The 136,515-nt window shown below is 44.9% G+C and overlaps 2 protein-coding genes across 5 annotated transcripts; both read left to right on the top strand.

Moving 5' to 3' along the window:
• Window positions 1-4,234: 4,234 nt before the first annotated feature.
• On the top strand, window positions 4,235-24,320 carry LOC137375661 (magnesium transporter NIPA2-like). Its single transcript, XM_068043049.1, has 6 exons — window positions 4,235-4,335; window positions 8,949-9,182; window positions 11,422-11,478; window positions 17,915-18,005; window positions 18,967-19,127; window positions 19,797-24,320. Exons 1-6 carry the CDS (start codon window positions 4,293-4,295, stop codon window positions 20,411-20,413), a joined length of 1,203 nt encoding a protein of 400 aa, XP_067899150.1. The 5' UTR covers window positions 4,235-4,292; the 3' UTR covers window positions 20,414-24,320.
• Window positions 24,321-38,215: 13,895 nt separating this feature from the next.
• Window positions 38,216-97,693, top strand: hmmr (hyaluronan-mediated motility receptor (RHAMM)). 4 transcript variants are annotated; one of them, XM_068043987.1, is made up of 23 exons: window positions 38,216-38,323; window positions 42,615-42,713; window positions 45,671-45,753; window positions 47,769-47,834; window positions 49,552-49,740; window positions 50,465-50,539; window positions 50,766-50,852; window positions 64,878-64,989; window positions 65,477-65,539; window positions 66,494-66,567; window positions 67,837-67,923; window positions 71,634-71,734; window positions 72,683-72,769; window positions 74,040-74,218; window positions 75,087-75,223; window positions 83,240-83,454; window positions 84,889-85,005; window positions 85,339-85,497; window positions 89,190-89,330; window positions 91,067-91,169; window positions 91,899-92,075; window positions 94,050-94,212; window positions 96,201-97,693. In XM_068043987.1, the coding sequence occupies exons 1-23, from the start codon at window positions 38,278-38,280 to the stop codon at window positions 96,218-96,220; spliced, it is 2,580 nt and encodes an 859-aa protein (XP_067900088.1). In that variant the 5' UTR covers window positions 38,216-38,277; the 3' UTR covers window positions 96,221-97,693. The 4 variants fall into 4 exon arrangements, with proteins under 4 accessions (XP_067900088.1, XP_067900087.1, XP_067900089.1 ...); XM_068043986.1 differs by having other exon boundaries at window positions 65,474-65,539; XM_068043989.1 differs by having other exon boundaries at window positions 38,240-38,319; window positions 65,474-65,539.
• The last annotated feature ends 38,822 nt before the right edge of the window (window positions 97,694-136,515 follow it).

Genomic DNA, 136,515 nt, shown 5'->3' with positions numbered 1-136,515 from the left:
GGTCTCTATCACTTGTCTGTTATACAACAGCTTTCATTTCCTCGACATCCAAACAGGGTTCACAACCAGTGGGAAAATGCAAGACCAAACTGAGGTCCCTGTTCAAACCAAAGGGTTGCAGAGTACCCGCGGGAAAGATCAGAGACTCACCTCGAGCTCGGACAGAGTGGAATGGGATTGGGAATAGTCCTGGGTCACTGGGATCTGAGAGTGGGATTGGGAATAGTGATGGATCACTGGGAATTGTGAGTGGAAATGGGAATAAAGTATCTCTGGTATGCGCTGCTCGGAATGCAGTGTCCCCTATACTGGGAGACTGAGCATTTATTTATCTTTCAGGTTTCGGTTTGGATAAAAGATGATCATCACTGCCGTCTCCACAGATGCTGTCTGACCTGCTCGATGTTTCCGGCTGTTTATTCCCCTTGTACCTGTCCAATGCTTACGTTTCTATCAATCAGGAGTGGGGGATGGGACACTGTACAGTCAGCTTATTAACACTGGTACTGGGAGAAGGAGCAGCAGCTGATACCAACTCTCTGTTTACTGCACAATATTCCCCAGAGCCATGTATCCTGTGTATTGGTGTTCTGACCTCACCAATCCCGGCTATCTGCTCTTTGCTCCAGATGAGTGCAGCCCTGTCTTGTTTATATCCCAGAATTGCTTTGGAAAGTGTTGTTGCTGTTCCAGTACTGATTTCAGGAGGCGTATAAACCTTCACTCCATCTTCCACGTCAGCCTCAACCCTTCAGAAAAATAATCACTTCCACTTTTCTCTGCCTCTCCACTATAGGTGGAGTGTGGTTGGAGGGGGGTGGGGTGCGGAGTAGTGGAGGGGGAGGTTGGCCTTACGCAACTGTTCAAGTGCCAGCTTGGCTTATTTGGCAGCACAGATGCAACCCCACACCCTCCGAGACCTCAGAGTCAGAGATTGTGGCTTCAAGTCCCACTCCAGGCAGGACTGGGGGAGTGCTGCACTGTCAGAAGGACAGTGCTGAGGGAGTGCTGCATTGTTGGAGTGGTATTACTGAGGGAGTGCTGCATTGTCAGAAGGGCAGTGTTGAGGGAGTGCTGCATTGTCGGAGTGGTAGTACTGAGGGAGTGCTGCACTGTCAGAGTGGTATTACTGAGGGAGTGCTGCGCTGTTGGAGTGGTATTACTGAGGGAGTGCTGCGCTGTTGGAGTGGTATTACTGAGGGAGTGCTGCACTCAGAGGTGGCGTCTTTCAGATAAAACAGTAACCATGCCTGGTCTGCCCTCTCAGGTAAATGAAAAAGATCCTCCCACACTACTGGAAGAAAAGCAGGGGCGTTCTCCCTGGTGTCCTGGCCAATAATGATCCCTCAACCAAAAGAAAAGGTAAACAGCACATTCACCACATTGCTGTTTGTGGGATCTTGCTCTGCATGTGCCTACAAAATGACAGTTGCAAAGCACTTTGGGACATGCTGAGGATGTGAAAAAACGCTATATCATTGCAAGTCTTTCATTGACTGAGTTCGGACAGCACAGTGACTGCAGTGGGTTATCTGACCGGAGGTGGGGAGAGGCAGAAAAGGCTGGTCAGCAGTTACCCCTGTGTTTACCCAGCTCGCAGTCGAGTGCTGGCACAGCAGCAATCTCTGATCCTGGGCCTGACTGATTTAGCTGATCTCAGCCTGAGGTCCCACTCCTGATCACTTCCCAGTGACAGACGTGTGTATCTGAGGTCAGAGCCAGGCTTAGCTGCGATTTCCCTAGTGCTCACACTCAGCAAGTAGTTGCATTTTTACAGCAGGATGACACAAGGCACCTAACTAGAGTGTCACCAATAAAACAACATTGACACTGAGCTATAGGAGATATCAGGACAGATGACCAAAAGCTTGGTCAAAGTTATAGGCTTTAACGAGCATCTTAAAGGAGGAGGGAGGGAATTCTAGAGCTTAGGGCCCAAGCAACTGAAGGCATTGCTGCCAATGGGGGAGTGATTAAAATCAGGAATGCCCAAGCTGCCAGAATTGAAGGAGTGCAGAGATTTCAGAGTCTTGTAGGGCTGGAGGAGGTCACAGAGATAGAGGCGAGGCCATGGAGAGACCTGAAAACAAGAGTGAAGATTTTAAAATTGAGGTGTTGCCAGACTGGGAGCCATTGGCCAGCAAGCACTCGGGTGATGGATGAACAGGCCTTGGTGCGAGGTAAGATGCAGATAGCAGAAGCCTGGCTGAGCACAAGGTTATGGAGGACGGAAGATGGGAGGGCGGCCAGGAGAGCATTGGAATAGTCTAGTGCTCTGGGGACATGGGTTCAAATCCCACCACGGCAGATGATGAAATTTGAATTCAATTAATAAAGTTGGAATTTTAAAAATAGCTAGTCTAATGGTGAACTTGAAACCATTGTCAATTGTTGTAAAAACCCATCTGGTTCACTAAGCCCTTTAGGGGAAGGAAATCTGCCATCCTCACCTGATCTGGCCTACATGTGACTCCAGACTCACAGCAATATGTTTGACTCTGAAACGGCTTAGCAAGCCACTCAGTTCAAGGGCAATTAAGGATGGGCAATAAATGCTGGCCTAGCCAGTGATGCCCACGTCCCACGAACGAATTAAAAAAAAAATCTGGAGGTAACGAAGGTATGGATGAGGATTTCAGCAGCAGATGAGCTGAGGTCGGGCTGGAATTGGGCCATTTTACAGGGGAATTAGGCGTTTTTTGGTGATGGCGCGGACATGTGGTTGGAATCTCATTTTGGGATCGAACGCAACACTGAGATTGGGAACGGTGTGGCTCAGCTTTAGAGAGTTGCCAGGGAGACGGATGGAAATGGCGGCCAGGCAACAGAGTTTGTGACGGGGACCAAAGACAGTGGCGTCAGTCTTCCCAATATTTAGTTGGAGAAAATTTCTGCTCATCCAATGATGTCGGACAAGCAGGTAAGGTAAAGCTGAGGAGCCAGGGTGTGTCTGGTTTCAATTACTTCATCCACCTCTCCAATCACATCTTGAATATTGACACAGTTTCTGCTGCACCCACTAATCCTGGGAATGAATAACACAGCCTCACAACTCTCTGTGTGAAGAAATCTCTCCTGTCTCCGTGCTAAATCATGGAATTACAGAGTGAGACTGCGCAGGAGGCCATTCGGCCCATTGTGCCTTTGCTGGCTCTTTGAAAGAGCTATCCAGTTAGTCCCACTTCCTGACTCTTTTTCCATTTCCCAATAGCTCTGCAGATCATTCTCCTTCAGGTATTTATCCAATACACGTTTGAAAGTGAACATGCTCTCAGTACATTCCAGATTACAATCACTGACTGAACAAAAATCACCACTGTGGTTTCTATGCCAATACTTTGGCCTCCTTATCTCGAGAGACAATGGATAAGCGCCTGGAGTTGGTCAGTGGTTTGTGAAGCAGCGCCTGGAGTGGCTATAAAGGCCAATTCTAGAGTGACAGACTCTTCCACAGGTGCCGCAGAGAAATTTGTTTGTCGGGGCTGTTGCACAGTTGGCTCTCCCCTTGCGCCTCTGTCTTTTTTCCTGCCAACTACTAAGTCTCTTCGACTCGCCACACTTTAGCCCCGTCTTTATGGTTGCCCGCCAGCTCTGGCGAACGCTGGCAACTGACTCCCACGACTTGTGATCAATGTCACAGGATTTCATGTCGCGTTTGCAGACGTCTTTAAAGCGGAGACATGGACGGCCGGTGGGTCTGATACCAGTGGCGAGCTCGCTGTACAATGTGTCTTTGGGGATCCTGCCATCTTCCATGCGGCTCACATGGCCAATTACCTTAAAAAATATTACATTTAATCTTGTATCTACGGCCCCTCGTTCTTGACACCCCAACTACTGGAAACACATAACCCATCCTTTCAGCATTTGAAATGTTTTCTGCCCTATCGCCCTGTCACCTGCCTCATTCTCATAGAAGGATTTCTCCGGGTCTTTGTATTTCATACCAGGCAGAACCAGAAATTTCAATTTCAGGACAAAACCCAAAGTTTTTGTTTCGCCAATGCCTCGTTTTCATGTTTTTTTTTCCCCCACAGGGAAGGGTTGACTTTGCAATCGGGGAAACCAGTTGTAGAACCAGTTTGAAGAAATTTGATGCTGTGGCTGCACCGAGTGTGAGCAGAAGGCTTTATGTTCCTTTGAGGAGTGTGTTTGACACATCAGCAAAGGGGGTGGTTCTTTGGGCAGGTGAAGCACAGAGGCAGTTACTCCAGACCCAATTTCCGGAGACAAAGAGCAGGCTTTAGTGTGTGATTCTCTTTTAATGAGAAACTGGACGAAGGTTTTAAACCATGCCAAAGGCCATCGTTATGACAGAACACAACTGCTCCGAGGGTGAGTGCAACAGATTATTCAACAAGGCGTAGAAACGCAATGCAATTCTCAAGTAGGATAAGCCAGCGGTGGGGGGAAAGTTTGGTCAAGTTTTGAGTGGAATGTTGTCCGGAGAGCTGAGATTCACTGTCCCGGGACAGATTCTGAATGTGGATCGGACTAGGCGTGGGGGAGAACTCCATGTCGACCCTTTGGAACTTCTATTGGCGCCTGTTTCTGCACATCTTTAACCGCATTTAAAGCGATACATTGTGTAATTGAAATTTACTGAGACACCCCTCCGAGCGGCACATTAAACTGCTTGAGACGATCGCTCGAGAGTCCTGAATAATTTTATCGGAACTTTTTGTTCACCTCCTGTTTGGTATCACAGATTAAACAAGAGATTGGGTGGGGAAGTGTGATAGGCTGAGGTTGAGTGGAGTAAATTGGGAGAGGTTCAGTCAGGGGCTGTGAAAAGGCAAAGTGCTGAACATCACTGAAAGCAGCATTTTAAAATAATTGAAATTAGCTATGTCAGCGGGCCGATAACACGAAGGCAAAAACAGAAAGTGCTGGAAACACTCAGCAGGTCTGGCAGCATCTGTGGAGAGAGAAACAGAATTAGCGTTTCAGGTCAGTAACCCTTCATCAGAATCCAGGACACAGATCTGAAACATTAACTCTGCCTCATCCTTGGAACCATTCTCTTAAATCTTATCTGCACCCTGTCCAAAGCCTTCACATCATTCCTAAAATGTGGTGCCCAGAAATGGACACAATACTCCAGGATCTCTTTTGCCTTTTTAACCACTTTCTCAACCTGCCCTGCCATCCTCAACAATTTGTACACATATACCACAAGGTCTCTCTGTTCCTGCAACCCCTTTAGAATTGTACTCTTTATTTTATATTGCCTCTCCTTGTTCTTCCAACTAGAACATACTACTTCACACTTCTCTAAATTAAATTTCATCTGCTATGTATCCACCCATTCCAGCAACCTGTCTATGTCCTCTTGAAGTCTGTTACTATCTTCCTCACAGTTCGCAATACTTCCAAGTTTTGTGTCATCCGAAAATTTTGAAATTGCCCTTACACCCAAGTCTAAGTCATTAATTTGTATCGAGAAAAGCAGTGGTCCTGGTACTGACCCGTCGGCAACCCTTTCTTCCAGTCTAAAAACCAACCATTCTCCACCCTTTACTGTTTCCTGTCATTCAACCAATTTTGGGGAAAAGTTTAGGGGGGATATGCGTGGAAAATTCTTTACGCAGAGGGTGGTGGGTGCCTGGAACGCGTTGCCAGCGGAGGTGGTAGACGCGGGCACGATAGCGTCTTTTAAGATGTATCTAGACAGATACATGAATGGGCAGGAAGCAAAGAGATACAGACCCTTAGAAAATAGGCAACATGTTTAGGTAGAGGATCTGGATCGGCGCAGGCTTGGAGGGCCGAAGGGCCTGTTCCTGTGCTGTAATTTTCTTTGTTCTTTGTTCTCTTTGTTCTTTGTATCCATGCTGTCACTGTCCCTTTTATTCTATGGGCTTCAACTTTGCTGACATGCCTGTTATGTAGTATTTTATCAAATGCCTTTTGGAAGTTCATGTAGACCACATCAACTGCATTACCCTCATCAGTCCTCTCTGTTGCCTCATCAAAAATTTCAGTCAAGTTAGTTAAACATAATTTGCCTTTAACAAATCCATGCTGGCTTTCCTTAATTAATCCACACTTGCCCGAGTGACTGTTAATTTTGTCCTGGAATATCATGTCTAAAAGCTTTCCCACCACCACAGTTAAATTGACTGGCCTGTCATTGCTGGGATTATCCTTCCACCCTTCATTGAACAAGGGTGCAGTTCTCCAGTCCTTATGATTGTTAATTATGATTATTAATACCTCCGCAATTTCCACCCTTACTTCCCTCAGCATCCACGGATACATCCCATCCGGTCCTGACTTAAGTATAGCCAGCCTATCTAATACCTCCTCTATAAATTTTTAGCCCATCCACTCAGTTGCCTCCTCCTTCACTATGACTTTGGTGGCATCGTCTTCCTTGGTTTGCTCTTGGTTAGTATGCAGGTACAGCACGTAATTAGGACCGCTAATAGAATTTTATCATTTCATCGCGAGGGGAATCGAAGACAAAAGTAGGGAGGTTATGCTTCAGCTATACAGGGCATTGGTGAGACCACATCTGGAGCACTGTGTACAGTATTGGTAATCGCTTTGCGGAACACCTCTGCTCAGTCCGCAAGCAGGACCCTGAGCTTCCAGTTGCTTGCCATTTCAACACTCCCCCCTACTCTCATGCTCACATCTCTGTCCTGGGATTGCTGCAGTGTTCCAGTGAACATCAACGCAAACTCAAGGAACAGCATCTTATTTACCGATTAGGCACACTACAGCCTGCCAGACTGAACATTGAGTTCAATAATTTCAGAGCATGACGGGCCCCCCATTTTACTTTTATTTTTAGTTATTTTTTTCTTTTTCCTTTTTTTAATGTATTTTTTTGTGTTTATTTTATTTTATTTCATCTTAGTTTGTTCAGTTTGCTTACCCACCGTTTTTTTTCATGTTTGTACTTGCAGCTGTTCAATTTTCAGTCCGTTAACACCCTATCTGTACTAATGCTTTGTCTTTCAACACACCATTAATATATTGTTTGCCTTTGCTCCACGACCTTCTGGTCAGCTGTTCTTTGACCTTGTCCTATCTACACCTCTTTTGTTATCTCTTGCCCCACTTCCGCATTACTTGCTTAAAACCTTTTACATTTCTAGTATTTGCCAGTTCTGAAGAAGAGTCACCAACCTGAAACATTAACTTTGCTTCTCTCTCCACAGATGCTGCCAGACCTGCTGGTATTTCCATAATTTCTTGTTTTTATTACAGTATTAGTGTCCTTGTTTAAAGAACAGAGAAGGTTTACTCGACTGACACCTGGAATGGGCGGGCTGTCTTATGAGGAAAGATTGAACAGGCTAGGCTTGTATCTGCTGGAATTTAGAAGAGTAAGAGGCGACTTGATTGAAACATATAAGATCCTGAGGGGTCTTGACAGGGTGGATGTGGAAAAGATGTTTCCCCTTGTGGGAGAATCTCGAACAAGGTGTCACTGTTTAAAAATAAGGGGTTGCCCATTTAAGACAGAGATGAGGAGAATTTTTTCTCTCAGAGGGTTGTGAGTCTTTGGAATTTTCTTCCTCAAAAGGCGGTGGAAGTAGTCTTTGAATATTTTTAAGGCAGAGATTGATAGAGTCTTGATAAGCAAGCGGGGGGAAGGTTATTGGGGGTAGGTGGAAATGTGGAGTAATCAGTTCAGCCATGAACTTATTGAATGGCGGAGCAGGCTCGAAGGGCCGAGTGGCCTACTCCTGCTCCTAATTCATATGTTCATATGTTCGTATGTCCCAAAGCGCTTTACAGCCAATGAAGTACTTTTGAAGTGCGTGCCCTGTGTAATGTATGAAATTTAGCAGCCAATTTGCACACAGCATTGAGATAAATAGTGAAAAGCTAGAAATTGTGCAGGTCCAAAGAGACTTGGGGGTCTGGGTACCCAGATCATTAAAATGTTGTGAACAGGTACAGAAAATAATCATAAAGATCAGTGGAATGCTGGCCTTTATATCCAGAGGAATAGAATGTAAGGGGGTAGATGTCATGCTTCAGCTGTACAAAACCCTGGTCAGATCACACCTGGAGTACTGTGAGCAGTTTGGGGCACCACAGTTAGAAAGGATAGATTGGCCTTGGAGGGAGTGCAGCGTAGATTTACCAGGATAATACTTGGACTCCAGGGTTTAATTATGAAGAGATTACACAAACTAGAGTTGTATTCCCTGGAATTTAGAAGGTTAAACCATACAGTATCCTCGGCTTTATTAATAGGGCATATAGTACAAGAGCAAGGAGGTTATGTTGAACTTGTATAAAACTAGGGTTATGGGGGGAAGGTGGGGAATGGCATTAGGTGAATTGCTGATTCAGAGAGCAAGTGCAGACATGATGGGCCGATTGGCCTCATTCTACATTGTAACAATTCTGTGATATTAAGGGGAACAGATAGGGTGTATTGGACGAAACCATTTCTGCTGGTTGGGGCCATAGTGCAAAAATTAGAGTCAGACCTCGCAGGAATTAAATTAGGAAACACTTCTTCACACAAAGGGTGGTAGAAGTTTGGAACTCTCTTCCATAAATGGCAATTGATGCTAGATAAATTGTTAATTTTATATCTGAGATTAATAGATATTTGCTCGCCAAAGGTATCAAAGGGGCAAAAGAAGGTATATGGAGTTAGGTCGCAGATCACCCATGATTTAACTGAATGGCAGAAAAGATTCAAGGGGCTAAATGGGCCACTTCCTGTTTCTTTTTACTAAATAACCAGAGATTCAATGAGAACAGAGTTCAGCTGTGATGCCTTGCGAAATTGCATGGACTACTGACAAGTCACAGAGGTGAAGAGTGGCTCAGATGTAGAGGGAGGTTACACCTGTGGAACCCGAAGGAGGAGGGGAAAGATCGGGGAGTGGGTGGAAATTCTTAAGGTAAGGAAGAGGTGTGAAAGAAACCCTCACGGATTCTGCTTTCTCAACTATGCTCTGCTTTCCCCACAGGATCGTATGTGACACTGACATGCCCTTCAACTTCCTGTGAGGCCTTGTGTCAGATTGTCGATGTGAAAGATTTAACCCTGAATGCATCTTTGGCACTGGATCCATCAGGGAAATCTCCTGACTTTTATATCGGCCTGGCCTTAGCCATTTTCTCCAGCTGCCTCATCGGGATCAGTGTCATTCTAAAGAAGAAGGGGCTTCTGCGATTGGCTCAAATAGGCAGCACTAGAGCAGGTAAGGGGTTTGTCGCTGTTCCCCCCGCCCCCTTTCTCCAACCTAGGATTGATGGGGAGGTACCTGTCACTTTGGTTAATTGGGTAAATTACCCCTTCAGTCGCCCACGGAAGGACTCATGCAGGTTTAAGTGGTTTTCTAGGCCGCAGTAGGGTTACACTCGTTGATGCCATTAAGAGAGAACTTGCATTTGTGTAGTATTTTTCACCACCTCAGGATGTCTCAAAGAGCTTTACAGTGAAAGAAGTACATTTTTTGACAGTTAGTCATTGTTGTAATGCAGGAAATGCAACAGCCAATGTGATAATGAGCAGATCATTTGTAAGCCTTGTTGGCTGAGGGATAAATATTAGCCCAGGACATCAGGGAGAACTCCCCTGCTCTTCTTTGAAATAGTGGCTGTGGGATCTTTTACATCCACCAGATCAAGCATATGGGGTTACAGTTTGATATCTCATTCAAAAGATTGCACTTCCAAAAGAACAGGGCTCCATCAGTACTGCCCCTCTGGCAGTGCAGGGCTCCCTCAGTACTGCCCCTCTGGCAGTGCAGGGCTCCCTCAGTACTGCCCCTCTGGCAGTGCAGGGCTCCCTCAGTACTACCCCTCTGACAGTGCAGCACTCCCTCAGTACTGCCCCTCTGACAGTGCAGCACGGTGCAGCGCTCCCTCAGTACTGCCCCTCTGGCAGCGCAGGGCTCCCTCAGTACTGCCCCTCTGGCAGTGCAGGGCTCCCTCAGTACTGCCCCTCTGGCAGTGCAGGGCTCCCTCAGTACTGCCCCTCTGGCAGTGCTGGGTTCCCTCAGTACTGCCCATCTGACAGTGCAGTGCTCCCTCAGTACTGCCCCTCTGACAGTGCAGCACTCCCTCAGTACTGCCCCTCTGACAGTGCAGCGCTCCTTCAGTACTGCCCCTCTGACAGTGCAGCGCTCTTTCAGTACTGCCCATCCGACAGTGCAGTGCTTCCTCAGTACTGTCCCTCTGACAGTGCAGCGCTCCCTCAGTACTCTCCCTCTGACAGTGCAGTGCTCCCTCAGTACTGCCCCTCTGACAGTGCAGTGCTCCCTCAGTACTGCCCATCCGACAGTGCAGGCTCCCTCAGTACTGCCCCTCTGACAGTGCAGCACTCCCTCAGTACTGCCCCTCTGACAGTGCAGTGCTCCTTCAGTACTGCCCCTCTGACAGTGCAGCACCCTGGGGTGGCAGCCTGGATAAGAGGCTCGTGTCTCTCAAAGGTCACATTCAGGAAGCATGTCCCTCGACGGGGAATATGGGACAGGTCTATGCTCAAGATGATCTCCTTCAGTTCCCAATACTATTCACTCATGACCCTGTGTCGGCTGGACACTTCCCCACAGAGATAGCTGAGTCAGTGAGGGCGGAGCACTGAATCTCAGCTCAGTCAGTGATTGGCTGCCCCTGAATCCCAGCCCAGTCAGTGAGCGTCCGACCCCGGATAGGGCTGTGAGGGTACAACTGCGCAGCTTGGCCAGCTGTGTGTGTGTCCCAAAAGTTTGCATTTGTAAAGCTGCACATGCCCATTCTGCTTGTAGTTGTGGCTCTGGAGGCTGCTGATCAGGTGATCCATCTCCTGGTTGATGGGCCCTGAAGAGGCAGAGGAGTTAGGTTAGTGGGTGACCCATGAGGGCCCCTCGCAGTGGTGGGGGAGGCAAGGGCCATGTCCAATGTGGTCCCGATATTTTTATAATCGATAAAAGTGTTCATAGAAAATTGACAAAAATGATTTTTTAACGCCCTATGGTTTTTAATCCTAGCTGTGTCCTGGAGATCAATCTGTAATTCCTGGAAACACTAGGACTGTCCTGGAGGGTTCATGGAATGATACAGCAGTGATGGAGGCTAGTCGGCCCATCTTTGGCAACCCCTGGCAGTTGTTTCCTGAAAAAAGAACTTGCATTTATGTAGCACCTTTCACCACCTCAGAACATCCCTCAGTGCTTTACAGCCAATGAAGTACTTTTGAAGTGTAGTCACTGTTGTAATGTCGCTAAATGCGGCATCCAATTTGTGCACAGCAAGATCCCACAGAGAGTAATGTGGTAATGAGCAGATAATCTGTTTTAGTGAAGTTGGTTGAGGGATAAATATTGGCAGAATTTCAGGTTTCCCTTGATCAGGACCAGTCTGTGTCTCGGTGCATTTTTCTCAGCTGCAAGATCCACAGTTGTGTAAACACTGTGCCTTGACTTTTGTGTTTGACCTTCTTGTTGTCTGTTCCAGGGGACGGTGGCCATGGTTACCTGAAGGATTGGATGTGGTGGGCTGGCCTTCTAACAAGTAAGTAACAAATCTGGGGAACGGGTAAATGCTGCTCTCAGTGTTTGCTGAAATAAGAGAAGGCCACATTCTGTGAGTGAACAACATGTCCCAGTAAATAATCAGCAAGCTTAGTGAACCACTACATTTACTATTCTATCGAATCTTATGTATTCCTGCTCGAATGTAAACATGTGCAAAACGCTTCATATTATATTCTCATGCTTTGATTTGACCAAAGAGGAGATACAATAGAATGTCTTTAAATTTTTGGATGGAATTGATAAGGTGGATGTGCAGAAACGGTTTCCACTTGTGGGTGTCATAGAGTTATACAGCACAGAAACAGGCCCTTCGGCTCATCATGTCTGTGCCAGCCATCAAGCACCTAACTATTCTAAAAAGGGGCCATCAATAACGGACAGTCACTAACCGATCATAAAACATTTCGGAGGAATTTCTTTACACTGCATATGGCTGTCACTGCCATATGGCGTGAAGCATTTTTCATACAAAGGGTAGTGGAAATTTTAAACTCTCTCCCCCAAGAGGCTCTTCAAGATGGCATACAATTGGTGCTTTCAAGACCAAGGTAGATTTTTGTTGGGTAAATATTATCTAGCGTTGTGGAGCAAAGGTGCAGAAATGGAATTGAGATGCCTTGATCTAATGGAATTGTGGAGCAGGCTCGAAGGACGAAATGATCTCTTCCTGTTCCTATGTTTCAGTGCTGAAGAGTGTATGTCATTTTTCAAAGTACAGTAATTGTTAGTTACACTGGTTAATGAGAACAGAAACTGGGCCTGTGTTTTACAATTTTCACTGTTCACGAAAATCTGGCAACTGAGGCCCCAATGATCCACTTTTAGACTGACCTGTTTCTGCACTGACCTGTGGGGAAATATCTAGACTATAAACCAATCACTGAAGGATCGATTCTGTGACTGCACACTCCCAGTGCTCAGTCTCATACCATTCTCAACCCAGTCATTGGTAAAAATTTCCCTGAAAAATAATTGTTTTTAAAATAGTACATTCCGAGCCCTCTGCCAATTACATCTGTATCCCAGGGTGTGTAGTATTTTCAGGCTCTCGCTGAGTTTTTATCAGTGCTGAAACAAACATCAGACCTGAAATCATGCATTTCTGTCCCTGCTCCTGCCCCTTGATCTGCTCTGTCTGCTTTGGAACTTAGTAAAAAGTGAAAGGCTTCAAGTCCTTTTACAGTTCTCTTGAATTGGATCTGCATTGTCCAATGCTATTTCCCTGTATCTTACATTTCTTTTCAAATCCGTACCTAGTTCTCTTTAAAATGATGTTGCAGTCTCAGCCTCAATAGCTCCTGTGAAAATTTCAGCCATGACCCCATGGGTTGGACTCTCGCCTCTGTATCGGGATAAAACTTCAGTGCAGCACTGGGGGAGTGTGGCACTAGCAGAGATGCTGACTTTCGGATGATATTTTGTACTGGGGCCCCGTCCGCCTTCTCAGTTGGACATAAAATACCCAATGGCACTATTTTGAAGAAGAGAATTCTCCCTACTTTTCTGACAAATATTTATCCCTCAACCAACATCATTAAAACAGATTTTTTCGGTCATTATCAGATTGTTGTTTGTGGGACCTTGCTGTGCACAAAGTGGCTACTGTGTTTTCTACACTACGACAGTGACTGCACTTCAAAGAATGCACTTATCAGACAAAAAGAACCAACGGTGACAAGCGGGAAAGAAAATTATGCAGCGAATTGTTACGATCTGGAATGCGCTGCCTGAGAGCGCGGTGGAAGCAGATTCAATAGTAACTTTCAAAAGGGAATTGGATAAATACTTGAAGCAAAAACATTTACAGGGCTGTAGGGAAAGAGCAGGGGAATGGGACTAATTGGACAACTCTTTCAAAGAGCTGACACGGGCACGATTGGCCAAATGGCCTCCTTCTGTGCCGTAACTGAGATCCTATGATGATTTCCTTAAAGATTCTCAGTTGAGTCTTCTATGGCCCATGTGGTTTACTCACCTCAAATTTGCACAGCTATTCAGCAACCATACTGGATGTAATGTGAACACTGCTGCAACTCACCTCTGTAACATCCTCAAGTTCCATTTCCAGATCAAATACGTTTTCAGTTTTCTCCTTAGTTAAAACGGAGGTGAGAAACATACTTAGCACTTTAGCAGCCAATGCTGCATCAATTGTCCTGCACTCACCCAATCCCACTTTCAGTGGCCCCACTCCATCCTTCATTTTTGGTTATTCTTAATATAACTTTATTGTCTTCCACTTCTCTTGCCAGATTCAATTCAAACTTTTCTTAGTCACTTCGATGCCCTTTTTTACGCTTCTGGCATGCCGACTGATATCAAATCCGTATTAATTCTGTGCCATTTTCCTTCATGGCCTTAAGCCAGCATAGGCATGATGGGCTGACTGACCTACTTCTGTGCTGTATCATTCTATGAAGTGTTTTTGTTGTTTTGAGTTGCAGTCCTGTTCAACCAATTTGGGTACACATTGGGCCATTGCATTCTGAATCATCTCCCTGAAGGAACTGCACAGTTCCTCCTCTCCCCTGGCCATATTCACACCTGCCAGGGTCACTCTGACAGAACTTCTCAAGCGCATGAAGTTGGTCCAACCTTTGAAATGTCATGACTTCCTGATTACTGGTGCTGAAAGCCCCACCCACTTTTGAGTCGGAGATTTGAGCTTCTCAATTACTCATAATCAATCCTTGTTGGCTTTTCTGTTTTATAGAGTTATAAAACAGTCATTCATCAACTCTGGAAATCACATGCAGCAATGTTTCACTCTGGTGACACTGCATGATCTTACTGTCACTCTCGTTAGCTCATTTCAGTATAGTCCCAATCCAGTTGGTGATTTGTGTGTTCATGTTTTTAAAAATTTGTTCATGGGATGTGGGCGACGCTGGCAAGGACAGCATTTATTGCCCATCCCTAATTGCCCTTGAGAAGGTGGTTCTTGAACTGCTGCAAGCCATGTGGTGCAGGTACACCCAAAGTGCTGTTAGGAAGGGAGTTCCAGGATTTTGACCCAGCGACAGTGAAGGAACAGCGCTATAGTTCCAAGTCAGGATGGTGTGTGGCTTGGAGGGGAACTTGCAGATGCTGGTGTTCCCATGCACTTACTGCCCTTGTCTTTCTAGGTAGTACAGGTCACGGGTTTGGAAGGTGCTGTCTAAGGAGCTTTGGTGCCTGGGACCCTGGAGAGGAATCACCTGGTGCCCAGTGTTACACTTAAAAGCCTTCTGTGACTGGTAGGCATGCCAGGGAAGAGCCTGCGGTATCGTGAACAAAAGGAACCAGATCATGGTTTACATTGGAACAGGAGGAGTTCATTCAGCCCCTCGAGCCTGTTTCACTATTCAGTGAGATCGTGGCTGATCTGTGACCTGACTCCATTCACCTGACCTGGCTTAATATCCCTCAATACCCTTGGCTAGCAAAAACCTATCAATCTCAGATTTAACGTTAATAATTGAGATAACATTTACTACTTTTTGTGGGTGAGATTTCCAAACTTGTACCACCCTTTGTTGTGTGAAGAACTGTTTCCTAACTTCCCTCCTGAATTGATTAGTTTTGGGTTTTCATAAACTCACTAATCCTTGGGTTCTGATTTGTAACATTTGAGTGGATCATTTGTATCAAGGGTTGAAATGCTGATGTTTATGCAGTTGGTTTGCAGGTCATTTAATGCGACGTAAATCTTGTACATAGCTAAAAGAAAGAAGCTTAAATTCATTGAAATGATATTCTTGTGAATTGTTTCCACAACTAATCCAGGACAGGTCTAACAGGAACCAATTGACGGAAGTCAGTTTTAATTCAATGCAGAGTTGCATGGAGCCAGTGTTTATTCTGCTGTGGACCCCACAATGAGTGAACTAACCTCTTTAATTTCCCCAAATTCAATCGCTACAATCGATAACCAAATCTGTTGAATGTGTTAGAGCCGAGGTGGGAGGAGTGCACTGTTTATTCTAGTTCCACTGCTCCACAGGTCACAACATATATTTAAATTTTCCCACTTACCGATACGGTCAATCAAATACTGTATTTTTCCCAAAATAAAACACGCTAACCAAGTTTCTTTAATGAACAACAAAATTATCAGTTTATTATAAAGCCAGTCTTAATCAGTAATGAAGTAAAGCATAAACACACAGATTGAAATATTAAAATTCCCTTTTTACCTTCGCCCCTCACACTCACACACACATACACTGGTTAACCGGAGAAATAAAAGGGATTTTTGTTTCGAGCTCTGTTACAGATAAAAACCACTTGGGCTGAATACTTGCTCATTCTTGAAGAAAACAGCAGATGAGATGTGTTGTGTTCCAAAACTGGCATACAATCTGGCCTCCGAGTACACGTAGACGTGTCACTGGGATCTTTTAGAACAGTTCTTTTCAGGTGGTGTTGAGACTTAATTTAGCAGGCTTTTCATCAAAGCCAGGAGACGAGATGAGTTGATACGATGGACTTCTCAGGGTCTTTTAGAAAGGTGCTGGAAAGCTGAGCTGGGTTGTGGCCTTCTCTCGTGCCTTGGGAATTCTCTCCTCTCCTTGGAAGTTCTCTCCCTTTTTATTTCTTCTCTTCTCCTTGGATGTTCTCTTCTCCAACTCAAACAATTCAAATGTGCAACCAGCAACAAAAAATCCACCTTCTGACCTGTCACTTCTTTGCACACATCTTCCTCAGTTACCAGGGTTGCTGTTCTATTTTTAACTTGACTCATGTGACAACCAGTAACTGTTGTCGTCAAACCAGTCCTCTTGATGACCCTCTTGGAAAAAAAACTGGTTTGACATTTCTTCAGTTTGACTATGAATTCCTCAAAAAAATATATTTAACAAAAACAGAAGCACTTTCATAACAAATGTCACTAGGTTTTAGCGATTTATTTCTTAGTCTGGCATTAGCTGTGTGGCAGAAGACACTCTGGATATTGGTACTTATCTTGCTGAGATGTTGCTTTTGTTACCTCTAATCTTGGCCATTCAAGTGCTCTGCTTCCATCTTCCACCCTACATAAACATGCGCTCATCTAAAACTCTTGCCCGAATCCTAACTCACACCAACTCCCATTCACCCATCATCCCTGTGCCCACTGACCTACACTGGCTCCCAGTCTGGCAATACATTGATTTCAAAATTCTCATCCTTCTTTTCAAATCTCTCCATGGACTCACCCCTCCCTGCCTCTGTAACCTCCTGCAACCATACAATCCTCTGAAATCTCTGCACTCCTCCAATTCTGACATTTGCACGACCCCAAATTCACTTGTTCCACCATTGGCGGCCATGCCTTTTCCTGCCTGGGCCCTAAGCTCTGGAATTCCCTCCCTAAACTTTGCAATTTCTTCACCTTTTTCTCCTCCTTTAAGATGCTCCTTAAAACCTACCGCTCTGACCAAGTTTTTGGTCACCTATCCTCATATCTCCTTATCTGACTCAGTGTCAGATTTTGTTTTGTAATGCTCCTGTGAAGCACCTTGGGTCATTTTACTATGTTAAATATATAAAATATTAATACAGGCTGTTTATAAAGTAATTGAAACTCTAAAGGGCCATTTTTACAAAACGTGTAACTAAAGGGAAGCCTCTGCTGCTGGTAACATGCGTTATAGAGCCAGCCACTAAGACTGATGCTGGACTTAACAGCCACTGTGTTCCAAAGGTAATTCACTGTGTTTTAATGTGAATCAGCCGCATAAATGCTGTGACTACTAGAGCAGGTCAGCGGATGGTTATTCTGTGGCAAGTAGCTCACCTCCTGACTCCCCAAAACCTCTCCACCACCTACAAGGCACAAGTCAAGAGTGTGATGGAATACTCTCCACTTGCCTGGATGAGTGCAACTCCAACAACACCCAGGAAGCTCAACACCATTCAGGACAAAGCAGCTGCTTGATTGGCACCCCATCCACCACCATAAACATTCACTTCCTTCACCACTGGCAGACCATGGCAGCAGTGTGTACCATCTACAAGATGCACTGTAGCAACCTGTCAAGACTCCTTCGACAGCACCTTCCAAACCCACAACCTCTACCACCGAGAAGGACGAGGTAGCAGGTGTATTGGAACACCACCATCTGCAAGCTCCCCTCCAAAACACACGCACCATCCTGACTTGGAAATATATCAGCTGTTCCTTCATTGTCACGGAGTCAAAATCCTGGAACTCCCTCCTGAACAGAATACTGGCTGTACCTACAGTACATGGACTGCAGTGGTTCAGGAAGAAGGCTCACCACCATCTTCTTAAGGTGCAATTTTAGGGATGGGCAATAACTGCTGGCCTTGCCTGCAATGTCCACATCCCCAAAACAATTTGTTTTAGAAATATGAAAGTAAGGCACTGCATAAATTAAGATTTTGTATATCAGACAATGCACTAATCCTGAGTCTTGTGTCTCCTCTAGTGGGCTTTGGAGAAGCGATGAACTTTGCTGCATATGCTTTTGCCCCTGCAACGGTTGTCACTCCACTGGGAGCGCTCAGTGTCCTTGTCAGGTACGCCCAACCAGCCAAACTGGCGCCAACGCAATCCTGGCTTTCTAGGATTTCCAGTCTCATTCCCCCATTTTCTCTGCTTTCCCCCTCCTCTCCTGAAGAAGACCTCCTGCTGGGTGTCGGGTCCAAGGCAGCGAGTGGCCATCTGGTCAAAAGGGCCATTCTTGTGTAATATCTCTTTATGTGGCAGGGGGCCAATTTGTGTTTGGTTATGCTCCTGAGAAGCTCCTTGCAAAGTTTCACTATGTTAAAGGATGTTGCTGCAAGTTGTTGTAAACCTAGACTGTGAATGCTGGCAGGATATTCCACTCTGGGAGCCGTCGCATTCAAGACAAATGCCTAACCCTTTGTCAGACGAGAGGCGGGTAATAAATGCCAGTCTTGCCAGGGACACCCACATCCTGAGAATGAATTGCAAGAAACAGGCAGCTGTCATTTTAAACTGTAATTTTACCCTTCGCTTTGGAGTAAATGTCCTCAATGAAATGGTGCAGTGCGTACCTCAGAGGATTATATTAAATGAGATTGATTTGGATGGGATAAGTCTGATACCCATCCTACCACCTTCCTGTTTTCTAGCACCCTAGAACAGATACATAGGGCTTCAATGTAGTGACACCTCCAGCAATGCAGCACTCCCTCAGTGCTGGCCCAGATAAGTCCTGGAGAGATAACAGTGGTAAGAGAGGTGAGAGTCAAACTGTCCTGGAGGAACCTTTATTAATAATTTCCCTTCCGTCCCATCCCACTGTCTCCCTCAACATGCTGCACTACCACCACACCTCTACCATTGCACCTGTCCCCCACTTCCTACACCACACTGGAGAGGGGCTAGTCAATGTTTGCTTATTCCAGTAAGATGTTTGGAATCCCTTTTTGTTGCTGATTTCTTTCTTCATTTCTCCACCCAACCTCCCCTGCCGCCCCCCCCCCCGAACCCCGCCCTTTTCCCCATGTACAGTGCTGTGTTGTCGTCCTATCTGCTGCAGGAGAGACTGAACCTGTTGGGGAAGCTGGGCTGTATGTTCTGCGTTCTGGGGTCAACTGTGATGGTGATGCATGCACCTCAAGAGGAGGAGGTGAAAACACTGGAAGAAATGGCACTGAAACTCAAAGAACCAGGTTAGTTTGGGAGCAGAGAACTTCACTTGCTTATTTAAAAATTCATTCACGGGGTATGGGTGGCACAGTGCCCATCCCTAGTTGCCCAGGGTGGATGGTGGGCGGCCATCTCTTTGAACCACGGGTAGCGGGGTTGAAACAAGCTGAATGTCTTGCTAGAGCATTTCAGAGGACAGTTACGAAAGACTCAGCTAACTTGGTGTGGGACTGGAGTCACATATCGGCTGAGAGCGGGTAAGGACAGCAGGTTTCTTACCCGAAAAGACTTTAATGAACCACTTGGCTTTGTACAACAGTCCGATAGCTTCATGATCACTTTTATCAACGACCAGCTTTAAAAAAAAACTGAATTCAGATTCTCACACTGCCCTGGTAGGATTTGAACTCACACCCTTGGGACTCTTAGTCCAATAAGTAACTACGACACTTCTATAACCTTTTACTTTGCTGTGAACCTGTAGTACACTGAACTGGGTGCGCCTACTGATCACACTCGTGCACCTGACCATTCCCCGGGATTGGCCTCAGTGAGCATAAAAGTAAAATACAATCCTGTCAGTTTTTAACATCCCAATTTTATCGGGGGATAGGAGGTGCTGGGTGGCTGGGAGAGCTGGGGTTGGGAGGCAGAATTAATAACTCATTTCAATGATTGTTTTGTACCTGCAGGATTCATAGTGTTTGCTTGCCTCTTACTGATCGCAGTACTCTTCCTCATCTTCTACACGGCCCCCAGACATGGACACACCAACATCCTAGTCTACATTGCCATCTGCTCCCTCATCGGTGCTTTCTCCGTCTCATCTGTGAAAGGGATTGACATTTCCATCCGGGGGTGCTTCGCCAATCTCCCGGTGTACAAACACCCATTAACCTGGATTCTCATCTTCTCCCTGCTAGCCTCCATCATCACCCAGGTCAACTACTTGAACAAATCCCTGGACATTTTCAACACCTCGGTGGTCTATCCCATTTATTATGTGTTCTTCACCACTGTAGTTATCACCACCTCAGTCATCCTGTTCAAAGAGTGGTACAGCATGTCTGTCATTGACATTGTGGGTACTATTGCTGGCTTCGGAACCATTATTCTCGGTGTCTTCATGCTTCATGTCTTTAAAGACCTGAATTTCAGCCTGAAGAACTTGCCAAAGACGCTCAAGGTGCAAGAGGAAGTCTGTGTCACTCCCATGCTGAAATTAGACGACAAACACATCCTTATAGAAAGCACGGACAACGCAGTGTTCACTGAGGAGAAGCCCAGAGTCTTTGTTATTTATGGGTGAAGGTTTTAGGTTTATGGACGATTTAAAAAAAATAACAAGTGCTATCACGAGAGCCAGACTCAGGTAAACTGTGAAATGATTTGGTGTTTTGATGCAGCGTCTCCTCGTGTGAACACACAGGTTTATTCCCTGTGCCCAAAGACTGGAGATTTCACCAATGAAAGGCCAGATTATCCCGCAGGATTTGAGTTCCGTTCCAATCCAGAAGCTGTGCTGCAGTTTGAGGTGACAATCTTAATCAGCTAGTCGGATATAGACCGAGTCTGACTCACAATGATTCCCTCACATCTCTTACATTTCACGCCTCCTGCAGTATATCTGTTACTAATGTAAAGACATCCTTCATTTTAAATGGGTTTTTAAGTGGTGGTATTATACCTGTGATCAGCTCTACTCTGCCTCTGGTCAGGATTGGGTGTGTGAATCAGGTGCCAGTGTCAAACTGATAGCCCAGTGGCATAACTAACCAGTCTGTTGTAATGGGAAACTCTGTGATCTAACCATGTTTCTATATGAAACTATCCCCAGAACACAAGTTTCATTTTGATTGAAACAGTGCAGTTTTAAAGTGTGAGCTGTTTTTCCAATTTTCGCCAGAGATGATCTGCTGAATTGATCATCGAGTCTTGTCTTCAGATCCTATTACACTGCTCATTGCCAGTTTAAAGTTCACAAAAAAAAAGCATCCTGTGCTGTTAGCTCATCTCAGTCAAAGAGCAGTAAGCTCACCCTTATGCCGCAGGCTAGGGAGGGAAGAATCAGCCATTGTTCCTGCTCCTGATCCCTATCCAGTGTTAATAGTGTGTGTGTGTGTGTGTATATGTACTTCCATACCATGTGAGGAAAAGATTGGATTTGGACTAAGACCTATCCATGGAGCTGGAAGGCACTACCTGGTGTGAGCTCCCATAGACTAGGAGAGCAATGCCCAATACAGCATTTCCTCAGTACTGCACAGCTATGTTAGACTAATTTAAGCCTCTGGAGTGGGGCTTGAACCCACAGTTAGAGGTGAGAGTGCTATCCAGTGAGCCAAGGCTGATACATTGTCAAATTTTGATATGGGAGCACACACCTGCCTTCTCTCAACTCTCTTATTGGTGTACCTTAACTTAGGACACTGTGTAAAGTCAGTGAGTTTCGAGTAGCTCAGTGACGTGATGCAACCCTTTCAGAGTGAATTGGCTCCCCTAAGCCCAGTGAGTTCCCTCACCAGTGATGCATCATTCAATCTCAGTACCATCAGAGGTTGGTACTTGGAGGAGGGTTCCAAAGGTTAGATTATGAGGAAAGATTACATTACCTAGACTTGTGTTCCCTGGAATATAGATGATTAAGGGGTGATTTGATTGAGATTTTTCAGATTTTGAAACAATTGTTAGGATAGATAGAGAGAAACTTTATCCGTTGGTAGGACAAGGGGACAAAACCTTAAAATTAGAGCCGGGCCATTCAGGAGAGAAATTGGGAAACACTTCTTCACAAAAAGGGTGGTAGACGTGTGGAACTCTCTCCTACAAAAAACAGTAGATGCTAGCTCAATTAATAATTTCAAATTTGAGACCAATTAGATTTTTGCTCAACAAGGATAGAAAAGGATATGGAGCAAAGCAGGCAGATAGAGTTAGGATACAGAAAAGCCATCATCTTATTGAATGAGGGAACAGGCTTGAGGGGCTGAATGGCCTCCTTCTGTTCCTGTGTTCATGCTCATTAGTAATTGTTCCAATCTGGGTCAAGCTTGACTGCACAGTTTACTTGGTCCATTTCAGATGTCTTGAAATTACTTTTAAATCCATATTGAAGCTTTGTTCCATGTTGAACTTGGGAAGATGGAATATGAGGTGAAAGATCTGTATGTATGATTTTTTTTGATTATGTGCAAACTGATTTCCTACCAATTCCTTTGGTTCAAGGCTCAAAGGTGAAGCAATTTAAAAAAAAAAATCATTCCCTGGATGTGAGCATCACTGGCAAGGCTGTCATTTATTACCCATCCTTAGTTGCCTTGAGAAGGTGATAATGGGCATTTTTCTTGAACTGCTGCAGTCCGTGTGATGAAGGTGCTTCCAGAATGGTGTTGGATAGGGAAATGATAACTGGTCAGGTTCCGCATTCTGTGGGCTGGATTTTGTGCTGGAGGCGGGGCTCTCAACGCCCAGCTGAAAAGGCGGGGGATGGGGGGGAAACCTGCCTCTGCCTTTACATGTCTCCCCGAAGCAATCCTCCAGTCTTTTTAAATCAAAGTTTCAGGATGCAGGATCCCTGTCCCTATAAAGACACGGATCCCACCTCCAAGACCTGCTCGCCCAGCAGTATCGGCAGCTCCACCGGGAGCGGTGGCCACTGTTGGTACTGCAGAGGCCTTGGACCCAGGTTCAGGACTGGAACCCCGGACCGGAGGTAGGTGAGGCAGGCTTGCCGGGGCCAGTCTGGAAGGTCTCGGCGAGGTGGGGATGGGGTGGGTGGTCGTGCAGTCCAGTGGGAGGCGTGTCCTGGGGTAAATCTGTTCCCGGTACGGGTACTCCATGGGCCACAAATTGCCCAAGAAGTAGGGACCCCAACTCCAGCTGGCAGGGAGATCACCTCGTGTTGCAAGGCAAGGGCCCCCCCCCCGCCCCCCCCATCCCGCCGCTGGTAAGATCCCAGTGGTTGCGGGAAGAGACCCTTAATTGGCCGTTAGTAGGCCATTTAAGGGCCTCAATTGGCCTCTGGACAGGAAGACCGTTGTCGGCCAAGGAGATCGCTTGGCGATGGGGAGGCGACGGGCCGTCTGCCCTGCCGTTTCCACAACGCACCCACCACCACCACGCCGCATTACTCCGTGCTCCCCCATCTCCGACCCCGCCTCAGGGGGCCACATAATATCTAGCCCTGTATGAGTTTAAATGGGAGTCAAAGTTCCAACATAACAGGGAACAGTGGCCAAAAATTGCCTGCGTGCAGCATCTAGTTTTTCTATCCATGGCCATCATTTCCTGGGATGTGATACCTGTAAATACCATTAGGTTCTGGGAGTACATATCACTGAATCTCCTCTGATGTTTACGCTGTAGTCACAAAGTTTCAGTGGGTCAGTGCACCAGCTGGCACTATTTATTCAGACCAGGAGGTCCCAGGTTCTGTCCCTAGACTGCGCCGAGTTAGCTGATCTCAGCTGGTGCATTAGCACTGGTCTTCAGCGTACTTGGACTGGGAAGAGAAAGTCAGCCAGGGTCCCTTCTCCTGATTATTGTCCATAATGAAGGGCGACTTGCACCCACGGAGCAAAGAATATTTGAAAATGCGGTAAAATTTTTAAAGAAATAAAAACTTGGAAGTGTAGAAAAGCGAAATACTGTGGATGATGGAAATCTGAAATATAAACAGAAAATGCTGGAAATACTCAGCATCTGTGCAGGGAGAGAGAAACAGAGATTAATGTTTCAGGCTGATTGCCTGTTCTAAAAAAGGGTCATTGACCTAAAATGTTAACTCTGTTCTCTATCGACAGATGCTGCCAGACCTGTTGTGTATTTCCAGCATTTTCTGTTTTTATTTTCTTTAAAGTGTAGTCCTGGTTCTGTATTGGCTTTGAATGTGTTGCCAGTTCTGTTGGGCCCTTAATTGTGTTCCGGGTTCTGCAAATTGGATCTATATTGGATATAGACCTGGGAAAATATATTGATTACTTTCAGTCCTTAGAAAATGAACGCACTCTGAAGTGTAGTGATTTAAAGCAAGACAGCATCAGCCCAGTTTGTATTTTTCTATTTTATATATATTTTTGTATCATAATTTTACTGATTGTTTTTGTAAAGATGAATTATATGTCTCTGTTAACGCATTATGATTCCTTCAGTGTTGAATGCATTTAACAGCTGACTTAAAAGTCAAACAGAAGCAAGCTATAAATGGAGCAGTACAACAAATGTCTGACACTATATTATTAAAAGTTTCTATAGAATAACAAAGAACTAATATTTTATATCAGAGTTAATTTTAAAAATGACTCCAGAGGCTAAATCCATTCAGGAAGTTACTCCTGCTAACTGTTTGATCCCTGGCCTGCGCTGAGTTAGCTGATTTCCGCAAGTGGTCTCAGTGCTTCAGGATTACGGAGGGGTGAAAATCAGCCAGTGTCCCTGCTTCTGACCGCTGTCTGCTGAAAAAGTAGGTGCAGGATGAGGACAGGATTGGGGTCACCTGCAGTTCCTTCCATGGTCAGATATCCTGCTGACATTCCAAGGGGATGGGCATTTAACTGGTTTAACCAGGTTGATGGATATGGTAAGAGGGCAGGGTTGAGGGAGACAGGGAGCAGAGGGGGAGATGGGATTGAGAGAAATGGTGGAGCTGAGGGAGACAGGGAGACGGTGAGGTTGGGGGGAGATGGTGGGAGGTGTGGTAGGTGGAGGGAGATGAGGAGACAGTGGGAAAAGGGGAGACAGTGAGGTGGAGGGAGACGATGGGGTTGAGGTAGCCAGGGAGACGATGGGCTTGAGACAGATGAGATAGACTTGTTTGGGCCTAATGGCCTTTTCCTAAGACTGTTTATGATTTGTTCATGACTTGCTAGGGTTTAGAAGAATGAGAGGGGATCTCATAGAAACCTAGAAAATTCTAACAGGACTGGACAGACTAGATGCAGGAAGGATGTTCCCGATGGCGGGGGAGTCCAGGATGAGGGGGCACAATTTAAGGATAAGGGGTAAGCCATTTAGGACTGAGATGAGAGATTTCTTCACCCAGAGAGTGGTGAACCCGTGGAATTCACTACCACAGAAAGCAGTTGAGGCCAAATTATTAAATATATTCAAGAAAGAGTTAGATACAGTTCTTAGGGCTAAAGGAATCAAGGGATACTGGGAGAAAGCAGGAACAGGGTACTGAGTTTGGACGATCAGCCATGATCGTATTGAATGGCGGTGCAGGCTCAAAGGGCCGAATGGCCTACTCCTGCTCCTATTTTCTATGTTTCTAAAACATGGAAGTTTTGCCTGTTGTCCTCCTCTGTGATGTGTACTGAACAAACTAATTCCCACTGGTCTCCATCACACGCAGGGAACTGGAGCAGACTGCACACAACAAACAACAATCGAAATGTAGTAAATCTCCACGGACGATGTTGTTTCCATCGTTCAAAAAAGCCACTTAATAAACTTTATAAAATCAATCTCTCTGCAATATAAACAAGAACCACTGCGGGATTCAGCGTGTCTGGAAGCAATGACTTTGCCAAGCGCTTCATCTTACTCAACGAGCTTGCAATGTTGTTTAAAATTCTGCTTTAGTCAATTGATTTGAAAACCTTGGCTCACCCCTGTGACAGGTGCCACAGCTTCTCTCCCCTCTCTCAGCCTAGAAACTATAGGGGTGAAGGGCTAAATTTATTTTTGGTGGTGGCAAAGACAGGCGGATCGGCCACCTTATATGCCCTGCCATCCTGTCACACCTTCCCTTATCCATCCCATCAGTTGCAGACCCACCTCGCTGTTGTACGCTCAGCCTGTTACACACTCATCCTACTTGTTATGTACTCTCCCTTTACACACACCGCCCGTTACATACTGGCCCTTTGTGGGACTGCCCAATATTCTTCTTTGTTGACTTTGGTAACCTCTTCTGTGGAGCCTCATCGAATGCCTTCTGGAGGTCCATATAGACGACATCCATAGACACTCCCCTGTCCACCATGTTAGTGACCTTCCCAAAAGATTCAACTTCATAAGTCAGCTTCACAAAACTCCTTTCCACAAGCCTATTTACAGGACCAAGTAATTCCAATTGTGCTTGGAGCCCGAGCGTAATCAGAGCTTAAAGCACTCACTGACTCCCTGGCGACATGGCTTCATTTCCCACTAGTGAGTCTCGGCTGTCTTCACCCTCACAACACCTTCCCCGGGTTGGAAGCTCTGTTGTGTTGGACTGCACATGATGCTGTTAACATGTGAGTAGTGAGCAATTCTGAAACTGTGTCCCCCTAGTTCTGGATTCCCCCATGAAGGGAAACATCCTCTCAGCATCTACCCTGTCAAGTCCCCTCAGAATCTTACATGTTTTAATAAGATCACATCCCATTCTTCTAAACATCAGAGTGAGGGCTAGTCTTGAGTAGAGTACATAGGAACCTGGAAACAGGAGGCGATCATTCAGCCCCTCAGGTCTAAGAGCATAAGAAATCGGAGCAGTCGTAGGCCATCCGACCCCTCGACCGTGCTCCGCCATTCAAAAAGATCATGGCTGATCTGATCTTGGCCTCCACTCCAATTTCCTGCCTGCCCTCCATAACCTTTGGCTCCCCTATAGTTCAAGAATCTGTCTATCTCAGGCTTGAATATACTCAATGACCCAGCCTCTACAGCTCTGTGGGGTAGAGAATTCCAAAAATTCACAACCATCTGAGAGAAGAAATTCCTCCTCATCTCCATCTTAAATGGGTGCCTCTTATTCTGAAACTATACCCCCGGATCTATATTCCCCCACAAGGGGAAATATCCTCTCAACATCTACCCTGTCAAGTCCCCTCAGAATCTTATATGTTTCAATAAGATCACTTCTCATTCTTCTAAACTCCAATGAATACAGGCCCAATTTGCTCAACCTTTCCTTATAAGACAACGCCTTCATCCCAGGAATCAACCTAGTGAACTTCTCCGAACTGCTTCCAATGCAAGTATATCCCTCTTTAAATAAGGAGACCAAAACTGTATGCAGTACTCTAGGTGTGGTCTCACCAAAGCCCTGTACAGTTGAACCAAGATTTCCCAACTTTTATATACGATCCCCCTTGCAATAAAGGTTAACATTCCATTTGCCTTCTGAATTACTTGCTGCATCTGCATGCTAATTTTTTGCATTTCATGTACGAGGACACCCAGACCCCTCTGTGATAGAAATGTCAGTTAAAGGGGTAAAGTGCTTCACCTGTGAGATGTGGGAGGTCCGTGACGCTTCCAGCGTTCCGGACAACTACATCTGCAGGAAGTGTACCCAATTGCAGCTCCTCACAGACCGCATGGATCGGTTGGAGCAGCAATTGGATGCACTTAGGAGCATGCAGGTGGCGGAAAGCATCATAGACAGGAGTTTTAGAGACATGGTTACACCCAAGGTGCAGGTTGATAGATGGGTGACCGAGAGAAGGAGCAGGCAGTCAGTGCAGGAATCCCCTGTGGCTAACCCCCGCTCTAACAAGTATACAGTTCTGGATACTGTTGGGGGGGATGGCCTATCAGGGAAAAACAACAGCAGCAGCCAGAGCAGTGGCACCACGGCTGGCTCTGTTGTTCAGCAGGGAGGGACAAAGCGCAGAAGAGCAATAGTTATAGGGGACTCTATAGTCAGGGGCACAGATAGGCGCTTCTGTGGATGTGAAAGAGACTCCAGGATGGTATGTTGCCTCCCTGGTACCAGGGTCAAGGATGTCTCTGAACGGACAGGGGGCATTCTGAAGGGGGAGGGTGAACAGCCAGTGGCTGTGGGACAAATTGGTACTAATGACATAGGCAGGAAGAGTGACGAGGTCCTGCAGGGGAGTTCAGGGAGTTAGGTAGAAAGTTAAAAAACAGTTCCTCAAGGGTTGTAATCTCGGGATTACTCCCTGTGCCAGTGAGGCTAGAAATAGGAAGATAGTGCAGCTAAATATGTGGCTGAACAGCTGGTGTAGGAGGGAGGGTTTCAGATATCTAGATCATTAGGATCTCTTCCGGGACAGGTGGGACAAGAAGGACGGGTTGCATCTAAACTGGAGGGGCACAAATATCCGGGCTGCGAGGTTTGCTAGCATCATTCGGGAAGGTTTAAACTAGTGTGGCAAGGGGGTGGGAAACAGAGCAGTAGGTCAGCAGGTGAAATAACTGAGGGGGAACTAGTAAATAAGGCCAGTAAGACTAAGAGGAAGAGCAGGCAGGGAGATGTTGCTGAGCACAGTGGGACTGGTGGTCTGACGTGCATTAGTTTCAATGTGAGAAGCATAACAGGTAAGGCAGATGAACTTAGAGCTTGGATTAGTACTTGGAACTATGATGTTGTTGCTATTACAGAGACTTGGTTGAGGGAAGGACAGGATTGGCAGCTAAACGCTCCGGGATTTAGAAGCTTCAGGCGGGATAGAGGGGGATGTAAAAGGGGTGGGGGAGTTGCATTATTGATGAAGGAGAATATCACAGCTGTACTGCAGGAGGACACCTCGGAGGGGTCATGCAGCGAGGCAATATGGGTAGAGCTCAGGAATAGGAAGGGTGCAGTCACAATGTTGGGGGTTTACTACAGGCCACCCAACAGTCATTGGGAGATAGAGTAGATATGTAGGCAGATTTTGGAAAGTTGTAAAAGCAACAGGTTTGTAGTGGTGGGTGGTTTTAACTTCCCCTATATTGACTGGGACTCACTTAGTGCGAGGGGCTTGGATGGGGCAGAATTTGTAAGGAGCATCCAGGAGGGCTTCTTGTAACAATATGTAGATAGTCCAACGAGGGAAGGGGCCGTACTGGACCTGGTATTGGGGAATGAGCCCGGCCAGGTGGTCGAAGTTTCAGTAGGGGAGCATTTCGGGAACAGCGACCATAATTCCGTAAGTTTTAAGGTACTCGTGGATAAGGATAAGAGTAGTCCTCGGGTGAACATGCTAAATTGGGTGAAGGCTAATTATAACAATATTAGGCAGGAACTGAAGAATTTAGATTGGGGGGCGGCTGTTTTAGGGTAAATCAACATCTAACATGTGGGAGTCTTTCAAACGTCAGTTGATTAGAATCCAGGACCAGCATGTTCCTGTGAGGAAGAAGGATAAGTTTGGCAAGTTTCGGGAACCTTGGATAACGCGGGATATTGTGAGCCTCGTCAAAAAGAAAAAGGAAGCATTCGTAAGGGCTGGAAGGTGAGGAACAGACGAATCCCTTGAGGAATATAAAGACAGTAGGAAGGAACTTAAGCAAGGAGTCAGGAGGGCTAAAAGGGGCCATGAAAAGTCATTGGCAAACAGGATTAAGGAGAATCCCAAGGCTTTTTATACGTATATAAAGAACAAGAGGGTAGCCAGGGAAAGGGTTGGCCCAGTCAAGGACAGAGGAGGGAATTTATACATGGAGCCAGAGGAATTGGGCGAGGTACTAAATGAGTACTTTGCATCAGTATTCACCAAGGAGAAGGACTTGGTGGATGATGAGTCTAGGGAAGGGAGTGTAGATAGTCTGGGTCACGTCGATATCAAAAAGGAGGAGGTGTTGGGTGTCTTGCAAAGCATTAAGGTAGATAAGTCCCCAGGGCCTGATGGGATCTACCCCAGAATACTGAGGGAGGCAAGGGAGGAAATTGCTGGGGCCTTGACAGAAATCTTTGTATCCTCATTGGCTACAGGTGAAGTTCCAGAGGACTGGAGAATAGCCAATGTTATTCCTTTGTTTAAGAAGGGTAGCAAGGATAATCCAGGAAATTATAGGCTGGTGAGCCTTATGTCAGTGGTAGGGAAATTATTAGAGAGGATTCTTCGGGACAGGATTTACTCCCATTTGGAAACAAATGAACTTATTAGCGAGAGGCAGCATGGTTTTGTGAAGGGGAGGTCGTGCCTCACTAACTTGATTGAGTTTTTTGAGGAAGTGACGAAGATGATTGATGAAGGAAGGGCAGTGGATGTTGTCTACATGGACTTCAGTAAAGCCTTTGACAAGGTCCCGCATGGCAGACTGGTGCAAAAGGTGAAGTCACACGGTATCAGAGGTGAGCTGGCAAGATGGATACAGAACTGGCTCGGTCATAGAAGACAGAGGGTAGCAGTGGAAGGGTGCTTTTCTGAATAGAGGGATGTGACTAGTGGTGTTCCGCAGGGATCAGTGCTGGGACCTTTGCTGTTTGTAGTATATATAAATGGTTTGGAGGAAAATGTAGCTGGTCTGATTAGTAAGTTTGTGGACGACACAAAGGTTGGTGGAGTTGCGGATAGTGATGAGGATTGTCAGAGGATACAGCAGGAAATAGATCGGTTGGAGACTTGGGCGGAGAAATGGCAGATGGAGTCTAATCCGACAAATGTGAGGTAATGCACTTTGGAAGGTCTAATACAGGTGGGAAGTATGCAGTAAATGGCAGAACCCTTAAGAGTATTGACAGGCAGAGAGATCTGGGCGTACAGGTCCACAGATCACTGAAAGTGGCAATGCAGGTGGATAAGGTAGTCAAGAAGGCATACGGCTTGCTTGCCTTCATCGCTCGGGGCATAGAGTATAATGTAAACCCTGGAGCGGAGTCAACTGACCCTTGGCCCCTTTATTCCCTGCATCCACTTGATCCTGGCCGTCACGTGGGACTAAGTCTTCTTAATTCAGGCTCAGGCTGGGTGTTTGGGATATCGGGTTACAGGAGAGCCACCCTCCACTTAATCCACCGGCTACATTTAATGGCTTAGTACAAAGAGGAGGAAACTTTCTTTAACTATCAATTTACTTTATTCACGCTGTTGTACAATGTAAGAATAAGGCTTATATACTTAGTTAGACAGAAGCATGCAACTCAAACTGAGTTATACAGTTAATAACAAAGCTAGCTAGAATTGATAAGCACACCCACTGGGTTCCTCTGACCTTTCCCTGACCTAGTCACAGAAAACAAAGGATAATACCCAAAAAAGGAGAGAGTTGGCGCTGGCCAGGCGTTCTGTTCTCTCTCTCTCTTCCGTTGTCGCCGCGTTGCTCACGCAGGGTCTTCCACTTCGACAATGGTTGTTCTCCGGAGTTTATCGCTGGCTCTATGCCCAAAAAGCTCTATTCTTATTCTCCTTCTCTGTCTCTCCAAAACTGAGCTGTCTCTTTCCGGTTGGTTTAAGCCTGCTCACCTCGTTCGCATCTTCTCCTAATTGGCCCAGGCCCAAAGACCCCTGGTATCACACCGTGTCCAAATAAGGCTCTTTTCCTGTGATCGCTCCTTTGTCTTGTCACATAAATTAATTAGTTCAAACTGGTTTTTACCAGCACAGGCCAGTGTCTGAGCTCCAGGTTACTACAGGTCACAAACAATCCCAGCAGTTTGTAACTGATTCTGTATTTCTTGCAGCCCCTGGCCAACAATAAAAATTGGCAAGTCATGCTGCAGCTGTACAGAACCTTAGTTAGGCCACACTTGGAATATTGCGTGCAATTCTGGTTGCCACACTACCAGAAGGATGTGGAGGCTTTGGAGAGGGTACAGAAGAGGTTTATCAGGATGTTGCCTGGTCTGGAAGGTATTAGCAATGAGGAGAGGTTGGATAAACTCGGATTGTTTTCACTGGAACGACGGAGGTGGAGGGGCGACATGATAGAAGTTTACACAGTTATGAGTGGCATGGACAGAGTGGATAGTCAGAAGCTTTTTCCCAGGGTGGAAGAGTCAGTTACGAGGGGACATAGGTTTAAGGTGCGAGGGGCAAAGTTTACAGGGGATGTGCGAGGCAAGTTTTTTACACAGAGGGTGGTGAGTGCCTGGAACTTGCTGCTGGGGAAAGTGGTGGAGGCAGGTACGATAGCGACTTTTAAGAGGCATCTTGACAAATACATGAATAGGATGGGAATAGAGGGATACGGACCCTGGAAGTACAGAAGGTTTTAGTTTAGACAGGCATTATGATCGGTGCAGGCTTGGAGGGCCGAATGGCCTGTTCCCATGCTGTACTGTTCTTTGTTCTTTGTTCTATCACAGCATTCCGTAGTTGCTCTCCATTTAAATGATATTCTGCTTTTCTGTTCTTCCTACTAAAGTGGATACAATTACATTTTCTCACAGAATCCATCTGCCAATTTTTTGCCCACTCACAACCTATCTATATCCCTTTGCAGACTCTTTGCGTCCTCCTGACAACTTGCTTTCCCACCTATCTTTGTATCATCAGCAAATTTGGTCACAATGTTCTTGGACACTAGATTGTAAATAGTTGAGGCCCCAGCACTGATTCCTGTGGCACTCCACTAGTTAGTTTGCCAACCTGAAAATGAACCATTTATCCCAACACACTTTCTGTTATTTAACCAATCTTCTATCCGTGCTAATATCATATCCTCAATGTCATGAGCTCTTATCTTGTACAGTAACTATTTATGTGGCACTTTATCGAATGTCTTTTGGAGCATGTTCCACCTTTCAATGACATCGTGGATGATTGAGATCATGGATGATCTGTATCCTAACTCCATCCAGCTGCTTTGGCTACAGAACCTTCTGATGAGGAGACGAGAGTGCTACCCACTGAGGCAAAACTGACACTCATGTCCTCTTGGCCGAGACTCCTCCACCAGCAGAATTTTTTTCTTTGTACCTTATCAATTCCTTTCAAAATCCTAAAAACCTCAATCAAGTCATCCCTTAACCTTCTATATTCCAGGGAATACAAGCCTAGTTTATCTAATCTCTCCTATTAGTCTAACTCTTGGAGCCTTGGGAACAGTCTGGTGAATCTCTGCTGCACTCCTTCCAAGGCCAATATATCCTTTTTCAGGTGCCCAGAACTGTACACAGTATTCCAGATGTGGTCTAACTAGGGCTTCATATAGCTGTTGCAAAACTTCTTCCCCTTTATATTCCAACCCTCTAGTTATAAAGGTTAACATTCCAATCAGTTTATTGCTTATTATTTGTACCTGACCACTACACATAGAAACATAGAAAATAGGAGCGGGAGCCTGTTCCGCCATTCACTGTGGTCGTGGCTGATCATCCAACTCAGTAACCTGTTCCTGCTTTCGCCACATATCTTTTGATCCCTTTAAACCCAAGAGCTGTATCTAACTCCTTCTTGAAAACATACAATGTTTTGGCCTCAACTGCTTTCTGTGGTAGCGAATTCCACAGGTTCATCATTCCCTGGATGAAGAAATTTCTCCTCATCTCAGTCCTGAATGGATTACCCCGTATCCTTAAGACTATGACCCCTGGTTCTGGACTCCCCCATCATCGGGAACATCCTTCCTGCATCTACCCTGTCAAGTCCTGTTAAAATCTTATAGGTTTCTATGAGATTCCCCCTCACTCTTCTGAACTCCAGCGAATATAATCCTAACCGACTCAATCTCTCCTCATACATCAGTCCCACCATCCCAGGAATCAGTCTGGTAAACCTTCGTGACACTCCCTCTATAGCACGAACATTCTTCCTCAGATAAGGAGCCCAAAACTGCACACAATAACTGCATCCCTGCTCCTGTACTAGAATCCTCTCATTATGAAGGCCAACATATCATTTGCCTTTTTTACCACATGTTGCACCTGCAAGCTTACCTTCAGCGACTGGTGTACGAGAGCACCCAGGTCTCGCTGCATATTCCCCACTCTCAGTTTATAGCTGTTCAGATAATAATCTGCCTTCCTGTTTTTGCTATCAAAGTGGATAATCTCACATTTATCCACATTATACTGCATCTGCCATACATTTGCCCATTCACTCAACTTGTCCAAATCACCCTGAAGCCTCTCTGCATCCTCCTCACAACTCACCCTCCCCCCCCCCCAGTTTTGTGTCATCTGCAAATTTGGAGATATTACATTTAGTTCCCTCATCTAAATCATTAATATATATTGTGAATAGCTGGGGTCCTAGCACCGATCCCTGCGGTACCCCACTAGTCATTGCCTGCCATTCGGAAAAAGACCCATTTATCCCTACTCTTTGTTTCCTGTCTGCCAACCAATTTTCTATCCATCGCAATACACTACCCCCAATCCCATGCGCTTTAATTTTACATGCTAATCTCTTATGTGGGACTTTGTCGAAAGCCTTCTGAAAGTCCAAATAAACCACATCCACTGGCTCCCCCTCGTCAACTCTACTAGTTACATCCTCAAAGAATTCTAGTAGATTTGTCAAGCATGATTTCCCTTTCGTAAATCTATGTGACTGTCCAATTCTACCACTGTTCTCCAAGTGCTCTGCTATAAAATCTTTGAGAATGGACTCTAGAATTTTCCCCACTACTGACGTCAGGCTGACTGGTCTATAATTCCCTGCTTTCTCTCTACCTCCCTTTTTAAATAGTGGGGTTACATTAGCTACCCTCCAATCTGTAGGAACTGTTCCAGAGTCTGTAGAATCTTGGAAGATGACCACCAATACATCCACTGTTTCTAGGGCCACTTCCTTAGGTACTCTGGGACGCAGACCATCAGGCCCTGGGGATTTATCGGCCTTCAATCCCATCAATTTCCCCAACACCATTTCTCTACTAATACTGATTTCCTTCAGTTCTTCTCTCTCACTAAACCCTGTGTTCCCTAACATTTCTGATATGATATTTGTGTCCTCATTTGTGAAGACAGAACCAAAGAATGCATTTAGTTGGTCAGCCATTTCTTTGTTCCCCATAATAAATTCCCCCTGTTTCTGACTGTAAGGGATCTACATTTGTCTTCACTAATCTTTTTCTCTTCAAAAACCAGAGAAACTTTTACAGTCAGTTTTTATGTTCCCCGCAAGCTTGCTCTCATACTCTATTTTCCCCTTCTTAATCAATCCCTTGGTCCCCCTTTGCGTTAGTAATCTGTGTGCGACCCCTAATTCTCTGTGGACCTCAACTGTTCCCAGCTTTTCACTATTTAAATAAAATTCGGATCTATCCTTTTTTGCTCCAAATTGATGACCTCATATTTACCTGCATTGAAGTTCAACTACCACAATTTCACCCATAATCTATCAATATATTGTTGTAATTTTATGCTCCTGTCCACACTACATACTATGGCACCAACCTTTGTGCCATTGGCAAGCTTGGATATGCCTTTAATAAACATAATGAATAGTTGAGGCCCCAGCGTAGATCCTTGTATGATCGCTTCCTTCCAATTCAAGTACACATCCATTATCCCTACTCTCTGTCTCCTACTGCCTTGCCACTCTCCTAACCAGGTCACACTTTGCCTTCAATTTCAAAAGCTTTAATGTTAGCTAACAGTCTTTTATGTGCAACCTTATCATATGCCTTCTGGAATGCATATGAACTATACCCATAGACATTACCTTGCCTACTCCTTTAGTTATTTCCTCAAAAATAGCAATTAGGTTCATTAGGGTGATGATACTGGAGGAAGGGGGTGAGGGTGATGATACGGGGGCAAGTGATGAGAGGAGGGTTCAGGGACAGATGGTGAGAGGGTTGATATTGGGGGTAAAGGTCTGCTACTCAACCCGAATCCGACAGGACCCAATAACGTGTCGGGTTCGGGTCGGGTCATTCTTCCGGGTCCGGCTTTCGGGTACGGTCGGGCCAGACACACGCAGCAAGAATTGCAGGTAAGTGTTAAAAGTAAAAAACCTATCTGAGCTGGGAGTCCGGGACGTCAAAGAGGGAAACTCTGATTCTGCTCAGTGAGTGAGTGAGCATCACTATGACGTCATCAAGCTCATGCTGCAGCTTCCTGATGATTGGGAGTCACAAGGTAGGTAAAGGGAATGTTCTGGTGGTCAGGTCGGGGTTGGGTCGGGCGCGGGAATAATTGGAGGGACTCGGGCTGGTTGGGTTTTTTTTCCCTGACCTGAGCAGGCCTTCAATTGGGGGCATGGGCTGAGGAGGATGGTACTGGGGGCCGGGGGTGTTGGGATCGGTATGGGGGTAGATGGTGAGGAGCGGGTACTGGAGGGCAGGGGTGGTGGTACTGAGGTCCGGCGGTGATGAGGATTATTATCCTTTCACAGGATGTGAGTGTCGCTGGCTAGGACAGCATTTATTGTCCATCCCTGCACAGTGGCGCAGTGGTTAGCACCGCAGCCTCACAGCTCCAGCGACCCGGGTTCAATTCTGGGTACTGCCTGTGCGGAGTTTGCAAGTTCTCTCTGTGACTGTGTGGGTTTTCGCCGGGTGCTCTGGTTTCCTCCCACAGCCAAAGACTTGCAGGTTGATAGGTAAATTGGCCATTATAAATTGCCCCTAGTATAGGTAGGTGGTAGGGGAATATAGGGAAGGTGGGGATGTGGTAGGAAAATGGGATTAGTGTAGGATTAGTATAAAGGGGTGGTTGATGGTTGGCACAGACTCGGTGGGCTGAAGGGCCTGTTTCAGTGCTGTATCTCTAAATAAATAAATAATTGCCCTTGAGAAAGTGGTGATGAGCTGCCTTCTCGAACTGCTGCAGTCCATGTGGTGTAGATACATCCCCTGTACTGTTAGGAAGGGAGTTCCAGGATTTTGACCTAGCGACAGTGAAGCAACGGCGATATAGTTCCTAGTCAGGATGGTGTGTGACTTGGAAGGAAACTTGCAGGTGGTGGTGTTCCCATGCATCTGCTGCCCTTGTCCTTCTAGTTGGTAGAGGTCGTGGGTTTGGAAGGTGCTGTCTGAGGAGCCTTGGTGAGTTGCTGCAGTGCACCTTGTAGATGGTACACACTGCTGCCACTGTGAATCGGTGGTGGAGAGAGTGAATGTTGAAAGAGGTGGATGGGGTGTCAATCAAGCGGGCTGCTTTGTCCTGGTTGGTGTCGAGGTTCTTAAGTGGAGCTGCACCCATTCTGGCAAGTGGAGAGTATTCCATCACACTCCTGACTTGTGCCTGATGGTCGACAAGCTTTGAGGAGCTAGGAGGTGAGTAACTCGCTACAGAATTCCCAGTCTGTGAACTGCTCTTGTAGCCACAGTACCTATATGGCTGGTCCGGTTCAATTTCTGGTCATTGGTAACCCCCTGGATGTTGATAGTGGGGGATTCAGCGATGGAAATGCCATTGAAAATCAAAGGGAGATGGTTGGATTCTATCTTGTTGGAGATGGTCATTCCCTGGCACTTGTGTGACGTGAATGTAACTTGCCACTTATCAGCCCAAGTCTGGATGTTGTCCAGGTCTTGCTGCACGTAGACAAGTACTGCTTTAGTATCTGAGGAGTCACGAATGGTGCTGAGCATTGTGCAATCATCAGTGAACATCCCCACTTTTGACCTTATGATGGAGGGAAGGTCATTAATGAAGTAGCTGAAGATAGTTGGGCCTAGGGCACTACCTTAAGGAACTCCTGCAGTGACGTCCTGGGACTGAGATGATTGACCTCCAACAACCACAACCAGTTTCCCTTGTGCTAGGTATGACTCTAACCAATGGAGAGTTTTCTCCTTGATTCCCATTGACTCCTTGATGCCCCACTTGCTCAAATGCTGCTTTGATGTTAAGGGCAGTCACTCTCACCTCACTTTTTGATTTCAGCTCTTTTATTCATGTTTCAACCAAGGCTGTAATGAGGTCAGGAGTGACTCTGGCAGAACCCAAACTGAACTGGAGTTGAAGGGAAGGGTACTTCGGCAGAAGCTGAGGGTGGATGGTATTGCGATCAGGGGGTGAGAGGGATGGTATGGGGACAGTGGTGTGGTAATTGGGTATTGGAGCAGGTGGTGAGGAGAGAGTACTGGGGCCGGCGTTGAGGGGGTGAGGGTGAGGGTATTTGGGCAGGGGATGAGGGTGAGGGTACTGGAGCGGGGGGGGGGGGGGGGAGGGTACAAGACAGTGAGTGGGGAGAGGGTATTGGGGGCAGAGGTGAAGGTATTGGGGATAGGGGAGGGAATTAGGGTCGGGGTGAAGGGGAGGTTAATGGGGTAGGGGAAGGGTAGTGGCACAGGGGGTGAGGGGGAGGGTGGTTGTGTGGGGTGGGTGGAGAGTACTGGGGCAGGGGGTGAGGAGGGTACTAGGGCAGGGGTGAAGGGGAGGTTACTGGGCCAGGGAGTGAGGGTACTGGAGGCAGGTGCTGAGAGTCACTGAGATGGCACTGAGTGCGGTGCGGGCTAGGGGCGGGGCCAACGATGGTCACGTGACGCGCGGGGAAGCCGTTGGCACCGCCCCGGTCTCTGATTGGTGCGTTACGTCACATGGTCTAAAATTCAAACGAAGGGCGGTTGGAGCGAAAGACCCGGATTGAGGGACGGAGCCGGTCCGGCGGTGGCGGAATGTCATTCCCTAGAGCAGCACTCAAACGCTTCAACGACAAAGTGGGTGAGTGACTGGGGGTTCTCTCTCTGTGTGTGAAGCTCCGCTGATGGTTGAGCTTTGTTCGGGCAGGCCCAGCAACAGTTGCCCCGGTGTCTTCGGCCACAGCGAGCTCTCCCCGCTTCTTCCCTGGGTGCTGGTCTGGGGTTAAACACCACCCCCCCCCCCCCCCCCCCCACCCCACTTCCCCATCTTGCTGTGTCTTGGACCCGAGGGGCCTTTCACACCAATATCCCCACTTCCTATGTACTGCCCAATAGTCGCTCCACTTTTCCCCCCAACATATACTAAATTCATAAGATATGTAAAAGTACATGACACAACAGTTCAAATTGGACCTGACAAAGTGCAATACAGATCAGTTTCTTTCAAAAGAATACATATAATGCCTCATTACACTTGCCATTACAAACTATGTTTACAATGTACGTGTACATTTCATGTCAAACATTCTCTGCTGTATACAGTCCGAAGGGTTTTACATGGGTTCCAGCCTCTTGGTGTACTACGACGTGAGGGCCCTTACGCAGAGGCCTTTTCCCATTGAACCTTTGCAGCAGCTGCTCCAAGCTTTAGTGCGCCCCACAGCATGTAGTCCTGGACCTTGGCATATGCCAGTCTACAATGCTCGGTCATTGACAGCTCTTTGCAAGAAAGAAAACAAAGACATTCATTTATATAGCACCTTTCAAAGCACAGTACAGCACAGGAACAGGCCATTCGGCCCTCCAAGCCTGCGCCGATCTTGATGCCTGCCTAAACTAAAACCTTCTGCACTTCCGGGGACCGTATCCCTCTATTCCCATCCTATTCATGTATTTGTCAAGATGCCTCTTAAACGTCGCTATCGTACCTGCTTCCACCACCTCCCCCGGCAGCAAGTTCCAGGCACTCACCACCCTCTGTGTAAAGAACTTGCCTCGCACATCCCCTCTAAACTTTGCCCCTCTCACCTTAAACCTATGTCCCCTAGTAACTGACTCTTCCACCCTGGGAAAAAGCTTCTGACTATCCACTCTGTCCATGCCGCTCATAACTTTGTAAACCTCTATCATGTCGCCCCTCCACCTCCGTCGTTCCAGTGAAAACAATACGAGTTTATCCAACCTCTCCTCATAGTTAATGCCCTCCAGACCAGGCAACATCCTGGTAAACCTCTTCTGTATTGTGACTACTGTCCTCTCAAAGTGCTTTACAGCCAATTAACTATTTAAAATGTAGTCACTGTTGTAATCCAGGAAAATGCAACAGCCAATATATGCACAGCAAACTCTCTCAAACAGCAATGTGATAATGACTAGGTGATCTGATTTTTGTGATGTTGATTTGAGGGATAAATATTGGCTAGGACACCATGGATAACACCACTGCTCATTTTGAAATAGTGCCATATGATCTTGCATCCACCTAAGCAAGCAGATGGGGCCTCAGTTTAACATTTCGTCCAAAAGACAGCACCTCCAACAATACAGCACTCCCTCAGTACTGCACTGGAGTGTCAGCCTTGATTGTTGTGCTCAAGGTCTGGAGTGAGACTTCAACCTGGAACCTAGTGATTCAGGCGAGTGTGCTACCAACTGAGTCACAGCTGACAGACCAGCACGTTTCAGGCAGCCCAAAGTGCGTATTTCACTGGGTTGATGATCCTCCAGCAGCAGTTGATCATCAGTGTCCCCAGGGACGCACACCGAGTCCTGCATTACAGAGTTGCTTGGGGTGAACCTTGACAAAAACCAGTGCATTTCTTTCCAGACCTACTTTGCGAAGGCTTATTCCAGAAGGAGGTGGGCAACAGTCTTTTCCTCCCCGCAGTCGCCTCAAGGGCAGCAGGTGGAGGCGGTGAGACTCCTGGCGTGCAAGAAGGATCTGACTGGGAGGGCAGGCTAGGTCTTGGTGCTTGTTTGAAAGTTCTGCCGATGAGGCATTCTGCGAAATGAGTTTGACAGTCTACTCAGGGAACCATCCGATAGGATCCACCATCTCCTTTTCCCGTTTGTCGAGGACTTTACGCACTGACCATTGCCTGATGGGCTTGTGGTCAAAAAAAAAATATTTTTCTGTTTAAAAACTCTTCCACGAGGGACAGATGGTATGGCACAGTTCAACTGAATGAAGTGTCCTGCAGCAATGGAGTGTTCTACGGCAACATGGCCAGACCCATCCTTCGCAATGCTGGGGACAGATAGAAACAACAGTACCTCTGCTACCTGTCCCCACCCAAGGGACAGATTGAGATTTATGGCCTGCACACACATTTCAACGGCAACTATTTATCTAGTGCCTTTTAAAGTGATGTGTCCAAACGCGCTTCACAAGTGTAATGGAACACAGCGATCTAGCAAGGGGAGAGTTTTGTAGAAATGACCAAAAGCTTCGTCAGATTTTAATTACCTTTTATTTAAAAGTGTAGATGGGGTAGATTGTGGTGAGAGAGCTTGAGATCAGTTCGAATAGTCACATTTAAAGGCAATGTTGATGGGGCGATTCCAGTTAAACTTCTGGTCACCCCAAGATGTTGAAGGTGGAACACTGGATGATTGAGGTGCTGTTGTTGGTTAGGGTGAGATGATTATTGCCTAGTGCTTGTGTACATTGATTGTTCCCTGCCACTTGTTAGCCCAAGCCTGGAGGTTGTCAAACAGCAGCAGTAGCTGCTGTGCGGTGTTACCTGGAAGCATAGGAGGCAAGCAGCTGGTGCTAAAGTTCTGCGCTGTAGTGCATTGGGCTTAGTCCATGTCAGTTATGCCGTCAGGAGACTGGTAACGGCGCACCCAATGCACATTAGAGTTATACAGCACAGAAACAGGCCCTGCAGCCGATCGTGTCTGTGCCGGCCATCAAGCACCTAACTATTCTAATCCCATTTTTCAGCACTTGGCCCGTAGTCTTGTATGCTATGGTGTTTCAAGAGCTCATCTAAATACTACTAAAATGTTTTGAGGGTTCCTGCCTCTTCAGGCAGTGCATTGCAGATTCCAGCCACTCTCTGGGTGAAACTTTTTTTCTTCAAATCCCCTCTCTAAACCTCCTGCACTCTACCTTAAATTTATGCCCCCAGTTATTGACCCCTCCGCTAAGGGAAAAAGTTTCTTTCCGTCTAACCTATGAGTGCCCCTCATAATTTTGTATACCTCAATCATGTCCCCCCTCACCTTCTCTGCTCTAAGGAAAACAACCCTAGCCTTTTCAGTCTCTCTTCATAGCTGAAATGCTCTAACTTAGGCAACATCCTGGTGAATCTCCTCTGCACCCTCTCCAGTGCAACCACATCCTTCCTATAGTGGGGTGCCCAGAACTGTATATAGTACTCCAGCTGTGGTCTAACTAGCGTTTTATATAGCTCCATCATAACCTCCCTGCTCTTATATTCTGTGCCTCGGCTAATAAAGGCAAGTATCCTATATGCCTTCCTAACCACCTTATCTACCTGTGCTGCTGCCTTCAGTGATCTATGGACTAGTGCACCAAGGTCCCACTGACCCTCTGTACTCCCTAGGGTCCTACCATCCATTGTATATTCCCTTGCCTTGTTAGTCCTCCCAAAATGCATCACTTCACACTTCTCAGGAGTAAATTCCATTTGCCACAGCTCCGCCCATTTTACCAGCCCATCTATACCGTCCTGTATTCTAAGGCTTTCCTCCTCACTATTTACGACACCACCAATTTTTGTGTCATCTGCGAACTTACTGATCATACCTCCTATATTCACGTCTAAATCATTAATGTACACTACAAACAGCAAGGGTCCCAGCACCGATCCCTGAGGTTCACCACTGGTCACAGGCTTCCACTCACAAAAACAACCCTCAACCATCACCCTCTACCACCTGCCACTAAGCCAATTTTGGATCCAATTTGCCAAATTGCCCTGGATCCCATGGGCTCTTACCTTCTTAACCAATCTCCCATGCGGGACCTTATCAAAAGCCTTACTGAAGTCCATGTAGACGACATCAACTGCTTTACCCTCATCCACACATCTCATCACTGCCTTGAAAAATTCAATCAAGTTAGTTAGACATGATCTCCCCCTGACAAAGCCATGCTGACTATCCCTGCCTCTCCAAGTGGAGATTAATCCTTTATGTTTTAGTGAATGTGATGTAGCCTTTCCAGGTCTGTGATGCTATAGCTATAATAGGGTGCCCAGAGTTGCATGCAGTACCTTAGCTGTAGCCGAAACTGTCTTTTTTAAAAATAAAACTCCCTGTGCTGTAATACTGTTGCTTTTTAAATCTTTTTTACATTTGTAACTCACCGCTTATTTGTTCCTGCCCTTCCTTTCTTGTTTTAGGCTGTGCCCCTGCTCCAGGCTACTATGATATTAAACAGGTGGAGGGTTCCATGGGTCCAGTATCCTTTGAAAAAGCGCACCGATTTAAAAAGCAAAAAGGTAGGAGTACTTTTTTTCTGATGGGGCCAGTGAAAATGTAGTTATCTCAGAATAACTGGGTAGCAAAGCAGACATGTAATCAATTGAAATTTGAAACTCCTACCTTGAATATAGTGTAGTGTTTATGGTACTGGTCTAGCAATGGGTTGACTTTTCATGTCCCACCATGACAAGAATGCAGTAAATCTGGTAACTTATGGGCTAGCACCAGAAATATTTATCATAAAAAGCTGCCAACCGATGTTCCTTTCGCATACATGTGACTCCAGTCCTGCATTAGTTGACTCTTATGGTGCTCTAAAGTAGTCTAGCATGCTACTTGGAGTGGACCGTTAATTAAGCCTTGCCACATAGTAAGAAATAAAGTGAAATAAAAACCTGGTTTATACCTGGTCTGATATAAACACCAAATGTGCTGTAAAAAGTCACTATCTAATGACATCCATCACCTAAACTGAGAGCTTTCAATCAGGTGTGTGACTGCAGCATCTCTGCTACCTCTATATTCTTTCAATGAGTGCTATGTTGAGATGACCCGAAGTGAATCTAGAACCATAGAAAAGTTACGGCACAGAAAGAGGCCATTCAGCCCATTGTGCCTGGACTGGTCGAAAAAACTAGCCATCTAATCCTATCTTCCAGCGTCTGGTCCTTAGCCTTGCAGGTTACAGCACTTCAGGTGTGGGTCCAAGTACCTTTTTAAATGAGTTGAGGGTTTCTGCCTTCACTACCAATCCGAACAGTGAATTCTAGACATCCACCACGCTCTGGGTGCAAAGGTTTTTCCTCATGTCCTGCTAATCCTTCTACCAATCACCTTAAGTCTGTGCCCCTGGTAATTGACCCCTCTGCTTGGGGAAACAAGTCTTTCCTGTCTACTTTATCTAGCCCCATCATAATTTTGTGCACCTCAAATGAGTCACTCCTCAGCCTTCTCTGTTCTAAGGAAAACAACCCTTGCCTATCCAATCTTTCCTCATAGCTGCAATTTTCAAGCCCTGGCAACATTCTTGTAAATCTCTTCTGTACTCCAGTGCAATTATGTCCTTTCTATAATGTGACCGGAACTGTACGCAATACTCCAGCTGTGGCCTAACCAGTGTTTTATACAGTTCCAGCATTACATCCCTGCTTTTGTATTCTATACCTCGGCCAATAAAGGAACGCATTCCAAGTGCCTTCTTCACCGCTTTATTTACCTGTCCTGCCACCTTCAGGGACCTGTGGACATGCACTCCAAGGTCTCTCACTTACTCTACCTCTCTCAATATCCTCCTGTTTATTGTGTATTTCCTTGCTTTGTTTGCCCCCCTCAAATGCATGACCTTGCACTTCTCCAGATTGAATTCAATTTGCTATTTTTCCACCCACTCAATCAAACCATTGATATTCTGGAGTCTACAGATATCCTCTTCACTATCAACTACATGGCCAATTTTTGTGCCATCTGCAAATTTCCCAATGATGCCTCGCACATTTAAGTCCAAATCATTAACATATACCACAAACCAGAAAGGGACCCAGCACTAAGCCCTGCGGAACGCCACTGGAAACCGCCTTTCATTCGCAAAGACGTTCGTCGACAGTTGCCTTTTGTTTCTTATCTGAGCCAATTTTGGATTCAACTTGCCACAATCCCCTGAATCCCATGGGCTTTCACTATTCTGACCAGTCTGCTATGTGGGACCTTGTCAAAATGCCTTACTTAAATCCATGCAGACCACATCCACTGCACTACTCTCATCAATCCTCCTGGTTACTTCCTCAAAAAATTCAATTAAGTTAGTAAGACACAACCTTACCTTAATAAATCCATGTTGACTATCCCTGATTAATCTGTGCCTTTCTAAGTGACAGCTTATCCTATATCAGAATTGATTCTAAGAATTTGCCCACCACTGAGATCATACTGACCGGCCTATAATTATTTGGTCTCTCCCTCGCACCCTTTTTTAAACAATGGTATAACGTTTGCAGACCTCCAATCCTCTGGTACCTTGCCTGCATCTAGTGAGGATTTGAAGATGATCCTCAGAGCATCTGCTATTTCCTCCCTGGCTTCCTTTAACAACTTGGGATACAATCCATTCGACCCTGGTGATTTATCCATTTTCAAGGATGTCAGACCCTCTTGTACTTCCCCTCTCATTATGCTCATCATGTCTAATATTTCACACTCCTCTTTAACTACAATGTCTGCAACATCTCCCTCCTTTGTGAAGACAAAGTACTCATTACGAATTCTGCCCACACCTTCTGCATCCCTGCATAAGTTACCTTGTACATCTCTGATAGACCCTACCCTTTCCTTAGTTATCCTCTTGCTCTTAATGTACTGATAAAACATCTTTGGGTGTTCCTTGAACTTAAGTTTGCAAGCTGGTGTTATGAACTTTCTTAAACACTGTTATATTTAAAGTAATTGTAGAGCATTTGTTAGCATTCTGTATTTCCAAGTATTTATGCATTGGTTTAATTTTGGGACTCTACCTGATATGTTCATCTACAATACATTTCTGTATGAGTGCCATCGCAACTATGTTGAATATACTCACTGCCATGGAAATGTGTGTAATGAGGAAGTGTTGGTTACCCAGCTAAGCTACTACTAGGTTTCCTCTGCTTTCATGCAGCTTGCTTGGCCACATAATTGGACTATCAAATGTTTTAAAGGCATTAGTACTTCAGTGCTTTTGTCAGTCAAGTGTGGACTATGGTGTGAGATCATGTTGGAGTACTGATGAGAGTTAAAGCCTTTCTGCCCCATCCATCAGGCCTCTGTGGGCAGCTGAAAACAGTGGGATGTCTATGCCTTGAGGAATGAGTAATAAATCCTTTACAACAGTTAAACTGCAAAAAATAAATTCACCAGACTTTTGTGTTGTCAGAAGTTGTTGATGTAGTCAAAGCATTGTGCTTAAAATCTTCCTCCAGCAACATTTTCTCTTTGCTTCCAGATCCAGGAAGCCAGAAGACAGTTGAAACTGAGAAAGGGCTGATATCACCAGCAAGTTCACGAAAGAATCTCAGCTCTGGGGCAGTCAGTAAAACTGGTTCATTCAGTTACTTCAAAATGCATTTTGTTTAATACAACGTTAGCTGGTTTTGCGTGTAGTAGATTTTGTCTCTGGTTTTGTTAAACATTTGTACCTATGACTAGCAGACTTTTGTAAATTTCCTTTTCTATTGAATACCTTCCTTATAAGCTGGTATTAAAAAGCTGTCATTACTGTTATGGGATAATTGACTCTGCATTATCAATGTGTTACAACCAGGTGAGAAAGGGGTCTAGGGGTTCCCTCAGCTTTTTTCTGGTTTGGTCTTGTTCGCTGCTCTCCAATTGTAATGGCAAAGAAATCAACCAGACAGGTTTTCTTAAGTTTAAACAAGAAAGGTGTAAGTTTATTAACCTTAAAACTCTAATTCGGTTAAAACTACTAAAAATACCTGATGCACCCATGCTAGCATGTATATGTGATAAACAGACCCGCAGATAGAGACAGAAAAGGAGAAAGAATCAAGGGGAAAGGTTTGAAGCAATGGCTGGAGTTCATTTACTGTCTTTTGAGTTCAATGTAAAGTCTTTAATTGCAGTTAAATCTTGATGTCTCATTGGGGCCCAGTGCACACTTTCAAACTTGTTTCAATGGTTTTCTGTCTTGAGGCTTAGTTTCTTCTGTGGGCCCCTGTCCTTGCATGAGAGGGAGAGAGAGACAGGGCGATGCTGTCTTCTTGAAATCCAGTTGCAGTCTCTGTTTTTCATGAGAGACGAGGAGAGATGCTCTCTCTAAGTTCAGTTGCAGTCTGTTTTTTTTTTCTCTGGCACAATTGAAACCAAACCTGGGCCAGCAGGCCAGTCATGTGACTAGCTCATTTGTTTTTTGGAATGACGTGCTGGCGAGGTTTTGTGAATTCTTTCAATCTTGGTAGACATCTTCAGTAGGGGGGCTGGAATGCTGACTTCCCCACATTCAGTGTCTTTTAATCAAAATCCATTTGGTTAATTGAATCAGGGAGCAGTTCCATTGTCTTCAGGCAACTGTCTTTTAGAATGCAAATGTTTCCAGCCGCTGTCCTTTTAGAGTGCAGGTGCAGCTATGTTTTCAATCCAGTAAGAGTTTAAAATTAAGGTTCCATCTGATGAAATTAATGTACCTCATTCTTGGCAGGTGTGGTTTTCATCCCAATGGCTTTATCTCTGCTGTCCTGATGAATTTTGACCTCTGGAGATGGTGCTGACTGTAGGAATTCTTAACTGTTCATTAGGTCTGATTGATGTGTGGTGCAGTGCCATTAATTTGTGCCCTTGACAATGAATGCCAGTGCTGAAGATGTAAGTCCTTGTTAATCCAGGCAAGAAAGCTGTTAACGCTGTAGCCTTGGAAGGAAAAGTTGTTCAAAAAAAAAAGTACAAGTTCAGCCATGATCTTTTTGAATGCTGGAGCAGGCTCAAAGGGCCTTATGACCTACTCCTACCCCTAATTATGTGATGCTGTTCTCGGAGAGCTCTCATTCTGTCCTTCATGATTGTTTTGGAACAGTGAGGTAGCACAGACTCGAGCTAGAACAGGTGTAGCAAGAACCAAGTAGACTTTTACCACAGTTAATATTTAGTATGAGACTAAATAAAGTAGTACCACTGGGCTACCAGAGATTGTGGACCTTTTTACCCAAAATCAAAAATTTAGCAACATAGAATGAATCCATTGTATCTGTGGTGTTCCATTTGATATCCATTGGCCTGCTCCCTGTATCCTGTATCTTTGTGTTTCAAATATTTCAAACTTGTCTGAGAATGATCCTTTTATGTAGAAAAAATGTTAGCTTTGACTGATCTGGAGCCCTGTTTACTGCAAGTAAATTCAGATCTTGGAATCATAGCAAGTGTGTAGTTACAGCAATTCAGTTACAAACTCAAGGTTACTGATAATGCCTAAGCATTTTCCACCACAATGTAGCACTTTTCTGTAGACATGCCTGCTAATAGTTACTTTCGAATCCATGCATTCTGTTCATTTTTAATGGGAGTGTTGCTTTTCTGTGAACTGTCTTTAGACCAGCGCCCGGAAGGATGTAACCCTAGTGTTGGAGCTTAAGAAGCAGAAAATGTTGGAACAAGAGGCAAGTAGACTTTTACCTACAATTAACATTTGCAAAAGAGCTATTAATATAAAAGTAATGCTCTGAGGTAGGGTAGTGGCAAATCACTCAAAATTTGGCTTGAAACTAAAAATAGCGGAGTTACTTGATTTTTGAGGTGACCTCCCACAGTTAATACCATGCTGCAACATGAGACAACCAACATTCAATGCCTTGTTTAATAATAAAAAAAATTCCATGTAATATTGTCAGACCAACTGTAGTATTCGGGTCAAGCAGTTAAAGGATGAAGGGTTAACTGGGCCCAATTGGAAGACGGGGACAGGTGGGGTGGGGGGGGGGGGGGGGGGGTGGTGGTGGTGTGAGGAGGTGGACTGGTGGAGGAGATGGAGGATGTTTAGACAATTAGTGGTGGGGTGGAGCATTTGTCTGTTTTCCAGGACCAATTTTTCTCTCTGGAAGGAATTAATTACATCTGGGTCATGGGGTGGGGTGTGAGGGGCTGCTTAGTCAGGATTGAGGCTGTTGTTAAAGTGCTTCTTGAGTGGGGTGGTGGATGTCTGAAATTGTATTGCAGTTAAATGTTAACCATTTTGCCACAGATGGAGCCTTTTTTTTTGGTGGCGGCGAGCTCCTGCCTTGAGCTGCTGCAGTCCTTGTTAATCCACCCACAGTTCACTTGGGAAAGAGTTCCAGGATATTTGACCCAGTGACAGTGCCTTGGTGAGTTGTTGCAGTGTATCTTGTATGCATCTCCCTTCCTAACAGCACTGTGGGTGTACCTACACCCCAAGGACTGCAGCAGTTTAAGAAGGCAACTTACCACCACCTTCTCAAGGGCAAGTAGGGATGGGCAATAAATGCTGGCCTAGCCAGCGACACCCACATCTGACGAACGAATAAAAAGTAAGATGGTACACACTGGTGGAGGGAGTGAATGTTTAAGGTGGTGCATGTGGTGCTGATCAAGAGGGCTGCTTTGTCCCAGATGTTATCTAACTTTTTGAGTGTTGGAGCTGCACTCATCTAGGCAAGTGAGTATTCCATTACACTGCTGACTTGTGTCTTGTAGATGGTGGACAGGCTGTGCGGAAACAAGTGGTGTCACTCACTGCAGAATTCCTAGCCTCTGATCTGTTCTTGTAGCCACAGTATTTATATGGCTGGTCCAGTTCAGTTTTTGCTCAATGGTAATCCCCTAGGAAGTTGATAGTGGGAGTGGTGGGGGCGGTAGGGTTCAGCGATGGTAATGCTGTTGAATGTCAAGGGGGAGATGATTAGATCCTGTCTTGGAGAAAAACCTGACCAAATAGTTTTCAATGCATTCTAAACTAGAATGTTGCAACCCACTCATTGAGGGTATCTTAGCTGTTGCCAGTTGTAGTGTTAGTGTCTTTCTTTACTATTTTTTCTCCCCTCTCTCTTTCTTGAAGGCTTGAGCACCTGTGTTTCCAGTTCAATCATTGCATTGTAATCAGAAGCGAAATCCTTGGTCGTTTTGCCCTGTTGGCTTATCTATTTACTAAGTCCCTTACAGTTGTCACAAGAGCTGAGATTTTCCCTCAGTATGCAGTAAATACCCTTCTTTCCTGGTCAATTCTAGTCTGTGCATGAGATATGCAGGAAAATATTTTGTAGAATAGCCGTGATGTAATTTGCTTATTTTGTGTCTGATGACTTCCATTTCAATGCCTTTTTAATGTATTGTAAGTTTTGTATAAAACTATGTACACGGTAGATCCGTTGCCTGCTGCAGCAGCGTGGAGAGCAGGACAAAAGACTTCAGGCCCTGGAAGAGGAGATGAAGAAGGTCGAAAGCAAGCTGACTGCAGCTGTGAGAGAGAAAACATCCCTGACATCAAATGTTGCTTCTCTAGAAAGACAACTTGCTGATCTCCACAAAACCAATGAGTTACTCAAGACAAAGGTACTGATTGTGACTGTACCCTACAACCTCTTGCCCCTGGTCAGAGAGAATTTCACACTGATTCTATGGGAATTTTTGATACTGTAGCATTAAACTCTTTTTGCCATGTATATCTGCACCTAGAAATTACAAATACTCCAGTGTATTGATCTTTGGGGTCAATTGTATCATTGTTTTGCTGTCGATGTGACTGAGAAAAGATTTATATAGCAATCAATGCTTCCACTACAGACTTGATAGTGCATCAAGTTTTAAAAAAGCTCTACACCTCTCTCTCTCACACCCATCAGTGCAGCAGAATGCTGAAAAAAATACTGCGCTGTAACTTCTAAACTTTTATTTGGCTACAGTCACAATTGAAACTTGGTACTGGCCCTGCCCTTTTGTTTCTTTCCAGTTGGCATGATGTGAAGCTGTTTTTATTGTTTCAATACTTGCAACCTCAAAGAACTAGGTGGGTGGTCCAGAGTGAGGACTTCCACGATGGAAGTGGGTAAGGGTGCCGGTGCTGAATCGGGCCTTCCATAGTGGAGTTGATGAGCTCCTCTAACTGCATGCAGATATTCAGGAAGATGATGCATACCATGTGTAGTGTAACACTCAATCCTGACTAGTTTGCTTTTGGATTTTTGTGATGTCTCCTTAAAAAAAAAAGCATAGGCTAAGTGATGAACAAATTGAGAGCGGCTAATTCAATATTTATAAGGCTTTTCATTTACAAAAGATCAAGACAGGAAACACTGGGAATACCTCGAGTCAGGCAGCATCTGTGGAGAGAGAAACGGGGTCAACGTTTCAGGTCGGTGACCTTTCAAATTTTTGTGCAAAAGATCAAGTATGCCCTCAATGTATGGGTACCTGTACTGACAGCAGAATTGGATATTAAATCAGAATGGCATCTCTGCAAGAACAGGGTACCACTATTTCAGAATGGTTAGAATCATTTCTAAAGATGGGTGAATTTCAAGTACAATGTTTCGTGCAATGCCCTGTGTGTAATGTTAACTTTCTTTGTTTCCATTCAGTTTTCTGACGATGGTACCAAGAAAAAGATTAATGCCCTGTGCTTGGAGTTGATTGAAGTGAAGAATAAGACTGATGCTAAGGACAAGGTATTGAAGCTTAGTTACTTGCTGTGGAGAGGTGATGTCAGCAAGCATTTCTTCACAAAAAAGGTGGCAAAAGTCTGCAATTATCTCGTCTCTTCCACCCTCCCCCAGCCACCCCATCTCCCAAGAAGCTGTTGAGGCGATGAGTGGGTGGTGTCGATTGAAGATGTAAAAAAAAACTGATAGGTTTGTGTTAGGGAAGGTTGCTGAAGTTTTGGAGCCAAGGCATGTAGTTGGAGTTTAGAAACAGATCAGCCATGATATGGTGTGGAATAGGCTGAGGGGCTAAATGGCCTCCTCCTGTACCAAGAGGGTACTGTCTGATAATATGCAGTGGTCCAGCATCTTCCAATTTTGATGAATGACAGGAATAACAGCTGAAGGGTCTTAATCTGGGAAACATATCACACCTTGTATTTCTTTGTAAATGTATAGAATTTAAGACAGTAAATTTGTGAAGATAAAGCAAAATACTGCGGATGCTGTATTTTGTGAAGAAGTTCGTTAGATTTTACTCCACATTCAGTCTAACCAAAGCTTTAGAGGACTGAAGCATAACTTCCACTCCTTTGTATTCAAAACACTGGAGATAGAGATTGACATTCTGTTAACATTTTTAATGATTTTAGTACCTGTCCATTAGCTTTTAGTGATTTCTGTACACTGGTCCCTAAATCTCTCTCTCTCTCTCTCTCTCTCTCTCTCTCTCTCTCTCTCTCTCTCTCTCTCGAAGAACCAAAGAAATAGGAATAGGCTATTTGGCCCTTTAGGCCCATTCTGCCATTCAGTATGGCCATGGCTGGTCCTCTACCTCAGCTGCTCCTTCCTGCTGTATCCCATCTCCCTTGATTCCCTTAGAGCTCGATACTGACTTGAACATGCTAAACGATGGAGAATCCCCAACTTTCTGGGGTAGAGAATTCCAAAGGTTCACAACCCTTGGAAGAAATTTTTTCTGCACCTCAGTTCTAAATGGCCAACCTTTTTATTCTGAGGCTGAGTACCTAGTTCTAGACTCCCCAGCCAGGGAAACATCCTCCCAGCATTCTACCCTGTTGACCCTTAGGCACTTTATATGTTTCAATGCGATCACCCCTCATTCTAAACTCAAATATAGGCTTAATCTACTGAAGGTCTCCTTGTAGGACAATCCCCTCATCCCAGGAATCTGTTTAGTAAACCCATGTTGCACTCTCTCCAAGGCAAGTATATCCTTCCTTGTGTACATATGAACATGCAAATTAGAAACAAGAGTAGGCCACTCGGCCTCTTGAGACTGCTCTGCCATTCAACAAGTTCATGGCTGATCTGGTTGTAACCTCAACTCCACATTCCTGCCTACCCCCATAACCTTTTACCCCTTTTATCAAGAATCTATGTGCCTCTGTTTTAAAAATATTCAAAGACTCTGCTTCCACTGCCTTTTGAGGAAGAGAGTTCCAAAGACTCATGACCCTCAGCTAAAATGTTTCTCCTGTCTTAAATGAGCAACCTCTTATTTTTAAACAGATTCTCCCACAAGAGGAAACATCCTTTCCACATCCACCCAATCAAGACCCCTCAGAATCTTATGTTTCAAGGAGACCAAAACTGCACACCCTATTCCAGGTGTGGTCTCATCAAGGCCCTATATAATTGCAGTAAGATTTTATTCTTTGCAATAAAGGCCTACATACCATTTGCTTTCCCAATTGCTTGCTGTACATGCATGTTAACTTTGTGATTTGTGTATAAGGGCACGCAGGTCCCTCTGAATACCAACATTTCCCAGTCTCTCTCCGTTAAAAAAAAAAATCTGCTTTTTTATTTTTCCTATCAAAGTGGTTAATTTCACACTTTGACACATTATATTACATCTGCTCCTCCACAGTTCCTGGCTTTTCACCATCCATTTAAAGAAAATAAATGGGTGAGAATCCTAACATGGGTAAAAATTACAGCACCCATTCCACCACCCAATTGCTCACTCTGTTGAAACCTTGGACTATGTGGATAGCTACTCATGATTTAAATAATCTGAGGCAATGGGGTAATGACTTTTCTTTTTCTCCCCTCTCTTCCAGTCTCTATGTATTTTTTTATTTCGTGGGATGTGGGCATCGCTGGCAATGTCAGCATTTGTTGCCCAACCCAAATTGCCCTTGACAACTGAGTGGCTTGTAAGGCCATTTCAGAGGGCAGTTGAGTCAACCACATTGCTGTGGGTCAGGACACCCATGTAGGCTAAATCAAATAAAGACAGCAGATTTCCTTCCCTAAAGAACATTAATGAACCGGATAGTTTCATGGCACCATTACTGCAACTAGTTTTCAATTCTAGATTTTTGTTAATTGAGCCTATTAATTCATTGAATCAATGGTGGGATTGGAACTAATGTCCCCATTGGCATTGGCCTGGGCCTCTAGATTACTAGTTCAATGACATTACCACTATACCACCATCTCCCTGTATAATGCACCGAATGCTTGTAAACCATGCTAATGTGCAATATTTCTTTGTAAATCTTGTTTTCTAATTTCCCAGGAACAAGAAATCCTGAAGGTATGATCTATCTCGGCATATAATGCTAATTTCACTCTCAAATTATTGAACACATATTTCACTTTTCCTTAAAGGTAAAATGTAGAACATCCAGATACACTTATATTTTATATTTGTGTGCCTTCAGTTCTATAAGCCTTGTCTCTCCATGCTTTCATTGTCCATTAGATTTTTTTTTCTATTTGTCGATCATGCTGCCTGTAATCTCTTGTAGTACTACATAGATTAATGGCATGCCATTAACTGCAATAAGTTTTAAGATATTATCCTGACATTTTATTAGCTAGATCCAGAAATTAGGACAATAATTTAGAATAATTATTAGACCATCCAAAGTCTGAATCTTTTCAGAGCTGTTAACCTTTTTATTTAAAAAAATTAATGTAGCCTGTATCACAGCCTCTTGGCTTGAGGGAGGGGAAAAAATGATCCTATTGAAGTAGTGGTCCACTGACAGCCTTTCACCCTTGTGGAAGAGTCACAGCGAAGGTAGACACTGTGTCCACACTGCACTTCTAGCAGGAAAATTAATTTCTCTTTAGCTGATGAGTAATGACGCGCTGTATGTCCTTGAGGATACTGACCCCAGCTGATCTCTGCACAGCCACCTTGTTGCGATTAGTTAAATGGGCACAGCAAAAGAAATTTGCATTCATTCTATTGTGGAGGAAGGGTTCCATGAGATCTTAATAGCTGCAGTTTAATATCCTCCATGAAAGATGGAACATCTGATGATCCCTCAGTACTGCACTTGTAGTCCACCTAGACTGTGTGCTTGAGCCCTTGAATGTAGCTTGAGCCCACGCATAATAGGCTTTCTGGTCCTTGTGGCTTTGTAACCTTCCATGTGGTGCAAATGCTCAAGCCATCAGCAGTAAGGAGTTCTGTCAATCCATTTGTTTTTGTTCTTCTGACTTTTTATTCATACTGTCGATGTTAATTTTTGTGTTCTTGAGCTCTATCAAAAAGGGGCAGTTAATAGCATTTCTTACCATGGCCAATGGGAAGAAATCCCTTTAACATGTTTTTACTTTCTTTCGTTGGTACTATTCAGTACTGCAGGTTTTTTTGTTGGTTCCAATATAAGCCACCAGCTCAGCAATTTTTCTCACCTCAACTTATACAAGGTTATAATGATGAGAGAGCCTTCCAGTCCATCCAATTTGCTCCAGATTCTCTTGATGCAGTGTGAAAACAGTGACGAAAAATCCGTTACCCTGCTCTGCAACTTGATAAATCTGCTTTCTCCAGCATAATAAACATTCCGTGGCCTAAACTTTCTGCATTTCTTATCTTTTGCAGATAATTTTTATTTACTAATTCACCACTTTCACATTTACCTGTTGACATGTTTTGGATTAAATGAAACTCACTTGATTCAGATCCAGCAGCACTTCTGACTCTGCTAATGACCTGTGGGTTTAGAGGTTTTGATTTTAAGAGTTGCTAGTCCCAGACGTAGTAACGGAGGTCTTTACCATGTATAGATATTGTTGATTCGATTTAGAGTTGTTGGATCAGATTTTTTTAAATTCATGCATGGGATGTGGGTGTTGCTGGCCAGGCCAGCATTTATTGCCCATTCCTAATTGCCCTTGAGAAGGTGATGGTGAGCTGCCTTCTTGAACCGCTGCAGTCCATGTGGGGTAGGTATACCCACAGTGCTGTTAAGAAGGGAGTTCCAGGATTTTGACCTGGAACAGTGAAGGACATTGAAGGAACGACGATATAGTTCCAAGTCAGGATGGTATGTGACTTGGAGGGGATCTTGCAGGTGATGGTGTTCCCATGCATTTGCTGCCTTTGTCCTTCTAGTTGGTAGAGGTCGCGAGTTTGGAAGGTGTTGTCTAAGGAGCCTTGGTGCGTTGCTGCAGTGCATCTTGTAGATGGTACACACTGCTGCCACTGTGCTTCGGTGGTGGAGGGAGTGAATCTTTGTAGATGGGGTGCCAATCAAGCGGGCTGCTTTGCCTTGGATGGTGTCGAGCTTCTTGAGTGTTGTTGGAGCTGCACCCATCCAGGCAAGTGGAGCGGATTCCATCACGCTCCTGACTTGTGCCTTGTAGTTGGTGGACAGGCTTTGGGGTGTCAGGTGGTGAGTTATTTGCTGCAGGATTCCTAGCCTCTGACCTGCTCTTGTAGCCACGGTATTTATATGGCTACTCCAGTTCAGTTTCTGGTCAATGGTAACCCCTAGGATGTTGATAGTCGGGGTTTCAGCGATGGTAATGCCATTGAATGTCAAGGGGAGATGGTTAGATTCTCTCTTGTTGGAGATGGTCATTGCCCGCCACTTGTGTGGTGCAAATGTTACTTGTCTCTGGGTTACTAGTCCAGTGACAATACCAATACGCCACCGCCCCCCCAATCCAGCTCATTAAATTCAAACTTGTCCCTGATAGTGATCAATGTTTAGACAATTTTCTTTATGGGATGTGGGTGTTGCTGGGTCAGCCAGCATTTATTGCCCATTTCTACTTGCCCTTGAGAAGGTGTTGGTGAGCTGCTGCCTTTATCCACGATAGTCCATGTGGTGTAGGTACCCCTACAGTGCTTTTAGGGAGGGAGTTCCAGGATTTACTACCTTCAGGAGCGGAGAGCAGCCGGACCTGTGTGAAAACACTGAGAACCGGGAGTGGATAAATCCAGCCCGAGGCTTGGGGCCTTCACTTACCTTCAGGAGCGGAGAGCAGTCGGAGTTTTGAAAAAAAAAAGCGTGCAGTGACGTCACAGGAAAGCTGCAAGGTGATTGGTTGGTAAGTCACTGCTGTTGGGGAATAACTCTAAATAGCTGGGTAAGTAACTAAAGTAAAAGGAAAGGTCTACGGTTTTTTTTATAAAATAGTGGGTAGTTTTTTTTTTAGGGAATCAAGGTGCCTAATGTATATAATCTAATTGGGTAATTTAACGGGATAAATTAAAGGTAAGTCTGGGGAGGGCAGCTTGGCAACGTGGAGCGCTCCTCCTGTGCAATGTGGGAAGTCAGTCACTTCCAGTGTGCAGGAAGTGTCTCCAGCTGCAGCTAATCGAAATCTGCATTTCAGATCTGGAACGGCGGCTGGAGACATTGTGGAGCATCCGCGAGTCTAAGATCATCGTGGATAGCACGTACAGGGAGGTGGTCACGTCGCAGGTAAAAACTGCTCAGACTGAAAGGGGATGGGTGACCGCCAGGCAGAGTAGAAGAACTAGGCAGGTAATGCAGGAGTTCCCTGGGTCCATCTCCCTTTCTAACAGATTTTCCACTTTGGGTACTGTTGGGGGAGATGGCTTCTGAGGGGAATGCAGCAGGAGCCAAGTCTGTGGCTCCACGGGTGGCTCAGCTGCACAGGAGGGGAAGAAAAGAAGTGGGAGAGCTATAGTAATAGGGGATTCTATCTTAAGGGGTACAGATGGGCGTTTCTGTGGCCGCAAACGTGACTCCAGGATGGTATATTGCCTCCCTGGTGCTATGGTCAAGGATGTTACGGAGTGGCTGCAGGACATTCTGAAGGGGGAGGGTACACATTGGTACCAACGACATAGGTAGAAAGAGGGATGAGGTCCTGCAACAAGAATTTAGGAAGCTAGGGAGCATATTTAAAAGCAGGACCTCGAAGGTTGTAATCTCTGGATTACTCCCGGTGCCACGTGCTAGTGAGTATAGGAATGGGAGGATAGAGGAGATGAATATGTGGCTGAGGAGATGATGCAGGATGGAGGGCTTTAGTTTCCTGGATCACTGGGATTGTTTCTGGCAAAGGTGGGACCTGTACAAGTTGGACGTGTTGCACCTGAACCGGAACGGGACCAACATCCTTGCTGGGAGGTTTGCTAGTGCTGTTGCGGGGGGGTGCGGGGCTGGTGGGATAGAGAGTGGAGGTACAGGAGGGGGTGATGCAGTCAAATATCGAAGAGAAACAGTCAGTCTGGAAAGCAGAGCAAATATAAACCTGTTAAGGCACAAGGGAAAAATGCAAGGCTGGATTGCATCTCTATTAATGTAAGGAGTCTTACTAGTAAGGCAGATGCATTGAGGCCATTGATTAACACATGGGATTATGATATGGTTGCTATCTCAGAGACATGGCTGAGGGAGGGGCAGGACTGGAAACTCAATATTCCAGGGTATAGAATCTTCAGGCGTGATAGGGGAGGGGATAAAAGAGGAGGTGGTATTGCACTGTTAATCAAGGAGTCAATTACTGCAGTAAGGAGGGATGATATCTTCGAAGGTTCCTCAAATGAGGCCATGGGTAGAACTTAAAAACAAAAAGGGGGCAATCACTTGGCTGGGAGTGTACTACAGGCCTCCAAACAGTCGGGGCGATAGAGGAGCAGATATGTAGGCAAATCTCAGAGGTGTAAAAATAATAGCGTGGTAATAGTAGGGGATTTCAACTTCCCTAATATCAATGGGGATAGTCTTAGCGCAAAAGGCTTAATGGGGCAGAATTCTTAAAAAGCATCCAGGAGAGCTTTTTAAGCCAGTATGTAGAAAGTCCTACAAGAGAAGGGGCAGTACTGGACCTAATCCTAGGGAATGAAGCCGGACAAGTGGGAGAAGTGTCAGTGGGGGAGCATCTTGGGGACTGTGACCATAACTCTTAAGATTTAAGGTAGTTATGGAAAAGGACAAAGACGGACCAGAAATAAAGGTACTGAATTGGGGAAGACCGATTTTAAGATGATAAAACCGGATCTGGCCAAAGTGGACTAGGAGCAGCTACTTGTAGGAAAGTCTACATCAGACCAGTGGGAGTCATTCAAAGGGGAAATATTGAGTTCAGAGCCAACATGTACCCGTTAAGGTGAAGGGTAGGACCAACAAGTCCAGGGAAACCTGGATGTCAAGGGATATAGAGGATTGCATCGGAGAAAAAAAGAGGCTGATTGAGTGCTGAAAACAGCGGAGGCCCTAGAGGAGTATAGAAAGTGTCGGAGAGAACTTAAAAAAAAAAAGTAATCAGGAGAACGAAGAGGGAACATGAAAAACACTGGCGGGCAAGATAAAGGAAAATCCTAAGGCATTTTGTAAGTATATTAAGGGCAAGAGGATAAGCAGGGAAAGAGTAGGGACCAAAGTGGCAATCTGTGTGTGGAGCTGGAGGACATCGGTGAGGTTTTAAATTATTACTTTTCATCTGTGTTCACTATGGAGAAGGATGATGTAGGTGTAGAGATCAGGGAGGGGGACTGTGATTTATTTGAACATATTAGTATTAAAAGGGAGGAAGTATTAGCTGTTTTAGCACACTTCTTCTTTGGCCTCCTTATCTCGAGAGACAATGGATAAGCACCTGGAGGTGGTCAGTGGTTTGTGAAGCAGCGCCTGGAGTGGCTATAAAGGCCAATTCTAGAGTGACAGGCTCTTCCACAGGTGCTGCAGAGAAATTTGTTTGTTGGGGCTGTTGCACAGTTGGCTCTCCCCTTGCGCCTCTGTCTTTTTTCCTGCCAACTACTAAGTCTCTTCGACTCGCCACACTTTAGCCCTGCCTTTATGGCTGCCCGCCAGCTCTGGCAAACGCTGGCAACTGACTCCCACGACTTGTGATCAATGTCACAGGATTTCATGTCGCGTTTGCAGACGTCTTTAAAGCGGAGACATGGATGGCCGGTGGGTCTGATACCAGTGGCGAGCTCGCTGAATAATGTGTCTTTGGGGATCCTGCCATCTTCCATGCGGCTCACATGGCCAAGCCATCTCAAGCGCCGCTGACTCAGTAATGTGTACAAGCTGGGGATGTTGGCCGCCTCGAGGACTTCTGCGTTGGAGATACGGTCCTGCCACCTGATGCCAAGTATTCTCCGGAGGCAGCGAAGATGGAATGAATTGAGACGTCGCTCTTGGCTGACATATGTTGTCCAGGCCTCGCTGCCATAGAGCAAGGTACTGAGGACACAGGCCTGATACACTCTGACTTTTGTGTTCCGTGTCAGTGCGCCATTTTCCCACACTTTCTTGGCCAGTCTGGACATAGCAGTGGAAGCCTTTCCCATGCGCTTGTTGATTTCTGCATCTAGAGACAGGTTACTGACGATAGTTGAGCCTAAGTAGGTGAACTCTTGAACCACTTCCAGAGCGTGGTCGCCAATATTGATGGATGGAGCATTTCTGACGTCCTGCCCCATGATGTTCGTTTTCTTGAGGCTGATGGTTAGGCCAAATTCATTGCAGGCAACCACAAACCTGTCGATGAGACTCTTCAGGCACTCTTCAGTGTGAGATGTTAAAGCAGCATCGTCAGCAAAGAGGAGTTCCCTGATGAGGACTTTCCGTACTTTGGACTTCGCACTTAGACGGGCAAGGTTGAACAACCTGCCCCCTGGTCTTGTGTGGAGGAAAATTCCTCCTTCAGAGGAGTTGAACGCATGTGAAAGCAGCAGGGAGAAGAAAATCCCAAAAAGTGTAGGTGCGAGAACACAGCCCTGTTTCACACCACTCAGGAAAGGAAAGGGCTCTGATGAGGAGCCACCATGTTGAATTGTGCCTTTCATATTGTCATGGAATGAGGTGATGATACTTCGTAGCTTTGGTGGGCATCCAATCTTTTCTAGTAGTCTGAGGAGACCACGTCTGCTGACGAGGTCAAAGGCTTTGGTGAGATCAATGAAAGCAATGTAGAGGGGCATCTGTTGTTCACGGCATTACTCCTGTATCTGATGAAGCGAGAACAGCATGTCAACGGTCGATCTCTCTGCACGAAAGCCACACTGTGCCTCAGGGTAGACGCGCTCGGCCAGCTTCTGGAGCCTGTTTAGAGTGGATAAATCTCCATGCCCAGATGAGATGTATCCCAGGCTGTTATGTGAGGCAAAGGAGGAGATAGCAGGGATTCTGACACAAATTTTCAAATCCCCTCTGGCTACTGGAGAGGTACCAGAGGACTGGAGGACAGCGAATGTGGTACCATTGTTCAAGAAGGGTAGCAAGGATAAACCAGGTAATTACAGGCCGGTGAGTCTAACATCAGTGGTTGGGAAACTATTGGAAAAAATTCTGAGGGATAGGATTAATCTCCACTTGGAGAGGCGGATTAATCAAGGATAGTCCGCATGGCTTTGTCGGGGAGATCATGTCTGACTTGATTGAATTTTTTGAGGCGGTGACTAGATATATCGATGAGGGTAAAGCAGTTGATGTAGTCTACGGTGATGGACTTCGGTAAGGCTTTTGATAAGATCCCGCATGGGGGATTGGTTAAGAAGGTAAGAGCCAATGGGATCCAGGGCAATTTGGCAAATTGGATCCAAAATTGGCTTAGTGGCAGAAGGTGATGGTTGAGGGTTGTTTCTGCGAGTGGAAGCCTGTGTCCAGTGATGTACCGCAGGGAGCAGTGCTGGGACCTTTGCCGTTTGTAGTGTACATTTAATGATTTGGACGTGAATATAGGAGGTATGATCAGTGAGTTCGTGGGTGACATTAAAATTGGTGCCATAAATAGTGAGGAAGAAAGCCTTAGATTACAGGATGATCTAGATGGGCTGGTAAAATGGGTGAAGCAGTGGCAAATGGAATTTAATCCTGAGAAGTGTGAGGTGATGTATTTTGGGAGGACTAACAAGGCAAGGGAATTTACAATGGATGTTAGGACTCTAGGAACTACAGCAGGTCAGAGGGACCTTGGTGTACTTGTCCATAGATCACTGAAGGCAGCAGCACAGGTAGATATGGTGGTTAGGAAGGCATATGGGATACTCGCCTTTATTAGCCAAGGCATAGAATATAAGAGCAGGGAGGTTATGATGGAGCTGTATAAAACGCTGGTTAGGCCACAGCTGGAGTACTGTGTTTAGTTCTGGTCACCATACTATAGGAAGGATGTGATTGCACTGGAGAGGGTGCAGAGGAGATTCACCAGGATGTTGCCTGGGTTGGAACATTTCAGCTATGAAGAGAGACTGAAAAGGCTAGGGTTGTTTTCCTTAGAGCAGAGAAGGTTGAGGGGGGACATGATTGAGGTATACAAAATTGAGGGGCATTGATAGATTAGATAGGAAGAAACTTTTTCCCTTAGCAGAGGGGTCAATAACCAGGGGGCAGAGATTTACGGTAAGGGGCAGGAGGTTTAGCGAGGGGTTGGAATCTGGAATGCACTGCCTGAAGAGGTGGTAGAGGTAGGAACGCTCAACATTTAAGAGGTATTTCGATGAGTACTTGAAATGCCATAGCATACAAGGCTACAGGCCAAGTGCTGGAAAATAGTATTAGAATAGGTAGGTGCTTGATGGCCGGCACAGACACGATGGACCGAAGGGCCTGTTTCTGTGCTCTATGTCTAAGATTTTGACCCAGCGTTAGTGGAGGAGTGGCGAGGGTAGTGTTTGACTTGGAGGGGACCTTGCAGGTGGTTGTGCTCTCATATGTCTGCTGCCCTTGTCCTTCCAAGTGGTAGGGGTGGCATGTTTGGAAGGTGCTGTCAAAGGAACCTTGGCAAGTTGCTGCAGTACCTTTTGTAAATGGTACACACTGTTGCCATGGGATGCTAGTGGTAGATGAAGTGAAAGTTTAAGGTATTGGATGGTGTACCAATCAAGTGAGCTGCTTTGTCCTGGATGGTGTCCAGCTTCTTGAGTGTTGTTGGAGCTGTACTCATCCAGGCCAGTGGACAGTATTTCATCACACTCCTGACTTTTGCCTTGTTGATGGTGGTCAGGCTTTGAGGTGGGAGATATTACTCACAGCGTAATTCCCAGCCTCTGAGCTCTTGCTTGCTGTAGCTTCTCCTACCGGAGATCTGCTGTCATGGTATGTTATACTCGTCTATCTTGCGCCACCCTCACATCCACTGTAGCTTGTCTGCAACTGCTCTGAGACGTCCATTATCCAACTACACCTGGGTCATCCCCTCTTTCTCTTGCCCTCCATTTTGTCCTCTAGAAGCGATCTCTAGCTTTTCAGTTCTGATCAAATGGCTGAAATACTGACATTTTCTTTTCTGGATGTTGCTTTTTAGAGTTCTTCTTGCTCGTGCAATTTCAAGCACCTGTTCATTTGTCTTGTGATCTGTATAAGGAATTTTAAGCATTCATCTTCGCAATCACATTTCAAAGGCCTCTATTTTCTTCCACAGATCTTATTGTCCAGGTTTCTGAGGCATACAGGAAAGTGGATAAAACGTAGCATCTTATGAGTTTCTTTCCTCAAAAGCTTGAGCTTTCTTCTTCACCCATTCTTCTTCACAAAATTATTCTGGCTATCTCTATCCTGCTGACTTTGGTATCGCATCTACCATCTTCTGTTGTCATTTGTCCTAAATAGACAAACTTATCTACTTGTTCCAGTGTGTCACCATCCACTTCAATCTTCACTCTGGTTTCTTCTAATGTATTGCTTTTCTCTTTTTGGTGTTCATACTCCATCCATGTTCTAAATTTAGAGAGTTTACTTGATCTACAGTATTTGTCAGGCCTCTTATTCTGTAAGCGCTGTCTCGTCATCGTGCTGCAAGTTTATGTTCTTGCCTCCAATTATTACATGTGGAAGTATATCTAATTCTCTGAATATTTGCTCTGTATCGATTGAATCATTTTGGACACAGCACGGAGTCTTGTCGTACTCCTGTCTTCACTTGAAACATATCTGATTGTCCATCTTCTAGCCTGATCTCGCTATTTGGTCCCAATATAGGCTCTGGATGAATCTCGCATCTTTTGCTGAAATGTGACATTAACAGTACACGTCTATTGGCTTTTGTTAATAAACATAATTGAACACTTTATCATCTATAATCTATAAAACATATGTATGTTCTTCTGGATATTTATTGAAGATTATTCTTGGGTTAAATATTCCCCCTCTTGTTCCTATTTAGGTCTAAGTCTTGTCGCCACTGTGTTTATATGGCTGGTCCAGTTAAGTTTCTGGTCAAGGGTAAATCCTGTCCCCCACCCCTCCCCAGCCCACCAGGATGTTGATGGTAGGGGATTCAGTGATGGTAATCCCATTGAACATTAAGGAGAGATGGTTAGATTCTCTCCTTGGAGATGGCCATTGCCCGCCATTCTTGTGGCGTGAATGTTGCGCAACAGTTGGAAATAAAAGGATGCTCGTCTTTCTAAAATTGGTGACACGCCCTTGTTTGGTGCTCATGGTCTATTGAGATTGTACAAATGCTGGATATTGCCTTGGTGTGTCATCTCTTCTGGACTGTGGCATTGTAAATTCAACCCACTGAAGTGAACTTTCCCAGTCACTCTACCACAGCAGTTGGTGTCTCTAGATTATCTGTGAATGCTGGAACAAAGTCAGGGAAAGGGAAATCTCAACATACCAGCAGGGCAATTTCTGCCATGAACCCTGGTATTTTGCAGTTTAATATAAGTTTTGTAGAATCATTACAACTTTACTGATGAATTTAGGAACCTCAATATTGTAAAATTTTAATAAAAATCTTCTGGATACTTGTGTAACCATAATGTATGCATCCAGCCATAGGTGCATAGCTTTTAGCTCCTTCCTCAAGCTCAACAAATCCTGTAACTGGGTGTGTCCTATGTTCAATAATGTGTTACTGGCAATCATGGTAATATGAAGCAATTTGAAATTGGTTTTGTTAAATCAAACCTATTTGCTTTTAAAACTGGTTTGTTAGCTTAATTGGCTCTTAACATTTACAAAATTTAGCTTTATTTGAAAACTAGCTTATTGCTTACCCATTCTTCTTCCCCCTCTACTGTACCAAAATCGAAATATTGGTTGGGGAGGCAGGTGGAGCAGGAAGAATGTGACCTTATATATAAAAACCACAACACTTTTTGATTCCCCAAAGTGCATGATATTCAGCTTTGGTGTCTAGTCTGTAATTGTGCTGCCATCATTGTATATAGACTGATAGCAGGAGACCTGTATGCCAAGAAAAGCAACAGGACTTGTCCTCTTTCCTCAAACTGCCATAGTGATTCACTTATGTGTAACTCTAAACTTAAGGGCCCTGTAAAGGACAAACATTTTCAATCCTCTAGACAGGTGTTTACATATAGGTTTATCCATTAAATCTTGAAATTGGTTACAAATGCACACTTTTAGATGCCTGCATTTAAACTAGTTTTATACTGATGTTTTTTTTCCCATTCATAAAGAAGGGGCCAGTAAAAGAGACAAATAGCTTTGAATCAGAACAAAACAGTTTGACTTTCCAAGCTCCTTTCTTTTTCTGAAGTGACCATGTTGTAGATATTTGCTTTACAAGCATGATTTGTAAGTAACCCAGATATGATGGCTTTATAAAAATGTAAACCTACTGAGCTGGATAAAACTCATGTACTTTCATTTATGAATTTGCCACAGTGATGAAAATTGGGGTGCATCGAGTGGCAGTGCACAATGCCAGATTTCTTGCTAACCTCCACTTCTGCTGTGTGAACATCACAACTCCAGTGCACTTTTTTGCATGGTATACCCCTCCCATTTCAATGTCCAATGCAGCTGGTGGCTGCACTTTATTTGTATAGTGTAATATTACCTACTCTATTGCTTTTTTTGTGTTTTAAATCTTGTGTTCTAGGAAATCAGCTATCTTCAGATTAGCTTGGAAAGTCAAGTGAAGCTTCAGCAAGCTGATCTGGAAGCCTCCAAAGCTACAGTGGCTGCATTGCAAGAAAGAAATAGATCACTGGGTAAGTTCCCAATCATAACATGCATAAAATGAAATGGCTTGCTAAATTTTATAGTTTATTCCTTAAGATTGCAAAATAGAACAGGCTTGTTGGACCTAATGGTCTTGTCCTGTAGCGTGAATGCATTTTTCAGCATTTGGGATTCCAAACTGTTCCTCCTTATCTCAAACAACTTTGTGTTATCGGAATGCCACAGGTCTCAAACTGCCTTTAGAAAGTGAGAACAGATTTTGAAAAGTAAGCATAAATTATCTCTGAAACCACAGTGAATATGAGCAGTTTGTTTGGGGCAGTCAATGAATCCACAGAGCTTTAACTGCTATCCGTTCCTTTGGGTAAGAGAAGACCATATGTTGATACAGTAATAACATCTCAGTTCCTGGCATGCGACTGGAATTTATCCTAACTATGCAAGTGTTTAATTCAAATGTCCACGTCTGTCTGAGATTTACAGTAAACTGCACTCTGTTCATTCTCCCGACAGAAGAGATGCACCAGGAAACCAAAGCCCATAACGAGGGCCTGGAAATCGAAATGGACAAATTTCATGGTAATGCTGAAGACACTTCTCTGATTCAGGCATCTTGTGCAGTGTTTGCAGAATATTTTTACTTTGCCTGCATGGAATTAACTTGCCATGATGAATAGTTTGACTGATGAAATATATGCACATTATATATTATTACAAAGTGGATATTTCTGGAAAATATTTTGATATTAATATCAATCAACAGATTAATGTTCTAGTAGATTAACAAATGCAGAATTTGGTTGCCTTGTAGACACTAGTTTGAAAAGTTTTGAATGTTTTATATAAGTTTACACACTGTCCTAGGCCGTGGTTTGAGTCCATGCTGTATTGTCAATTTCAGACAAGTCTGAAACTACATTGCCCTCAAAAATGAAAACCCTATTTAAAAATAATTAAAATAGAACTCGGGATAACTTGGAAGGGCTGATTTCACATAGCAATTTGTTCTCCAGTTCGAATCGCCACTTAGTTCTACAGGCAGCTAAAAAAAAAATCAAAGTATTCAAAAGCAGAATGTCAAACAAACTAAGTCTTAATTATTTGGTCAGGATTTTGTACACCATAGAAATCTGTCAAATTGATATTCACAATTTTAAGCTAATGTTTGATGTAATTTTACATGATATTTGACCACATTATTTTTAAAATGACTTTGGTTCTTGCTGGGATTAAAATTTGTGTGTACATGCTGTTTACTCTCCTTCAATCCTTCTCTCTCTCTCTCTCTCTCTCTCTCTCTCTCTCTCTCCTGACCCTCCCCCAAAGGTAAGTCTTAATTTTAGCAAGACATATTGGTACAACTGTGGGGGGATTTGGCTTTAAAAGAACCACCTTCTCATGATGACATCTTTATCAGAGTAATTATCTTATCTCAATGTAGAAATTGTTGTAAATTGATAAAATGACATTTTTGTGATAGTTTCTTCCCATTCCCATTAAAAATTATATTAAAGAGTTCCTTTTTTAAACCAGCTCTAACAGAGGAGTTGCGTGAAGAGAATAAAGTGCTGCAAGGTTATTTGGACAATGCCAATGAACAAATTCAGGTAATTATGCAGCAAAAAAAAAACTTTTTCAATACTTTAAAATGCTTGATTGGCGCCCCATCTACAAACATTCACTCCCTCCACCACCGATGCACAGTGGCAGCAGTGTGTACCATCTACAAGATGCACTGCAGCAATGCACTAAGACTCCTTAGACAGCACCTTCCAAACCCGTAACCTCTACCAACTAGAAGGACAAGGGCAGCAACTGGCGGTGCAGTGGTTAGCGCCGCAGCCTCACAGCTCCAGTGACCTGGGTTTGGTTCTGGGTACTGTCTGTGGAGTTTGCAAGTTCTCCCTGTGACTGCGTGGGTTTCTGCCAGGTGCTCTGGTTTCCTCCCACAGCTGAAGACTTGCAGGTTGATGGGTAAATTGTCCATTGTAAATTGCCCCTAGTGTAGGTGGGTGGTAGGAGAATGGTGGGGATGTGGTAGGGAATATGGGATTAATGTAGGATTTTTATAAATGGGTGGTGGCTGGTCAGCACAGACGGGGTGGGCTGAAGGGCCTGTTTCAGTGCTGTGTCTAAATACAAGGGAACACCACCACCTGCAAGTTCCCCTCCAAGTCACACACCATCCTGACTTGGAACTATATCGCCGTTCCTTCACTGTCGCTGGGTCAAAGTCCTGGAACTCCCTTCCTCACAGCACTGTGGGTATACCTACCCCAAATGGACTGCAGCGGTTCAAGAAGGCAGCTCACCACCACCTTCTCGAGGGCAATTAGGGATGGGCAATAAATGCTGGCCTGGCCAGTGACGCCACATCCCATGAATGAATAAAAAAAAAACTTGATTTTATTCTCCCCTCATATCCTGAGTGCTTTGGCAGATGGCCTCTTGTTGATAATGTCCATATTTGGCCCGTACTTTTATGTCAGCCTTGACTGTGTTGGAAGATTATTCAACCCTGTGCGTATCACAATCAAGCCTGGTCCAGTCTGCACTTCGTTCTCGCACACTTCTGGAAGGGGGTCACTGGGTTGCAATTGGGCATGTGAACCTGTGGCTGTCTAGCCCAGGGGTGCCTTGGCAAATATGGTGTTTGCTCAACACAGCCTAGGGGTTGAATACAGAATCTACCTAGTCTGTGTGGTTCAAATACTCATATACTTGTTAAGCTACAAGGGAGCCCTGTATTTGTTTTTAAAAGTCTTAAAAAGGATGTCCATTGTGTATTTGCCTGATATTTTCCAATGTATTAACTTTGGTTCTTAAACTGAATATCTTCAACTACTGAAACGGAATGACATTGCTCGAATTTATAGGACCTTCATATGCAGCTGAGTTCCAAAGTGAATGGCTATGAGAGCAAATTGGAGCAGCTCTCCACTGACATGGAGGAAAAGTGCATGGTAAGGTTTAGTAAATGGCTATGTTGTTCAACAGTCTAGCATTGTGTAACTTAGGAGATTACTGTAGCTGGTGAAATGTGCACAAGTTTTCATTTGCTTCACCTATTAAACCCAGGCTGAAAGAAGAATTTCAAGTTGCATTGATGGCTATGCATGGTCTTGTTACAACCCATGCTATATTGAACTGGTCACATATGGTATCTACCCATACATTAAGTTCCACATGTTTCTCTCTAATGTGAACACTCTGGCATTGATTCGGAAGGTTATGGATTCCCACTCCAAGGCAAGAGTACACAATTTATAATACCGCAGTGCAGTGTTGCATTGCCACAGGTATCCTCATTCGAATGAAATATGAAGTCAAGGCCCTGCCTGCCTACTCCTGTTGCCCTGATAGTTGTTAAAATGCCATTGTAGATGAGCAAGGAGTTTGCCAATATTCCTGTATTAATGCAGAGATAAACAGATAACTTGGTTATTGATTCAGTTGCTCTCTGTGGCTGTTTGTGCTCAAATTATTGAGTCATTTGCCATATAATTTCCGTACATTTAAGGTATTGCACATTAGGTGCTTTTGACATTTCGGATAAAATTTGTCCCACATTATTTATATAAATCTTAGGCTAGGAGATAGTTATAATCTATTTTGAGACCAAAATAATTGAAGAATGCTGTTCAGTGGAGTTTGTGTAGGTGTTGGAACTGGATTTGTCTCTTTGCTGGCTTGTGTTTCAAGGCAGCTGGTTAGGTAGCTCAGTAAATCAAGGATCCTTGGTTAGAAGGCACTGTGCTTAACAAAATAGACACTTAATTTAGCCACATCAGGTCCACCAACGTAACTGTTCTTTTTGAGAAGCTTTCAACAGCCAAGTGACTCCTTGGTTTAGTTTAGTTTAGAGATACAGCACTGAAGATGTAGTGTTGGAAAGAGGGGATGTCCTTGAGGGAGCAAGAACAATCCATTTAGTTATAGCTGAGAAGCAAAAAGTTATATTCGCTGTACTAGGGATATGCTACAGGCCTCCAAATAGTGAGAGCAAATCTGCAGGGAAATCACAAATGTGCAAGAACTATAGAGTGGTGATATTGGGGTAACGTTACCCAAATGTCGATTTGGGATAATAGAGTAAAGGGGAAGGAAGGGAGGAATTTCTGGATTAAGAGGAATCTGGTAAAATATTAGAAGTAGACAGAGTAGAGGGAATGGATAGAGTAAAAATTGAGGAGGAGGTGGTGGTACTGGAAAGGCTGGCTACGCTTAAGGTAGATAAGTCACCTGGTCTGCATGGCTTGCATTCCAGGTTGCTGAAGGAAGTGGGGGTAGAGATAGCGGAAGGGCTTGGCATAATCTTCCCAGTTTCTCTAGCTATGGGGGAAGGTGTCAGGATTGGAGAATGGCAAATGTGACCCCTTTATTCAAGCAAGGGTGTAAGGACAATCCTAGCAACTACAGGGCCGGTTGATTTAAACTTCAGTGATGGGTAAAGTTTTAGAAACAACAGTCGGGGAAAAAATCAACAGGCACTTAGAGAGGTTTGAATTAATTGAGGATAGCCAGCATGGATTTGTAAAAGGCAGATCATGCTTGACTAATCTAATTGAATTTTTGATGAAGTAACAGAGAAGGTTGATGCAGGGAATGCGGTGAATGTTGTCTATATGGATTTTAAGAAAGCATTTGATGAAGTACCACATAAAGGCTGGTTAACAAAATTGAGGCTTATGGAGTAGGAAGGTCAGTGTCCAATTGGATTTTTAAAAAGTGGCTTAAGGACAGAAGACAAAATGTTTGCTTTTCAGACTGGAGGATGGTAGACGGTGGTCCCCAAGGGTCAGTGCTAGGGCCACTGCTTTTTTTTTTTTGTTACATATAAATTACTTGGATCTTGTACAGTGTAGAATTTCATAATTTGACGATATGAAAATTGGAGTGGCAAATAGTGAGGACACAAACTGCTTGTAACAGGGCATAGGCTAGCAGAATGGGCAAACATGAGGTTATGCTTTTTGGCAGAAGAAATGGGGCGAGGCAATGTATAATTAATGGCACAGTTCTAAAGAGTGTGCAGGAACAGAGGGACCTGGGGGTGCATGTGCATCAATCTTTGAAGGAGGCAAAACATATTGACAGCATGGTTAGTAAAGCATGTGGGTTCTTGGGCTTCATAAATAGTGACATTGAGTACAAAAGCAGGGAAGCTATGCTGAACCTTTATAAAGCTCTGATTCGACCCAACTAGAGTATTGCGTCCAGTTCTGATCGCCACACTTCAGGAAGGATGTGAGGGTCCTTGAGTGGGTGCAGAGGAGATTTACCAGAATGACACCAGGGATGGGGGAATTTTAGTTACAAGGTTAAGTTGGAAAAGCTGGGGTTGTTCCCCGAAGCAAAGGAGATTGAGGAAAGATTTGATTAAAGGTGTACAAGGTTATGACGAGCTTAGATAAGTTAGACAAGGAAAAACTTCTCCCATTAACTGATGGTACAAGGATGGAGTGAGACAGATTGAAGGTTTTGGGCAACAGAATACCAGGGGAATGTCAGGAAGAACTTTTTAAAGCAGCGAGTGTTAATAACCTGGAACTCGCTGCCCAGGAGGTTGGTGGAAGCAGAAACAATGATTTCAAAAGGAAATTGGATGGGCATTTGAAGGAAATAAACTTGCAGGGCTACAGGGATCGAGCAGGGAAGTGGGACTGACTGGATTGCTCTACAGAGAGCCAGCATGGACTCAATGGACTGAATGGCACTCCTCTTTGTCTCTTCATCCTTCCTGAATTGCAATTCCAGTTGAGGGTGAACCAGTATTTTGTAAAGGTTCATCATAATTTCCTTGCTTTTTGTACTCTATGCTTTTATTTATAAAGCCCAAGATCCCATAGGCCTTTTCAGCCACTTTCGCAACCTGCCTGTCCACCTTCAATGATTTAGTTAGTTAGTTAGTTAGAGATACAGCACTGAAACAGGCCCTTCAGCCCACCGAGTCTGTGCCGACCATCAACCACCCATTTATACTAATCCTACACTAATTCCATATTCCTACCACGTCCCCACCTGTCCCTATATTCCCCTACCACCTACCTATACTAGGGGCAATTTATAATGGCCAATTTACCTATCAACCTGCAAGTCTTTTGGCATGTGGGAGGAAACCGGAACACCACGCAGACACAGGGAGAACTTGCAAACTCCACACAGGTAGTACCCAGAATTGAACCCGGGTTGCTGGAGCTGTGAGGCTGCAGTGCTAGCCACTGTGCGCATGTACTCCAGGTCCCTCTGTTCCTGCATTCCCTCTAGAATTTTACTTGTTCACCCATCCCACCAGCCTGTGTTATGTCCTTTTTGAAGTGTATAACTATACTCATGGTTACATTGGCCAAGCTTATTGCACTTTAGTCAGTTTCAGATAGATGGTAACTGGGACATCTGGCACTTTGAGTTTTCAAAATTAGGAGGAAAATGCAGCTGTTGGTAAATCCTGAACAGATACAGTTTACGGTCTCCCCCTTCTGTTCGATACTAAATGGGTTGGTGGAGGCGGGGATGGATTTCCTGGAAGGCATTCTAGTGGAGTACAGCCCAATCAAAAGTCATGGCCTTTGCCTTAGTTACTATGAGTAGTCATACGTACACGCACACATACACACATTTCTGTGGACAATTGTCAGTAATGCTTGGGCTTGTTAACTTCCTTCTATTTCAGGTCTCAACAATCAAACAACAAGAGGTTGAAAAGAACCTGCTAGCAGTGCAGAGTCTTTTGAAACAATCAACTGAAGAGGTTGCTGAACTTCAGGGAAATCTGTATGTATTTAGTAGACCAAATATTGTTTTTGTGGAAGCTGTCTGATTTGCATATCAGTGATCTGACTGCATTCTGTTCTACTTTTTAATGGTTTTGCATAGTCTGTATGACTCTAGTACTGAACAGTGCGGAAAACTGCAGGTTCAGTTGCCAGCCTATCCTAAATTAGCTCAGCCAGTGACTGGTGGTACAGTTTGCCTCAGTGTTTTGGGATTGATGAAGAATCAGCCAAGATTTCCAATCAATGTAGTTTAGTGTTCCTTATTTTAAAAGTGTGCATAGGGCACCAGATGGAGACACGATTAGGCAGGCCTGTGATGCCTTTGGTGGTGGGGAATAGTCAGATGATATTCATTGCCTTGGCTAATACACGGAGAATGGTCATGGGTGAGGTACTGGAGGATTGTTGGTGGCTGTGGATCAGCCCAACAAGAATGTGGTACCTTCGGGAGAGGGCAAGGGAAATCTACAGGGGCTTTGGGAAGAGAAGGAGTCTGTTTTCCACTAAAGAAAAGTGGGAGATGCTAAACTGTCAGCCTCGACTAACTACATGAGAATTTTCATTGCATTTATCGATGCCTCAATATATTTTCACATTGTATTCATGGCAAACTTGACAACTGTGACTTTTACATAATGTAAACATACCAGTGACTATGCTTGAAAATAATTCAAAGTGCTTTGAGGTGTCCTCGGGACCTGAAAGGCACTATCTAAATGTAAGTTCCTAATGGAGGGAGTGACTTGATGCTTACTGCATGGCTTCGTTGAACAAAGTCTTTTTTGGAAATGTTAGAATTCCACAACTTGTAGTTTAATTGGAAATCTTTTTTACAGGTATGAATTACAGCTAAGACTCTTGAAGTGTGATTGCATTGACACATTTTCTGTCACTTGCGTTGACCCATAATGTGTTACATATTGTATCTTTTTAACTTTCTGTTCAGGGCTGTAATGGAGCAAGAGAAATTTAAATTGGAGGAAGTTAAAGTTGAAACTGAAATGAAACTCTCCCTCTCTTTGGAAGAACTCAGGTAATACAGGCTACCAGTGTATAATTCAATCATTTCTTTATCCCTGTGCAAATCAGAGGGTGTGACTTTTGGTTCATTTAAAACTGGGAATTGAAATTAATGGCAAATATAAATAATTCCATAAAGTCAGTATTGTGTATTACCTTTAGTTTACTGAAGAAGAGTGGAGGTTTTGATGGATGCACAGAAGTGATAAGGTTGTGCATGTTTCATCTGACTATCAATGTGCAAACTCATACTCCATGCCAGATTGTTGCATATTTCTTCCTGTCTACCTGGTTAGTTTTAAGCTTTAAGACTGGATGGAGAAGGATTATTGGATCCCTTTAGGAAAGGGTTGGCAGAAACAATGAGTTGAATGGCCCCTTCTAAGGTTTTATCTTTTAGTGGGAGAAGAAAGACTGTACCTTCACTTGCTGAGAATTTACCTCTACCAAGATGTAAAACGAAAACCTTGATCTTTGGCTAGATTTGCCAATTATAAGTTTCCTACATTCTTCATGTTTAATTGGGGTGTGAAATGAATTAATTTTCCAGTGTTAGTGGATTTATTTGTAATTTTTTTCTTCATTATTTTTCCCTCCCTCGAAGGTACACTGGGATTGGTTCCATCGAAACCAGTCACAGTCTAGTCCATTGTAAAAGTAGCCTTTCTTCAGATGTGGATCTCACTGGATGTTAGCAAAACACAATTGCTTCCTGAAGCAATGCCAGCACCTATACTTCCAACAGGTGTCGCTGGATAGTGACCTAGGTGGACCCCTAACTGGATTCTGTGTTTTTCATCCTTGTTTTCTCTCACTTCTCTCCCTACTTCAGTTTCCTTTCACTTAAATTGAGTAGAAAGTCAGTGGCACTGCTTCTGCCGCCACCATGGCTAGGATCAGTGAGCTCAACATGCAAGCTGATACAGACTGGGAACCTCTTTGGTCCTTGTGCCTTTTAGAAATACCACACTTTTGGTCCAAAATCATCAATTGACAGAATTGTCTCATTAGTGTGAAAACTAGGTATCTGAAACATGGGCAGTTGTATGCCTGCAGTATGGTAACTTAATTTGTAATAAGCCAAGTTCCAGCTTTGAGATTCAGTTAAAAGTAAATTTGTCTCTAATTGCCTTGTCTGCATGTCAGAACATGTAAATTCAAAATGTTATATTTTTATAAACATTTTTGGGTATAGAATGGAGTAGAATTTTGTAATTTAGAGTTGTATGAAGTGCAGGTGTGTGTTAAAACTATTGCCTATTTACAAAGTCCTTTTTATTCAGTCAGATAAAGGTGCAGCTTGAAAGATCTAAAGAGATGATCAGTCGGTCAGAGGAGCAGCTTGTTCAGAAAGAAAAGGAAATAATCAATCTCAAAAACTGTTTGAAGGAGAAAGAGGCGGTTCATTGTGAACAGATAAAACAAGTTAATGAGAAATATCAGCAGCTTGAACAGGAGAAAGGTACTGTTGAATGAAGAATGACTAATGTCTGACATGTATTGAGGGTCATCTGTCTTCATAGCCACCTCTGCTGTCATCTTTCTCTGCCATAAACTCTGTGAATAATTCATGTTGCCATTGTGTCAAATGTGTTGCTGGTTTAAAATTACTGTGGAAACTTTCCCCTTTTGTAAAGTCTGACCAACCAGTTACCAGTGAGAACTTGGCAACTGTAGGCAGCTACTGCTGGGAATTTAGCCCTTAACTAATGACTGGTTTCTGATTTATAACTCATCCACTGAAATTGAATTTGATCTGCCTTTGGAACAATTTATGGAAATTGTAATGGACACCAAATCACTTTGTACGTAGTGTAGGATCTCACAGGAGTTGTATATTGCACAGGAATAGGAGTACAATTCTGCTTCTGAACAAGTTTATATTGGTATCTTGGTGACTGCACAATGCCACTTGTCAATGCTTGGAGGTGCATCCTTCGATTGGGTTAAACCCAAATGTGTTGTCAGTATTGTGCACTTCCCATTGGTCCACGCTGAGCTGGAAGTGGTCAAAAGCTGCTTTCCTCATGATGTCAGCTGGCGATCAGTTTGTGGGCTTGCACTTGAATAGTCCCTGGTGAGCTTCTGCAGTCTTAAACTGTACCCCATTGGGAGCCAGAACCTTCAGAGGAGGGGAGAATTTTTTTTTAAATGATTCATTTATTGCAGGTAAATAAGCGGAACGTCTATTAGTGTTTAATGTTAATGAATATAGTATATGGGCTCCACTTAATAGCGGGGAGCTGCACTTGTTTCCTACCACACAAGGACGTGGTGATTGCATTACCATAATTAGATGACATTTTGACTGTAATTTACTTTTTCTATAGGAAGAGTAGAGGCAGAATGTAATGGGATGGAGCAAAGTTTATCTAGAGAGCTGGCTGCAATGAAGGAAAAACTGGATCAAATGGAACAAGACCTGCAGCAGAAACGAGATGAACTTTCCTCTGTCAAACAGGAGAAGGTAAAAGTTATGGAAAAGAGACCGGTGGCAAGAGCTGTACCACAGTCTTAACTCATCCTAATATACCTCATTATGGTTCATGCGGTAGCCCTGCAACCCTAATCAATTTCATCTTGGCATTCTTAAAGTGTGCTTCTTTTAGTTTATTTTTGTTCCACTATTTCTTTGTGCAGAATGATCGAAAGCTGGTGCCAATCGAGTGAGTGGAGGGACTTTCGTCAGTGTGACATTGATTTTTGTTCCATTATTGTGGGGTGGGGGGGTGGAGATCTCAAACTGGTAAAGGTGTTGAGTACTGTTGGCAATCCTCTTATAGAATGTAAGCAGTTCAATGGGCATCCTGTACCCCTGAAGGTGTTCCTTGACTGTATACTTCTCATAGCTGTACAGTTGCCATTCATGTGATTTGCACAGGGTTAGGGGTTTTCCTGTGACTGTGACATGAACAAAGGTTTAAAAGGGCAGATGCTTAATGGCTACCATGCTGTATGTTTTATGATATGAAATTTTGTATTTTTTGGGTCTTGCAGTAGATTTTTCAACTTTTGAAAGTTGCAGATGTGACTTTTCAACCCGCAAACATTTTATCACTACCTTCAGTTGCCAAGCGACAGGATCTTAATTTTTGTTTTTAGTTTGGACACTTTGTATAATTTACCATTCTTTAAATAGCGTACATCTGGGAAAAAGCATGTAACTATGTAACTGCTCAACTGTATAGTCTAACATCATAAGATAGGAGTAAACATGGCATGTTATTGACTTGAATGGTCATCCCTGGCTCAGTTGGTTACACTGTTGCCTCTGAATCAGAAGATCATGGGTTAAAGCTCATTCTAGAGAATTGAGCCCATAATCTCGGCTGACACTTCAATGTGGTACTGAGGGAACACTACAATGTCGGAGGTGCCCTCTTTCAGATGGGATGTTCTATTGAGGCCCCACCTGCTCTCACAGGTGACACATTAGATCCCATGGCAAAGTCCAAGAACATGAGAGTTCTCCCTGGTGTCCTGGCTAATATTTATACCTTCAACAACATCACTAAAACTATTTAGCTGGTCATTATCTCATTGCTGTTTTGAGATCTTGCTATGTGCAAAATGACTGGCAGCCACGATTCCTACATTGTAACAGTAACTCTTCAAAAATGCTTCTTTGGCTATAAAGTACTTTCGGTCATCCTGAAGTCGTGAAAGATGCTATAAGATGCCCTTTGCTTTTATTGTGCCATGGTTCCAAATGCTGAACTAATTTATTTTTCCTCTATTGGATTATTCATAGCTTACTTAATTGTAAACAAGGCCTGCGAAGGAAGGGAAGTGGGTGGGTGGGGGGGGAAAGCTTACATTTTGCGGAGGTGACTGCTGCAGTGGTGTAGACACTCGTCTGAGAATTGGAATCAAATCCAACCCAGATGCTGATTTATCTCTCCAATAAAAGCAAAATACTGGGTTCTGATGAAGGGTCACAGACTTGAAATGTTAACTTTGCTTCTCTCCCCACAGATGCTGCCAGACCTGCTGAGTATTTCCACCACTTTTTGTTTTGCTGATTTATCTCCTCCAGTGCGAGCAATAACCTATGACATCTGGCAGTTTGACTGCTCCTCGCCTGGATTCTTCCAAATGTGAATCCATAGCATAAAGCAGTAGTTAGCTCTGAGCCCAGAGCGGCCACTTTTATTATAGAAAAATATTGCGGAGCTGGAAATCTGAAATAAAAACAAAGTACTGGAAATACTCAGGTCTGGCAGCATCTGTGGAGAGAGAAACAGAGTTGATGTTTCAGGTCGATGACCTTTCATATACTGCGAGACCTGCTAAGTATGTCCACCTCTTAAGCAGAATAGTGTGAAGCATCACCATTAAGATGGGGTAGTTTTAGGAAGTCTTTACAGCACAGAGTGTGGAGACCTGTCTTAAAACAGGGCAGGTCTAGATACTAAATAATCTTGGATGCAAGATGTTCAGGAAAGGAGAAGAGGGAGCTGTATTGATTAAAGAGAATATTAGTGCTGGAGAGAGAGGATGTCTAAGAGGGGCCAAGGGCAGAATCTATTTAGTTAGAGCTAATAAACAATAGAGGTACCATTACATTGCTGGGGGTATTCTATAGGACACCAACTGGAGGAAAGGGTACAGAGGAACAAATTTGCAAGGAAATTTAGAGGTGCAAGAATTATAGAGTAGTTATAATGGGAACTTTATCCTAATATAGATTGGGATAATAGTGTAAAAGGCAGAGAAGGGCAAGAGTTTCTAAAGTGTGTGCAGCAGAATTTTCTCCATCAGTATCCTTCCAATGAGGAAGGAAGCATTGCTGGATCTGGTCCTGGGGAATGAGATGGATCAAGTAACAGTAGGGGAACATTTATGGGACAGTGACCATAGCATCATAAGGTTTAGATTAACTATGGGAAAGGACAAGGAGCAATCCAATGGACCATTGGGATCTCTTCAGGGACAGATGGGACCTGTACAAGAAGGACGGGTTGCATCTAAACTGGAGGGGCACAAATATCCTGGCTGCGAAGTTTGCTAGCGTCACTCGGGAGGGTTTAAACTAGTGTGGCATGGGGGTGGGAACCAGAGCAGTAGGACAGCAAGTGAAATAAATGAAGGGGAACTAGTAAATAAGGCCAGTAAGACTAAGAGGAAGAGCAGGCAGGAAGATGTTGCGGAGAACAGTGGGACTGGTGGTTTGAAGTGCATTTGTTTCAATGCGAGAAGTATAACAGGTAAGGCAGATGAACTTAGAGCTTGGATTAGTAGTTGGAACTATGATGTTGTTGCTATTACAGAGACTTGGTTGAGGGAAGGACAGGATTGGCAGCTAAATGTTCCAGGATTTAGAAGCTTCAGGCGGGATAGAGGGGGATGTAAAAGGGGTGGGGGAGTTGCATTACTGGTTAAGGAGAATATCACAGCTGTACTGCGGGAGGACACCACGGAGGGGTCATGCAGCGAGGCAATATGGGTAGAGCTCAGGAATAGGAAGGGTGCAGTCACGATGTTGGGGGTTTACTACAGACCACCCAACAGCCAGCGGGAGGTAGAGGAGCAGATATGTAGACAGATTTTGGAAAGATGTAAAAGTAACAGGGTTGTAGTGGTGGGTGATTTTTAACTTCCCCTATATTGACTGAGACTCACTTAGTGCTAGGGGCTTGGATGGGGCAGAATTTGTAAGGAGCATCCAGGAGGGCTTCTTGAAACAATGCGTCGATAGTCCAACTAGGGATGGGGCCATACTGGACCTGGTATTGGGGAATGAGCCCGGCCAGGTGGTCGAAGTTTCAGTCAGGGAGCATTTCGGGAACAGTGACCATAATTCCATAAGTTTTGAGGTACTTGTGGATAAGGATAAGCGTAGTCCTCGGGTGAAGGTGCTAAATTGGGGGAAGGCTAATTATAACAATATTAGGCAGGAACTGAAGAATTTAGATTGGGGGCGGCTGTTTGAGGGTAAATCAACATCTGACATGTGGGAGTCTTTCAAACGTTAGTTGATTAGAATCCAGGACCAGCATGTTCCTGTGAGGAAGAAGAATAAGTTTGGCAAGTTTCGGGAGCCTTGGATAACGCGGGATATTGTGAGCCTCGTCAAAAAGAAAAAGGAAGCAATCGTAAGGGCTGGAAGGCTAGGAACAGACGAATCCCTTGAGGAATATAAAGACAGTAGGAAGGAACTTAAGCAAGGAGTCAGGAGGGCTAAAAGGGGTTATGAGAAGTCATTGGCAAACAGGATTAAGGAGAATCTCAAGGCTTTTTATATGTATATAAAGAGCAAGAGGGTAACCAGGGAAAGGGTTGGCCCACTCAAGGACAGAGAAGGGAATCTATGTGTGGAGCCAGAGGAAATGGGCGAGGTACTAAATGAGTACTTTGCATCAGTATTCACCAAGGAGAAGGACTTGGTGGATGATGAGCATAGAGAAGGGAGTGTAGATAGTCTCAGTCATCTCATTATCAAAAAGGAGGAGGTGTTGGGTGTCTTGCAAAGCGTTAAGGTAGATAAGTCCCCAGGGCCTGATGGGATCTACCCCAGAATACTGAGGGGGGCAAGGGAAGAAATTGCTGGGGCCTTGACAGAAATCTTTGCATCCTCATTGGTTACAGGTGAGGTCCCAGAGGACTGGAGAATAGCCAATGTTATTCCTTTGTTTAAGAAAGGATAATGCAAGGATAATCCAGGAAATTATAGGCAGGTGAGCCTTACGTCAGTGGTAGAGAAATTATTAGAGAGGATTCTTCGGGACAGGATTTACTCCCATTTGGAAACAAATGGACTTATTAGCGAGAGGCAGCATGGTTTTGTGAAGGGGAGGTCGTGTCTCACTAATTTGATTGAGTTTTTTGCGGAAGTGACAAAGATGATTGATGAAGGAAGGGCAGTGGATGTTATCTATATGGACTTCAGTAAAGCCTTTGACGAGGTCCCTCATGGCAGACTGATACAAAAGGTGAAGTCACATGGGATCAGAGGGGAGCTAGCGAGATGGATACAGGACTGGCTCGGTCATAGAAGACAGAGGGTAGCAGTGGAAGGGTGCTTTTCTGAATGGAGGGATGTGACTAGTGGTGGTCTGCAGGGATCAGTGCTGGGACCTTTGCTGTTTGTAGTATATATAAATGATTTGGAGGAAAATGTAGGTGGTCTGATTAAGTTTGCGGACGACACAAAGATTGGTGGAGTTGTGGACAGTGATGAGGATTGTCAGGATACAGCAGGATATAGATCGGTTGGAGACTTGGGCGGAGAAATGGCAGATGGAGTTTAATTCGGACAAATGTGAGGTAATGCATTTTTGTAGGTCTAATGCAGGTGGGATGTATACAGTAAATGGCAGAACCCTTCGGAGTATTGACAGGCAGAGAGATCTGGGCGTACAGGTCCACAGGTCACTGAAAGTGGCAATGCAGGTGGATAAGGTAGTCAAGAAGGCATACGGCATGCTTGCCTTCATCGGTCGGGGCATAGAGTATAAACATAGGCAAGTCATGCTGCAGCTGTACAGAACTTTAGTTAGGCCACACTTCGAATATTGCGTGCAATTCTGGTCGCCACACTACCAGAAGGACGAGGAGGCTTTGGAGAGGGTACAGAAGAGGTTTACCAGGATGTTGCCTGGTCTGGAGGGCATTGGCTATGAGGAGAGATTGGATAAACTCGGATTGTTTTCACTGGAACGACGGAGGTGGAGGGGCGACATGATAGAGGTTTACAAAGTTTTAAGCGGCATGGGCAGAGTGGATAGTAAGAAGCTTTTTCCCAGGGTGGAAGAGTCAGTTACTAGGGGACATAGGTTTAAGGTGAGAAGGGCAAAGTTTAGAGGGGATGTGCGAGGCAAGTTCTTTACACAGAGGGTGGTGAGTGCCTGGAACTTGTTGCCGGGGGAGGTGGTGGAAGCAGGTACCATAGAGAGGTTTAAGAGGCATCTTGACAGATACATGAATAGGATGGGAATAGAGGGATACGGACCCCGGAAGTGCAGAAGGTTTTCGTTTAGGCAGGCATCAAGATCGGCGCAGGCTTGGAGGGCCGAATGGCCTGTGCCTGTGCTGTACTTTTCTTTGTTCTTTGTTCTAAAGATAATTAATTGGGGGAGAGCCAACTTCAATGGAAGGAGAATGGATCTGGCACAAGTAAATTGGAATCGAAGATTGGAAGGCAAAACTGTAACTGAATAATGGGCTGCCTTAAAGAGGAGATAGTTTGGTTACAGCAAGGTGCATTCCCATGAGTGGGAAAGGTAGGGTAAACCGTTCCAGAGCTCCATGGATGATGAAAGAGATAGAGAGTAAGATGAACAGAAAAAGGGTGTGTATGACAGATGTTGGGTGGATAATACAATTGAGAATAGAAAATAGAAGGTTCAGAGGGGAAGTGAAAAAACAAATAGCAGCAAAGAACAGTATGAGAAGAGACAACTAACATATAAGGGAATCTGAAAGTCTTCTATAGGCACATAAGTAGTAAAAAGGTGGTAAAATGAGGAGTGGGGCTGATTAGGAACCTAAAAGGGGATTTATGCTTGGAGGCAGAGGGCATGGCTGAGGTACTAAATGAGTACTTTGCATCTGTCTTTACCAAGGAAGGAGATGCTTCCCAAGTCATGGTGAAGGAGGAGATAGTTAAGACACTGTATGGGCTAAAAGTTGATAGAGGCGGTATTAAAAAGAGTGGAGACTGAGGGAAGTAAGAATGGAAATTGTGGCAGCACTGGCCACAATCTTCCAATTCTCCTTAGATACAGGTGTGGTGCCAGGGGAATAGAGAATTTGCAACTATTACACCCTTGTTCAAAAGGGTGTAAGGACCAACCCAGCAACTACAGACCAATCAGTTTAACTTCAGTGGTGGAAAAGCTTTTGGAAATGATAATTTGGGACTGAATTAATAGTCACTTGGACAAATGTGGATTAATTAAGGAAAGCCAACATGGATTTAAGGGCAAATCATGTTTAACTTGCTTGAGTTTTTTGATGTAACAGAGGGTTGATGAGGGTTATGCTGTTGATGTGGTGTACATGGACTTCCAAAAGGCATTTGATACAGTGCCACACAACAGGCTTGTGGGCAAAATTAAAGCTCATGGAATGGGCAGTAGCAGCATGGATACAAAATTGGCTGAGTGACAGGAAACAGTAGCTGTGAACAGTTATTTTTTTTTAGACTGGAGGAAGGTATATCGTAGTGTACCCCAGGGTTTGGTGTTGGGGCCCCTGCTTTTCTTGATCTGTATTAATGATCTAGACTTGGGTGTACAGGGCACAACAGGTCGGCGCAACATCGAGGGCCTGTACTGCGCTGTAATGTTCTAATTCTAATTTCAAACTTGCAGGTGACACAAAACTTGGAAGAATTCTGAACTGTGAGGAGGATAGTGATAAACTTCAAGAAGGCATTGCCAGGTTCATGGAATGTGCAGACAAGTGACAAGTGGAGTTTAATGCAGAAAAGTGAAGTGATTCATTTTGTTAGGAAGAACGAGGAGAGGCAATATAAATTAAAGGCTGCAATTCTAAAGGGAGTACCGGAGCTGAGGGACATGAGGGTATATGTACACAAATCATTGAAGGTGGCAGGACAGGTTAATAAAGCATATGTGATTCTGTGCTTTATAAATAAAGTTTATAGAGTACAAAAACAATAAAGCTATGATAAACCTGTATACAACACTGGTTTGGCCTCAACTGGAGTATTGTGTCCAGTTCTGGGCACTGCACTTTCGGAAAAATGTTAAGGCATTAGAAAGGGAGCAGAAAAGATTCTCTGGAATGGGTTCCAGGGATGAGTTACGTGAATAGGTTGAAGAAGCTGATTCTGTTCTCCTTGAAGAAAAGAAGGTTGAGAGGAGATTTGATAGAGGTGTTAAAATCGTAACGGGTTTGACAGAGTAGGCAGGGAGAAACTGTTCCCATTGGCTGAAGAATCCAGAACCAAAGACTACTAATTTAAGGTTATTGACAGAAGAAGCAACAGCAACATGAGAAAAAACTTTTTTTATGCAGCGAATGGTTGGTATCTGGAGTGCACTCTGTGTACGGTGGAGGCAGGTTCAGTTGTCGCCTTCCACAGAGATTTGGATGATTATCTGAAGAGAAAATTTGCAGGGCTACAGGGAATAGTTGGGGGATGCTGACTTTATACTGCATAGTGTTTAACAGTACTGATCTCTCTCAGATTAGTAGCTTTAGGTGATTACTGTGACTGGGTGGCAAGGCATAGCTGCAGCTAAGTTGAAATTTTTGATAGGTGCCTTACAGAAAAGTAGTTCGAGTTACACAGTACTTCCCAGTATGAAATTTATATGCGGCAGACTTTAGCTGCATACTCATAGCTTAAAGCTTCTAAATTTGGGTAGTATGTCCAGCATTAAGGAACTGCTCAGAACAGCAGGGGAATTTTCTATAGCTGCTTCAATTAAAGTGGCTAATTATGAATATTCCATAATTGTTCTTGCTTTGATTTGCATTGTATATGAAAACTGATCTGACCCTTGTTTTGCAGGAATTGTCTGACTCCTTATGCCAGAAGCTTGATGCCCTCCAAGAAGAAATGACCAAGGAAAAGCTTCTGTTGGAGGAAGAGCTGGAGGGTGCACTAGATGAGCTGGAGCAGTTGCAGCTGAAAGAGGTGGAGGCTGAGGAGTTGGCCAAACAGCTGGAGAAGGAGAATGAACTGAAAACGAGAGCACTTGCTGGGCTGCGGGGAGAACTAGATGAGTCAGTCTACTCGCATTATTTCATTCCCCACTGATTAAAGGGAAATGTTAGGTCTAAGTGAAACCTAGAAATTAGTGACACCCAAGGGACTTGCATCTCTTAGTCATTTCTTGTGCAGAAAATTGGATGAGCCAAATATTTTGGGATTAGCTGTATCTCCTGCAGCATTCCTTTTTTCAACCTCATCTGGATTGTGCCTATTCTTGAACCTAACAACTGAATGTGATTTCAGTTCACTTTGTTTGTTGAGTTTCCCAGTTCATTACCATCCTGGGGTCCTTTTCCATCAAGAGGGGACTGTGCTGATAATGGGGATCTGCTGCATTGGCAGCCTGCGGCAAGTGAGGTTGCCACTGTTGGGTTGAAGTATATCAGAAATTGCAACCAAATTTGGGGTTTAATGTCCTGCAACTGCTAATGTTTTAAGTGCTGGGGAGTTGGGTGGAGGGCTGTGAGCAGCCTTTCAGTACCTGGAGTAGAGTTGCCAACTCTGGTTGGAGGCATTCCTGGAGGTTTAACCATGAGTCGTTCTGACTGCATGATATCTAATCATGTGACTTCTACAAATTATTTGGTTTATCTGATACAAGTTGAGTTCCCTGTAGTTAAGAATCTTTATTCATAGTTTTGTACCAGCAGCTGTTGAAGTTCTAAAAAGCAGGGGCCACCTGTGAATAAGGTAAAGGGAATCCATTCTCCCCATCTACTCTCACCCTCCACCATCTCCACACTCCACACCAACCCCCAGTCTGCCTCTGTCTCGTATTCATCTCAGCGGCAAAGAATGTCCTGTGTTGGAGCAATGCAAGCATTCAGTCCCAGAGATAAAGCAGTTTCTTTACTGCTATGCTTGCTGGGAAAAGTGATATCCATTACACAAGCTGTTTTTTCACCTGCCTTGCACTTACCTGCATGTCCAATGTGTTAAACTGTAAGCTGACTCGATGCATTGAAAGCTATTTGTAATTTGAGTGTCAGTGGTTTCAAGGTGCAGTTTGTATTTATTACAATGCAAGTTGTTTGGGCCTTCAATAAATGTATTTTTAGGGATGTCTGTTTGCACAGGCTTTACTGTAATATGTTTTCAACATTTTCAAAGTTGCCAGTTATGGTATGAAGGACTTGACGTTTGAATTTCTTCTATCAAAATGATGCAGATCAAATGTTTCCACTGATTTTTTTTTATATTGACATAGATGTAAAATATGGTTGTCATGATGCTACGGTGGCTTGTTAAAATTTCTGCAGTGGACACTATTTTTATATAGTGGCTGTCATTTTTAACAATTAGTATCCAGACTACTCTGGTTTTCCCTGATTGCAGTTTGATTGCAGTAAAGATGTGCACGCTACAATACCAAGTTAATTCTATTGGCATAAACTGGTATTCAGAGTTAAATATCTAGTTTGACTTTTCCTTTTCCTGCTAAATAGGAAAAATGCTGAACTGGAGAGGATTAATGAGAATCACAGCAAAGTTGTCCTTCTGCTACGTGAGGAGCAGAGTAAATCACTGAGAAAGCTAGGAGATACTGAAACAGAATTTGAAAGGTATGAGGGTATATACAACTGTTTATGTACAGAGCCAGTACATAATTGACTAATAATGCTCAATTGGTTCTTCAAGGAACGAAAAGTGACGTCAAAGATATCCTGCAACTTTTTTGCGTTGTACAGTACTTGAATGTGACATTTGATTTCTTGCACAAAAAGGTGTTTAAGCAGACTCAGCGGAATCTTTGTTTAAAACCCTGCCATAAAGATCTCCATGCATTTTATTTAGTAGCGTGTTGGGAAGTTTAGTTAATTTGTATAGTCTGTTCTGAAGCTGTGAATGGTGGATTTTCCCACAGAAGAATACTAACTTCTGTAACATTTGTTTAGCTACAAACTTTCTGTAGCTGAGGAGCTGGGATGCCTCCAGGAGAGCAACACTGCATTGGCAAAGGAAGTTGCACAGTTACAGGATCAAACCAAGGACAAGCAGCAGCAGTTAGCTGAGAGCCAGCTTTCTAAAGAGAAAGCCAAAGAAGAATATGCAAGGTATATGCTTGAATATTGCCCACAGTGTCAATTCCGTTCCCTTTGGGGAAAATGCTAAGATTTTAACATGTCAAGTATACCTTGGTATTTGTACAATGGCCCCATTGATGCCCATCAGTTTCTAAAAATTCCAATTGGACCTAGTGTAACTTTTATGGTAACATAACTTGTGTGGATATTATCTGAAATATTGCCAAGCATTATGCTGTTTACTGTTAGATGTCACTTGATCCATCAATGTCTCCTGTAATTTTATTTTCTATATTCATTCATGAGATGTGGGCATCGCTGGCTAAGCTAACATTTGTTCCCTATCCCTAATTGTGCTTGAGAAGGTGGTGGTGAGCTGTCTTCTTGAACCACTGCAGCCCATATGGGGTAGGGACACCCACAGTGCTGTTGGGAAGGGAGTTCGAGGATTTTGACCCAGCGATGTAGTTCCAAGTCGGAGTAGTGTGTGGCTTGGAGGGGCACTTGCAGGTGGTGGTGTTCCCAAACATTTGCTGTCCTTGTCCTTCTAGGTGGTAGAGGTCGCACGTTTGGAAGGTGCTGTCTAAGGAGCCTTGGTGTGTTGCTGCAGTGCATCTTGTAGGTGGTACACACTGCTGCCAGAGTGCGTCAGTGGTGGAGGGAGTGAATGTTTGTAGATGGGGTGCCAGTCAAGCGGGCTGCTTTGTCCTGGATGGTGTCGAGCTTCTTGAGTGTTGGAGCTGCACCCATCCAGGCAAGTGGAGACTATTCCATCGCACTCCTGACTTGTGTTTTGTTGATGGTGGACAGGCTTTGGGGTGTCAGGTGGTGAGTTATTTGCTGCAGGATTCTTAGCCTCTGACCTGCTCTTGTAGCTGTGGTATTTATATGGCTACTCCAGTTCAGTTTCTGGTCAAAAGTAACTCCCAGGATGTTGATTGTGGGGGATTCAGCGATGGTAATGCCATTGAATATCAAGGGGAGATGGTTAGATTCTCTTTTATTGGAGATGGTCATTGCCCGTCACTTGTGTGACGTGAATGTCACTTGCCACTTATCAGCCCAAGCCTGGATATTGTCCTGGTCTTGCTGCATTTCCACACGGACTGCTTAAGTATCTGAGAAGTCACGAATGTACTGAACATCCCCACTTCTGACCTTATGATTGAAGGAAGGTCATTGATGAAGCAGCTGAAGATGTTTGGGCCTAGGACAGTACACTGAGGAACTCCTACAGTGATGTCCTGGAGCTGAGATGATTAACCTCCAACAACCACAACCATCTTCCTTCGCGCTAGGTATGACTCCAACCAGCGAAGAATTTTTGCCCGATTCCCATTGATTTCAGTTTTGCTAGGGCTCCTTGATGCCATACTCGGTCAAATGCTGCCTTGATGTCAAGGGCAGTCACTCTCACCTCATCTCTTGAGTTCAGCTCTTTTGTCCATGTTTAAATCAAGGCTGTAATGAGGTCAGGAGCTGAGTGGCTAAGCAGAGCATCACTGAACAGGTTATTGCTAAGCGTGCTGTTTGATAAGTCAACGACACCTTCCATCACTTTACTGATTGAGAGTAGACTGATGGGGTGGTAATTGGCTGGGTTGGACTTGTCCTGCTTTTTGTGTACCGGACATATCTGGGCAATTTTCCACATTGCTGGGTAGATACCGGTGTTGTAGCTGTACTGGAATAGCTTGGCTAGGGGTGCAGCAAGTTCTGGAGCACAGGTCTTCAGTACTATTGCCGGAATGTTGTCAGGGCCCATAGCCTTTGCAGTATCCAGTGCCGTCAGTCATTTTTTGATATCATGTGGAGTGAATCGAATTGGTTGAAGACTGGCATCTGTGATGCTGGGGACTTCAGGAGGAGGTCGAGATGGATCATCAACTCGGCACTTCTGGCTGAAGATTGTTGCAAATGCTTCAGCCTTATCTTTTGCACTGATGTGCCAGGCTTCCCCATCACCTGAGGATGGGGATATTTATGGAGCCACCTCCACCTGTTAGTTTTTAATTGAACACCACCATTCACGTCCGAATGTGGCAGGACTGCAGAGCTTAGATCTGATCCGCTTAGCTCTGTCTATCACATGCTGCTTACGCAGTTTGGCACGCAAGTAGTCCTGGCTTTTAGCTTCACCAGGTTGACACCTCATTTTGAGGTATGTCTGGTGCTGCTCCTGGCATGCCCTCCTAAACTCTTCATTGAACCAGGGTTGGTCTCCCGGCTTGATAATGGTAGAGTGGAGGATATGCTCGGCCATGAGGTTAGATTGTGGCCGAGTACAAATCTGCTGCTGCTGATGGCCCACAGCGCCTCATGGATACCCAGTTTTGTATTGTTAGATCTGTTCGAAATCTATCCCATTTAGCACGGTGGTAGTGCCGCACAACATGGAGGGTATCCTTAATGTGAAGGCGGGACTTCGTCTCCACAAGTACTGATTAATCAGCTGAGGGAGGGTGGTTGGTGGTAATCAGCAGGAGGCTTCCTTGCCCATGTTTGACCTTCATGGCCATGAGACTTCATGGGGTCTGGAGTCGATGTTGAGGACTCACAGGGCGCTCCTTCCTGACTATTTGCAACTGTATGCCACTGTGCTGCCACCTCTGCTGGGTCTGTCCTAACGGTGGGTCAGGACATACCCAGGGATTGTGATGGCGGTGTCTGGGACATTGTCTGTAAGTTATGATTTCATGAGTATGACTGTTGGGCTGTTGCTTGACTGGTCTGTGGGACAGCTCTCCCAACTATGGCACAAGCCCCCAGATGTTAGTAAGGACTTTGCAGGGTTGACGGGGCTGGGTTTGCTGTTGTAACTTCCAGTGTCTAGGTTGATGCTGGGTGGTCTGTTCGGTTTCATTCCTTTTTATTGACTTCATAGCAGTTAAATACAACTGAGTGGCTTGCTAGGCCATTTCAGAGGGCATTTAAGAGTCAACCATATTGCTTCCACTTCCCACCTACCCCCTCTTGTATTGCACCTATACTTCAGAAAAACAAAAGTTTCTCAAATCAGACCCAACATTCAGCAAACAGGCATTTCTTGTGTATTGCTGTACATAGATAAAATATTAGTGAGCTTTTGTTCCTGGTCAATGACTTTAACCATTCATTTACATCACTTAGCCTGAATAGTGTCATATAAATCTGGAGTTTCATGCTGACTTACAAACATACATATGAACATACGAATTGGAACAGAACTAGGCCACTCGGCCCCTTGAGTCTTCTCTGCCATTCAATAAGATCATGGCTGATCTGATTGTACCTCAACTCCACATTCCAGCCTACCCCAATAACCTTTCATCCTTTGACAGTGAAGCTGTTTGTGAATGGTAGCTATAGTAAACTCCAGGTTGTGGACTATTTAACTGGTATGTGCACAATACTGAGAGATTAGTTTAAAAGTTCTGATGAAAGATCACAGACCTGAAACGTTAACTCTGCTTCTGTCTCCACAAATGCTGCCTGACCTGTGTATTTCTGGCACTTCCTGTTTTTATTTCAGATTTCCAACATCTGCAGTATTTTGTTTTTATTTTAGTTTAAAAGTTGATGTTTGTAAAACCTGTTATCTCCTCCAAAGCTAAGTGTTTCCATTTTATCTGCTGTAAAGAACTAAAAGTTCAGCTCTCAGCTTGCAAAGATCCTCAGTCAGTGCAGACCTAACTTAGTGTTAATGAAGATGAAATTCCTTTTTCTATTCCCTTCCCTCAAAGAATGCTGCTAGAAGCACAGACAAAGCTAGCTCAGAAGGAAGCTGAAGTTAGAAAGTTGGATGAAGCTTGTAACCTGAGAATAACCGAACTTCAAACAAGATTGGAACAAAGCCAGACCCGTCAGGAGGTGGAGAAACAAAGGTACCTCAATGTTCGAGTTTTGCAGTGTGTCTGAGCCTGTAAGGTCTGAAAGGAACTAGTGGGTTATATCGACAGTCAGCTGCAAGATTCCGATGTTATTAGTATCCTCGATCTCTTCAAATTGTCCAAATTTAAACTTTGTAATTGGGAATTGGGTATACTGTGGGTTATTGTGCTGGCTCATTAACAGATTTCTTGTTTCAATTAGGGTAGCCCAAAAGAAGGGTGAAGTTATATAGTGCAAGGCTCCAGGATTAGAAATACGCAAAGACAATTCTGGGGTGCCCTATGTTAATAGGAATTCGGGGTGAATAGTCCATTACAATAGACAGGTGAAACAAAAACAAAAAGTGCTAGAAATACTCAGCAGGTGTGGCAGCATCCGTGCAGAGAGAAGCAAAGTCAATGTTTCGGGTATGTGGCCTTTCATCAGAACTTCTCTCCATGGATGCTGCCAGACGTGCTGAGTATTTCCAGCACTTTTTAATTTTGTTTCAGATTTCCAGCATCTGCAGTATTTGGCTTTTATTACAATAGATAGGTGGTTTGAGAGGAAACGTGAAGATGGCTTTGCAGCACTACAGTATGCTGACTTGATTAGAAAGACATGGGGCCTGAACCCAGCCTAGTGCTTCAGGGATGTTGACAGTAATAACGGTTTATTCATCAGTGTTCAAGAATAGAGGTTCAGAGACCTGTATTGTGGGCAATAAAATCACCCAAAGAATGAATAGTTGCTAACTCAGTGCTCTAACCTGCAGAGCCATACTACCAATATTGGGTAGTCCCTAACTTAGCGCTGTCGCCTATAATCTTTTTTTTACTGGTTAAGCATAAATGGCTCAATGACCATCCATGTTTGTGACTTCTTTACTGAGATTCACCAGACTTGTTCCCTGGATGTCGGGATTGTCCTATGAAGGGAGATTGGGGAAACTGGGCCTGTATTCGCTAGACTTTTTAAGAATGAGAGGTGACCTCATTTAAACCTACAAAATACTTAAAGGGATAGACAGGGTAGATGCAGCTAAGATGTTTTCCCTGGTTGGGGAGTCTAGAACCAGGGGACATAATTTAAAAATAAGAGGGAAGCCACTTAGGACAGAGATGAGGAGAAATTTCTTTACTCAGGGTTGTGAATCTTTCGAATTCTCTACCCCAGAGGGCTGTGGAAGCTCAGTCATTGAGTATGGTTAAAGCAGAGATTGACAGATTTCTAAATACAAATGACGTAAGGGGATATGAGGATAGTGTGGGGGAAAAAAGGCATTGAAGTGGATGATCAGCCATGATCATATGGAATGGTGGGGCAGGTTTTAGGGGCTGAATGGCCTACACCTATGTTGCTATGAGATTGCTGGTTTACAATGGAGGAAATTGGATGTTGTACCTTGCCTGCTTTGTTCTGTTGCTTACAGGCCCTACAGTGATTTAATGTTCAAGTGCTGGATGCAATAGTTGCTCCAAACCAAGTATTTGAAAGTGGCACTTTGTACTTTCTTGCTTGCATTTGCCTTGGTATCCATTTTTATCTGATCAGGCCTCTGAAACACTTTGAGCAATTTCTCTAATTTAAGGTGCTATATAAATCCATGTCTTTGTATTCCTTTTGAGGTGTATTCAGTGGAAGTCTATTTTTATCAGTAGTATTTCCTCTAGGTGGTCTCCTTTTGCGCAATTGAGAAGGTTGGCTGAACATGCAAGTTTTCCAATAAACTCTCTTGCTTCTGTTGCAGGAGCGATGCTGTGGATAAGAATGTGGTTACAGAACTAAAAGCTGAAATACAGAAATGGCAAGTGCTGTATGAAGAATTACACAACAAGGCCAAACCTTTCCAGGTGTGTCCTCTCTTCCAAAATTCCCCTCTGCTATCCATTTGAAGCTCGTTTTTTCATTAGAATAGGGAAAGTTTGTGCTGCTGTGAAGCACCTTGGGACATTTAATATGTTAATGGTGCTATATAAATGAGTTCCTGCCACATCATAGACTAGTCCAGTTGTTCAACTGAAGGCTGAGGTGCATGAGCCCTTCACGTGTTCTTCATTTTGACTATTATACAAGTCCTTTAGCAGCTTCTTTGCTTCAGGTACTGGGCATCTGGTGTCTGCTTGGTAATGTTGTAGGGCCCGCAAAAACTCGTCTGCTTATGTTTTGTCTCAACATTGGACGTGGAAACAGCACTTTCTCCCGCTTCAACCTGGTAAATGTAAACCTGTCCACTGCTGCACACCAGGGAGCTTGTAAGGAAATGAGCAAGGGATGACTCTGTCAGGGGTGGCTGGCAACTTGCTGGCTTATTCTTGGTAAATGCCTGGTCCCTGCTACTGTTCATTTGAGAGAGATCTAAGTGGGTGGTTGAGGGTTCATTTGTCTCCTATCATTCTACACAACTTGCTTTGGGGCTCCAGCAAGCTGTACTCTATATACCAAATGTTTTTGCACACCTTGAGATTTGTACTTGGTCTGTGGTGAGTTGGTGTTCATTTACTTGGATCTTAAATTGCCAATTTGCTTGATGTGAAATTCCTAGTGAACTTAATCCGCTTTTCATACTATTATGTGAGTAGGAGCAACTTGACTCATTTGAAAGGGAAAAGAATTCACTCCTCAATGAACATGGAGCAACCCAGGAAGAGCTGAATAAACTGAGTGAAGCTTACGTCAAATTGCTTGGTCACCAAAACCAGAAACAAAAGATTAAACACGTAATGAAGCTAAAGCAGGAAAATATGGAACTGAAGCAGGTAACCAGCTTTACCAGGTCAACGGCAGTTACTGCTCTTGTGTAAAATGTCAAAGTAATCTGTCCTGAACTATCTATCATTTTATAGATTAGCATTTCTAATTGGGGAATCTCCACGCATTCAGTCTCCACATACAAAGGAGAGTTTCTTTGCTGGTTTGGAAACCTATTGATCTGTCTACAGAGCTTTGGTCAGGCTTCTATCTGCTGATTTAGAGGAACTGTTGCACTATAATGTCCTCTTGCGTTGACCCCTTGCAGTTGAGGAGATGGTGGGGTTGTCCTAGTGCCTTGCAACACCTTGTCACAGTAGTCATTGTTGTGAACCTAAACAGTGTTGCCCTGAGGCTGCTTGACTGAGGATGTCAGAGCCAAATCTGACTGGATGAGGATTAAGGTCCTGAGACTGATTCTTCCTCAGCCAAGATCAGCTAACTTGGCTCAGACCTGAGGATTCTTAATAGCTCAACTATCTGAGCAGCATTGTTAAAGAAAAAGTAACTATTGGACCGTTTGTGTACAACTTTAAAGCTTGCTTGTTCCACAGTGTGGGAATCTGTGGGGAGGAAACACAACTGTCCTGTTGTAAGTAGTGTCACTTCAGAACTTGTGTTGAGTGCCTGAATGTAAAAAGTGCCTGGTCAATAAATTCTCCCATGCCCCCATCCCCTGCCACTGATATTCCTAAGATTTAGCTGTCAGTTTCCAAAATGCTACATCATAATTTCAAGACTGTAGCTACTGAGCTACAAAACTCCAATTACATCAAGTGAATTTTCTGAATTCTAATCAAAGGGCACCTATATACTTTGCCTCAGTCCTTGTTACTGGGTAGTGCTTCAGACTGGGCTTGTTTTCACTGGAGTTTAGAAGAGTGAGGGGAGACTTGAGTGAAGTATCTAAGATCTTGAACAGTCTTGACCAGGTGGATGTGGAGAGGGTGTTTCCTATTGTGGGTGAGTCCAGAACTAGGGGGCACTGTTTTAAAGTTAGGGGACACAGTTTTAGGACCGAGATGAAGAGAATTTTTTTCTGAGGGTTGTGCGACTTTGGAACCCTCTGCCTCAGAAGGTGGTGGAGACGGGGACATTGAATATTTTTAAGGCGGAGGTAGATTCTTAGGCAAGGGAATCAAGGGGTAATGGGGGTATATGAGAGTGTGGAATTTGAAACACAAACAGATCAGCCATGATCTTATTGAATGTCAGAGCCGAGGGGCTGAATGGCCGCCTACTCCTTGTTCGTATGTTCAGTAAATACTGTCAATCGGCAGTCTGGCCATAAGCATTTGATGTAGAACACCACATTGACTTTTTTTTGCTATCGGTGAAGTAGCATGTCTACTCTGTTCCAAGCTTCACCTGCTCAGTTCCTTGTAAATCCTAAATTATAATGGAGAGTATCGATACTATATGTATTTATGTTCAAAATAATGTAAGTTGCTATACTAAACCATTGTTATCCAATAGAAATCGCTCATTGGACACAGGTGTTGCTACAGCAACACCATTTTAGTAGAAACCCCTTGCAAACTTGGGTAATATGGGTATTTCATAGGTGTATATTAAACATCTACCACCAGTCAGTATCCACACTTAAGGATCAAAAAATACTCACTCTGCTTTTAGTCTTGCCGTTTTTACCATCAAACCCGCAGCCAGGTTAAAGTCACACAATGTATGCACGTGAAATGAGTACTGAGATCACAAGCCTAACAAGTGTCTATTACTTTATTTTAAGTGCAATTAGCCACATGTCCAAGTCACTGGCTGCAATACTACTAGAGGGAGGGGCTTCTTATTCTTGGTTTTCTTTCCTTGCCCTGGCAATTTTCAATAATCTGTTTGCTATCTGGAACAGATGGTATTTTCCATTTTGACTTGAATTTCATGTGAATTAACATCTTTTTAATTGGGAAGTGCAGCGACTTAACTTATGGGAAGTAAATGTTTGATCTGGTCATTGTACCTGGCAGGAGCTGACAAAACTTCGAGCCCAGCTATCCAAGGAGAGGCTAACTGAGCAGAAATATCAAGAGCAGCGTTGCAAGGTTCAAGGCACCAAGCGCTTTGATCCTGCCAAAGCTTTCAAACATGCCGCGAAGGAGAATGTTGCCCCCACAACACCACTGAGAGAAGGTAGATCACTTTGGAAAGATGTTCTTGCAGTTTTTTTGAACTTGGTTAAATTTAATTGCTTTCCTGAATTATGGGACAGTCAAAAACCATGACATTTGTATATACGTACTTGGGCTCATAGTTTTTTGCATAGCATGCAGTACTGAGATCGAACTGGCTGAGATTATTCCCAGATGTAGGAGAGGGACATGGGCCAGCAGGCTTTCAGGTCATTGGGTAAGGATGGGGTTAGGGCATAAAATTGGCTTTGTGGGTGGTGCTGCCAGCAGTGGGGACCAGTTTCCTTGCCAACTGTTTCAACAGGGGAGGGGCAATGGTGTGGCGCGTTACACACTTTACATGTTTCCCTGGTTGCCTGCATGACCTTATTCAGACCAACAAAATATTTGTTGCTTTGCCCATGTTTTGGGGATGGGTGTTTGTTGGGTTGCAGAGCATGCAGTAGTGTCAGTTGTCAGCAGCCAGCACTTTATGGCCAATTGAGTGAGCTGTGGTTGAGTACATTCAGAGCACAATTTTGAACTGGTACTAAGGCAGAGCTCATGTCACTATTTGTGTTGTTTACCAGTCTGCCCTTACTTGGTGGGCAGAATTGATTTTTACTTCCCCCTGTCACCCTCCCCACATATAGGGAGAGTCTTTGCAAACAACTTGCTATCCAGAGGAAATGCTTGAACGCAGTTGAGCATGAATTTCATTTGAGACCAGCACAGTTTAAGAGGACTGACTGCTGGGCCCAGGTCACTTGGACCCAACCTGCTCCTTCCTATGGAAAGTGGTTGGATTCTGGGATGGGCAAAGCTGATCTTTCAGTTCAAGAGCAAGCTAACTTAATTGGTGGGGCTGGGAGTGTACAGAAATAAATTATTTTTGCCACAGTGATGTCCTGGTCTATACACCATGATCGTCTGAACTTGTCCTTGTGGCTTCAGCAAGTAGTTCAGTAGTCAGTGTAGGCATTAAAGGGGATAATGGGCACTCCAGCCTGATCCCTCACTGAAGAGAGGTGGAAGTAGAAGACCATGGTCTAATGTCTTAAATGTTGCTGAAGGCCATCTTCTTGATCTCTAGGGGTTGGGTGGGTGTGTGGTGAGGGGGGTGTATGGTAGGTGGGAAGGAAGGAGCTAGGAAGAAAAGTTGTTCAGCCCTACCCGAGTAAAGACAGTTTTTGCTTGCAGGATGCATGTGCTGATACCCAAGACCTGTTATATGTGAAGATCATTTGTTCTGTGTAGGCAAAGACCAGAGCCACTGGATCTTGTGTATAATCATTGTTGGGATATTGGTCCTAAGGACAGCGAGTGTTATACAGGCATTATAAAATAACTGGTTTCATTAAATCTGCAGCATGTTTGAAGATTATATATTTCTAGAATAAGATGGGACCTGATGAATGAAATTAAGTTTCCCACTTAAAAGGCAAGAGGCTTTAGGAACAAGTGAAGGCAGAAACAAGCCTGCCACCTTTCTAATTAATTCCATACACCAACCCTGCCTAATTGTCTCCTGACCCATTTATAGTGCTTGCTTCAATTATTTTTCCTGACCCCCTTATTCCACAATTCTGACTTTAAAAAGGCTGCCTGACTCTCTCTAATGTTAAATAGTGCTGGTATTTGAGTCCTTCAACACAGTGATCTGTAATCAGCCTACTTCATGGATTCATGCTGGCAGTGTGGTAAGTGGTCAAGTAATGTGCCAAGTAACTTGTTGCCTTCGAGCAAACAGGCATTAATATGCTGCTTGTATCTTCTATAATATCGTATATGGTTGAATATCCTTTTCTAACCAAATGGTTTGCATTGCATTTTGAACTGTTCAAGATTTGTTAATTTCATTCCTAATCAAATGATGCAGTTTGTAGTTTGGCACAACATCACCAATATTGGTTAATTCCATCTGCTGTGTTTATTGAACTCTCCATTCAATATTTGCTGTAACATGTATGTATAAATAGCATTTTCTGTATGAATCATTTGTTTTTACAGGGAACACAAATGTACTTTGAGCTCTGCAGTTCTGAGGACATGAGGTCTGAATCCATGTCTCCAGGCAGAGGACATTTTGAGTGGAATGAGATTCTGGTTGTTGCTCTGGATCAGATGGCTTATTATTCAACTGGCGTGTGTTGAAGGAAATCATCATATACCACAAACGGATCGTTGTATACCACAGAAACAATCTTCCTCCATCAACTAAGTTGTTTTCCCTATATTTTTAAAAATTGGGTTGTCTTGAATTTTAAAATGTGTATTTATAAATAAATTCCCCTTTAGATTATGTATATTAATTTTATGAATGTCCATTATCATTGTAATCCTATTTGTGAGCAAGCTTCATAAAACCAACTGTACATTTGATTGGATTGTAAATAGTTCTGCGGGGTTTTCTGATCAGGTGGCAGTTGATGTCTGGGAGAATAAACTGTTCTGGTTTCACAACCACTTGTCAAGAAAAATCAACTTCCAAACAGCTGGACTGTTAACAAAGATAGCAGCCAATCTAGAAGTATAATAGTGTATTTCTTCACGTCTCTCTCTCTCGCTCAACAGTTTCATTTTAAGTACTTTTAGAAAGGGTAACATTGTTACTAAATAACAAGGTCTTGGGTTAAATGTTAAATTTTAACCATAAATTAGTTTTGGAGTCATGTGCACTGGATGTACATTAATCACACAGAGAAATGAAGCCTGGAATTTGGTCAGTGAAGATCATTGTCTCTGAGTGGTTAGGAGACCTGTTCAAGAGCAAGCTTAACTTATTGAAGCCTGAAGTTTATGGGTAAAAATAAGTCTAATAAATAGCAAGTCTTTGGTAGAAAGATACTGGTCCTTGGTTTGCAATTCCTTCTACAGTCACTCTACTTGAGTGACATTCAATATTCAAATAAATTGCCAGCCTGCTTTTGGACAAAGTGACACAGAGAAACTGGGTGTAATCACGCAGCACTTTTTCTGAAATGTAATCCAGAGTTGGTAAGCATTTGAAATAGCTGAGTATGTTTTTAAGTTGCCAGTGGGTCCAGTCAGTGGTCCTTGTTTCAATGCAGCTATATTAATAGTAGCTTGGAGTTGACCTTCAGCTGTTGTATAATGTGACTTCACCACTTCATGCAATCTAGTCATACCCTATACTAGGCAGCAAGGCTATTTCTTGCAGGGCTTGTGGTTGATTACTTGAAATTGTACCTTTGTTTAATGTTGTAAATATGTAATATCTTAAGCTCTCTATTTGGGTGGTGAATGGTCAGTGATGGTTTATTTATGTACAAAAAATTAGACCGAGGAATAAAGCTGGACTCAGTCCCGTTTAAGGTATCTCTGTTCTGTCATGCTCCACATTGAAGAGGATCAACACTAGTTTACTTACATAGTATAGCTGTCCTGTTAACTAATCAACTAGCAGTACTAAGCAGTAACTTGCTGATAATGGCTGATATGTAAAGTTTTTAAAGTTAATAAAGTGCTGTTCTGAGTTTTAAGTGTTTAACATCTAGCAATTTTTTTTTCACTGGGCTAGCAACTCTAGGTCCATGCATACATTGTACTTGGAGACTAGTGAAAGGAAAAGGGTGGAGAGAAGGGGACAGCAGAGAGATTGCAATCCCTTAAGCCTCTAATTCTTTCAAAATTTTTGGAGTAAAATCTGTCATAATTGACAGAATTGGGCATTTATAAGCATAGAAACTGCTCATGTCCTTTTTGAGTCATAGTCATACAGCCCTTCGGCCCATTGTGTCTGTGCCGGCCTTCAAGCACCTATCTATTCTAATCCCATTTTCCAGCACTTGGCCCGTAGCCTTGTATGCTATGGCGATTCAAGTGCACATCTAAATACTACTTAAATGTTGTGAGGGTTCCTGCCTCTACCACCCCTTCAGGCAGTGTGTTCCAGATTCCAACCGTCCTCTGGGTGAAATTTTTTTTCCTCAAATCCCCTCTAAACCTCCTGCCCCTTACCTTAAATCTATGCCCCCTGGTTATTGACACCTCCACTAAGGGAAAAAGTTTCTTCCTATCTTTCCTATCAATGCTCCTCATAATTTTGTATACCTCAATCAGGTCCCCCCTCAGCCTTCTCTGCTCTAAGGAAAACAACCGAGCCTGTCCAGTCTCTCTTCATAGCTGAAATGCTCCAGCCCAGGCAACATCCTGGTGAATCTCCTCTGCACTCTCTCCAGTGCATCACATCCTTCCGATAGTGTGGTGACCAGAACTGTACATAGTACTCCAGCTGTGGCCTAACTAGTGTTTTATACAGCTCCATCATAACGTTCTGATCTGACCCCTTGGCATGTATTTACTATATCCTCTGACCTCTCCCTCTCTGACGCTGAATGTTCTGTACTCAGCAAAGGTCTCCGTTTTATCCCCTTACGCCCCCACCTCAATGAATTTCGTGCTCGGCATGACGTTGAGCTCTTCCGTTGCCTCCACCTCCGGGCTCACTTCTTTGACCAGGAGTCCTCCCCCCGATCAGCAGACCCATTCACCCGCCTCCAGCATTCTCCCTGTAGCTGGACCCTCCCCCAGCCTCTTACCCGCTCTTGATCTTTTCATTGAAAACTGTCGGCGATACATTGGTCATCTCAATTTCTGTGCCCACCTCACTCACTCTAACCTGTCCCCCTCTGAACTTGCGGCACTCCGTTCTCTCAGGTATAACCCCGACATGGTCGTCAAACCTGCAGAGAAGGGTGGTGCTGCTGCTGCTGTTTAGCGTACTGACCTCTACCTTGCAGAGGCTCAGCGCCAACTCTGACACTTCTTCCTACCTCCCTCTGGACCATGACCCCACCACTGAGCATCAAGCTACTGTCTACAGGACTGTCACTGACCTCATCTCCTCTGGAGATCTTCCCTCTACAGCTTCCAACCTCTTGTTCCACAACCCTCGACAGCCCGCTTCTACCTCCTTCCCAAAATCCATAAACAGGACTGTCCCGGCAGACCCATTGTGTCAGCCTGCTCCTGCCCCACTGAACTTATTTCTTCCTGTCTTGACTCTCTCTTTTCTCCCTTGGTCCAGTCTCTTCCCACCTACATCCGTGACTCTTCTGATGCCCTACGTCATTTTGACAGTTTCCAGTATCCTGGCCCCAACTGCCGCCTCTTCACTATGGACATCCAATCTCTCTACACTTCCATCCCCCATCAGGATGGTTTGAAGGCTCTCCGCTTCTTCCTTGAACAGAGGCCCAACCAGTCCCCATCCACCACCACCCTCCTCCGCCTGGCTGAACTTGTTCTCACATTGAGCAACTTCTCCTTCAACTCCACGCACTTCCTTCAAGTAAAAGGTGTTGCTATGGGTACCTGCATGGGTCCTATTTATGCCTGTCTTTTTGTGGGATATGTTGAACATTCCTTGTTCCAGTCCTACTCAGGCCCCTTCCCCCAACTCTCTCTCCAGTACATTGATGACTGTATCGGTGCCGTTTCCTGCTCCCGCCCCGAACTGGAAAACTTTATCAACTTTGCTTCTAATTTCCACCCTTCTCTCAACTTCACATGGTCTATCTCCAACACTTCCCTTCCCTTCCTCGACTTCTGTATCTCCATCTCCATCTCCATCTCTGGTGATAGGCTGTTTACTAATATCCATTATAAGCCCACCGACTCCCACAGCTACCTTGACTGCACTTCTTCACACCCTGTCTCCTGTAAGGACTCCATTCCATTCTCCCAGTTTCTCTGTCTCCGACGCATCTGCTCTGATGATGCTACTTTCTATGACGGCACTTCTGATCTGTCTTTTTCCTCAACCGAGGCTTTCCCCCCCATTGTGGTTGACAGGGCCCTCGACCGTGTCCGGCCCATTTCCCGCACCTCTACCCTCACCCCTTCTCCTCCCTCGCAGAACTGTGACAGGGTTCCCCTTGTCCTCTCTTTCCACCCCATCAGCCTCCATATCCAAAGGATCATCCTCCGCCATTTCTGCCACCTCCAGCGTGATGCCACTACCAAACGCATCTTCCTCTCCCTTCCCCTGTCAGCATTCCAAAGGGATCGTTCCCTCCATGACACCCTGGTCCACTCCTCCATTACCCCCATCACCTGGTCACCTTCCCATGGCACCTTACCCTGCAATCGCAAGAGGTGTAATACCTGCCGATTTACCTCCTCTCTCCTCACTATCCCAGGCCCCAAGCGCACCTTTCAGGTGAAGCAACGATTTACTTGTACTTTTAATGTAGTATACAAAATCAACAGTGTACAAAATCATGAGGGGTATAGACAGGGTGGATAGCAAGAAGCTTTTTCCCAGAGTGGGGGATTCAATTACTAGGTCTCACGAGTTCAAAGTGAGAGGGGAAAAGTTTAGGGGGGATATGCGTGGAAAGTTCTTTACGCAGAGGGTGGTGGGTGCCTGGAACGCGTTGCCAGCGGAGGTGGTAGACGTGGGCACGATAGCGTCTTTTAAGATGCATCTAGACAGATACATGAATGGGCAGGAAGCAAAGAGATACAGACCCTTAGAAAATAGGCGACAGGTTTAGATAGAGGATCTGGATCGGCGCAGGCTTGGAGGGCCGAAGGGCCTGTTCCTGTGCTGTAATTTTCTTTGTTCTTTGTATACTGTATTCGCTGTTCACAATGTGCTCTTCTCTACATTGGGGAGACCAAATGCAGACTGGGTGACCGCTTTGCGGAACACCTCCGCTCAGTCCGCAAGCAGGACCCTGAGCTTCCGGTTGCTTGCCATTTCAACACTTCCCCCACTCCCCCCGGCTCTCATGTTCACATCTCTGTCCTGGGATTGCTGCAGTGTTCCAGTGAACATCAACGCAAGCTCGAGGAACAACATCTCATTTACCGATTAGACACACTACAGCCTACTGGACTGAACATAGAGTTCAATAATTTCACAGCATAACTGGCTCCCATTTTACTGTTTTTTCTTTAATATTTTTTTTGTTTTATTTTATTTCATAGTTTGTTCAGTTTGCTTACCCGCTGCTTTTTTTTCATGTTTGTACTTGCGGCTGTTCAATTTTCAGTCCGTTAACACCCTATCTGTACTAATGCTTTGTCTTTCAACACACCATTAACATATTGTTTGCCTTTGCTCCACGACCTTCTGGTCAGCTATTCTGTGATTTTGTCCTATCTACGCCTTCTCCTTTGTTATCTCTTGCCCCACCCCTGCTTTACTTGCTTATAACCTTTCAACATTTCTAATATTTGCCAGTTCTGAAGAAGAGTCACTGACCTGAAACATTAACTCTGCTTCTCTCCACAGATGCTGCCAGACCTGCTGAGTATTTCAAGCATTTCTTGTTTTATTTCGGATTTCCAGCATCCGCAGTATTTTGCTTTTATTTATCCGTCATAACCTCCCTGCTCTTATATTCTATGCTTTTATTAGCTGAGGCATAGAATATAAGAGCAAGTATCCCATATGCCTTCCTAACCACCTTATCTACTTGTGCTGTTGCCTTCAGTGATCTATGGACAAGTACACCAAGGTCCTTCTGACCCTCTGTACTTCCTCGAATCCTACCATCCATTGTATATTCCCTTGCCTTGTTAGTTCTCACAAAATGCATTTCCTCACACTTCTCGGGATTAAATTCCATTTGCCACTGCTCTGCCCATCTTACCAGCTCATCTATATCATCCTGTAATTTAAGGCTTTCCTCCTCACTATTTACGACACCACCAATTTTTGTCTGAAGTTGGGAACAGGAGCCCAGAAGATTGTTTTACTTTTGGCCATGGGGTAAAGAGTGTCAGCTTGGCTCAGTTGATGATGCTCTCAGATTTGTCATTGTTGAGTTCCATCCCTACTCCAGGAATTCAGAATGTAGTCTAGCTTTGCACTTCAGTGCCATACTGAAGTCCTGATTTTGAGCTGAGTTGTTACGGTCTACCTGCCCAAGGTAGATGTGAGTGTTCCAATTGTACTGTGCTCAGGGAATTTTTCCAGTTTCCTAGTCAGCATTTGTCCATTGACCAACAGGATTAAATTACTAAGTTTATTATTTATCTTTGCTGTTTAAGGCATCTTCCTGTGTGCAAAACTGTGACTGCACTTCAAATATAATTTATTAGATCTACACTGAAATTCTACATCAATGAAAGGCACTGTAAAAATGCAAGTTTTTTTCATAGTTGAGCAGAAATTGTAACAAGAGCTTCGATAACAAACTAAATGACCTTCCGAATGGTGGTACATTAGTGCATTTCTTGATTCTCTCAATTTTCCTATCTCCATTCTTCAGTTCTTATAAAAGTCACTTCATTGCAGAGTGTACCAATCTCAACACTAGGACTGCAGAAGAGACACATTCTAATCTCATCCCATAGAATTGTTAAGTAATCAATGTCTCATGGCCCTTTTATAAAATGTTATCTGACTTGCCAGAGGGCATTCTGGTCGCGCAGAAATGCCCATAAGGCTTCAAGGGCGCGAGTAAAACGAGAGTTATTTCCTGTTGGAATCCCCAGCACAATTAACAGCTTGGTGTTCCCATGTAGGAATCATTGATCACAGTGGAATGCTGCCAAGGATAGTGTTCAGCAGGCCCATGGAATTCAAAAGGAGGAACTAATGCGCAAGAGATGTGCACCTGGGAGTCATGGGCTAGATTGTAGCTGAGCCACACTTCTCAGAGTGCTGGTAAATTTAAATCATTTCCTTCCAAAAGTACATTTCAATTTGGTCCTTCCACATAGATTTTTATTGGTTAAAGGTTTCAAAGAATATGGAATAAAGGTGTGTAAATGGCATTGAGGTACAGATTAACCATGATCGAATTGAAAGCGGGACAGACCCAAGTGGTGAATGGCCTCTTGTTCCTATGTTCCTACAATGTGCCATTCAGCTTTTATGTAGGGGAGTAAGGATTCATTGCTTGTATTTCTTGCTGGTTTACTATGTTTCCTGGCGTTTTAAGCGTGTGGGGCAAGGCCATTCAAAGCTCACTTACAGTACGTTAACGCTCCCATTCTTTCAGTGCAGTAATTTCCACCATGGCGTCTAACTTTGTCATAGCCCTGATGTTTTTGCTTTGGTTACCTTACCAGTTTTTACACATTTGAAAGGAAAAGCTATGTTCATATAATGCTTCACATCTTTCAGAAACCACTCAAAAGCACATTACAGAAGTGATTGGGGCATCAACCCCCAGACCTGAATCTTATTAACATAAATTAGTTTTGACTATAAATTATATCAAGTTGCATTTGTGTCTCAATCTTGAATGTCCTTCAGTAGTTTCCTGGAGAATTGGCTATTGATTGAGAGCTGGTCCTTTAATATTTTAACTTTGAACCACTTTGCTCTAAAATAAGAGCAAAACACTGCAGCTACTGGAACTCTGAAATGTGAACAGAAAGTGCTGGAAATACTCAGCAGGTGTGGCAGCATCTATGTAGCGAGAAATAGAGTTAAGGGTCATAGACCTGAAATGTTAACTTTGTAGAGAGAAACATCAATACGGCCAGACCTATTGAGTACCTCCCGCACTTTCTGTTCTCATTCTCTTGCTCTGTGCCGACCATCTCTTTCAACTCTAGATGCATTCATTTTCTCCTACTGCTTCTACATGTGACTTGTTTCTGTAATGCAAATCCTCTTTATGAACAGCAGGCAGGCCTGACTAGTGGCTGGGGTCACCACACCATGCAAATTGGGCACAATTACCTGGCTGGATGTCACCCCATTATTTAGAGGCTAAATCTCTGGTGGTTTCAACAGGAACACTTCATTCCCATTACATGCAAGTACACCATTAGCTATCAATCTACTCTTCAGAGACTGGAATTCTCAGCTGTGGCTGTTTGAAGTAGAGCTTGAACCCATAAGTTCCTGACTCCAAGACTAGAACACTAGCAGTGAGCCAAACCTCAGTCTGCATAGCCAAGTAATTTTTAAATGAATGAAGCTGCTTACGCCCCTTCAACAAGTATAACAAATTAAAGGTTAAGATCTCACAACTTAAGTAGTGGATAGCTTTCCAGCTTTAACATGTTGGAACATTGCATTCAGAAACTCCATGCAATTTGATCAAATTATGAAGATAATACCAAATGAAGAGGGACAGTAGAATCAAAGGAGGGAGCTGAGAAATGACAATGCATTGCTTTGAGTGAGCAGAGCAATAGCAGCTGAAGTTTAATGTAAACAACCGTAGTGAAAAGAGGAGAATGAGCAACGTGTACGCACTGCATGGATTGTGCTGAAGTAACTAAGTTGAAAGAGATGACGATACTTTAGATTTAATGTCAACATGTCTGATCAATGAAGAGCAACAATCAACCAAGCTGATAAACTGTTGAATGACAAAACCAACGCATCAGGAAGTCATGATCAAACCGTGCTGTGCTCTGGTCAGACTGCATGGGAAGTGACTGAACTATGTGTGTCCTGTCTTACCCTTGTCAGTCAAACATTGGGGGTAATGCAGAGCCACAGTGTTGGAGAGCTAATTTAGATTAGATTAGATTAGAGATACAGCACTGAAACAGGCCCTTCGGCCCACCGAGTCTGTGCCGAACATCAACCACCCATTTATACTAATCCTACACTAATCCCATATTCCTACCAAACATCCCCACCTGTCCCTATCCTACCACCTACCTATACTAGTGACAATTTATAATGGCCAATTTACCTACCAACAAGTCTTTTGGCTTGTGGGAGGAAACCGGAGCACCCGGAGAAAACCCACGCAGACACAGGGAGAACTTGCAAACTCCACACAGGCAGTACCCAGAATCGAACCCGGGTCCCTGGAGCTGTGAGGCTGCAGTGCTAACCACTGTGCCGCCCCAATGAGGAAAGACTTGAGATGGCCTAGTTATTAGATCATTTATGAAATTGAAATGGTAAATCTGAAATACTACTTCAAAATTAAACTCTCCGAACAGCACTAGGGGCCTGGGTTCAAATAATTGAAGAAATAGTGTCATAGCAAGAGGCAGACCTGTAGGGTCTTTCTGGGTGGATGCATATAGAGGAGAGGAATGGCTTTCCTCATCCGGAAGGATCTTTGGAATGTGCAGAATGGGGAAAACCCATTCAATCTATCTGGCTGGCCCTGAAGTTCAGCAACAGATCTAGCAGCACACAACTGCTAAGTCTCCATTCATTTTCTTCACCAAATGCCCATTCAACCTCTTTGTACTGATATCGAATACCTAACACTACAATTCATTCCAAATATTTCCCCTCTGTGCAGTAGTTCCATCTGTTCTGTCCATTCCCATCCTCTTTGTGTACAGTATTTTTATCTGATCTGTGCATTCCTCATCCCTCTGTGTACTCGTTCTATCTGGTCTGTCCATTCCCGTGTGTGTGTGCTGTAGTTCTATCTGATCTGTTCATTCTTCTTCTTTGGCCTCCTTTCTCGAGAGGCAATGGGTAAGCGCCTGGAGGTGGTCAGTGGTTTGTGAAGCAGTGCCTGGAGTGGCTATAAAGGCCAATTCCAGAGTGACAGACTCTTCCACAGGTGCTGCAGATAAAATTGGTTGTCGGGGCTGTTACACAGTTGGCTCTTCCCTTGCGCTTCTGTCTTTTTTCCTGCCAACTGCTAAGTCTCTTTGACTCGCCACACTTTAGCCCTGCCTTTATGGCTGCCCGCCAGCTCTGGCGATCATTGGCAACTGACTCCCACGACTTGTGATCAATGTCACAGGACTTCATGTCGTGTTTGCAGACGTCTTTAAAGTGGAGACATGGACGGCCGGTTGGTCTGATACCAGTGGCGAGCTCGCTGTACAATGTGTCCTTGGGGATCCTGCCATCTTCCATGCGGCTCACATGGCCAAGCCATCTCAAACGCCGCTGGCTCAGTAGGGTGTATATGCTGGGGATGTTGGCCGCCTCGAGGACTTCTGTGTTGGAGATACGGTCCTGCCACCTGATGCCAAGGATTCTCTGGAGGCAGCGAAGATGGAATGAATTGAGACGTCGTTCTTGGCTCACATACGTTGTCCAGGCCTCGTGGCCTAAAGCAAGGTACTGAGGACACAGGCTTCATACACTTGGACTTTTGTGTTTCGTGTCAGTGTGCCATTTTCCCACACTCTCTTGGCCAGTCTGGACATAGCAGTGGAAGCCTTTCCCATTCGCTTGTTGATTTCTGCATCTAGAGACAGGTTACTGGTAATAGTTGAGCCTAGGTAGGTGAACTCTTGAACCACTTCCAGAGCGTGGTCGCCAATATTGATGGATGGAGCATTTCTGACGTCCTGTCCCATGATGTTCGTTTTCTTGAGGCTGATGGTTAGGCCAAATTCTTTGCAGGCAGCCGCAATCCTGTCGATGAGTCTCTGCAGACACTCTTCAGTGTGAGATGTTAATGCAGCATCGTCAGCAAAGAGGAGTTCCCTGATGAGGACTTTCCGTACTTTGGTCTTCGCTCTTAGACGGGCAAGGTTGAACAGCCTGCCTCCTGATCTTGTGTGGAGGAAAATTCTTTCTTCTGAAAACTTGAACGCATGTGAGAGCAGCAGGGAGAAGAAGATCCCAAACAGTGTAGGTGCGAGAACACAGCCCTGTTTCACGCCACTCAGGAGAGGAAAGGGGTCTGATGAGGCGTCGCTATGCTGAATTGTGCCTTTCATTCACTCGTTCATTCACTCCTCCTCTATCCCATATCCTCTCGTTGAACTGCTTGGAGCCAGGGTAAAACAAAAATTCTCCTTACAGTTTTTGAAAGCCTCAATAAGATCCTCTGGTTTGATTCTATTGTTTACTGAATTTCAAGAATGTGACCATACTTAGATAGCGTCAATCTGCAGATTGCTTTCGGTATGGCTGTGAAAGGTGATTAAATGGGTGGGGTAGAGTCCATGTTCAAGCAGAGTGTACACTGGCTGTGAAAGGAGATTAAATGGTGGGTAAAGTCCATGATAGGGAGGAGTGTATATTGGCTCTGGGAGGAGCAGGATTAATGGGCCCTTTGGCCTTTTCCATTTCATGCGTTCTTGCAAGTTCTTAAAGAAGGAAAATGAAGAGGCCAGAGTGACCAGACAAGGAAAAAGATTCTCAAAATATAAACATTTCTATTGCGGTGTAGGTGACACAGCTCACCCTGTTCCTTACTCACTCTGTACTGGATCCCATTCATTCTTTGCTGGCCCCCATTCACTCTGTACTGGATCCCATTCATTCTTTGCTGGTCTGCCTTCATTCTGTACTGGATCCCATTCATTCTTTGCTGGCCCCCATTCACTCTGTACTGGATCCCATTCATTCTTTGCTGGTCTGCCTTCATTCTGTACTGGATCCCATTCATTCTTTGCTGGTCCCCGTTCACTCTGTATGGGATCCCATTCATTCTTTGCTGGTCCCCATTTACTCTGTACTGGATCCCATTCATTCTTTGCTGGTCCCCGTTCACTCTGTACGGGATCCCATTCATTCTTTGCTGGTCCCCATTTACTCTGTACTGGATCCCATTCATTCTTTGCTGGTCCCCATTTACTCTGTACTGGATCCCATTCATTCTTTGCTGGTCTGCATTCATTCTGTACTGGATCCCATTCATTCTTTGCTGGTCCCCGTTTACTCTGTACTGGATCCCATTCATTCTTTGCTGGTCCCCGTTCACTCTGTACTGGATCCCATTCATTCTTTGCTGGTCCCCATTTACTCTGTACTGGATCCCATTCATTCTTTGCTGGTCTGCATTCATTCTGTACTGGATCCCATTCATTCTTTGCTGGTACCCGTTCACTCTGTACGGGATCCCATTCATTCTTTGCTGGTCTCCATTTACTCTGTACTGGATCCCATTCATTCTTTGCTGGTCTGCATTCATTCTGTACTGGATCCCATTCATTCTTTGCTGGTCCCCGTTCACTCTGTACTGGATCCCATTCATTCTTTGCTGGTCCCCGTTCACTCTGTACGGGATCCCATTCATTCTTTGCTGGTCCCCGTTCACTCTGTACTGGATCCCATTCATTCTTTGCTGGTCCCCGTTCACTCTGTTACGGGATCCCATTCATTCTTTGCTGGTCCCCGTTCACTCTGTACTGGATCCCATTCATTCTTTGCTGGTCCCCATTTACTCTGTACTGGATCCCATTCATTCTTTGCTGGTCCCCGTTCACTCTGTACGGGATCCCATTCATTCTTTGCTGGTCCCCGTTCACTCTGTACGGGATCCCATTCATTCTTTGCTGGTCCCCGTTCACTCTGTACTGGATCCCATTCATTCTTTGCTGGTCCCCATTTACTCTGTACTCGATCCCATTCATTCTTTGCTGGTCCCCGTTTACTCTGTACTGGATCCCATTCATTCTTTGCTGGTCCCCATTTACTCTGTACTGGATCCCATTCATTCTTTGCTGGTCTGCATTCATTCTGTACTGGATCCCATTCATTCTTTGCTGGTCCCCATTTACGTTCGGCTTTGGGGGCGGCCGGTGGCTGGTGGTGGGAACGTCCTCTGATTCTGCACTAAATCACGGAGAAGCACCAACACCCAGGTCCGTTTCGGTTTGGGGGTGGGGAAGAGTTGAGGATTTCGGTGACTGGCATCTTTAAAGCCCTTGCCTTTAATGATCGGCTCCGAGTGAATCCGTCTGACTCCGACTGCAACAGCAACATTCCGGGCTCTTCCCTGTGTCTCCGGATTCAACTATGGAGCAGGTAGAGCTTGTCTTCTTATTCAATATCTTTTGTTGCTGAAAGTCTGGTACTTCCAGCGAGCCGATCAGGCGGGCGATGAAATGTCAGCATTTTGTGGGAAATTGATATGGAGCACAGTAATCTTTGCATAATCTTCCAACTCCGTTTGAGCCCAAGAAAACTGCCTTAATTTTCCTAATGTTGTGAGATATCTCATTAGATTCCCCGTCAAATGGAACAGAGTATCACAGAGTGAGTGAGCTACACAGGGAGGGGAGAGTGAGATCCATAGGGAGAGGATTGGGGTTCAAAGGGTGGGGAGATGGGGGTCCCCAGGGAGATCTTGGGCCCAGCATTATGTTTTACCAGCGATATGGTTCCCACCTTACAGACTTTACCTCGATATTGGCAAAAATGAAAAAGAAAGTTGTGCAAAGTAAACTGGCTAAATTCAGGAATCCAAGAACCAAGAGAAAATCCCAAGTATAGAATATGGCAGTGTCAATAGTCAAATAATTTTACCTATCAATCCTAAACCCTAAACTAATTCAGCACTCTAGACCAGTAAATCAGAAGCCTGCAGGCTGTTAAAATCCAAGCTTGGTGTCACTGGCTACCTGATTTCTCTTGGCCTCTTTCCTATTCTTTGCAAAGCTTTTAAAGCCAGGATTTTTTTCAACCCCTTTTTCTTCTATTAAAGGTTTGCTAATTGTTTCGGTATGTAGGTTAAGGCCAGGTTTAACATGCTTACTGGAGAAGCTTTAAGATGCCCTATCAGCCTGGAAAGGGGAAAATAATTCACAACAATGGTGCAGGCTGTACAGGTTAAACTACTGTTTGCAGCGCTCTGAGATACAGAGGGATCTGGGTGTCTAGTGCATGAATCACAAAAGGTTAGTGTGCAAATACAGCACGTAATTAGGAAAGCTAATAGAATGTTATTGTTTATTGCGAGGGGAATTGAATACAAAAGTAGGGAGGTTATGCTTCAGTTATACAAGGCATTGGTGAGCCCACATCAGGAGTACTGTGTACAGTATAGGTCTCCTTATTTAAGGAAGGATGTAAATGTGTTGGAAGCAGTTCAGAGAAGGTTTACTAGACTAATATCTGGGGAGGCAGGGGCGTAGTGGTATTGTCACTGGACTAGTAACCCAGAGACCCAGGGTATTGCTCAGGGGACATGGGTTCAAATTCCACAACAGCAGAAGGTGGAATATGAATTTAATTAATAAATCTGGAATTAAAAAGCTAGTCTAATGATGGCAATAAAACAATTGTCAATTGTTATAAAAACCCATCTGGAACACTAATGTCTTTTAGGGAAGGAAATCTGCTGTCCTTACCTGGTCTGGCCTACATGTGACTCCAGACCCACAGCAATGTGGTTGACTCTTACAAAGTCAATAAAAAGGAATGAAACCGGATGGACCATCCGGCATCAACCTAGGCACCGGAAAAGACAAAGGCAAACCCAGCCCTGTCGACCCTGCAAAGTCATGCTCACTAACATCTGGGGGCTTGTGCCAAAGTTAGGAGAGCTGTCCCACAGACTAGTCAAGCAACAGCCTGACATAGTCATACTCACTGAATCATACCTGACAAACAATGTCCCAGACACTGGGTATGTCCTGTCCCACCAGCAGGACAGACCCACCAGAGGTGGCGGCACAGTGGTATACAGTTGGGAGGGAGTTGCGCTGGGAGTCCTCAACATCGACTCTGGACCCCATGAAGTCTCATGGCATCAGGTCAAACATGGACAAGGAAACCACCTGCTGATTACCACTTACCGCCCTCCCTCGGTTGAGGAGTCAGTACTCCTCCATGTTGAACAGCACTTGGAGGAAGCACTGAGGGTGGCAAGGGCACAGAATGTACACTGGGTGGGGGACTTCAATATCCAACACCAAGAGTGGCTCAGTAGCATTACTACTGACCGAGCTGGCCGAGTTCGAAAGGACATAGCTGCTAGACTGGGCCTAAGGCACTGGCAAATGAACCAACAAGAGGGAAAAACCTATTTGACCGTCTCCTCACCATATCTACCTGTCACAGATGCATCTGTCCATGGCACTATTGATAGGAGTGACCACCGCACACACCTTGTGGAGACAAAGTCCTGTCTTCACACTGAGGATACCCTCCATCGTGTTATGTGGCATTACCACCGCGCTAAATGTGATTGATTCAGGACAGATATAGCAGCACAAAACTGGGCTTCCATGAGTTCCTGTGGGCCATCAGCAACAGCAGAATTGTATTCAACCACAATCTGTAACCTCATGGCCCGGCATATCCCCCACTCTACCATTACCATCAAGTCAAGAGACCAACCCTGGTTCAATGAAGAGTGCATGCCAGGAGCAGCACCAGGCATACCTCAAAATGAGGTGTCAACCTGGTGAAGCTACAATAAAGGACTATCTGCGTGCCAATTAGTGTAAGCAGCATGCAATAGACAGAGCTAAGTGATCCCAAAACCAACGGATCAGATCTAAGCCCTGCAGTCCTGCCACATCCAGCCGTGAATGGTGGTGGACAATTAAACAACTAACTGGAGGAGATGGCTCCACAAATATCCCCATCCTCAATGATGGGGGAGCCCAGCACATCAGTGCGAAAGATAAGACTGAAGCCTTTGCAACAATCTTCAGCCAGAAGTGCCGAGTTGATGATCCATCTCAGCCCTCTCCCTGAAGTCCCCATTATCACTGATGCCAGACTTCAGTCAATTCGATTCACTCTGTGTGATATCAAGAAACGACTGAAGGCACTGGATACTGCAAAGGCTATGGGCCCTGACAATATTCCGGCAATAGCACTGAAGACCTGTGCTCCAGAACTTGCTGCGCCCCTAGCCAAGCTGTTCCAGTACAACTACAACACTGGCATCTACCCAGCAATGTGGAAAATTGCGCAGGTATGTTCTGTACACAAAAAGCAGGACAAGTCCAACCCGGCCAATTACCACCCCATCAGCCTACTCCCAATCATCAGTAAAGTGTCATCAACAGTGCCATCAAGCGGCACTTGTTTGGCAATAACCTGCTCAGTGACGCTCAGTTTGAGTTCCGCCAGGGCCATTCAGCTCCTGACCTCATTACAGCCTTGGTTCAAACATGGACAAAAGAGCTGAACTCAAGAGGTGAGGTGAGAGTGACTGCCCTTGACATCAAGGCAGCATTTGACCGAGTATGGCGTCAAGGAGCCCTCGCAAAACTAAGGCTAATGGGAATCAGGGGGAAAATCCTCCGCTGGCTGGAGTCATACCTGGCGCAAAGGAAGATGGTTGTGGTTGTTGGAGGTCAATCATCTGAGCTCCAGGACATCACTGCAGGAGTTCCTCAGGGTAGTGTCCTAGGCCCAACCATCTTCAGCCGCTTCATCAATGACCTTCCTTCAATCACAAGGTCAGAAGTGGGGATGTTCGCTGATGATTGCACAATGTTCAGCACCATTCGTGACTCCTCAGATACTGATGCAGTCCATGTAGAAATGCAGCAAGACCTGGCCAATATCCAGACTTGGGCTGATAAGTGGCAAGTAACATTCGCGCCACACGTGCCAGGCAATGACCATCTCCAACAAGAGAGAATCTAACCATCTCCCTTTGATATTCAATGGTATTACCATCGCTGAATCCCCCTTTATCAACATCCTAGGGGTTACCATTGACCAGAAACTGAACTGGAGTATCCATATAAATACCGTGGCTACAAGAGCAGGTCAGAGGCTAGGAATCCTGCGGCAAGTAACTCACCTCCTGACTCCCCAAAGCCTGTCCACCATCTACAAGGCACAAGTCAGGAGTGTGATGGAATATTTTCCACTTGCCTGGATGGGTGCAGCTCCAACAACACTCAAGAAGCTTGACACCATCCAGGACAAAGCAGCCCGCTTGATTGGCACCCCATCTACAAACATTCACTCCCTCCACCACCGATGTACAGTGGCAGCAGTGTGTACCATCTACAAGATACACTGCAGCAACACACCAAGGCTCCTTAGACAGCACCTTCCAAACCCGCGACCTCTACCAACTAGAAGGACAAGGGCAGCAAATGCATGGGAACACCACCACCTGCAAGTTCCACACCTCCAAGTCACACACCATCCTGACTTGGAACTATATCACCATTCCTTCACTGTCGCTGGTTCAAAATCCTGGAACTCCCTTCCTAACTGCACTGTGGGTGTACCTACCCCACATGGACTGCAGCGGTTCAAGAAGGCAGCTCACCACCACCTTCTCAAGGCAAATTAGGGATGGGCAATAAATGCTGGCCTGGCCAGCAATGCTCACATCTCATGAATGAATAAAAAAAAAATGGACAGGTTGTCTTGTGAGGAAAGGTTGGACAGCCTAGGCTTGTATCTGATGGAATTTAGGCGACTTGATTGAAACGTATAAGATTGTTCCGATCAGGTGAGGAAGGTGTCTAAGGGTCCCTCTCAGCCTTCAGCTGTTCTTTACCGTAACAAGGTTTAATTTTAAACACACCGTGTGTTTTTAGCTCCCCCTTGGTGAATCCTTGTTCACCGCTTTCCAATTATAAGGCAAAGAAACCAGCACAAACAGGTTTTCTTAGGTTTAAAGAAGAAAGGTTTAAAGTTATTATACTTGAACTTAAACTCTAATTTGGTTGATGCCTACAGATACAAGACGTGCCCACACTAGCATGCAAATAGAGACAGAAAAGAGCAGAAGAAAAATGAAGTGGAACTGTTTGAAGCAATATCTAAAGAGTTTTTCTTACGGTTCTTCGAGCTCACTGTACAGTCTTTGATTGTAGGTAGTTCTCGCCCTTGTGCGATGTCGAGGACTTTTCTCTCTTGGGGCTCATGTGTCTTCAGTGGATTCAGAGGCTTGTGAGAAACAGATGGGAGCAGACAGGAGAGATCTTCTCAGTCCAGGAGCAAACAGACACTCTTTGAGTTCAAACTGTTCGTACAATTCGGAAAAACCAAGGTTGCCAAGCAGGTTAGTCATGTGACTAACTAGTTTGACCACGTCTTGCACTGTATCGCCTTAGCAGTCTCTGGAATGCTCTTCTTACACACAATGCCTGGTGATCAAGGTCCATTGTGGGTTGAATGTGTCAGGGAATGGTCCTTTGTCCTTTCAATTACTGTCTGTTAATATGCAAATGTCTTTCCAGCCACGGCTGATCTGTTTAACAAGTCCTTTCTTCACTCAGTAACAGTTTAAAATCAATGTTCATGACAAAATTATTGTGCCTCATTCTTGGCAGGTGGGAGCCTAGCATGACAAGGTCCTGAGGAGTCCTGAGAGGGTGGATGTGGAAAGGATGTTTCCCCTTGTGAGAGAATCTAGAACTAAGGGGTCACTATTTAAAAATAAGTGTCGCCCGTTTAAGACAAAGATGAAGAGAAATTTTTCTCTCAGAGGGTTGTGAGTCATTGGAACTTTCTTCCTCAAAAGATTCTTATAAGCAAGGGGGTGAAGGGTTATTGGGGGTAGGCGGGAATGTGGAGTTGAGCTTACAATCAGATCAGCCACGATCTTGTTGAATGGCGGAACAGACTTGAGGGGCCGAGTGGCCTACTCCTGCTCCTAATTCGTATGTTTGTATGTAAGATTTGGGAGGCGCATGGGATCAGCCTTATGCAGATGTTAATGGTGGACTGACAGCAAGAATCCGGCCAGTAGCTGAGAATGGGGGAAGTGTGTGGGGGGTGCGCGGGTGTGTGTGGAGGAGTGTGGGGAAGTGGAGTGTGGGGAGAAGGGGGTGGGAAAAAGTGAGGTGTTGGGGAGAGGGAGGAGATGTGGGGGCAGGTTGTAGGGGTGGGTGTGTGGGAATGGGTGCAGGGCATGGGGAGTATGGTGATGGGAGTTGGGATAAGGGGGAGGGAAGGGGCATGGGTAGGAGGTGTGAGGGGGTAGCTTGTGGGTGGGAGGAGGTAGGAGGGTTAAGGGGAGGGTTGGGGAGGGAAGGGGCCTTGGGAAGAGGAGAATGGCCAAACACCGGTATCAGTGTAAAGTTATGGGCAGCCGGGAGTAAAAGAATTTAACGGCCAATGAAGTGGCCAAATCTCCTGCCTGAAACGAATTGTGCTCAGATTCATTTATCACTTATCTCTCCCATCTCGTTCAACAGCACTGTAGTGCCGGTTCTTTCGGCGTCCACTGACTTTCGGCAAGGCCTGCATTGAATGCCATCTCCCTGAGTGAGTTAGCGCGGGTGTTCCAAGCAAGTGCCAGAACTAGGTAGAGTAGACAGACCGCCAATTAGTCAATGTCTAATGCTGAATACTGTTCAATCATCAGCGAACATCCCCACCTCTGACCTTATGATTGAAGGCAGGTCATTGATGAAGCAGCTGAAGATGGCTGGGCCGAGGACACTACCCTGAGGAACTCCTCCAGCGAGGTCCTGGGGCTGAGATGATTGACCTCCAACAACCACAACCATCTTCCTTTGTGGTATGTATGACTCCAGCCAGTGGAGAGTTTTTCCCCTGATTTCCACTGACTTTCAATTTTGCTTGGGCTCCTTGATGCTACTCTTGGTCACATGCTGATTTGATGTCAAGGGCAGTCACTCTCACCTCACCATGTTTGGACCAAAGCTGTAATAAGGTCAGCAGCTGAGTGGCTCTGGCGGAACCCAAACTGAGCATTGATGAGTAGGTCATTGCTGAGTAAATGCCACTTGAAGTCACTCTAAACGACACCTTCCATTACTTTGCTTATGATTGAGAGTGGACTAATGGGCTGGTAATTTTTTAAAAATTCATTCATAGGATGTGGGCGTCGCTGGCCAGGCCAGCATTTATTGCCCATCCCTAATTGCCCTTGAGAAGGTGGTGGTGAGCTGCCTTCTTGAACTGCTGCAGTCCATGTGGGGTATGTATACCCACAGTGCTGTTAGGAAGGGAGTTCCAGGATTTTGACCCAGCGACAGTGAAGGAATGGCGATATAGTTCCAAGTCAGGATGGTGTGTGACTTGGAGGGGAACTTGCAGGTGATGGTGTTCCCATGCATTTGCTGCTCTTGCCCTTCTAGTTGGTAGAGGTTGCGGGTTAGGAAGGTGCTGTCTAAGGAGTCTTGGTGCATTGCTGCAGTGCATCTTGTAGATGGTACACACTGCTGTCACTGTGTGTCAGTGGTGGAGGGAGTGAATGTTTGTATATGGGGTGCCAATCAAGCAGGCGGCTTTGTCCTGGATGGTGTTGAGCTTCTTCAGTGTTGTTGGAGCTGCACCCATCCAGACAAGTGGAGAGTATTCCATCACACTCCTGACTTGTGCCTTGTAGATATTGGACAGGCTTTGGGGAGTCAGGAGGTGAGTTACTCGCCGCAGGATTCCTAGCCTCTGACCTGCTCTTGTAGCCACGGTATTTATATGGCTACTCCAGTTCAGTTTCTGGTCAATGGTAGCCGCTAGGATGTTGATAGTGGGGGATTCAGCAATGGTAATTCCATTGAATGCCAAGGGGAGATGGTTAGATTCTCTCTTGTTGCAGATGGTCATTGTCTGGCACTTGTGTGGCGCGAATGTTACTTGCCACTTATCAGCCCAAGTCTGGATATTGTCCAGGTCTTGCTGCATTTCTACACGGACTACTTCAGTATCTGAGGAGTCACGAATGGTGCTGAACATTGTGCAATCATCAGCGAACATCCCCACCTCTGACCTTGTGATTGAAGGAAGGTCATTGATGAAGCAGCTGAAGATGGTTGGGCCTAGGACACTACCCTGAGGAACTCCTGCAGTGATGTCCTGGAGCTCAGATAATTGATCTCTAACAATCACAAACATCTTCCTTTGCGCTAGGTATGACTCCAGCCAGTGGAGAGTTTTCCCCCTGATTCCCATTAACCTTAGTTTTGCGAGGGCTCCTTGATGCCATACTCAGTCAAATGCTGCCTTGGTGTCAAGGGCAGTCACTCTCACCTCACCTCTTGAGTTCAGCTCTTTAGTCCATGTTTGAACCAAGGCTGTAATGAGGTCAGGAGCTGAGTGGCCCTGGCGGAACCCAAACTGAGCGTCACTGAGCAGGTTATTGCTAAGCAAGTATCGCTTGATGGCACTGTTGATGACATCTTCCATCACTTTACTGATGATTGAGAGTAGGCTGATGGGGCGGTAATTGACTGAGTTGGACTTGTCCTGCTTTTTGTGCACAGGACATAACTGGGGAATTTTCAACATTGCAGGGTAGTTGCCAGTGTTGTAGCTGTACTGGAACAGCTTGGCTAGGGGCACGGCAAGTTCTGGAGCACAGGTCTTCAGTACTATTGCCGAAATATTGTCAGGGCCCATAGCTTTGCAGTATCCTGTGCCTTCAGTCGATATCACACGGAGTGAATCAAATTGGCTGAATTCTGGCATCTGTGATGCTGGGGACTTCAGGGAGGGGACCGAGATGGATCATCAACTCGGCACTTCTGGCTGAAGATTGTTGCAAATGCTTCAGCCTTATCCTTCACACTGATGTGCTGGGCTCCCCCATCATTGAGGATAGGGATATTTGTGGAGCCACCTCCTCCAGTTAGTTTATTTATTTTTATTTCGAGATACAGCACTGAAACAGGCCCTTCGGCCCACCGAGTCTGTGCCAACCATCAACCACCCAATTATACTAATCCTACATTAATCCCATATTCCTACCACCTTCCCTCAATTCCCCTACCACCTACCTATACTAGAGGCAATTTATAATGGCCAATTTACCTATCAACCTGCAAGTCTTTGGCTGTGGGAGGAAACTGGAGCACCCGGCGAAAACCCACGCGGTCACAGGGAGAACTTGCAAACTCCGCACAGGCAGTACCCAGAATCGAACCCGGGTCGCTGGAGCTGTGAGGCTGCGGTGCTAACCACTGCGCCACTGTGCAGCCCAACTGTCAACCACCATTCACGGCTGGATGTGGCAGGACTGCAGAGCTTAGATCTGATCCGTTGGTCATGGGATTGCTTAGCTCTGTCTATCGCATGCTGCTTACGCAGTTTGGCACGCAGATAATCCTGTGTTGTAGCTTCACCAGGTTGACACCTCATTTTGAGGTATGCCTGGTGCTGCTCCTGGCATGCCCTCCTGCACTCTTCATTGAACCAGGGTTGATCTCCTGGCTTGATGATAATGGTAGAGTGGGGGATATGCCTGGCCATGAGGTTGTGGTTGAGTACAATTCTGCTGCTGCTGATGGCCCACAGTGACTCATGGATGGCCAGTTTTGCATTGCTAGATCTGTTCGAAACCTGTGTGGTAGTGCCATACAACACGATGGAGGGTATCCTCAATGTGAAGGCGGGACTTCATCTCCACAATGACTGTGCGATGGGTCACTCCTACGAATACTGCCATGGACAGATGCATCTGCGGCAGGCAGATTGGTGAGGACGAGGTCAAGTATGTTTTGCCCTCTTGTTGGTTCCCTCACCACCTGCCGCATACCCAGTCTAGCAGCTATGTCCTTTCGGACTCAGCCAGCTCGGTTAGTAGTGGTGCTACCGAGCCACTCTTGGTGATGGACATTGAAGTGCCCCACCCAGAGTACATTCTGTGCCCTTGCCACCCTCAGTGCTTCCTCCAAGTGCTGTTCAACATGGAGGAGTACTGACTCCTCAGCTGAGGGAGGGCAGTAGGTGGTAATCAACAGGAGGTTTCCTTGTCCATGTTTGATCTGATGCCATGAGACTTCATGGGGTCCAGAGTCGATGTTGAGGACTCCCAGGGCAACTCCCTCCCTACTGTATACCACTGTGCCGCCACCTCTGGTGGGTCTGTCCTGCTGGTGGGACAGGACATACCCGGGGATGGTGATGGCAGTGTCTGGGACATTGTCTGTCAGGTATGATTCTGTGAGTATGACTGTGTCAGGCCGTTGCTTGGCTAGTCTGTGGGACAGCTCTCCCAACTTTGGCACAAGCCTCCAGATGTTAGTAAGGAGGACTTTGCAGGGTCGACAGGGCTGGGTTTGCCATAGTCGTTTCCAGTGCCTAGGTCGATGCCGGATGGTCCGTCCGGTTTCATTCCTTTTTATTGACTTTGTAGCGGTTAGATACAACTGAGTGGCTTGCTAGGCCATTTCAGATGGCATGTAAGAGTCAACCACATTGCTGTGGGTCTGGAGTCACATGTAGGCCAGACCAGGTAAGGACAGCAGATTTCCTTCCCTAAAGGACATTAGTGAACCAGTTGGGTTTTTACAACAATTGACAATGGTTTCATGGCCATCATTAGACTAGCTTTTTAATTCCAGATTTATTAATTGAATTCAAATTCCACCTTCTGCTTTGGTGGGATTTGAACCCATGTCCCCAGAGCAATACCCTGTGTCTCTGGGTTACTAGTCCAGTGACAATACCACTACGCCACCGTCTCCCCAATTGGCTGGATTGTGGTTGTCCTGCTTTTTCTTGATTGGACAGGACATACCTGGGCAATTTTTCGCATTGTCAGGTAGATGCCAGTATTGTAGCTGTACTGGAACAGCTTGGCTAGGGGTGCGACTAGTTCTGGAGCACACGTTGTCAGGGCCCATAACCTTTGCTATATCCAGTACCTTCAGCTGTTTCTTGATATCATGTGGAGTGAATTGAATTTGCTGAAGACTGGCATCTGTGATGCTGGTGACCTCAGGAGGAGGCCGAGAAGAATCATCCACTCGTCACCTCTGGCTGAGGATGATTGCAAATGCTTCAGCCTCGTCTTTTGCACTGATATGCTGGGCTCTCCCATCATTGAGGATGGGGCTATTTGTGGAGCCTTCTCCTCCTGTCAGTTGTTTAATTGTCCACCGCCATTCACAACTTGATGTGGCAGGACTGCAGAGCTTAGATCCAATCCGTTGGTTGTGGGATCGCTTAGCTCTGTCTATTGCATCCTACTTCTGCTGTTTAGCATGCATGTAGTCCTGTATTATAGCTTCACCAGGTTGACACCTCATTTTTACCTATGTCTGGTACTATTCTGTGAAACTGTCCTCCACTCCTCATTGAACCAGGTTTGGTTCTCCAACTTGATGGTAAGGGTAGAGTGGGGGATATGCCAGGCCATGAGGTTACAGATTGTGGTTGAATACAATTCTGCTGTTGCTGATGGCCCGCAACACCTCATGGAAGCCCAGTTTTGTGCTGCTATATCTGTTCTGAATCAATCACATTTAGCACGGTGGTAATGCCACATAACACGATGAGGGTATCCTCAGTGTGAAGACAGGACTTTGTCTCCACAAGGATTGTGCGGTAGTCACTCCTATCAATAGTGCCATGGACAGATGCATTTGTGACAGGTAGATATGGTGAGGAGACGGTCAAATAGGTTTTTCCCTCTTGTTGGTTCTTTCACCAGTGCCTTAGGCCCAGTCCTTCAGCATTTGCCCAGCTCGGACATTGAAGACCCCACCAAGAGGGCATTCTGCGCCCTTGCTACCCTCAGTGCTTTTTCCAAGTGTTGTTCAACATGGAGTCGATACATGGAAAGTCCTTGCTGCTGACCGGAGTTTCTGGAGAATGGCAGTTAGGAAGGGCATGGAAAAGGCAGAGGACAGAAGAAATGACCTGATGGCGGAACAGCGAGCCTGGCGGAAGGAAAAACATCAGTCGACCTCGGGCCAACGCTGTTCATCTGTGCCAGCTGCAGATGGGGTTACCACTCACGAGTTGTGCTCTTCAGCCACAATAGACGATGTTCAATCCAGAAGTGACAGATAGCCCAGCCGCAGTCCATCATCTCTTGAGACGGACGGATGCTGTCATAAACATGGAGGAGCACTGATGCATCAGCCGAGGGAGGGCGGTAGGTGGTAATCAGCAGAATGTTTCCTAGCCCGTGTTTGACCTGATACCATGAGACTGCATGGGGTCTGGAGTCAATGTTGAGGACTCCCAGGGCAACTCCCTCCTGACTGCATACCACTGTGCCGCCACCTCTGGTGGGTCTATCCTGCCAGTGAGACAGGACATACCCAGGGATGGTGATGGAGGACTCTGGGACATTGGCTGTTATGTATGATTCTGTGAGTATTACTATTTCAGACTGTTGCTTGACTTGTCTGTGGATCAGCTCCCCCAATTTTGGCACAAGTCCCCAGATGTTAATGAGGAGGACTTTGCAGGGTTGACTGGGCAGGGTGTGCTTTTGTTGTTTCTGGTGCCTAGGTCGAGGCGGGTGGTCCATCCAGTTTTATTCTTAATTAACTTTTCTGTCAGGAGAGAGGACTTCACAGTGTTCTGTCTGAACATGGAGAAGCAGGTAGAGTGCGCACATGGTTTTGCGAAATAATGAGCTACCCCATGGTGCAGGATGCCAGCAACGTGGCTTTGTGGGCACCTCATTGCAATGCTGAGATGTACCACAACCGCAAAGATTACCACTCACAGTGCAGTTGGTGTACATGCTGGTGAATGCCTGCTATCCTGGCAAAAGTCATGATGTGTTCATTCTGTGCCAGTCAGCTGGCCCGCAATCTTTCAGCCAGCACATCAAATCTGCTGGGCAACATTGGCTATCCGCTCTACACCTGGCTTATGAATCCCCTCCACCAACACTCATATAATGAGAGCCATGCTGCCATGAAAAACATCATCGACAAGACGATTGGGGTGCTGAAGGTAAGGTTCCGCTGCCTCGACCGCTCTGGAGGAGCCCTCCAGTACGCTGCAGATCAAGTGTCCTGATTCATGGTGCATCCTCCACAGCCCGGCCATCATGAGGGCCTTTGGCACCATGGATTTGGCGACCACATCAGGAGGAGGAGGAGGAGAGGAGGCAGCTGGCACATACACGCTCTGGATGGGATGTCCATGGCGCCTAATTTGACTCAGGTTCCCATGAAGAGAACCCCAGATCTGCATTGTCCTACAGTCCCACACCTTACTATCCCCCACTTATGGAGCATCACAGCATCCTCTTGGTCAAATTCGTGAAATAAAAGCCACCACAAAACAACCATTCCATGCTAACCTTATCCAACAAAACATCCAATAATCCATACAAAACTCCACTATTCACCCTTGTGCATTCCATTAGTGCCAGTCTTGTGGGTGCCTTGTGTTCCTACGCAGTGCTACCCCAGTGGCTGCAGCATTACTGATGGAAGGCTGCTGACTTTTGCATGGGAGACTGTAGATGGCCTTGTCAGATGCTCACCAGCAGCTCTGGGCCCTAGAAAGCCCGGCATTGGACTGCACCACTTCAGCATGTGCACTTGTCTGGGTTGGCTGGCAGACGGGCAACAGCAATAGCATTGGCGGTGTGGCACTGCAGCACTCACACGTTGGGCGGCTTCTGCTTGGGCTGCAATGGAAGCTGAGAGATCAGCCACCAGGCGCTGCATCATGGTCGAGTCCACAAGTATTCCCTTGGAGTTGTCCACCACTTCCGGGCTGGAAAGGATGGGTTTCAAGATCTGCGTGAAGCCCTGTGTTAAGTTGGAACTGGTCTATTCCATGCTGCTTGATAGTGACAGCAGGCTTACTGGCAGGCCTGCCAATGCACCAAGCATTTCTTTGTGCATGCCCATCAGCTTTCGTCTCTACGCCATCCCTCTAAAGTCTTCATTTGTGTCCTCTGCAGCAGAACTCATTTGTGACCTTGTCCTCCGGGCAAGCTGGCACATGCACAATTCTTTTCCCCTGCCCTTGCCGCAGCCCACTTCTGCCTGGTGACTCACCACGTGCAGATCCCACTCCTAAGCTCCCTCTAAAGTGCCTTCAGTGCCAGTATCTGAGCTGCTGGCACGACTGTGAGATCGAGCGATGGTGTTTTTTCTTCATCGATCTCTTCAGCCGCCCACTTCATCACTGCCTGGCCTGGCCGTGGGTATCTGAAAGCAGAAAGGCACAAGGGCAGTGTGGGGGATGAGGGAAGGGTGGGAGGGGGAAGCAAGGGTTACATCATCATCAAATGTAAATCATAACAGATTGTGGGATGACGGTGAAGTGGGATGTTAGATTGTAGAATGGTTGTAGCACGGAAGGAGGCCATTCGCCCTGTCTTGTTCATGCCAGCTCTCTGCAAGAGCAACACAGCTAGTCGCACTCCCCCACCTTTCCCCTGTAGCCCTGCAAGTATTTTCTCTTCAGAAACTTATCCAATTCCCTTTTGAAAGCCATGGTTGAATCTGCCTCCACCACACGCTCAGGCAGTGCGTTCCAGATCCTAGCCACTCACTGCATAAAGACGTTTTTCCTCATATTGCCATTGCTTCTTTTGCCAATTACCCTAAAACAGTGTCTTAGGGTTCTAGACCCTTCCACCAATGGGAACAGTTTCTCCCTATCCGCTCTGTTCAGATCCCGCAGGATTTTGAACACCTCCACCAAATCTCCCCTCAATCTTCTCTTCTTCAAGAAGAACAGACCCAGCTTCTCCAATCTAACCACATAACTGAAGTCTCTCATCCCTGGAACCATTCTTGTGAATCTTCTTTGCACCCTCTCTAATGCCTTCACATCCTTTCTAAAGTGTGGTGCCAGAACCAGATACAAGACTCCAGTTGAGGCCGAACCAATGTTTTATACAGGTTTATCATAACTTCCTTGCTTTTGTACTTGATGCTCCAATTGTAGTCTAACCCAGGATCCCCTATGCTTTATTAACTGTTTTCTGTCCTGCCACCTTCAATGATTTGTGCACATATACCCCAGGACTCTCTGCTCCTGCACCCGCTTTATAATAGTACTCTTTATTTTATATTGCCTCCCCTCGTTCCTCCTAACAAAATGCATTGCTTCACACTTCTCTGCATTAAATTTAATCTGCCACGTGTCCGCTCATTCCACCAGCCTGCCTAAGTCCTCTTGAAGTTTATCACTATTCTCCTCACAGTTCACAATAGTTCCAAGTTTTGTGTCATCCGTAAATTTTGAAATTGTGCCCTGTACACCCAGGTCTAGGCCATTAATATATATCAAGAAAAGCAGGGGCCTAACACCGACCCCTGCGGAACCCCAATATATACCTTCCTCCAGTACGAAAAGCAATCGTTCACAACTACTCTGTTTCCTGTCACTCAGCCAACTTTGTATCCGTGTTGCTACTGTCCCTTTTATTCCATGAGATCTAAGTTTGCTGACAAGCCTATTATGTGGCACTTTATCAACTGCCTTTTGGAAGTCTGTGTACACACCAACTGCATTACACTAATCAACCCTCTCTCTTACCTCATCAAAAAACTCATGCAAGTTAGTTAAACATGATTAGCCCTCAACAAATCCATGCCAGCTTTCCTTAATTAATACACATTTATCCGTGCGACTGTTAATTTTATCTTGAATTATCATTTCTAGAAGCTTTCCCGACAATGAGGTTAAACTGACTGGCCTGTAGTTGCTGGGCTTGTCCTTACTCTTTTTTTTGAACAAGGTGTAACATTTGCAATTCTCCAGTCCTCTGGCATCACCCCTACATCCAAGGAGGATTGGAAGATTATGGCCAGTGCCTCTACAATTTTCACTCTTACTTCCCTTAATATCCTGGGATGTATCTCATCTGGTCCTGGTGACTTATCAACTTTAAGTACAGCCAGCCTATATAAAACCTCCTCTTTATCAATGTTTAGCCCACCCAGTGTCTTAACTACCTCCTATTTGACTATGACTTGGGCAGCATCTTCTTCTTTGGTAAAGACAGAGGCAAAGTAGTTATTTAATACCTCAGCCATGCCCCCCTGCCTCCATGTGTAAATCCCCTTTTAGCTCCCTAATTGGTCCCACTCCACCTTTTACCACACTCTTACTATTTACACTTTTATGTCAGCTGCCAGTCTCTTGTCATACTGTGTTTGCTTCTTTTATTTGTTTACTTCTCCTCTAAACCTTCTAGATTCAGCCTGGTTCTCAATTGTATTGTCCACCTGACATCTATCATAGGCACTATTTTCTGCTTCATCTTACTCTCTACCTCTTTCATCACCCAGGGAGCTCTGGCTTTGTTTGCCTACCTTTTCCATCTGTGGGAATGGACTTTTTCTGTACCCAAACTATTTCCTCTTTAAAGACATCTGTTATGAAAGTGCTTCCATTATTTTTAATATTTTTGAGGACTTGTGTTAAAACTGAAAAGATTCCATGGATGTGTTAACCGACAGGACAAGATGTTGTTTGAAAGCCACCTGTGCTGGAGGCTACATGTGATTTGGGCTCAGAAAACAGCAGAACCCTTGCTGACTTGGGGGAAAATGATTACAGAGAAGCCACATGTCAAGGTTTATGGAGGCCAGGAGGTCGACTCTCTATTTGGGGTTTGGACATTGTTTTCTCAGTTGGTGTTTTCGTGCCAAGGAAAAAGAAATCACCCAGCCCCCCCTCCTTTCTACCTTTCTGAAGAAATCCTGCCAAGATTTAGTGTGGGAGAGCAAAACATCCCTGGCGACGTATAGCTCCTGAGGATCTGGGGAAAGAAAATCCTGCGATTTAAGTGTGTGCTGGCAGAAAAACCTTGAGGCCACATTGCTCATAGAAAGCCTACTAGAATAATTCTCGACGTCTCCAGAACGGACGGCCTCTGAAACAATCCTCGAGACCCATTTCCATATACCCGGATGCCAGACCAAAAAAGGGACAACTGACTTCCTTCGATATCTTTCTTTTTTTTCATCAAGAATTAGCAAGTATTTGGCCAAAGTAGTTTTTTTTGGTCTCTTTTTTGTAACAGACCTCTGCAGAGTGAATTTCTGCATTTTTTCCAGTGTGTGTGTGAGTGTAATTGGGGAATTTTTAAAAAAGGGAACTTTTTAATTTCTTAACCGGTGTGTTAATGCTTTGGAAACATAGAAAAATAGGAGCAGGAGTAGGCCATTTGGCCCTTCGAGCCTGCTCTACCATTTAATATGATCATGACTGATCATCCAAACTCAGTAACCTGTTCCAGCTTTCTCCCCGTATCCCTTGACCCCTTCAGCTCTAAGAACTATATCTAACTCTTTCTTGAATATATTTAATGATTTGGCCTCAACTGCTTTCCATGGTAGAGAATTCCACAGGTTCATCACTCTCTGGGTGAAGAAATCTCTCCTCATCTCAGTCCTAAATGGCTTACCCCTTATCCTTAGACTGTGACCCCTCGTCCTGGACTCTCCCGCTATCGGGAACATCCTTCCTGCATCTAGTCTGTCCAGTCCTGTTAGAATTTTGTAGGTTTCTAAGAGATCCCCTCTCATTCTTCTAAACTCGAGCGAAAACACGCCTAATCGACCCAATCTCTCTTCATACTTCAGTCCTGCCATCCCAGGAATCAGTCTGGTGAACCTTCGCTGCACTCCCTCCATAGCAAGAACATCCTTCCTCAGATAAAGAGACCAAAACTGCACACAGTACTCCAGATGTAGTCTAACCAAGGCCCTGTATAATTGCAGCAAGACATCCTTGCTCCTATACTTGAATCCTCTTGCTATGAAGGCCAACATACCATTTGCCTTCTTAACTGCCTGCTGCACCTGCATGCTTACTTTCAGTGACTGGTGCACAAAAACACCCAGGTCTCGCTGCCCCTCCCCCTTTCCCAATCTATCACCATTCAGATAATAATCCGCCTTTCTGCTTTTGCCACCAAAGTGGACAAACTCACATTTATCCACATTATGCTGCATCTGTCATGTATTTGCTCACTTACTCAACCTGTCCAAATCACACTGGAACTTCACATGCGTTCAAATCCTCTGAAGAAGGAATTTTCCTCCACACAAGATCAGGGGGCAGGTTGTTCAACCTTGCCCGTCTAAGAGCGAAGTCCAAAGTACGGAAAGTCCTCATCAGAGAACTCCTCTTTGCTGACGATGCTGCTTTAACATCTCACACTGAAGAGTGCCTGCAGAGTCTCATCGACAGGTTTGCGTCTGCCTGCAATGAATTTGGCCTAACCATCAGCCTCAAGAAAACGAACATCATGGGGCAGGATGTCAGAAATGCTCCATCCATCAATATTGGCGACCACGCTCTGGAAGTGGTTCAAGGGTTCACCTACCTAGGCTCAACTATCACCAGTAATCTGTCTCTAGATGCAGAAATCAACAAGCGCATGGGTAAGGCTTCCACTGCTATGTCCAGACTGGCCAAGAGAGTGTGGGAAAATGGCGCACTGACACGGAACACAAAAGTCCGAGTGTATCAGGCCTGTGTCCTCAGTACCTTGCTCTACGGCAGCGAGGCCTGGACAACGTATGCCAGCCAAGAGCGACGTCTCAATTCATTCCATCTTCGCTGCCTTCGGAGAATACTTGGCATCAGGTGGCAGGACTATATCTCCAACACAGAAATCCTTGAAGCGGCCAACACCCCCAGCTTATACACACTACTGAGTCAGCGGCGCTTGAGATGGCTTGGCCATGTGAGCCGCATGGAAGATGGCAGGATCCCCAAAGACACATTGTACAGCGAGCTCGCCACTGGTATCAGACCCACCGGCCGTCCATGTCTCCGCTATAAAGACGTCTGCAAACGCGACATGAAATCGTGTGACATTGATCACAAGTCGTGGGAGTCAGTTGCCAGCATTCGTCAGAGCTGGCGGGCAGCCATAAAGACAGGGCTAAATTGTGGCGAGTCGAAGAGACTTAGTAGTTGGCAGGAAAAAAGACAGAGGCGCAAGGGGAGAGCCAACTGTGCAACAGCCCCAACAAACAAATTTCTCTGCAGCACCTGTGGAAGAGCCTGTCACTCCAGAATTGGCCTTTATAGCCACTCCAGGCGCTGCTTCACAAACCACTGACCACCTCCAGGCGCGTATCCATTGTCTCTCGAGATAAGGAGGCCCAAAAGAAAGAACTCAACCTGTCCAAATCACACTGGAACTTCTCTGCATCCGCCTCACAGCTCACACTCCCACCCAGCTTTGTGTCATCTGCAAACTTGGATATATTACATTTAATTGCCTCATCTATATCATTAATATATATTGTGAATAGCTGGGTCCTACCACTGATCCCTGCGGTACTCCACTAGTCACTGCCTGCCACTCGGAAAAAGACCCATTTATTCCTACTCTTTGTTTCCTCTCTGCCAACCAGTTCTCTATCCATGTCAGTACCTTACCCCCCATCCCATGTGCTTTAATTTTGCACGCTAATCTCTTATGTGGGACCTTATCGAAAGCCTTCTGAAAGTCCAAATACACCACATCCACTGGTATCTATTAGAATTAGAATTAGAATTAGAACATTACAGCGCAGTACAGGCCCTTCGGCCCTCGATGTTGCGCCGATCATCTGACCTACACTATTCCATTTTCATCCATATGTCTATCCAATGACCACTTAAATGCCCTTAAAGTTGGCGAGTCTACTACTGTTGCAGGCAGGGCGTTCCACGCCCCTACTACTCTCTGCGTAAAGAAACTACCTCTGACATCTGTCCTATATCTTTCACCCCTCAACTTAAAGCTATGTCCCCTCGTGTTTGCCATCATCATCCGAGGAAAAAGACTCTCACTATCCACCCTATCTAACCCTCTGATTATCTTGTATGTCTCGATTAAGTCACCTCTCCTCCTCCTTCTCTCTAACGAAAACAACCCCAAGTCCCTCAGCCTTTCCTCGTAAGACCTTCCTTCCATACCAGGCAACATCCTAGTAAATCTCCTCTGCACCCTTTCCAAAGCTTCCACATCCTTCCTATAATGCGGTGACCAGAACTGCACGCAATGCTCCAGGTGCGGCCTCACCAGAGTTTTGTACAGCTGAATCACGACCTCGTGGCTCCGAAACTCGATCCCCCTACTAATAAAAGCTAACACACCATATGCCTTCTTAACAGCCCTATTAACCTGGGTAGCAACTTTCAGGGATTTATGTACCTGGACACCAAGATCTCTCTGCTCATCTACACTACCAAGAATCTTCCCATTAGCCCAGTACTCTGCATTGCTGTTACTCCTTCCAAAGTGAATCACCTCACACTTCTCCGCATTAAACTCCATTTGCCATCTCTCAGCCCAGCTCTGCAGCCTATCTATGTCCCTCTGTACCCGACAACACCCTTCGACACTATCCACAACTCCACCGACCTTCGTGTCATCCGCAAATTTACTAACCCACCCTTCTACACCCTCATCCAGGTCGTTTATAAAAATGACAAACAGCAGTGGCCCCAAAACAGAACCTTGCGGTACACCACTAGTAACTAAACTCCAGGATGAACATTTGCCATCAACCACCACCCTCTGTCTTCTTTCAGCTAGCCAATTTCTGATCCAAAGCTCTAAATCACCTTCAACCCCATACTTCCGTATTTTCTGCAATAGCCTACCGTGGGAAACCTTATCAAACGCCTTACTGAAATCCATACACACCACATCCACGGCTTTACCCTCATCCACCTGTTTGGTCACCTTCTCGAAAAACTCAATAAGGTTTGTGAGGCACGACCTACCTTTCACAAAACCGTGCTGACTATCGCAAATGAACTTATTCTTTTCAAGATGATTATAAATCCTATCTCTTATAACCCTTTCCAACATTTTACCCACAACCGAAGTAAGGCTCACAGGTTTATAATTACCAGGGCTGTCTCTACTCCCCTTCTTGAACAAGGGGACAACATTTGCTATCCTCCAGTCCTCCGGCACTACTCCTGTCGACAATGATGACATAAAGATCAACAACAACGGCTCTGCAATCTCCTTCCTGGCTTCCCAGAGAATCCTAGGATAAATCCCATCTGGCCCAGGGGACTTATCTATTTTCACTGTTTCCAAAATTGCTAACACCTCCTCCTTGTGAATCTCAATCCCATCTAGCCTAGTAGGCTGTATCTCAGTAATCTCCTCGGCAACATTTTCTTTTTCTACTGTAAATACTGACAAAAAATATTCATTTAACGCTTCCCCTATCTCCTCTGATTCCGCACACAACTTCCCACTACTATCCTTGATTGGCCCTGTTCTAACTCTTATAATTCTTTTATTCCTGATATACCTATAGAAAGCCTTAGGGTTTTCTTTGATCCTATCCGCCAATGACTTCTCGTGTCCTCTCCTTGCTCTTCTTAGCCCTCCCTTTAGATCCTTCCTGGCTAGCTTGTAACTCTCAAGCGCCCTAACTGAGCCTTCACGTCTCATCCTAACATAAGCCGCCCTCTTCCTCTTGACAAGCGCTTCAACTTCTTGAGTAAACCACGGCTCCCTCGCTCGACAACTTCCTCCCTGCCTGACAGGTACATACTTATCAAGGACACGCATTAGCTGCTCCTTGAATAAGCTCCACATTTCGTTTGTGCCCATCCCCTGCAGTTTCCTTCCCCATCCTACACATCCTAAATCTTGCCTAATCGCGTCATAATTTCCTTTCCCCCAGCTATAATTCTTGCCCTGCGGTATATACCTGTCCCTGCCCATCGCTAAGGTAAACCTAACCGAATTGTGATCACTATCGCCAAAGTGCTCACCTACATCTAAATCGAACACCTGGCCGGGTTCATTACCCAGTACCAAATCCAATGTGGCATCGCCCCTGGTTGGCCTGTCCACATACTGTGTCAGAAAACCCTCCTGCACACACTGGACAAAAACAGACCCATCTAAAGTACTCGAACTATAGTATTTCCAGTCAATATTTGGAAAGTTAAAGTCCCCCATAACCACTACCCTGTTACTCTCGCTCCTGTCGAGAATCATCTTCGCTATCCTTTCCTCTACATCTCTGGAACTATTCGGAGGTCTATAGAAAACTCCCAACAGGGTGACCTCTCCTCTCCTGTTTCTAACCTCGGCCCATACTACCTCAGTAGACGAGTCCTCAAACGTCCTTTCTGCCGCTGTAATACTTTCCTTGATTAACAATGCCACACCCCCCCCTCTTTTACCCTCTTCTCTGTTCTTACTGAAACATCTAAATCCCGGAACCTGCAACATCCATTCCTGCCCCTGCTCTACCCATGTCTCTGAAATGGCCACAACATCAGGATCCCAGGTACCAACCCATGCTGCAAGCTCACCCACCTTATTCCGGATGCTCCTGGCGTTGAAGTAGACACACTTTAAACCAAGTTCTTGCTTGCCAGTGCCCTCTTGCGTCCCTGTAACCTTATCCCCTACCTCACTACTCTCAACAGCCTGTACACTGGAACTACAATTTAGGTTCCCATTCCCCTGCTGATTTAGTTTAAACCCCCCCGAAGAGCACTAACAAATCTCCCCCCCAGGATATTGGTACCCCTCTGGTTCAGGTGAAGACCATCCTGTTTGTAGAGGTCCCACCTACCCCAGAAAGAGCCCCAATTATCCAGGAAACCAAAACCCTCCCTCCTACACCATCCCTGCAGCCACGTGTTCAACTCCTCTCTCTCCCTATTCCTCTCTTCGCTAGCACGTGGCACAGGCAACAACCCAGAGATAATAACTCTGGTTGTTCTCGCTCTAAGCTTCCACCCTAGCTCCCTGAATTTCTGCCTTAAATCCCCATCTCTCTTCCTACCTATGTCGTTGGTGCCTATGTGGACCACAACTTGGGGGTGCTCCCCCTCCCCCTTAAGGATCCCAAAAACACGATCAGAGACATCACGTACCCTGGCACCTGGGAGGCAACACACCAACCGTGAGTCTCTCTCGTTCCCACAGAACCTCCTATCTGTTCCCCTAACTATGGAGTCCCCAATGACTAATGCTCTGCTCCTCTTCCCCTTTCCCTTCTGAGCAACAGGGACAGACTCTGTGCCAGAGACCTGCACCCCTACTAGTTACATCCTCAAAAAATTCCAGTAGGTTTGTCAAGCATGATTTCCCTTTCGTAAATCTATGTTGACTTTGTCCGATCCTGTCATTGTTTTCCAAGTGCTCTGCTATTACATCTTTTATAATGGACTCTAGCACTTTCCCCACTACTGATGTCAGGCTAACCGGTCTATAATTCCCTGTTTTCTCTCTACCTCCTTTTTTAAATAGTGGGGTTACATTAGCTACCCTCCAATCCATTGGAACTGTTCCAGAGTCTATAAAATTTTGAAAAATTACCAGCAATGCATCTACTATTTCTAGGGCCACTTCCTTAAGTACTCTGGGATGCAGATTATCAGGCCCTGGGAATTTATTGGCCTTCAATCCCATCAATTTCCCTAACACCATTTCCCTACTAATACTGATTTCATATAGTTCCTCCTTCTCACTAGAGCCTATGTTCCCCAACATTTCTGGGAGGTAACTTGTGTCCTCCTTTGTGAAGACAGAACCAAAGTATGTATTTAATTGGTCTGCCATTTCTTTGTTCCCCATTATAAATTCTCCCGTTTCTGACTGTAAGGGACCTAATTTGTCTTCACTAATCTTTTTCTCTTCACATATCTATAGAAGCTTTTAAAGTCAGTTTTTATGTTCTCTGCAAGCTTACTCTCACACTCTATTTTCCCCTTCTTAATCAATCCCTTTGTCCTCCGTTGCTGAATTCTAAACTGTTCCCAATCCTCCCAATGTTCTGGCTGTTCTATATTTCTCCTCCTTGGATCTAATCGTATCCCTAATTTCTTTTGTAAGCCCCGGTTGAGCCACCCTTCCTGTTTTATTTTTGCGCCAGACAGGAATGAACAATTGTTGTAATTCATCCATGTGCTCTTTAAATGCTAGCCATTGCCTATCCACTGTCAACCCTTTAAGTAACGTTCCCCAATCTATCATAGCCAACTCGTGCCTCATACCTTCATAGTTTCCTTTATTTAGATTCAGGACCCTAGTCTCGGAATCAACTTTTCCATCTTAATGAAGAATTCTATCATGTTATGGTCGCTCTTCCCCAAGGGACCCCACACAAGATTGTTAACTAATCCTTTCTCATTACACAATACCCAGTCTAGGATGGCCTGTTCTCCAGTTGGTTCCTCAACGTAGTTGTCCAAATAACCATCATGTACGCACTCCAGGAATTCCTTCTCTACAGTATTATTGCTAATTTAGTTTGCCCAATTTATATGTAGATTAAAATCATCCATAATTACAGTTGCACCTTTATTGCATGCGTCTCTAATTTCCTGTTTAATGTCATCCTCTACATCATCGCTGCTGTTTGGGGGTCTATATACAACCCCCACCAATGTTTTCTGCCCCTTGGTGTTTCTTAGCTCCACCCATACAGATTCCACATCAGGATTCTCTGAGCTAATATCCTTCCTCACTATTGTATTGATTTCCTCTTTTACTAACAATGCTACTCCACCTCCTTTCCCTTTTTGCCTGTCCTTCCTAAATATTGAATACCCCTGGATGTTCAGTTCCCATCCTTGGTCACCCTGTAGTCAAGTCTCCGTAATCGCAACTATATCGTATCCATTTACATGTATTTGTGCGGTTAATTTGCCTACCTATTGCAAATACTCCGCGCATTGAGACACAATGCCTTTAGGCTTGTCTTTTTAACATTCTTAGTCATCGTAGCATTATTTCGCACTATGGCCCTATTTGTTTCTTGCCCTTGATTTCTATGCCTTCCACTTTTGTCTTTTTGTTTCCTGTCTTTCGTTTCTATCCTTGTTTCCTCCTCCTCAGTCTCCCCGCTCAGGTTGCCATCCCCCCTGCCATCCTAGTTTAAATCCTCCCCTACCTCCCTGCGAGGACATCAGTTCTGGTCCTGCCTGGGTGTAACCCGTCCTGCTTGTACAGGTCCCACCTTCCCCAGAACCCTGTCCCGATATCCCAGGAATCTAAATCCCTTCCTCCTGCACCATTTCTCCAGCCACACATTCATCTGGTCTATTCTCCTGTTCCTATACTCACTAACACATGGCACAGGATGTAATCCTGAGATTACTACCTTTGAGGTCCTGCTTTTTAATTTAGCTCCTAACTCCTTAAATTCATCTTGCAGGACGTCATCCCTTTTTCTACCTATGTTGTTAGTACCGACATGTACCACGACCACTAGCTGTTCATCCTCCCCCTTCAGAATGTCCTGCAGCCGCTCTGAGACATCCTTGACCCTAGCACCAGGGAGGCAACATACCATCCTGGAGTCTCGTTTGCGGCCACAGAAACGCCTGTCTGTTCCCCTTAGAATTGTTACTGGTTAAGTCTTGTTTTATAATAAACTGACAATTTTGTTGTTTATTAAAGAAACCTGGTTGGTGTATTTTATTCTGGGATAAAGAGTACAGTATATGATTGACTGTATCGGGTAATTGGGTAAACATTTAAATATATGTTGTGACCTGTGAAGAAGTGGAACTAGAAAAGACAGTGCACTCCTCCCGCCTCAGTCGTAACACAGCCTATTGTTCTGTTACAGTTTTGTTTGCCAATCTTTGATCCCTGTTTATCTAGGCCAGATTGGTTCTCACCCCATTGAAGTTGACCCTCCCCCAATTAAATATTTTTTACTCTGGATTGTTCCTTGTCCTGTTCCATAGCTAACCAAACGTTATGGTGTGATGGTCACTGTCCTCTAAATTTGTTCCCATACTGATACTTGATCCACTTAACCCATCTCATTCCCCATAACCAGATCCAGCAATGCCTTCTTCCTCATTGGACTGGAAACGTATTGATGGAGAAAATTCTCCTGGACACACTCTAGAAACTCTTCCCTCTCGCTGTCCTTTTCACTGCTACCATCCCAGTCTATATTAGGATAATTAAAGGCCCCCATTATAACTCTTTATAATTCATGAACCTCTCTGCAATTTCCTTGCAAATTTGTTCCTCTATATCTTTCTCACCAGTTGGTGGCCGATAGAATATACCCAGCAATGTAATGGTACCTCAAATGTTTCTTAGCTTATCTAAATAGATTCTGTCCTTGATTTCTCTCGGACATCCTTAGTCTCTAGCACGATGATTTACTCCTTAATCAATACTGTTACCCTTCCTCCTCTTCCTATCTTTCCTGAGCACCTTGTAATTAGGAATATTTAGTTTCCAGTCCTGCCCTTTTTTGCACCAAGTCTCCATTATTGCTATAACAACATATTTCCACGTGGCTATCTGTGCCTGCAGCTCACTAACCTTATTAACGTTCACATACATACACAGAAAACCGAAATTAGACTGTATTCCTTCTTACTGTGACCCCACCTAATGCCTTACTATTTCTACTCTAGTGCTATCTGTCTCTCCCAATTCCCACACCTGCCAATTTAGTTTAAACCCTCCCTAGTAGCACTAGCAAATTGCCCCGCAAGGACATTGGTCCCACCTCTGTTCAGGTGCAACCCATCCAGCCTGTACAGGGCTTATCTCCCGCAGAAACTGTCCCAATGTCCCAGGAATCTAAAGCCGTCCCTCTTGTACCATCTCTCCAGTCATGCTTTCTTCTGCTCTATCATCCTATTTCTATACTCACTTGGGCCTGGTACCAGTAGTAATCTGGATATTATTACGTTTGAGGTCCTGCTTGCTAGTTTTCTTCCTAGCTCCCTAAACTCCGCCTGTAGGACCTCATTTCTCTTTCTACCTTTGTCGTTGTTACTAATATGGACCACGACCGCTGGCTGTTCACCCTCCCTGCTGAGACTGCACTGCAGCCGCTCAATGACATCCTTGACTCTGGTCAATGTGTGGGATGTCTTCTCTTGGTGCACCTTTGTTGATAGCTGTGAAGTCCAATCCTTGAGAGCAGGTTCTGCCACAAGTGCTGTGCGTGAAGCTGCCAAGTGACACTGTGAGTTGTTGTTATTAACGGTGGCACCTGTTGCCAGGCTGCTGTAGCAACTGGTCATCGTGGTGGTGCACACCAGTCCACAAGATGTGGCACCATTTCCCTCTTTCGCCAGCTAGTGACTCCCAGTGCGATAGTCGATACTTAGGGCCCTCATGTTATATATTTGGTTCTTTATGCTGCCACTGCATAGAGTCTAACCGGAGGGGTTTTCACACTACTGTTTAACCATTCATCTTTATTGCATAGTTAGATACACTCCACACTAACCTGTGTCTCTCCTTCAAAAGCCATGCTGTAACTGTTCTCGGGTCTCTCCCACATGATCTCTTACCTCATCCTGGTGGGCGGTAATCTTTACATTCTCTCAAGATTAACCCTTTGATACCCTTAAATTTTTTTCTGCAGGGCTTTGAGGACATAACGTGTAGACCATTGTCTGATGAATTTGTGGTCAAAGGTTTTTTTCTGCACAAATTTTCCACGAAGGATAGGTGGTACGTTATGGTTCAACTGAATGGAGCCTTCCAAGGGCAATGTGTCCAGACCCATCCTTCGCAATACCGATAGATAACACAGATAGAACTTCAGCACGAAGTGACACTTGGCATTTGCGTACTGGGGTTCTATGCAGAGCTTGATGCAGCTGCACACAAAGGTTGCCATCAGGATGAGGGCGACGTTAGGTACATTTCCCACCCCCCCCCACCTTTATCCAGAGGTTTGAACATTGTGTCCCTGTAGACACCATGGGCCACGACCGAAGTGACGGCTGTTCCAACTGCCCCCAGCACCATCTCCTCCAAGGCGATTAGTGCATGCCCCCTTGCTGGTGAGCGGCTGCTGCTGCTATTATGGGTTACCTTGTCCTGAAAAAAGGGAAGTGTGTCAATGACTGCAGTGCAATGTGTATGGGTGATATGCCTGCCACAGTTGAATAGCTGGCAACATGCAAGGTGTGAGATATGAACGTGTAGAATTTGGAAAGTTGCATTATTTCCCATAGTAACAGTAGGTGATCGGATAGTTTCTCATGATGGGTGGAGCAAATGTGGCATACCAGGTTCTTATTGGTTAAGCTACATGCCAATCGCAATAAGAGAGGTGGAACAGTCACTATTGCAATAGTCAGTTCCGAAGAAGGGTCACTGACCCGAAACGTTAACTCTGC

Source organism: Heterodontus francisci, chromosome 12 (assembly GCF_036365525.1).
Source record: "Heterodontus francisci isolate sHetFra1 chromosome 12, sHetFra1.hap1, whole genome shotgun sequence".
In the NCBI taxonomy this organism is placed as follows: Eukaryota; Metazoa; Chordata; class Chondrichthyes; order Heterodontiformes; family Heterodontidae; genus Heterodontus; species Heterodontus francisci.
Note: the sequence above shows the minus strand (reverse complement) of the source record. Positions and strands in the feature narration are given on the sequence as shown.

Coding starts and splice junctions, on each gene's coding strand:
- LOC137375661 (XM_068043049.1), top strand. CDS start 4,293: ATGCCAAAGGCCATCGTTATGACAGAACACAACTGCTCCGAGG. Junction 9,183..11,421: donor AATAGGCAGCACTAGAGCAG/GTAAGGGGTTTG, acceptor TGTCTGTTCCAG/GGGACGGTGGCCATGGTTAC. Junction 11,479..17,914: donor GTGGGCTGGCCTTCTAACAA/GTAAGTAACAAA, acceptor TGTCTCCTCTAG/TGGGCTTTGGAGAAGCGATG.
- hmmr (XM_068043986.1), top strand. CDS start 38,278: ATGTCATTCCCTAGAGCAGCACTCAAACGCTTCAACGACAAAGTGG. Junction 38,324..42,614: donor ACGCTTCAACGACAAAGTGG/GTGAGTGACTGG, acceptor TTCTTGTTTTAG/GCTGTGCCCCTGCTCCAGGC. Junction 71,735..72,682: donor GCTGAACTTCAGGGAAATCT/GTATGTATTTAG, acceptor CTTTCTGTTCAG/GGCTGTAATGGAGCAAGAGA.